This window comes from Rhinolophus sinicus, linkage group LG03, assembly GCF_036562045.2.
Source record: "Rhinolophus sinicus isolate RSC01 linkage group LG03, ASM3656204v1, whole genome shotgun sequence".
Lineage (NCBI taxonomy): Eukaryota > Metazoa > Chordata > Mammalia > Chiroptera > Rhinolophidae > Rhinolophus > Rhinolophus sinicus.
In genome coordinates, this window is record NC_133753.1 from 64,099,967 (window position 1) to 64,244,145 (window position 144,179).

The 144,179-nt window shown below is 41.5% G+C and overlaps 2 protein-coding genes and 1 pseudogene across 3 annotated transcripts; 2 read left to right on the forward strand and 1 right to left on the reverse strand.

Moving 5' to 3' along the window:
- The first annotated feature begins 877 nt into the window (after positions 1 to 877).
- INO80 (INO80 complex ATPase subunit) lies at positions 878 to 120,678 on the forward strand. Of its 2 annotated transcripts, none has more exons than XM_074327899.1 (36): positions 878 to 1,417; positions 24,450 to 24,635; positions 24,888 to 25,057; positions 25,149 to 25,216; positions 27,039 to 27,224; positions 33,124 to 33,244; positions 34,352 to 34,566; positions 39,653 to 39,706; positions 40,631 to 40,834; positions 42,565 to 42,760; positions 43,693 to 43,760; positions 44,615 to 44,824; positions 45,329 to 45,409; positions 46,178 to 46,273; positions 51,665 to 51,724; positions 52,774 to 52,916; positions 54,686 to 54,770; positions 55,735 to 55,852; positions 56,788 to 56,873; positions 59,454 to 59,621; positions 59,840 to 59,973; positions 61,006 to 61,070; positions 61,773 to 61,866; positions 62,630 to 62,801; positions 76,398 to 76,538; positions 81,145 to 81,370; positions 85,543 to 85,670; positions 97,785 to 97,879; positions 105,285 to 105,357; positions 111,892 to 112,050; positions 112,685 to 112,787; positions 113,572 to 113,660; positions 115,540 to 115,692; positions 115,964 to 116,123; positions 116,849 to 117,064; positions 119,101 to 120,678. In XM_074327899.1, the coding sequence occupies exons 2-36, from the start codon at positions 24,493 to 24,495 to the stop codon at positions 119,316 to 119,318; spliced, it is 4,698 nt and encodes a 1,565-aa protein (XP_074184000.1). In that variant the 5' UTR covers positions 878 to 1,417; positions 24,450 to 24,492; the 3' UTR covers positions 119,319 to 120,678. The 2 variants fall into 2 exon arrangements, with proteins under 2 accessions (XP_074184000.1, XP_074183999.1); XM_074327898.1 differs by having other exon boundaries at positions 880 to 1,417; positions 115,537 to 115,692.
- LOC141570361 (glycoprotein-N-acetylgalactosamine 3-beta-galactosyltransferase 1 pseudogene) lies at positions 74,930 to 75,811 on the forward strand (annotated as a pseudogene).
- Positions 120,679 to 139,843: 19,165 nt separating the features above from the next.
- CHAC1 (ChaC glutathione specific gamma-glutamylcyclotransferase 1) lies at positions 139,844 to 142,322 on the reverse strand. The gene is made up of 4 exons (XM_019725542.2): positions 142,307 to 142,322; positions 141,835 to 142,205; positions 141,377 to 141,412; positions 139,844 to 140,955 (listed from the first exon to the last, which is right to left on the reverse strand). Exons 2-4 carry the CDS (start codon positions 142,081 to 142,083, stop codon positions 140,554 to 140,556), a joined length of 687 nt encoding a protein of 228 aa, XP_019581101.2. The 5' UTR covers positions 142,084 to 142,205; positions 142,307 to 142,322; the 3' UTR covers positions 139,844 to 140,553.
- Between the last annotated feature and the right edge of the window lie 1,857 nt (positions 142,323 to 144,179).

Consider the following 144,179-nt stretch of genomic DNA (forward strand, 5'->3'; position numbering starts at 1 on the left):
GCCTTGTATTTCTTTTGCCCATATGAGCAGAAATTTGTTTTCTTATGTCCCCTTCTTTCTTACACAAAAGGTCGTATACTATACTTTTGCCTTTAAGCAAATTAACTTTTTACAGTCCGGAATTTAGCACAAGGAAGTCTACTTAATAACCTTAAGCAAATGCTGTTCTGGTTAAATACACCAAGGGCCAGGTTGAAATGTATTAAAGCTTGAGACCTGAGGCAACTGAAATAGCATAGTTCACTATTTCAGGAAGTTCGAATCTTTATGTGCAGTTAGGGTATACACCAGGTCCTCATCACTGATCCTGGCAATTGAGTTCATTAACTTTAGTAAATGTGGGTAGCATAGGAGCTCACTGTTGCTGGCACAAATCAATTATTCCCTTTTCAGAGGCTGAATGGGTGACATTTCTGATGACAGGTGTGTGGGGTCCCCAGGCCTTGAATCAATCCTAAAGCCCGCACTTAGGCATCTTGCCTGTCACAGGATCGTCGTCTTGATCTGAGCCTGAAGGGGAAGCCAAAACTACAGTACAAAAGAGTGCTTTTCACAGCGGGCACTTCCTCTATATACAGTCCCGCCCAAAGGGTCCAGAAACAGGATAAAACATCACACTCGAATCTATCCTTTCCCTCCAGTGGATCTCCTCAGTGTTAGGTAGCCCCCAACACACTAATCACAAGAACCCTCCCACCTCCTGCCAGCGGGAACGAATATTCCCAGGATCCTGGGCCGTTTCGATTGACGTTACTTCCGGGAAAAGTAACCTTTCTTCGGCGGTTGCAGGCCTGGAGAGGTCTCGCGACATTTGCTCCCGCGAGATCTGCTTGCTCACTCTAGCGACGACATCCTCCTCCTCCTCCCCGCCGCCTTTCGGCAATCTTCGCCAGTCCCAGCCCCGACCAATCTGCACTCAGATAGCATGGATCATAGACTCCCCCCGAACCCCGGTCCACGCGGGGCGTCAGGCAGCAGCGGCGGGGTGCGAGGTGCTCGAGGCCGACGGCAGCGGCACTGCGGACAGCCACGGGCTGGAGACTAGCAGTGAGCGGGGGCGGGGCGGGGGTAAGCCAGCTGAGTAGCGGCTCGATTGTTCTGGCCTGGCTATGGCGCCTCTCCTCCCCCCCGCCATGGCTCCCCGTGTCCCTGCTCCGCTCCTCTCAGTGAGTGAAAGTGGCCGCCGCCGCCGCCGGCCCAGCGCCCGCAGCCGCCTCAGCGCCGCCGCCATCTTGGGGTCCCAGGAGCCGCCGAAGGAGCGGGCTAGGAGCGTCCACGCTCAACGCAGTCACCGTCCTACGGCCTCAGAGAGCGAACCGCGGCTCCATCGTCGGCGGGGCGACCCCCCCCTCCGGACCCCGCCCGCACCCCGCCCCCCCTCCGCCGCCGCCGCGGCGGCGGGGCCCGGCGGCCCGAGGTGAGGCGACTAGACGTGGGCAGGCGAACGGAGGGGGGGGTCGTGTAGGCCCCGTTGCGCCCCTCTCTGCGGGCGACGACTGGGCCGCGTCTTAAAGGGGCCGTAGCCCCCGGCCCTTGGATTTGTTGGGGTTAGTGGGGAGGATGGGTGTGAACACTAGGCAGGGTTGGGACCTCAGGGACCTGGGCCTCGTCCTTCCCCTCTCATATCTCTGGAGACCCGGGGTCACGCGATGACCTCAGCTAGCCGAGGAAGCCCGTGGGGCGCCCACACGTGGGGAGTGTTAGACCAGGTGCACGTGGGACCCGGTGGGGCGGTGTCGGGCTAACACGTGTGTGGGTTTGGGGGTGGGGTGGGGCAGGGCGGGGGCTGGTTGGGCTCGAGTGTGAACTCTGTGAGGATTATACCTGTCCTTTTAAGCAAATGAGATCTAAGGGCTTGATAGTGTGTTCATTTATGGCGAGTAAGTTGGGGTGTGGATCAGTGGTGCATGCTGCTTGTTGGTGTTGGGTGGGGGCAGCCTAACACGTGCACAGACTTAGTGTGTAGGTGATACTCTTTCTGGTGTTTTAGGCTTTCGTAGGGCGTCTAGGCAAGTGTCATCCTATTTGACATTCCTTCTTGAGCTTGCTGATGAAAACTACTTCCGTAATCGCCGAGGGTGGAAGCCCCCTACAGTTTAGGAGTGATAGAGCCTGAGAAGGCACTCATTATTTTAGTTACCGGCCAACTGTGCCGAATTCTCCTTTGATTCATACGCTGTCTGGTTTCATGTTTCCGTACTTGTTGGTAAGAATGGGAGAGGGAATTAGAGGGTTGACCTCGCTAACAGTTATCACAGGTAACCAGCTTACCTTTCCAGTCAGTGAGTTCCATGATTTCCTCCCAGGGAGATTCTCACTGAGGGCTTTTTAATTCATTTTTTAAAGTAGCTGCTTTATTGATATATAATTCAAATACCAAGAAACTCACCCTTTTAAAGTGTACAATTCCGTGATTTCTAGTATACTCATAGAGTTGTCCAGCTATCACCGCTATCTAATTCATCAGCCCAAAAAGAAGCCCTTTTAGCAGTCACTCCCCATTCTTCCTCCCCTGAGTCCCTAACAACTAATCTATTTGATGTCTTTGTAGATTTGCCTATTCTGAATATTTTGTATAAATGGAATCACATAATATGTGTCCGTTTGTGACTGGCTTCTTTCGTTTAACATGTTTTCAAGGTTCACCCAGGTTAGAGCATGTGTCAGAACTTCGTTCCTTTTTATTGCCCAATAATATTCCGTTCAGATTGTGTTTTATGCTTGAAATTCACAAGCTCTTCCTAGAAAACAATTTGAGATTATGTATGATAAAAGTTGCATACCGAATGAATTGTGTTAAGGATTAAAATTCCATTATTTTAGTTAACGGTGTTCTTATCCTCTACATTTTTGTTTCAGAAGACTCCAAACCATTTTTAAAAGATCTGTGTCTTTTGATAGGAAATAATTGTAAAAAGCACAAATGTGATTTTAAAAGTTTATGACTAATAAAAACATTTTGAGTACATCAAGGTGCAAATGTGATTGTCTAACCAACAGACTATAAACTATGGTATGATAATGTCACTATTGAAAGTGTCAAGTACTACTGAGGGAAGTATAACAGCTTTCGACTGCTGTTCCTCGTGTAGCGATAGGGCAAGGAAAAGAACAACAGACACCTCTTTTGCCCACAAGAAGATTAAAACTGGCTGGGGGATTTAACATGTTAACATACACGTTCACACAAAATATCAATGCTGGGATGCAGTGAATTTTAGACTGGTCAGAGTGGGATAGGGTTCATAGGGAACTTTCAGTTTGAATAGGAAAATAAGTGAATTTGATGACAAATTTTAAAGTTGGGTCTTAAGTATAAGAATTTTGATAGGGTAGGCTGTCCATGCAGAAGATGAGAAAAGCATATTTGCTAATACTTACTCTACACACTTTTTATGGGTACTGATTCTAATCAAGAGGGCCCTGGTCCCACCTCCTAATACCATTGCTTTGGGGGTTAGGATTTCAACTTACGAATTTGAGTGGGACACAGACCTTCAGACCATGGCTGAACATTAAGTCAGAAAGTTAGAGAAGCATTGGATTCACTTGCTAATCATGATACAGTAGGTTTGCTTAGGGTTGAAAAATTGATCACAAAGAAGCTTAATGCCTGTGTTTACTAAGTACATCAGAGATTTCTGTATGTTAGGTCAGAAACAGGAGATCGGTAATAGTCAATGTAGTTGACACCTTAGATAGTAAAAAATCACTGGGACTAAATGCTGTCCATATTTTGAATAGACTAGAAGACAGTGAGTAAACTGGTGCACGCCTTTATAAACCTTCACTACCAAGGATTGACAGCCTGTGTGATGGGCTCTAGAACAGGCAGGGTTCTTACATTTTTTTATGTGCCATGGACCCCTTGGTGTCTAAAGAAGCCTGTGAACCCCTTAGAATATGACTTGTTTTTTTGTGTGTTTTTTTTTTTGTTTTGTTTTTTAACAGGACTTTATTGGGGAACAGTGTGTACTTCCAGAACTTTTTTTTTTCCCCAAGTCAAGTTGTTGTCCTTTCAATCTTAGTTGTGGAGGGTGCCGTTCAACTTCAAGTTGTTATCCTTTAAGTCTTAGTTGTGAAGGGCGCAGCTCAGCTCCAGGTCCAGTCACCGTTGCTAGTTGCAGGGGGCGCAGCCCACCATCCCTTGCGGGAGTCGAGGAATCGAACTGGCAACCTTGTGGTTGAGAGGTTACGCTCCAACCAACAACTGAGCCATCCAGGAGCTCAGCGGCAGCTCAGCTCAATGTGCCGTGTTCAATCTTAGTTGCAGGGGACGCTGCCCACCATCCCTTGCGGGACTCAAGGAATTGAACCGGCAACCTTGTGGTTGAGAGCCCACTGGCCCATGTGAGAATCGAACTGGCAGCCTTCGGAGATAGGAGCGTGGAGCTCCAACCGCCTGAGCCACTGGGCCGGCCCCAGAATATGACTTTTAAATGTATAAAATATAGTTCATGTATTTAAAGAATTTATGGTGTAAAAAATTTGCTTTTATTACTGAATTAAGTAACAGCTAGTGATAGTGCCGCTCATATGCGGTGTGCTGCCTACATTCAGATTTGAAGGAAGTGCTACTTCACTTATAGGTTAGTGAAAATAAGGATGTAAGTTTTTTTCCATCTAAGTTCATGGACCCATAGTTTAAGACTCACAGTTTAAGAGCCTCTGCCCTATAGGGCTTTGTACACCTAAAACTAAGTTATTTCATATGGGTCAAACCAGTGGTCTCCATAGCAAGACCTAGGATTGTTAACTCTTAAATTCATGTTCACGAGAACATGAACATGACTTCTTATGGGAAAATCAAGTGATAGTTTAGCTAAAGAGAAACTTGGTAGTATAATAGAAGGACATTGGTTTTGGACATTTAAAAGACTTGGGTTTGAATCCTGCTCACCACTGGGTAAGTTATTGGACTTTTTTTGCGTTTCAGTTCTCCTTATCTGTGGTAATTTCACTTCTGAGATTAAATGACATTAACTACACAATAGCAGAGCGTGTATGGCACATAGGGTTTTCTCAGGGTGTTCAAGTAGAGTTCACCTTTTGGTAATGGTACTAAAACTATTCTTATTTATTAAAGAACAAATGAAGTGTCTCCAGGTTTGCATGTGACAGCTAGCTTTTCTGGGTAAGAAGTTAGTAGCTAAGTAGGTTAAACTGGATAAATCGCGTATCTTTGTGCATGAACAGAAAAATGGCTACTGACCATCAATATGGTAAAAAGAAAGCTAGGCCAAGTGGTCAGTTTATCTCTGAGAATGTTGCCGGAAAGGCCTAAGAGAGGTATGAAAAGTAAAAATTTTTTAATTTACTGCATTATCTTGGTATGAAACCACAATACAGCCGCTCTTAGATTATTGAGTAGATTCTAATTATTGCACCTCAAGGAAGAGCACATTAAGCAGGAGGGAAGTTTCCAGAAAATGGCAGTGTAAATGATGAAGGTAATGGGGAGGCTTTTGTATGAAGATAAAGAAATTTGACTCTACAATTCAGTGATGAAGACAGAGATGGACTATGACTAAACTGTACTGAATTAAGAAAAACATGAATAATAATCCTGGAAAATTAGAAATCGCTTGAAAGGTGAATATTGTTTGGCAGGGCGTGAATAGTGAGTGGTTTGTTTGTGAAACATATTAGCACAGAAAGTGGTTAAGGTTCAAGAACAGACCAGATATAATTTAAGGATTACAAAGCCAAAGACTTGTGATTCAGCTCTAGTTTATTTCAGGTCACCAAACGAGTTGACGATACTTATACCTACTGGTTTATGAAATGCCTTATTCTATTTATTCACTCAGTAAAGATCTATTGAACACCTAGTGAATGCTTTCTGATCCTCCCAGTAACCATTTGTTGAGCATCTGCCACACCCAGGGGACTGTGATCGATTCTGGGGCTGTACAGTGAATACAGTTCTGTCTGTGTGTATGGAGAGGACAGAGGCTCTGCAAAGATAAACACACACTTTTGCAAACTCTCAGTGCCCTGGAGAAGTATAAACTCAAATGGTTCTCTTGAGGTGTTGATTTGAATTACTAGTACTTAGGGTTGTGGGTTTTTTTTTTAATGAGACATTCTGTTTCAAGGCCCTGATCTGCCTTGTTAACAGAAGCATTGTTATCCAGTGGCAGAGTAGGGTAGCCCAGCCGCTTTTAGATCTTGGAGTCAGATGACCGGGGTTCGAATTTTAGCTCTCCCTCTTGTTACCTGTGTGGCCTCTGGAAAGCTATTTAAGCCTCAATTTCTTCATCTGTTAAATTAGGGTAATAGTAGTACCTACTTCAGAGAGGATGATTGTGAGAAATCAGTGACTACATAGAAGTACTTAGACTGGTACCTGGCACATAGTGCTCTCAAGTGTTAGCTCTACGTGATTATAAGTGCCAGTTTATTTTGACAGTATAATCAAGAGTTTAGAGTTTTAATTTATAAAGTATGGAAATCAGAACCTTTTTATTATGAGTAGAAGATATCTCATTTGTAGGTAAGGCAGAGAAGAATACATCAATCAAGAAAATAGTTATTGTGCGTTAACTTTTGCGTTTATGTAATGAATACCAGTAAATGTTAATAGAAATATCTTTCTATTTAAGATTATAACAAAGAGGTGGTGTTTTGCAACATGGAACTTTTTAGTTCAGGCTCTAAAATGTTTCTGTCCAGGATGTCATTCTAATGTTAGTAATAGTTTGCCATTTAAAAAATGTTTTTGTTTGGTGAATATTGGGGAACTGTGTTTTTCTGGGACCCATCAGCTCCACCTCAAGTCGTTTTCAATCTAGTTGTGGGGGGGCAGCTCAGCTCCAAGTCAAGTCATTGTTTTCAGTCTAGTAGTGGAATGCAAAGCTCACTGGCCCGTGTGGGAATCGAACCAGCAACCTTGGTGTTATGAGCTCTGCACTCTAACCATTGAGCCAACCGGTGCCCCTAGATTGCTCTTTTAAGAATCATTCTCAGAATATAATAAGTAGATCAGGCTTCTAGAGCAGGGCTTGGGAAAGTTTTTCTGTAAAGGATCAAATAATAAATCTTAGGCCTTGCTGGTCATGCCTTCCCTGTTGTTCCTACTCAACTCTGCCATTGTAGTGTGAAAGCAGCCATAGTCAAGATGTAAGTGAATGAGTGGGGCTATGTTCTGAGAAAACTTTATCTATGGGCACTGAAATTGTAATTTCGTATAATTTTCCTGTGTCACGAAATAAGGTCCCCTCCAATTATTTAAAAATGTAAAAACCATTCGTACTTGTCAGTATGTTCAAGCAAGGACAGTGGGCTGGGTTTGCCATGCTGGCCATACGGTGCCAACTCCTACTCTGGAGTCTGGGCTCTACAACTTCCTGGCTAGGTGGTCTTGTGCAAGGGCATATTGTTAAGCCTTAATTCCATCTTTTAAATGGGGGATAATAATAGTATCTATTTATATAGAGAGTTGTTAGAAATAAATGAGATAATCCTTCTGAAGTGTGTAGCACCATCCTTGACACATAGTAAGTGTTGAATAAATGCTATATGTTATTATCTCATTGAACCCCTTCGTTTTACCATGAGGCTGTTGGGACCCTGAGAGGATCACGCATAGTCCTGAGGTCTCCCTATGGCTTGTCAATAGCGTTACACTCACAGCTCTCGACTTCAGCTTCTCTGTCTACCCTGCCATGCTGCTTTCACCGAGGACTGTAGTACCATTTAGTTCCATTAAAATGCTGCTTGACAAAACTATTCTCTTGGATACCACAATGGTGGATACATGACATTATGCATTTGTCAAAACCCATAGCACTTTATAGCACATAGAGTAAACTTCAATGTGTGCAAATTAAGCAAAAATCATTTAGGAGGTCAGTGATCCAAGGAAGGAATGTAGACTGTGACAGGAGAATCTAATTATATTACAAATGTATGAAACAACCTTACTCGAGGGGAGGAGGATGGTGCTGACCTAAGTAACCTTGGAAATGAGTGGAATTTAAGACCAAAGGAACTGCACATAAGCACTGTAGTCTGGTTGATAAAGTTGTATCCCATGGGAGTTCAGGTCAATTCTGATACTTACATACATGTGTACTGCAGTTGAACAATTAAGTAAATGGGTGGTGGGAGACAGGCTTCTCACTGTTAGAGTGGGAATTTACAGATAAGCAGATAGGCTAGAATGGCCCATGTAGTAATGGATTAGAGTTGGAGACATGTGTATGAACCCATGTTCAGGGTAATACAGATACAGACGTTGACATATTGAAATACTTGCAGGTATGTGTACATACTTGGATTTATATACACACACACATACATATATCCGCTCTTGTCAGCTGAGAAGGTTAAAAGAAACTCAGGAGCCCACCTAGTACCTAGATCTTGGTTTCTAATACCATTAATCCAATGAACGGAACCAGGACTCTTTGGAGAAATGGCTGATTCTAGGACTGGGGCAGGAAATATACAGGATGAGCCAGGATCATCTTGTAATGCCAGAAAGTAAGGAAGTGCTCCAACCACCACCACCACACAACAACCACAAACCCACATTCATGAGCTCATGTCAAAGAAGCACAGGAACCAACTGAAAGAGCTGCCAGTGGCCAAAACCGGAACCATTTGAGCAGCAGAATAAACAAAGCCGCGTTGGATTATAACCCATAGTATAACATCAGCATTTAAGTGTCTATATTGACCTTAAATAAATGATTGAATAAAGGAATATACTGCCCTAGGCCCTCTGGCTTGCTGGAGGTCCTTCAGACAATATGGGAGCACTTTATTACTTGGGACTTTGGAGTTCTTGGATTCCTATCCTGGCTCTGCCACTTCTGGCTGTGTGACCTTGGGTGGGTTAACTAAACTATCTGTAAAATGGAGGTTATAATAATATTATCGATGTTATAAAAGGATTGATTAAATGAGTTTACATATATAAAAAGTACATGCATATAAAATGTTTGGCACATAGCTCTCAATAGAATGTGTGTATATGGCCGCCTTATTACAGAAGCTTTCAAAGAATTTGGATTCCCATTTGGAATTCATTGTCATGGAGCCTCCCTCTGCACCCCCGAAGCTTCTTGAATAGAGGAAAATCTAACTTTAAGAAGTGTTTATTTAGCACCTAGTCTGAAGTAAACATACCTGCATTGTTCAAATTGTGTAGACTGTATAGTGAAGAGAATAATGATATTTGGTGTTAATAAAATCATCACACATCTAAGTGACTAAAATATCCAAAGATTGAAAAGCAAGAAACAAACTCAGACACAGACAATAGTTTAGTGGTTACCAGAGTGTAAGCGGGGGTGGGTGGGGTCGAGTGGGGGAGTGGTAGATGAAGGTAAAAGGGATCAAATATATGGTGATGGAAGGAGAACTGGCTCTGGGTGTGAACACACAATGTGATATGTAAATGATGTAATATAGAATTGTACACCTGAAACCTATGTAACTTTACTAACAATTGTCACCCCAACTTGATCAGAACACATACACACACACACACACACACACACACACACACGAAAAGACCCATTTAGTGTACAATTCAACTCATGCTTATTTACAGGTGGTTTGTCCCTAGGATGAATTACCTGAACTTTGATTTCTTAGGCTTCCTGTAGAGAACACAATTCTACGTAACTAAGAATACCCACACCAGTTAGTATGTTCACTCCCCAAATGAAAACTGACTTTCAGTATAGGAAAACTTTGAGTAAATATAAAAGTGAATTTTGGACTATTGGCTGTTTATGGATGTCCTTTGATTCTCAATAATAACCTTTCACCATCACTCGTGTAGTAATGGAGGGTTAACTATACAGAACTGATCACTGATTTTTCCTAGTATTTTGTGTGGGATCTTTATTTTTCACAAGTAACTATCAAGTAAGCTAATGTTATCTTCCCCTTGCTGAGTAAGGAACTGAGTTGATCAAGATTTTGTGGGCTGAGAATTCAGTCCTTTATCTCTTTACAGGAGCATTTTTTTTCTCAGCTGTCTCATGCCCTGAAAAAGGTAACTTGTTTTCATGGATCTAGTAGTGAAAGTCATTGAAATCACTGGTTCTTAAGTAAGACGGATTTTTAGCTGTTTTCAAATTTTTGATAAATTATTATTAATTCAGATTGGGTGTTTTTCACCAGAAGACTTATGAAATATATAGCCTGGGGACCTCTAACATAGCCTAACTTAAAGAAAAAAAATTCTTTTTTTAATTACCATGTGAAACGTCCACTATCTACCTCAGGAAACGTTTCATCCCTTTTGGATTTTTTGAGCTAGTAATATTTAGACTCTAAATGCTTAATGAATAGGGATTACACTTGTTTGACCAAATACTCTCTGTTGTGAATACTATAGAACTCCCTGGAGGCATTTGTGTTAGTAAGGCTATTTTATTATTCTGATAAGATGTTTTTATTCCCCATCTTGGTAAAGATACCATGTTTTCCCGAAAATAAGACCAGGTCTTATACTGTATTTCCTCCAAAATAAGACTGGGTCTTGTATTAATTTTTGCTCCAAAAGACACATTAAGGCATATTTTCAGGGGTGTCTTATTTTTTCATGTACAACAATCTACATTTATTCAAATATAGTCATGTCATCTTATGGAACATCGTCATAACGTTCTAAATGTGTCTGTCTGGCTGATGATCTTAACTGGGGCTTATTTTCAGGGAAACACGGTAATCTTCTAGGAAGTTGAAATGATTCTTTCCTAAAAGAAAGCAAATGCATTGTAATTGATTTTTTTTGACCTTGGTAACATTCTTTTTGGTATAATATTCCGATTTCATTAAGGATGAAAAGTAGGGAAGGGAAAATGGATAAGCATTTTTTTCTTTATCACAATATACCTGTGATGTAGGCCACAATATTTTCTCTTTGCCATTTTTGAAATTTATGAAAGGGCCTTTTTTTTTTTTTTTTTAAAGCTAAGAGTTCCATTTAAAATGTAGGTGATATTTTTACCTCTGGAACTTTGTGCTTTGGGTAAACTCTGGGCTTGTTAATTTCCTAGACTGTTCCCATGCCCTTGTAATGATCCCTTTGGTTGAGCAGGTTGTTTCTGGCCTCCATGTAGAGGGCTCTGTCAGCCTCTTCTCCTTGAGGGCAAGGTCTTTTCCTCCTCGTGTTTAAATTCAGTGTCTGGTACATAGTAGTCTCTTAGTAAATGTTCAGTGGTCTTAATGGAAAGTTTTCGCTCACTAGAATATTTCAAGATTGCTTTGTGATTTATTTATCTCTTATTTGCCATGTGTTGGGCGACCAAAAATTTGTTACTCAAATGTGAATACTTTTGAAAGCAAAGGGAGAGCAAATATTAGCAGTTATGCTTAGGACAACAGGCACATGCTTGAACTGTGTTGGGCAAACTAACTAGGAGGTATGTCACCCTAGTCATGACACTTTTTTATTTTGGTTATAGGAGAGTCTGATGGTGAAGAATGGGGCTTTGGAGCCAGTGGTAATAGGTCTGAGTTCTGATTCTTGTTTGGACAAGTTATTGAACTTAAATGAGAATGAGATTTGAATCATTGGGAGGATTAAATGAGCTCGTATTATTAAAGCTCCTACTTAGGACAGAGAATCCCCTCACAGTTTTATGCGTTTATTCAGCGTTGGGTCCTCTCTTCCCATCAGAGCCAGAACTAGAGTTTCTACTTGCAGCTGAGGCTGGCTTTGAACTTTTTATTTTATGGCCTAGATTATTTTAAACATTTCAGGGAATGCAGAAATGTTTTTTAGCTGAGCCATTGAGCTTGTTTTTTGTTCAAGTTGTCTAATTGCTCTGGGCAGGAAATGAATGCCCTATCAATCCTAATTACTCTTACTCTTTCTCAGAATATTCCTGAAAAACTTTACCCCAATTATTTTCTGCATAATTGCTAAGATATAATTTAATAATTTATATTTAGCAAACTAAAGAAGTCATTGTAACATTTGTTTTAACTAAATGGAATGATACAAATACATATTATTGTTTAGGAAAAAGTGATTTAAATGAGTATTTCATTAAGTTTCTTATGAATATTTATACTATCAGAATTATTAATTCTCTTTTGGCATTTGAATTATTTTTTCCCCCAGTATTATTTATGTTTTGCTAATTTAATTCATTTTAATTTGTGATTTTTAAAGAAGGAAACCAAAGAAAAGCGGTTTTCATATGCTTTGTGCATTAGTACAAGCATCCGCATTATAAACCAAAGGAAAGTGTGCTGATACTAAGACTTCCAACCATTTCTGGTATTGCATGTGATTCCTTATGAAACAGCAGATAATAAGGTAATGCAGAAAGACCTAGGGTAAAGGACAGTCGCAATGATACAGGTCCAACTAAGAGAATTAAGAGAAATGGGGATTATTTACCCGTTAAGTATTCAATAAACTGTTGCTTCCTTAAAATATTGGCAAGTTAATAAAGACACTTTTGCTTGTTTTTTTTTTCAGTAAAGGATACTGGTTAAGCACAGCATATGTTATGGGAACTTTTAGTATCTTCCCATAGGTTGGTGCTGGAGGAGCACAATAATACTTTTAAGGGCCATGGTTGGAAAGTGAATCCTAATCTCAGCTGCGAAAGAGAAAGTGGACCAGGATCTTCTGGAATAATTCTGGGTAGCTTTGGAGCCCATCAGACTTCCATGAGAATCCTGGTAAGGTTATGACATTTGTGTTAGAGGGAATTTGCACCTTTAGTGTGGAGTTGACAAAGGTGGCCACTTAGCCTGATGGCATATTACTTGCAACGCCCTCTGCAGACTGATTTTTTAATACCCTTGCACATGGATAAAGAGTAAAACCAAGCAAGGAATGATTAGTACCTTTTTTTATGTGGAAGTTTCTAATTTTGATGAAGTCAGTTTGTCAACATTTTCTTTTATGGTTAGTGCTTTCTGTGTCCTATCCAATAAATTTTTACCTGCTCCAAGGTCATAAAGATATGTTTTCTTTTAGAAGCATTATCATTTTAGCTTTACGTTTAAGTCTGTGACTTATCTCTCAACTTTATTTTTGTATATGGTATGAGGTAGGGTTTTGAGGTTCACCCCACCGTATGGATCTCCAGTTGTTCCAGCAGCATTTCTTGGAAAAACTTTCCTTTCCCTATTGGATTTTTTAGTGCCGTTATAAAGAATCAGTGTGACCATGTAACTCTGGGTTTCTTTCTGGACTCTATTCTGTACCATTGTTTTATTTGTCTATCCTTATGCCAAATGTAGTACTATCTTGATTACTGTAACTTTCAGTTAAGTCATGAAATCAGATAGCATAAACTCTAACATTCATGTTTTTCAAACTTGTTTGGATTATTCTAGGTCCTTTGTATTTCCATATAAATTTTAGACTGAGTTTGTCAGTTTCTTCAAAAACCCTTCTGGGATTTGCCTAGGAATCTAGAGATGAATTAGGGGACAATTGACATCTTAATAATAGTGACTATTCCAGTCCATGAACATATAGTGGTAGTAACACATAGAACTGGCCAAGGCATTTATTGTATTTATTAGGTTAGTGCAAAAGTAATTGCTGTTTTTGCCTTTAATTTTAACCTTTTAAACCAGTTACTTTTGCACCAACCTAATATGTAAAGGACTCCTATAAATCAATAATAAGAACACTATAATTTTATTCAAATGTGGTAAAAAAACAACACATATTTCACAAAGGAAATTATACAACTGGCAAGGTGCTCAACTTCATCAGTCAGTAGGGTGTACAAATTAAAACCACAGTGATTTTGAGATACTGTTACAACACTAAGTGTTGGCAAAGATGGGAAGCAACTGGAACTCTTTGTTGATGGGAGGGTAAAATAGTAAACCATTTTGGAAAATTATTTGATGGTTTCTCATAATGAAAATCTAAATATCCATCAATAGGTGAAGAGATAAATTTGGTTATATTTATTCTTATAATGGAATCCGATTTACCATAAAAAAGGAGTGAACTACTGATACGTATACTAACATGGATGAAGTGCAAAACATACTAAAAAAACAAAAGTGTACTTGTAGTGATTCCATTTATATAAATTTCTAGAGCATACAAAATTAATCTGGTCATAGAAGTCAGAACAGTGATTGCCCCTAGAACAAGAGGTAGGAATTGACTGGAAAGAAGCAAAACCCTCAGATAACTTTCTGGGGTAATGAGCTATTCTTGATATATCTTGATAGGGGTGTGAATTATATGGATATGTGCATATGTCAGAACTCATCAGACTATGTATTTAATATCTGTACTTTCTTCAATATATATAAATTATACCTCAATTTCAAAATCTTTGTAACTTTCACTTGAAAAATAGCACATTAAGAATTTTGAAAAATATTAAAATTAAAAAGCAGAAAGTAGAAGAGGTCCCTCTTAGTCCAATTCCCAGAAATAAACACCTTTAGTTGTTTGGGATGTAACTTTTCAGACATATTCTAGTCTTAGGGTATGGCGGTTAAAAGTGAGGGGTCAGATTATCGGATTCTAATCCCATTCTCTATTAAATTGTGTGATTTGAGCAAGTTAAGGTATAAGATTTTGGTTATCTGTAAGTGGGATAATAATAGTAACAATCTCTTTAAACAGAAAATTACTGGGTGCTCTAGTTCTGTGTGCTAGAGATATTATGATACTACTGCTAGAATTTTGTAAGAACCCTCTATATGAGATTTAAATTTGTAAAATGTTACAAATATTTTTCACTATTTATCATTTACTTTTTAACTGTATTTTTTTTCTTTGCAGAAATGATACATTATTAACAGGTTCTTTGAGATATAATTCCCAGTCCATAAAATTCACCCATGTAAAATGTATATGGTTTTAGTATACTCATCGGTTTTAGTATACTGTATTCAGCGTTGCAACAATCACCACAGTCTAAGTTTAGAACATTTTTATCAGCCCAAAAAGAAACCATTGCCCGTTAGCAGTCACTCATTCCCCCTGCCCCATGTGACCATTAATCTATCTTCTGTTTCTGTGGAGTTTTCTTTTCTGCATATTTCATATAAATGGGATCATACAATATGAGGCCTTTGTTAACTGGTTTGTTTACTTGGCATAATGTTTTCAAGGTTCATCTGTGTAGCATCTATCAGTATTCCATTTCTTTCTATTGCCAAATAATATTCCATTGTATGGGTATACCACATTTTATTTATCCGTTCATCGCTTGATGGACGTTTGGGTTGTTTCCATATTTTGGCTATTGTGAATACTGCTATGAAGATTCATGTCTAAGAATTTTTTGTAGACGTGTTTTCATTTCTCTTGGGTATACCTAGAAGTGGAATTGCTGGATGATATGGTAACTATATTTAACTTTTTGAGAAACTGCCAGACATTTACAAAATGGCTGCACCATTTTACATTCCCACCAGCAGTAGTATATGAAGGTTCCATTTTCTCTACATCCTTGTTAACACTTGTTATTTATCTTTTTTATTATAATCATCACAGTGGGTCGTAAGCAATATATCACCGTGGTTTTGATTTGCATTTCTCTGATGGCTGTGACGTTAAAGTATCTTTTATGCATTTATTAGCCATTGGTATATCTTCCTCAGAGAAATGTCTATTCACATTCTTTGCCCATTTTAAAGTTGGGTTACTTGTCTTTTTGTTGAGTTTTAAAAAATACGTTCTGGCTATCAGTCCCACATCAACTATATGATTTGCAAATACTTTCTCCCATTTGTGGGTTTTCAGTTTGTGGACAGTATCATTTACAGCACTAAAGTTATTTCTGTTGAAGGCCAATGTATTTTTTGTTGCCTTTACCGTTGGTATGATATCTAAGAAACCACTGCCTCATCCGAGGTCATGAAGATTTACTCCTGTGTTTTCTTCTAAGAGTTTTGTAATTTCAGCTTTTAAATTTAGGTGTGTGATTTCCTTGAGTGAATTTTTGTGTGTAGTGTTAAATAAGGAGGAGGTCCAACGTCATTCTTTTGCATGTGACTATCTAGTTGTCACAACATCATTTGTTAAAAAAGCTGTTCTTTCCCCCATTGCATTATCTTGACACCCTTGAAATCAGCCGACTCAATGTAAAGGTTTATTTCTGGACCCTTAATTCTGTTCCATTCACTGATCGATATGTATAGCCTTATGTCAGTACTACACATTTTAATTCCTGCAGCTGTGTAGTAAGTTTTGCAGTCAGAAGTATGAGTCCTCCAACTTTGTTCTTTTTTTTTTTTTTTTAAGATTTTATTGGGGAAGGGGAACAGGACTTTATTGGGGAACACTGTGTACTTCCAAGCCTTTTTTTTTCCAAGTCAAGTTATTGTTGTCCTTTCAATCTCAGTTGTGGAGGGTGCTGTTCAGTTTCAAGTTATTGTTCTTTCAGTCTTAGTTGTGGAGGGCACAGCTCAGCTCCAGGTCCAGTTGCCGTTGCTAGTTGCAGGGGGCACAGCCCACCATCCCTTGCGGGAGCGGAACCGGCAACCTTGTGGTTGAGAGGATGCGCTCCAACCAACTGAGCCATCTGGGAGCTCAGCAGCAGCTCAGCTCAAGCTGCCGTGTTTAATCATAGTTGCAGGGGCGCTGCCCACCATCCCTTGCGGGAGTCGAGGAATTGAACTGGCAACCTTGTGGTTGAGAGCCCACTGGCCCATGTGGGAATCGAACTGGCAGCCTTCGGAGTTAGGAGCATGGAGCTCTAACTGCCTGAGCCACCGGGCCGGCCCCTCCAACTTTGTTCTTTATTTCCAAGGTTGTTTTGGCTATCCTAGGTCCCTTGCGTTTACATATGAATTTTAGGATCAGCTTGTCTATTTCTGCACACAAAAAAAAGCTAGCTTGGATTTTGATAGGTGTTACATTTAATCTTTATGTCATTGCTATCTTAAAAATATTAAATCACTTGATTCATGAATCTTGGGATGTCTTTTCATTTATTCTTTAATTTCAACAAGTTTTTTGTTTAAAGGTTATTGTTTTCAGTACATGTAAGTCTTTGGTGAAATTTATTTCTAAGTATTTTGTTCTTTTTGATGCTATTGTTAATGGAGTTGTGTTCATAATTTAATTTTCAGATTGTTCGTTGCTAGTGTATAGAAACATAATTGATTTTTGTATATTGATCTTGTACCCTGAAAGATTACTGAGCTTGTTTATTCTAATAATTTTTTAGCATATTCCTTAGGATTATCTATATACAAGATCATGTCATCTATAAATGTAGTTTTACTTCTTTCTTTCTAACCTGGATGCCTTTTATTTTTCCTTAATTGCCCTGGCTAGAATTTTTGATACAATTTTGAATAGAAATTGTGGAAGCCAACACTTGTCCTCTTCCTGATTTTAAGGGGATGGCAGCCTGTCTTTCACCATTAGGTATGATGTTAGCTGCGAGTTTTTCATAGATGCCCTTTATCAGGTTGAGGGAGTTTCTTTCTGTTCCTAGTTTGTTGAGTATTTTCATTTTGAAATGGTGGTGGATTTTGTCAAATCATTTTTCTGTGTCTTTGGAGATGATTACGTGGGTTTTATCTTTTGTTCTATTAATGTGGTGTATGTTGATTGATTTGTAGATGTTACACCAACCTTGCATTCCTAGTGTAAATTCTACTTGGTAATGGTGTGTAATCCTTTTTATATGTTGCTGGATTCAATTAATATTTTGTCGAGGATTTTTATGTCTGTATTTAAGGGATATTAGTCTACAGTTTTATTGTGACGTCTTTTCCTGGTTTTGGAATCAGGGTAATTCTGGCCTCATAGAATGATGTGGCAAGTGTTCTTTTCTGTTATTTGGAAGAGTTTGTGAAGGACTGGTATTCATTCTACTTTAAATGTAAAATTCACCAGTAGAGCCGTTGGCCTGGGCTTTTCTTTGTGGGTAGTTAGAAGCATTAAATTTTATATGACCGTATTCATCAGACTTTTCATTTTCTGTTCTTTTGGTCATACAGACATAGAAAGATCTTCCATAACCTAACCTGTAATTTCCTCATCAAGGATGTAGATATTTGTAAATAATGCAGTCAGTAGGAGTTATAAATTCCTCATATTTCATTTAACAGGCACTGGCACTCATAAATAATCATCTTTTCCTGAACTCCCATGGCACTTTATCTATATCTCTCTTAAATGACTTCCCATGTGCTTTTTATTTATGTTCAAGTCTTGCCTCCTGTTAAACTGAATTCTCTGAAGGAAATAGCTTTTTCTATACTGCACTTAGAGTTCAGCAATTGAATGGCTGGGTGAAATGTTACTCTAATGTTCATATGACAATAACATATCACTTCTTTTTGGTCTTACTTCCATCTATTAAAATATTTTAGAATTCATTTGTTTGGCCTGATCCTGCTATTTGTGCCATAGCGCTGGAAATCATCAATGTAACCTGTGGGTCTGATTCAGTATGTCACATTCAGACATAGGTTTGGGCTGCAGTGTCTGAGTTACAGGGGAGCAAAGGTGGGATCTTCAATTATTTTGTTACCTTAATGTTTGGTCTTTTGTATAAGCTTCAGCCCATAACCTGCTACAGATTGTCTTTAGTCCTTTAAAAGCTTTAAAGCTATAGTTCTCATAAGAGTTATACCTTTATTCAACCTTTTCTGTATTAATTAGTGTTGGTAAATTTAGGAATTATTTTTTAAAAGGGAGATATGATTGAACTCTTTATATATCTTAATAAATCAGTGATTCCCAATCTGGTTTTCTCTGAGATATTTTCATAGGTGTTTTGCCAAAGAATGGTCAAGTAACTTTGGTATTCCTCTTGGAGGGGAACTGAGAGCACATTAGCGTATTGAAGACTAAAAATATTTAGGTCTAACTTTAATGCTTTAAGATTTTTAATATTAATGGACATTTGTTAATGTCTTGAGCTAGTATTCAGAGAAGTCAAATTTTGGGAAATGCTTCTCTAAATGATTGGTATGAAACCAGATACAGGCAGCATCTATAAAGAGAAATCAGAGGTAAAAATACAATTAAGTATGGAAAGTCTAAATGTGTAAGTCTTAGAACAAATACTTAATGGCCATCATTGTAACTGTAGTATTTTATGAGGTGGGGTGTGTGTGTGTGTGTGTGTGTGTGTGTGTGTGTGCGCACACACATGCACATGTGGGCTCGTGTATTTTTACCATTGCTTTTAGGGAAAAAAATTCAATCACTCCATTTTTAAAAATAATTTTATTTTTTTTTTAAACCAAGCCAAACAAAACTGTTGGACTAATCTACCATTCGAGCAGTGCATCTTCGCTCTTTTTCATCCAGAGATAGGGCAGCTTTCTCTCCAAGGAGATATCTTTGTTAGACTTTCATTTGGAGGAAGATGAAAATCCTGTCCTCTGGTAAGAATTGGAAATTGGTGCAGGTATTCTTTAGGTTCTTGTCTAGAAGTAACACCTTGATCTTTCACCTCCCAATATTTATCTAAAGCTTGTCTGCAAGACAGTTTTTATAGAGGATTGCCTGAAAGATACTCAGTTCATGCATTCCCCTGTCCTTGTTTAGCAAGGGTGGGAAATGAATGATTGAACCCATTTTTTATGGATTGTGCTTTTGATGTCATATCTAAAGACTTTTTGCTTTACCAAGGTCATGAAGATTTTCTCCTGTGATTTCTTGTAGAAGTTTTACAGTTTGGAGCTTTACACTTAAGTTTTCAAAAAGTCTTAAGCTATAACATCCATTTTGAGTTAATTTTTGTGCATGGTATGAGGGTAAGGGTTTAAATTATCTTTTTGTATGTGAATATCCAATTGCCCAGCACGATTTGTTGAAAAGACTATCCTTTTCCCCAATGAAATTGCCTTGGAAATTTCACTGAAAATTCGTTGACCGTAGAGGTTCATAGCAATATAGGCCTACCTCAAGAAACAAGAAAAATCTCCATTAAGTCTCACTTTACACCTAAAGGAACTAGATGAAGAAGAACAACTAAAGCCCAAAGTGAGTAGAAGGAAGACAATAATAAAGATCAGAGTGGAAATAAAAACAAAGTAGAATCTAAGAAAACAATACAAGAGATAAATGAAAGCAAGGGCTTGTTCTTTGAGAAGACAAACAAAATTGATAAACCTTTTATCAGACTCATCAAGAAAAAAGAAAGAGGACCCAAATAAATAAAATCACAAATGAAAGAGAGAAGTAACAACTGACATCACAAAAATACAAAGGATTATAAGAAAATGCTACAAATAGTTATGTCAACAACTTGGACAACCTGAAAGAAATGGATACTTTTCTAGAAATATACAATATTTCAAGACTGAATCAAGAAGAAACAAAATCTGAATAGGCTGATAACTACTAACAAAATTGAACCAGTAATCAAAAAACTCACAAACAAAAGTCCTAAACTAGATGGCTTCACAAGTGAATTTTATCAAACATTGACACCTATCCATCTTAAACTATTCTAAAAAATTGAAAAGGAGGGAAGGCTCCCAAGCTTATTTTAGAAGGCCAGCATTACCCTGATTCTAAAAGCAGATAAAGACATTACAGAAAGAAAGAAAGAAAATTATAGGCCAGTATCCCTGATGAACATAGATGCAAAATCCTCAACAAAATATTAGCAAACCGAATTTAGCAATACATTAAAAAGATCATATACCATGATCAAGTGGGATTTATTCCTGGGATGTGAGGTTGGTTCAGTTATCTGCAAAACAATTAATGTGATACACCACATAAACAAAATGAAGGATAAAAATCATATGATCATATCAGTAGATGCAGAAGAAGCTTTTGACAAAATCCAGCATCCATTTATGGTAGAAACTCTCAGCAAGGTGAGAATGTATCTCAATATAATAAAGGCCGTATATGACAAACCCACAGCTAATATCGTACTCAATGGAAAAAAGCTGAAAATGTTTTCCTTAAGACCAGGAACAAGGATGTCGACTTACACCATTTTTATTCCACACAGTATTGGAAGTCCTAGCCACAGCAGTCAGACAAAAAGAAATAAAAGGCAACTAGATTGGAAAGGAAGAAGTAAGTCATTATTTGAAGATGACATGATACTAAAGATTCCACCAAAAAAGTATTAGAGCTGATAAATGAATTCAGTAAAGTGGCAGGATACAAAATTAATATCTAGAAATTAGTTGCAGTTTTATACATCAATAGTGAACTATCAGAAAGAGAAATTAAGAAAACAATCCTATTTATAAGTGCATCAAAATATATAAAATACCTAGGAATAAATTTAACCAAGGAAGTAAAAGACCTGTACTCAGGAAATTATAAGACATTGAAGAAAAAAATTGAAGATACAAATAAATGGAAGCATACACTGTGTTCATGGACAGGAAAAATTAACATTGTTAAAATGTCCATACTACCCAAAGCAATCTATAGATTCAATGCAATCCCTATCAAAATACAAATGGCATTTTGCACAGAACTAGAACAAATAATCCTAAAAAAAATTTTTTTTTTATTGGGGAACTGTGTTTTTCCAGGACCCATCAGCTCCAAGTCAAGTCGTGGCTTTCAATCTAGTTGTGGAGGGCGCAGCTCACTGGCCCATGTGGGAATCGAACCGGCGACATTGGTGTCATGAGCTATGAGCATTGCGCTCTAACCAACAGAACCAACCAGTCGCCCAATAATCCTAAAATTTATATGGAATTACAAAAGACTACAAATAGGTAAATCTATTTTGAAAAAGAACAAAGTTGGATGCATCATGTGACCTAATATCAAACTACTACACGACTGTAGTGATCAAAACAGCATGGTACTGGTATAAACACAGATACATTGGTCAATGGAACAAAATAGAGAGCCCAGGAATAAACCCACACCTATGTGGTTAATTAATCTATGACAAAAGAGGCAAGAATATACACTGGAGTAAAGACAGTCTTCTCGGTAAACGATGTTGGAAAAACCGGATAGATATATGCAAAAAAATGAAACTAGATCACTTTCTTGCACTATATACAAGAATAAATTCAAAATGGATTAAAGACTTAAATGTAAGACCAGAAACCATAGACCTCCTAGAAGAAAACATAGGCAGTAAACTCTTTGACATCTCTCTTAGTAATATTTTTTTTGGCTATGTCTCCTCAGGCAAGGGAAACAAAAGAAAAAGTAAACAAATGGGACTACATCAAACTAAAAAGTTTTTGTACAGCAAAGGAAACCAACAAAATGAAAAGACAACCTACTGAATGAGAAAATATTTGCCAATGATACATCTGATAAGGGGTAATGTAAAAAATATATAAAGAACTCATACAACATAGCACACACAAAAAAATCTGATTTAATAGACATTTAATAGACCTGAATAGACATTTCTCCAAAGAGGACATACAGATAGCTGATAGACATGAGAAGATGCTCAACATTACCAGTCATCAGAAAAATGAAATTTAAAACCACAATGAGTTATCACCTCATACCTGACAGAATGGCTATTACCAATAAATCAACAAAGAAGTGTTGGCGAGGATGTGGAGAAAAGGGACCCTTGTACACTGTTGGTGGGATTGTGAATTGGTGCAGCTACTATGGAAAACAGTTTGGATGTTCCTCAAAAAATTAAAAATAAAACTACCATATGACCTAGCAGTCTCACTTCTGGGTATTTATCCAAAGAAATCCAAAATACTAATTTGAAAAGATACATGTATCCTTATGTTCATTGCAGCATTCTTTACAATAGCCAAGGTATGAAAGCACCCTACGAAGTGCCCATTGATAGATAAAGGCGATATCCAACGACTGCATAAGGAAGAGGTGGTACATATATACAATAGTATATTACTGGGCCATAAGAAAAGAATGAAATCTTACCAGTTGTGACAACATGGATGGACCTAGATGGTATTATACTAAGTAAAATAAGTCACAGACATACAAATACCATATGATTTCACTTACGTGTGGAATCTTAAAAAGCAAAATAAACTCAGATACAGAGAACCAACTGATGGTTGCCAGATGGAAGGGGGAATTGGGGGAATGGGTGAAAAAGGTGAGGAGATTAAAAGGTACAAATTGGCAGTTACAAAATAGTCACCGGGATGTGAAATGCAGCATAAGGAATATAGTCAATAATATTGTAGTAACTGTGTATGGTATCAGGTGGGTACTAGCGTTGCTGGGGGGATCACTTTGTAAGTTATATAAATGTCTAACCACAGTATAATACTGAATGTCAACTGTAATCTAAAAATACCAAAAAAAATTTAATAAAAAATTAAATGCTTTTAGGATAAAAAAATTAATTGACCATAAATGTAAGTTTATTTTCATTGATCTAAATGGTTATCCTATGCCAGTACCACACTGTCCTGATTACTATAGCTTTATAATATGTTTTAAAATCAGGAAGTATATATCATCCAACTCTGTTCTTTTTCAAAATTAGTTTGGCTTTTCTTATTTTGTTGTGTTTCCATATAAATTTAAGAATCAGCTTACCCACTTCTGAGAAAAGCAGCAGCAGCCTGCTGGGATTTTGATAGGGATTGTGTTGAATCGGTAGTTCAACAGGGGGAAAATTTTTCACATTCCCTTAAGTAGAAAGATTATATTAGGAAATTTTAAACTGATAATACAAGAAAACAACTCAAGATAAAGATGTTATGGTTTCTTTTAAAGCTTATACCTTAGTTTGTTAGATTATGAACTTTTAAAACGTAATTTACCATTTATTGAGTAATCATTGTATGTGAGATGGTGGGCTAATTGCTCTCTGTTATTTCATTATTTAATCCTGGCTTAGCCTGTTAACTCTTTAAAGATAATAAGGTATATAAAGCAAGAGATGTTACATGACAAATGGGAAATGGTTACATTTTTTTCTCTAGTGAAGACATTCTGACTCTAACATTGTCTTTAACAACTTAAGGTAGCAAAGAGATTGCTCAGGCTATACCTGTGTTTCTCATCCTCACTTTTATTCTCTTTGCTTCAGTTTTTTAAATCATTTCTAAACGTTATATGGCATATCTACAAGGGATTGTAAAGTGTTCCGCCAATATATCTATTCTCTTGTCAATGGACTACCTCACACATACGTACAAATGTAAATACAAAACGGAAAAAGGGAGCGGCTGTTTTGAAGCAGATGCTGAGTACAATGTGGTGAGCTCCTCTGTGAGGTGTATAACAGTGAACTTTTATAGATTTGGATTGATGTAATTGTTCATTGTAGGGCAAAAGAGAAGTAGGTAACAATTTTAAGGAACTGTTTCAAAGAAGTACATGAATTTCCATTACAACATACGAAAGTGTTTCTGTATTTTGATATTCTTCTCATCCTTTTCACATCTGCCTTTGCTTTAGAAGGCAATGCCTATTGAGAGCTTTATCATGATCTTTTTACAGACTGCTCTCTTCTCACCTGTATTCTACAAGGTCTGATTTCTCTTCACATTGACAGTAAGCAGTCAAGATAAAGAGAGAATCAATAGCATTTCATCTTTCACTACTTATCTCCGTTCTACAGCTGTGCAGTCGGAGACCTTTGTGCATGAAGACAGATTTGTTCTATGGCCTCGGAGTTGAGTGCCGGGGACGATGGCGGCTGCACTGAGCTGGCAAAGCCCCTCTATCTTCAGTACTTGGAGAGGGCCCTCCGGTTGGACCATTTCCTGCGACAAACATCAGCCATCTTCAACAGGAGTATTTCTAGGTATGCAAGTCCATATTCCCAGTTTAATAATGTTTGACCATATTTCTGATTCCCTTTATCCCTGTAGATTTTAGGGTTCAAATATTTAAGGATTCTTAGCGTGTTTGGTATTTTTTTTCCCTTTTAAATAAAACACAGTCAACTTATTCAAAGGATCAATTTCTTCTATAAAATGTTCAGTCTACCAACCATAAATTACAATATTTTGCTGGGTCAGCTCTGACTGTGGATTCACCATTCTTCAATTTATAGTGATGAAAGTGAAGATGGACTGGATGACAGTAATCCTTTATTGCCCCAGTCTGGGGATCCCTTAATACAAGTTAAGGAAGAACCTCCAAATTCATTGCTCGGTGAAACTTCTGGAGCAAGCAGTTCTGGAATGTTAAACACATACTCACTGAATGGAGTTCTGCAGTCAGGTCAGTGTGGCATGAGATCCCTCTTTGGACTGCCAGTTCTGTTGGGGCAGTCATCCTTTCATTTTATTATTCTTTATGTTTCTTTACACAGAATCAAAGTCTGACAAAGGGAATTTATATAACTTCTCTAAGTTGAAGAAAAGCAGAAAGTGGCTAAAGGTAAGAGAAAGCAGAATGTTCATGATTCAGATAACCTACTACAATTACAAATAAAATGGAAAGGATATTGATTCATTCTGGCAGACTGGCGGAGATTTTTCTAGATAGGAGTCTTTTATTCTGGGTGTGGTTTTTGGAAGAGTTAGAGAAAAATCTAGAGGACTCAATGAAGTTCACTTTAGCAGCCATTGTTGAGTACAAAGTACTGTGCAGAGCAAGGGAGTACAAATATCGATCAGATAAGATCCTTGCGCTCACTGGCTCACATTGTAATCAGGATTATTAATCTACTTTTCATCTGTCCCTGAGTACCTTATTCATTCACCACATGTTGACTGAGCGCATCCTGCATGCCAGATACTGGGTTCTTGCCCTGTGGAGCTTACATGGTGATGGAGGGGGCCAGTGAGTAAGCCTGGGAACAAACAAATAAATATGACTTCTTTAAAGAGGTAACATTTCAACTGATTTCTGAATAATCAGAGAGAGTTTGATGAAAGTTTAAGATACGTTTCTATCAGAAGGAAGAACTGCAACCGTCCTGAGAAAGGAAGCAACTCGTTCTGTTTGCAGGAGAAAGAGGGCTGGTGTGGCTGCAGCACAGTGAGTGAGGGGATGGTGGAAGATGACGTCTCAGCCTCATCACTTAGGGCCTTGTCCACCATGTTAAGGAGTTTGTAGTTCAGTCTCCAGGGGTACGCCATTGGCGTGTTATAACTCCAATAAGCAAGAGAGTGGTATAACCTGCTCTATACTCTTAGAAGATTACTGTCATTGGCCAAACTGAGTTAAGGATAGCCTTTCTTCTATTGAAACTATTTCTCTACTTCATATTTTTCTTGTGAAGAGATCAAAGTAACTTAAAGAATACTCTTATTATTCTCACTAAGCCCTTTAAAAAACTCAACGTTTAAAAGACCTGATTTGCTTCATATCATTGAGCTGTTGGGAGTGCAGAAATCTTTGTGTTTAGCCATCCCATGTTAAAAAAATTCAGATATATAATTCACATGCCATAAAATCATTTGTAAGTATAATTTGGTGATTTTTAGTATATTCATAAAGTTTTGTGTGCAGCCATCATCACCACTATCTAATTCCAGACTGTTTTCATCACTCCTGAAGGAAACCTTTGTACTCATTAGCAGTCATTCCCTATTCTCTGTATCCCCAACCCCTGGCAACCACTAATCTGTTTTCTCTCTGTATGGATTTGCCTATTCTGGACATTTCATATTAATGGAATCATATAATACATTACCTTTTGTGTCTGGCTCCTTTCACTTAGCATAACATTTTCAAGGTTCATTCATATTGTGGCACATATCAGTACTTTATTCCTTTTTATGGATGAGTAATATTTCATTATCTGGATAATACCACATTTTGTTTATGCATTTATTACTGGATTTGGGGCTTGTTTCTCTTGTTAGTCATCACGGCCTGCTTTCTGTATTTCTTTATATCCTATAGATAATTTTTTTGTTTTTAGTTTGTTTTTTTTTTGCTGTGGTGTTTGACGTTTAGTTAAACCATCTTATGTATAGTGAAGTACTTATGTATAGTGAAGTAAAATCTAGCCTTGTTGATGTTTATAATAAAGCATTTCCCATGTTTTAGTGCTCTTCAATTTGTGCCCACTGAGTTTAATTGGTATTGTTTTGTTTCTCAGTTGAATTGGTAAAGAATAGCATAAGGGAAACTGGAATGACTGCCCTCCAGCTGTTCTTGCCATTGTTTGGGGATGGGGAAAAAAATGCTTGTATTATAAAATGAATTGCTTCGTAGCAGAAACTCCATTTCCATTTCCTCCCTTTTTCAGAGCATTCTGCTAAGTGATGAGTCCAGTGAGGCAGAGTCTCAGAGTGAAGACAATGATGAAGAAGAAGAAGAAGAGGAAGAAGAAGAGGAAGAAGAACTCAATCTCAGCAGAGAAGAACTTCATAACATGTTGCGGCTGCACAAATACAAGAAACTTCACCAGAATAAGTATAGTAAAGACAAAGAGGTGAGAGTTTCAGGAGAATTCTTAGAACTTCATACGGGGTATTTGCCCTCTGGGTTATAGTAATTGAAGATACATTATTTTAACTTCATATTTAGATGGTGGTGGTGGTTCTGATGACAGCTTTATTGAAATATATTTCACATACCAAAAAAATTCAGCCTTTTAAGGTACACAGTTCAGTGGTTTTTAGTATATTCAGAGTTGTAACTGCCATCACTGTCTAATTCCAGAATATTTTCTCACCCTCAGAAGCAAGCCCACTCCCGTTAGCTGTTACCTCTCATTGTCTCCATTCATCTCAGCCCCAGGCAGCCATCAGCCCATCATTTGTCTGTGAATGTGTCTATTCTAGGTACTTCATACAAATGGAACAGCGTGTCCTTTGTGTTCAGCTTCTCTCACTTAGCATAGTGCTTTCAAGGTTCATTTTTGGTAGCATATATCAGTACTTCGTTTCTTTTTATTGCCAAATAACTTTCCATTGTATGGACATACCACATTTTATTTGTGCATCAGTTGATGAACTAATTGGATTGTTTGTACTTTTTGGGGGTTATGCATCATAGCTATCAGTAATGAGTTTTTACTTTTGGCTAATATGAGTAATGCTACCATGAAGATTTGAGTACAAGTTTTCATTTCTGTTTTGTATATACCTGGGAGAGGAATCACTGGGTCGTATGGTAATTTTATGCTTAATCCTTTCAAGGAACTGCCAGACTGTTTTCCAAAGTAGCTACACCTTTTTAAATCAAGTGGTTGTTTTTTAATATAGTTGCATTTTGAAAGTTCTATCTTGAAAAACCACCCTTTCTTCACATACTAATCTTAGATTGATGATAGTTTTAAGTGACAGCTATTTGAATGCTGTTATCAAAGCCTTCTGATTTTTGACAGAAATGTGGCACTTTATACATAATGAGCAATAGCATATTTGAAGATCTAAAAACATTTCAGCAATTAATTAAGGTCCAAAGTTAGTTCAGAAAGCTTTGAATAATACACTAAAGTCTATAAACCTGTAGTAGTGATAAACAGTAAGATATCTGACTTTTGATTAAGACAAAGAGTTCCTCAAGATACAGTGCTAAGGCACTTGGTGCTTGAAATATTTGTTGTTATTTTTTCATTTTTATTTTTTAAAGATTTTTATTAAAATATAGCTAGCATACACTATTAGTTTCAGATGTGCACCATAGTTATTCAACATTTATATACCTAAAAAAGTGATCATCATGATGAGTCCAGCAACCATCTGACACTGTACCACACTATCACAATATTATTGACTATATTTCCTATGCTGTACATTACATCCCCAAGATTTATTTTCATACCTGGAAATTTGAACCTCTTATTCACCTTCCCCTCCCCCCCCCTTTTAAAATTTTTCAATTGCAGTTGACATTCAATATTATCTTGTATTAATTTCAGGTGTCGAGCATAGTGGTTAGACATACAATTTAAGAAGTGATCCCCCTGACTAGTACCTACATGGCACTATGCATAGCTATTACCATATTATTGACTATATTTCCTATGTTTTACTTTACATCCCCGTGACTACTATGTAACAACCAAAATTTGTACTTCTTAATTTCTTCTTTTTCACCCACCCCCAATACCCCTCCCATCTGGCAACCATCAAAATGTTCTCTGTATTATGAGTTTGTTTATGTTTCATTTATTTATTTTGTTCTTTAGCGTCCACTTATAAGTGAATCATACGACATTTGTCTTTCTCTGTCTGAGTTACTACACTAAGCACAATATCCTCCAGGTCCATCCATGTTGTAGGTGGCAAGATTTCATTCTTTTTTATGGCTGAGTAATATTGTGTGTGTATATATGTACCAGCTCCTCTTTATCCATTCTTCCACAGACAGACACCCAGGTTGTCTTCATATCTTGGCTTTTGTAAATAATGCTGCAATGAACATATGAATGCACACGTCGCCTTGAAGTAGCATTTTGGGTGTCTTCAGATAAATACCCAGAAGTGGGATTACTGGGTCCTTCTTTGTCTCTTGTTACAGCCTTTGTTTTAAAGTCTATTTTTTCTGGTATAAATATTGCTACCCCAGCTTTTTTTTTTTTGGTCATTTCTGTTTTTATGAAATATCTTTTTCCCTTTCAGTTTTTGTGTGTCTGTTGATCTGAAGTGAGAGTCTCTATTGTAGTCATCAGGTGTATGGGTCTTGTTTTCTTATTCATTCATCCACGCTATGTCTTTTGGTAGGAACATTTAATCCATTTACATTTAAAGTGATTGTTGATAGATATGCTAGATATGCAGTTATTGCCATTTTATTCATATTTTAGATTTGTGTGTGTGTGTGTGTGTGTGTGTGTGTGTGTGTGTGTCTGTCTTAAATCCCTTTAACAATCGTTGTAATACTGGTTTGGTGGTGACAAACTCCTTTAGCTTTTTCTTGTCTGGGAAGCTCTTTATCTGTCCTTTGATTCTAAATGATAGTTTGCTGGGTAGAGTAATCTTAGTTGAAGGTTCTTTCTTTTCATCACTTTGAATATTTCCTACCAATCCCTTCTGGCCTGCAAAGTTTCTGTTGAGAAATCAGCTGACAGTCTTATGGGAACTCCCTTGTAAGTAACAGCTCTTGCTGCTTTTGATATTCTCTCTTTGTCTTTACCTTTTGGCATTTTAATTATGATGTGTCTTGGTGTGGGCCTGTTTACGTTCATCTTGTTTGGGACTCCCTGTGTTTCCTGGGCTTGAATATCCATGTACTTCACCAGGTTAGGGAAGTTTTTGTCATTATTTCTTCAAATAGATTTTCAATTTCTTGCTCTCTCTCTCCTCCTACTGGTACCCAAATGATGCAAATGTTGGTATGCTTGTTGTCCCAGAGGCCCCTTAAACTGTCCTAATTTTTTTGGATTCTTTTTTCTTTTTGCTGTTCTGATTGGGTGTTTTTGCTACCTTATCTTCTAAATTGCTGATTTGATCCTCTGCTTCATCTAATCTACTCTTAATTTCCTATAATGTGTTCTTCATTTCAGTTATTGTATTCTTTATTTCTGACTGGTTTTGTTTGTTTGTTTGTTTGTTTTTTCTATCTCCATATTTATGTTTCCTATCTCTGTTGAAATTCTCCCTGAGATCATTGATCATCTTTATAACTGGTATTTGGAACTCTGCATCTGGTAGATTGCTTTTCTTCATTTTGTTTAGTTCTTTTTCTGGAGCTTTGTTCTGTTCTTTTATTTGGGACATGTTTCTTTGTCTCCTCATTTTGACTGCTTCCCTGTGTTTGTTTCTTTGTATTAGGTAGGGCTGCTATGTCTCCTGGTCTTAATGGAGTGGCCTTATGTAGTAGGTGTCCTGTGGGCACAGTGGTGCAGTCATCAGAGCCGAGTACACCAGATGTGTCTCTTGTGTGGATTGTGTGTGCCCTCCTGTTGTAGTTGAGCTTTGGCTGCTGTTTGCTTGGCAGTGGGAGGGATTAACCCTCGGGTTCATTGTTTGTGAGGACTGGCTGTGACGATAGTGGAGGAGTTGTGGTACAGGGGCTGATGCTATGAAGCTGGATTCATTTTAGCATGGCTCTGGTGCCTGCCCAGTCTGCCCTTTGGGTATGTCATCCTTGGAGGCAGCTGGGCAATGCTCCAGCTTGGTCTGAAGCTGGCCACTGGGCAGGCCTGGGGCCTCTTGGGAGGGGAAGGCCAAGTTTAGCTGCAGCCTGTGTGCCCTGCCCAGGACCACACTGCGTGAGCCTCAAACCATTCTGCAGATGGCTACCTCCTGTGCTGTTGCTTGGAGGTGCCTTGAGAGTCCAAGCCACGAACCAAGGCCGGCTGTCGGTAGTACTGGGCTTACAGCTGCTCCGCTGGAAGTACAGGATACACCGAAGCCAGATGTTGTTTGGGTTTTGTGAACTTTTGAGAGATTTAGAAATGTCTGTAGCAAGAACCAAGACAGGCTGTTTGTAAGGATAAGCAAGTGGAAGCAGCTTGTGTGGGCCTGCAAGTTTTGTGATGTGGGGTCTCAGAATCACCAGGTGAACAAATGGTGTGGCCAAGTTGATGGAAACTCACATATGGCAGCTGCCTGTGTTTGCATGCCAGAAGGGGGAGGTCTCAGCAAAGAAGCAATGGCTTCCACCAGCTCCTCCATCTGTGAGAGAGCTGCCCTTCCAGCATTTGTCCTGAAGGTAGACAACTCAGTTGCTCCCCATATGTCCCCGGCGCCTTTCGAACTGCTGCCCCAGCACTGGAGCTTAGCATGAGTGAGTCCTTCAGCAAGTAAGTCCGTGCATGGGCCCTTTAAGGGGAGCACCTGGGCCTGCAGCCGCCTTAGTCTCATTCAGGCACAATCTCCACTGTTTTCCACAACCAGAAGTTATGGAGACTTCTCTCCTGGCACTGAAACCCTGTGCTGGGGAGCCTGGTGTGGGGCTGGAACGCCTCACTCCTCTGGGGGAACTTCCGCAGCGAAGATATCCCTCCAGATTTTCAGTGGTCACACGTGGGTGTGCAACCAGCCCATTCGGTGTCTCTGCCCCTCCAATCTCTAGGTGGCTTGTTCTGTATGTCCTTAGTTGAAGGGTTCGGTTCAGCTAGACTTCAAGTGATTCTCAATGATGGCTGTTCTGTAGTTAAATTGTAATTTTGATGTGGTCGGGAGAGAAGGTAAACACAGAGTTTACCTACTCTGCCATCTTGACTGGAACTCCTGTTGGTTTTTAATTGAAGTAAAACATATATATACCATGTTTCTCCAAAAATAAGACCTAGCCGGACAATCAGCTCTAATGCGTCTTTTGGAGCAAAAATTAATATAAGACCTGGTCTTATTTTACTATAATGTAAGACCGGGTCTTATGTAATATAATGTAATATAGTATAATACTGGGTTTTATATTAATTTTTGATCCAAAAGACACATTATAGTTGATTGTCTGGCTAGGTCTTATTTTCGGGGAAACGGTAGGAAAGTTCACAGATTTTAAGTATACAGCTTGATGAATGCTCACTTAAATTTGACCGTTGAAAGAGGACCTTGTAATAGTTCTCCATGTCGCTATTCTATCCTAGTTTCAGTGCTTGGACAGTTCATTTGGCTGTAATCCAGAAAAGAGGTTCAATAGTGGACTACTTAATTTTAATTTATATTCATATTTATCCATTAGTAACTAGTGCGATGGAATTAATATGAGCTTTGGTGATCAATTTAAATGAAATGTTTGAAAGGATTAACTACTCCCTGGAAAGAAAGAAATAGATTACTCATGTTAGAATTCTGGCAACATAGGCACTATCCATGATATTGTCAGACTCAGTAGGCGATGAAGAGAGAAAAGACTTGAAAGACTGAAGAATTGGGATGTCTGGTAACTATTCAAACCAAATATAAGACTATAAGCCCGAATAGCAGGCATCAGAAACGTTAGTAAACCTGAGAACCTGTTGGTAATAGAAATATGATTTATTTCTTGTTGATGAATTCCAAGAGGAACTCTTTCTGCAAAGAATTGCATCTCTCAAGTATGTGTCAGGACTAAATATTTTAGTGGAGATTCAGAAGCAATGAAGAGTTTTCCTTAAATTATTTCCAGCAACTTAACATGTGCATAGCCTATGAACATATTTTGGTTTTTGTTGTTGGTTTTATTTTTTAGCTTTAAGAATTTATTTGAGCCAAACTGATGACATTGCTGGGAAGCAAAATCTCAAATGTTCTCTGAACCTATTTTGCTTTGAAGTGTAGGAAATAATTTACTTTGATGTCCTAAATCTTTGTTGGGTTCTATGGGAAGAATACTGTATTTAGGAGCGATGGTTTTTCTCTGGCTCAGCTTTCTGTAGTAAAGTTGACCTTGAAGGTTGTGCTGTGGAACACAGACAGGCCCTTCTAAGCATCACTATTCGCCTGCTTCAGTTGCAGCAGTACCAGTACTACAGTGCGGGCCTGCTTTCCACATACGACCCTTTCTATGAGCAACAACGTCACCTACTTGGACCCAAAAAAAAGAAATTTAAGGAGGAAAAGAAACTTAAAGGTAAGCTTATTGACCTACCTGCTTCCCATATTTACTCGTTCTTAGTTTCTGGACTGTGTGTGGCTTGCTGGTGCATTTGGACTTTGAACATAACACATGTAGTAGAAATTTGCTTTACCTGAAGAACACTAGTCTCCCCTATCTAATTAGTTGTATTAATTAACCTTATTTCATATTTGGTTTATGAAGTTTGCTGTGATTATGAAGACAGAAGAGCTATAGATTCCTAGGCAGAGTTTTAAGCTGATTAGTTTATTCCTTTTTTCTTCTACACATTCTTCAAATGTTAAAAATGTTCTGGGAGTGGAAGAAGTTGTTTATGAACAGGGAAATATGAAGAGTAACCTGAAGTGTTTGGGATAAATTATAATTGTTGCTGTATGTGGTGATTTAAAATAGATTTCCTCCTGATGATCTTGTGTAGTATTTTTTTGCATGTTTGTCAGGAAGTGTCCTTTCCTATCTTACTGAGCTCTAAGCAGCTGGAAATCAGGAAGGAAATAGGAAGGGAATGTTAAACTATCTGTACAAGGCAGATTTTATTCCCCTGAAGGTATGAACTCTACTCAGAAAGACTCTTTTCAGCCTTCTTCCCTTCTTTCTCCCACATCCTCCTTGTTTATCTCTGTTTTTCATCCTTCACATCCTCCACTTCTAATTAGGAATTTGTTCCATATATGATTTTCTCTTTACATGTCTTAGCATCCTATCAGCTAATGTATTTTCTTTCTCTGTTTGTCTTTAGCACCCTTACATTGCCATCAAGTAGAAATGTTGTTGTTGTTTTTCCTTTTGACCATTACTTGAGCCCATGATACCTTATAAGCTTCCTTTCCTATTGTTTGTTCAAAAGAAATTTAGGTCTGAAGTTTTATTCTGTGTTTCTCTTTCATGTAATCAGGGAGGATCCAGTGTTCTTTTCCAAGGTAGTAAGATCTTCCATTTGGAATATTCATGGGCCTGAATTGATAAAGGGATAAACATTGCTAACCTCAGGTGGAATGAGGAAAGAACTTTGAATTTGCTTAAAATGATGAGGTAGTTTTGTGGCTGTCTCCTGTGGAAGGGAAAGAAATGCAACCTGTTGAGAGTCTGTTTCCTTTGCAGCCAAGTTGAAAAAAGTGAAGAAAAAAAGGCGAAGGGATGAAGAACTTTCCTCAGAAGAATCTCCTCGTCGCCACCACCACCAGACCAAAGTCTTTGCCAAGTTTTCTCATGATGCACCACCTCCTGGCATCAAGAAGAAGCACTTATCCATTGAGCAGCTTAATGCTCGTCGCAGGAAAGTGTGGCTCAGCATTGTGAAAAAGGAACTACCAAAGGTAAGCATGTCTCTCCCGTGTAGGTTGTGGCAAGAATGTGTTTTCTGCTTGCCTTCTAAAGAGGAGCCGGGAGAGCTAGATACCTTCACAGAGCTTAACAGAAACGAATCTGTTGAAATTAAGAAGGCTGAATAATACTCTCTTTAGTTAACTATTTTGCTAAATATGATCAGAATTCACAAGACAATTAATGGTTGTGTGATGTTCCTCCACCAACAACAACAAAAAAAGGAAATGGAGGGAAACTTCTTTAAGGAAAGAACACAGTCTTCTTACATATATCAATAGAGATTGACAGCAAATTAAAGTGGGGGAGATATGTTTCTTAGAGAATTTACAAACATTTCGATGTTATTGGATAATCATAGGCAGTAGAAGAAACTGAAAATGACTCAAGAGAAAAATGTATTAAGTGTTCTTTTTGCTCTTTTTATAAGTGGTGCTGGGACAATTGGCTAACCATTTGGAAAAAGATAAAATCAGACCTGTCTCACACATACACTGCAGATGGATTAAAGACCTCAATGTAAAAAATGAAACCATTCAAACCCTAGAAGAAAAACAGTTGCATTCCTATTTAACCTTTGTGTAGGAAAAGAGTTTCTGACTCAATATCCAGAAGCAACTAAATAAAATATTGATAATTTTGATTACACAAAAAATAAAATTTGCATGACAAAGTACAACTGGCAAACTATGAGAGATTATTTACATTGTATATCATGGTCAAAGGGCTATTATCTAATATATCCATTAGCTAATATATCAAAGTTCTAATATATAAAGAACTCTTAAAAATTGAGGGAAAAAGGACCAGAGATTCAGTAGACAAATGGGAAAACAACATGAATAGACAATTCACAAAGTGAGATATAAAGTTGGACCTCAAACATAATAAAAAGGGTCAAAGTCTCTCATTATTGGAGTAACACAAATTTAAATAACACCTAGACACCTTTTGTTACGCATCACAGGCTGTGGGGAAATAGGCACTCATATATTGCTGCTAGAAATGCAAATTAGAGAGAACTTCCTTCTGGAGGGAAAATTGGTAGTATCTGACAATCTACATACGCACTTACCTTTCAAATCAGCACTTCCACTTCTAGGAATCCACCCTGAAGCTAAACCTCCAACAATACAAAAATACATGTAAACAAAGTTATTCATTGGAGCATTATTTGTAATTGCAAAATAGTGGAAACAACCCAAATGTCCATATATGCGGCTTGGATTAAACAGTGGTAGATCTACACGGTGGATTATGATGCCGTTGTTAAAAAGAAAGAATGAGGAAGACAGCACTGAACGGAGATGAATTTCTAATATACTGTTAAGTGACAAAAGCAAAACAAGTATCTAGAGTACTGACCCTTCATAAGAAAAAAGGGAATACAAGAAAATACACAAACATCTGCTTGTTTGTGCAAAAGAAATTCCAGAAGGATAAATCAGAAATTAAAGTGATTGATTCCTTATAAGGGGAAGGTGGGAAAAGGATAGCAAAATGGGAAGGAATGGGAACAGAGTAGCAGGGATGGAAAGGGAGTCTCTGAGTACGTCTTTTGGTGTAGGGCTGACTTTTAGAACCATAGTAATGTTTTAGATACTCCTGACATACCCCCAAAATAAATAAAACAAACCACGTTGTAGGTGGAGAGAGAGGTTGCGGGTATTTGTGGGCAAGATGGAAGAACAGAACAAATGAACTTAACTGTATTAGAAATGAGTAACATAATCAAGTTCCAGTGAGTGGAGAATAAAAAAACTCACCTAAGTAACTGAGGAAAATAGTCTTTTGACTGGATATGTAAGGCTAAAGACCAAAAGAGCTATAGATAAGTGCCATATTGACACAGTAAAAATGTTTCTCATAGGAAAATGAGTTAGCAATTTTGAAACTACTTTATATGTAAACTAGGATTGGACAAATAAATATATATTGTAGGTGAGAGCCAGTTTCTCACTGTTGGAGGAAGAAGTTATGAGTAAGGAAAAGGGGAAAGCTAAAATGAAACCTGTGAAGTTTGATTCGAATTAGAGGCATCAGTGTAATAGCTTCATGGCTTTTTATATACATATAGATAGATAAATACAGAAATATATTAGGTTGGTGCAAAAGTAATTGCGGTTTAAAAGCTTAAAAACAATTACAAAACCGCAGTTACTTTTGCACCAACCTAATAGTTGCGTGTGTATGCATGGATTAGTATACTTTTTTTTTTTCTAGTTCTCTGCTGACAGACACCCCAGTAACAATGAGGATGCCCAGCAGGTTTTGATTCCTCAGTACCTTTTATTCTGTAATAAAAGGAAGTAGGGCTCCACTGAAAAGTAGTTTATTCCAGAACTTGGCAGGGAAAATACAAGATGAGCATTAAACATCTTGTGGTGAGATGGAGGGCTTGTCAAAAGAACACAGGAGCCAACCTGAAGGAGCTGCTCATGGCCAAAGTTAGAATCATTTAAGCAGCAAAATATATAATAACAACACAGAATTTTAACCCATGGAATAAAAACTATGTGTCCATACTGTTATACATAATTGAATAAACAAAAAGGTGAGGTAGAAGGAACAACTCTTCCTTACAGAGGAATTGCAATTAGTAAGTTGCAGTTCAGAAGGAAGGAAGGAAATAGAGAATCATTATGCAAACACCGTTGTAATAATTTTTGCAGACTGGATTCATTGTTTTTTTGTTTTATTTATTTATTTTTATTAGTTTCAGGTGTGCAAAGCAATGTACTAGACATTTACACCCCTCACAAACTTATAGCCCCCCAATCTACTACCCCTCTGACATTATCTATAGCTGTTCCAATACCACTGACTATATCCCCTATGCTGTACTTTACATCCCATGATGAGATCTGTGTGTGTGTGTGTGTGTGTGTGTGTGTGTGTGTGTGTGTATTTGACATTTAATACTGTTCTCCTTCAGCCTCAGGTGTACAGCGCAGCGGTCAGGCATCCACACGGTCCTTGAAGTGGTCTCCCTGCTAAGTCCAGTACCCATCTGCTATGCCACATAATCTTTACGACATTATTGATTATATTCCCCATACTGTATTTCATATCCCCATGACTATTGTGACTACTTATCATGGTTAAATGCTAAAATTAGAGGGCAAAAGTTAGAGGAGAAACCATTTGTATAGACTCAAAGCATCTGCCCCAGCATACATATTAGCACAAAGGATAGTACTGAGAACTGGCAGAATGCACCTTAGCCAAATGATCCAGGTAAACATCACTAGTAATAGAAACGTTGACATCATGAACTTCTTGATGTGATGCGCTGAGAACACTTCATATCTTTGATATGCTTGCCAAAATGCATGTCATTCCAATCATGAGAAAAAAATCAGAAAACCACACATTTTGGGACATTCTAAAGAATAACTGATTGGTGCTTTTCAACAGTGTCCAGGACATGAAAAAAAGATTGAGGAAAAGTTACATATAGAAAGAGACTAAGGAGAAAAGCAACAAAATGCAATGTGGGATCCTGTGTAGGATCCTGGAACAGTAAAATGGTATTAGTGGAAAAATTGTTGACATTGAAATAAGACCTGTGGTTTAATTAATATTTTGACAGTGTTAATTTCCTTTCTCAATAATTGTATTATGGTTATATAAGATGCTAAAATTAGGGAGAGCCATGGGGGATGTAAGAGAACTGTACTATTTTTTGCAAATTTTTCTGTAAGTCTAAAATTAGTTCAAAAGTTTAAAAAAATATATGGCAAGAATAATGCAAGGAACTGCCATGTATCCTTTACTTATATTTAGCAATTGTTTGCCTTACTTGCTTTTGTTACATAAATGCATACTTTTTTCTCATCCATTTTGAACGTTTGATACTTTGTGCTAAATTTACTCCTAATAATTGAGTGTGTATTTCCTAAGAAAAAGAACATCTCATATATAACCACAGTGAAGTTACAAAAAAGATCTAATCCATAGACATATTCAAATTTCATCGGTTGTCTCAATAATGTCCTCTGTAGCATTTTGTTCTTTCCTGATTCAACCCAGGATCCGATCTAGAACTATATGTGGCATTTAGTTTTCATGTCTCTTTAATCTCCTTTAATCTGAAACAATTTCTCAGCCTTCATCTTTCATGACATTGTGATTTTTAAAGAGTATGGGCCTGTTATTTTGTAGAATATTTCTGAATTTGGGTTGTATGATGTTATCTCTTGATTAGATCTGGGTTATGCATTTTTGGCAGGATTACCAGGGGAGTGATGTGTTCCTGGTAATCACGTGACACATCTGTCCCAGTACTGTGTTCTTAGCTTTGATCCTTCAGTACAGTGCTTCTTCTCTACTGAACAATTACTAGTTCCCCCCATAGCAATTACTAAGTATTTCTGGAGAGTTTATGTATGACCATTCTCGATGGGAAAATTTATGGGAAAACCTGCTTTATACCTGGTGAAGAGGTTTCAGGTGGTGCCACTCAGCTCTGCCTGTTCTGTGTCTTCTCCCACATCACATGAACCGTCGTGGGAAATCAGGTTTCTTTATTGAGACTTTTTTTTCCCCCCAACTGAAATGGAAGACCTGATAAGCAGCTTGAGACTGGGTTGTAGGTCGCTGGGTCATCTCATGTTAGGTCTGCCTCGGACTTTTTTGTTGGAGAAGATGAGGCTTAAGTGGTGGTGGAAGTTGAGTAATAGTGGCAGCAGGTTTGCCCTGGCTGAAGATGGGGCTAGAATCACAAACTGGGAGGCTAGTTGACATTTCTCCTAACAATTTTTGTATCTGAGTGCCCTGCTATCCCAGCTTCTTTGCAGATCAGCCCTGGAAAGCAGTGTGTTTTAATCAGGGTCATGCTAGGGTTAGGGTATGTTCGTACATTTTCCTCATCCATTTCAAGCCTTAAGTATAAATATAAACCTTAAGTTCTTTCCACAGCTCTAGCTTATTCTTAATGCTGCTTTTGTAGCTTTCTGTAATATATCTAGAATATACAGGGCTTGATGTTTTATTATTTAACCCTAGCGTTGAGTAAGAGACAGTGTCATTCTTTTCAAAAAGGAATCCTAAATGAAATCTTGTTTTTAATTATTTTAGGCCAACAAGCAGAAAGCTTCAGCTCGTAACCTGTTTCTCACCAATAGCCGAAAGGTAAAATTATAGTTTTATATTTCCCATTTTTATATTTTGCTGGAATATGTTCTTGTTCTTTGGATCCATGCTTGCTGCTCTTGTCTCTTGTAAGCTGTTGATAATGAATCTAATAGTACCTAAGAGAAAGTTTCTAAATGTTCTCAATCTATTTTATACGTAAAATTGCTCTTCCTCATGTTTATAGTATTTGAACCTTTTTGGGTAAGATCATAGCCCGCTCTGATTCCTTGGGCAGACCATACAATCTTCCTGTGCTCAGTCTCTTCATCGAAGAAATGATGACATTAATACCTGTCCGTAGGGAGAAATAACTCAACTTGCTTTGAGAGTTGTGAGGACCAGATGAGGTAGTATTACTAGTTGTGTTTCCCTGGGCTAGTATTCATCCTCGCTTCCTCATCTATAAAATGAGAATGATAACAACTTTGTGAACAATGGATTAGATTAATATACGAGTACGTGAAGCTTGGAATTGTGCCTAGCATATAATAAGCATTGATAGCTATTATTATTTTTTATTTTATTTTATTTTATTTTTTAAGGAGGGCGCAGCTCACAGTGGCCCATGCGGGGATCAAACCGGCACCCTTGGTGTTATTAGCACCGCGCGCTCTAACCAACTGAGCTAACCAGCCACCCCGATAGCTATTGTTAATATGTGTGATAACACTTTGTAACTTCCCAGCACATCATTTTTCATCTGTTAAGGCATTATGCCTGCAGACTTCTCATCCCTGATCCCCTGGGTCTGCTACTGGGTCAGAATACTGTACAGGGACATTAATCAGATGGGGAGAAAGAGATGTGGCCGAGAGAAGGTTGTGTCCACTGCACAGAAGGAGGACTGCTGTGGTGTGGAGCCCTGGGAGCACTGGCCTGGCCATGGCTTGTCTGTTGTGCTAACATTACTGTCATCTGCAGCTCGCCCACCAGTGCATGAAGGAAGTGCGTCGAGCTGCCTTGCAGGCTCAGAAGAACTGTAAGGAGACCTTGCCTCGTGCCCGCCGTCTCACCAAGGAGATGCTTCTGTACTGGAAGAAGTACGAGAAGGTGGAGAAGGAGCACCGCAAGCGTGCAGAGAAGGAAGCCTTGGAGCAACGGAAGTTGGATGAGGAAATGCGGGAGGTAGGACCACAGCATAACATTTTGAAAGCCCTAATTGCTGTAGCCATATCAAGAGATTGGTTTGGCACTTCATAAATTATAAGTCTAACTGGTGAAATTGTTAAAAAAAATGTTTTAAGGTATTACTAAGGATAGTGATTTTAGTCCAGTAAACCAATTCTGTTTTTATTTTTTTAGTAAGGCCTTCTTACTGGCCTTCACCTCTCTTCTATGCTAATTTCCTCTATGCTTTGTAGCTTTCTTCCTTTGTGTATTTCTGGAGGACCAAAAAAAAAGAAGAGGAAAAGAAATGAATGAAAAAAGAAAACAGCTTACAGTTTATCTTAGGTTGGTTCCAGGTGCTGGCTGCAGTTTTGATTTGTTGGAAGATCAGGGCTGGTTGCCAAGTTTAGGGCCAGATGGGGCAATGGACAACTTGCCTGGTTTTTTGAGACTCACCCCCCCCACACACCCACTTTGCTGTTGTAACTTGCAGCTGGTGCTCTTGCTGATCCTGATGTCAGCTGATGTAGACTGAGTGTATAGTTCAGGGAAGCAAGAGGAGAGAATAGGAGGGCACAGTTATTGTGTTGCCATAGTAAACAGCTGGGGATGAGCGGAAGGAAAGTTGAAGTCTAGAGAAAGAAGAGAGTCAAAGGATTGGATGATGTTTTCTTTCAGTACAGGTAGTGCTCCTGTCAGAGCAGCGCTTTGGACTTCTTTTAGCTTTTGATCTTCCCTCCTTTATCATGCCTGTGAGGATGAATGTGGGTTTTGCCCAATTCTCTTTTTAAGTTCCCCTTTCAAGTGCTATGAAACCTCAAATGGAAAGGATAGTTTTATGTAGCATACTTTGGGACTTGTGTCCTTTCTTGGCCTTATTCCTTATTTTATTGTTGGTTTTCTTTTGAGGAGGTGATGTAAGGGTAAATTGAATATACTTCCTAGGAATTCTATTGTAAAATAGATAATGCAAAATAATGACTCTTAGTTTCGTATTTATTGTGTGTACTATATTCCATATAGTTTGGTCTTTTGGGGCATTTGTTTACTCATTTTATTATTTACTTTGATGATTTTGTTTATTGACAAACAATGATTATTTTCTGTACCAGGTTATTTCAGAGGCACTTTGAACTTAGTTTTTTCACATTTAAAAAATACATGTCTGTGTGTATTTGGTCTATATTCATGTTTTATAGCTGTCTTCACAAATGAACTTTAGGTTGCTTTGGGGAGCATTGTTTTCCCTTTGATTGGCTTTTTATTCTCAGATACCTTCTGCGCTAACTTTCAGAATAATTTATAGCTCCTAGTCACTTATTTTGACTTTTGGTGATAAAGAAGAGTTTCTGACATGTTTGCATTTTTTAAAATAATGAAGTTATACATATGTATCTACCAGTCAGGTTATCAAATAAAATATATTTGAATTTAGTTGGTATCCCATCGCCTTTATAGAAAAGTAATATAGTAAAGAAATAAGCATTTTAGACAGAAGCCTAATGGAGAAAAGATTTCATACTGTAAAAGAAAGCAAAACTTAGGTTATTATTAGACTATAAATGAAGGTTATTATTTCAGTAGCACTGACTTGGTTATTATAAAACGGTTCTTTAGCAATTTCTGCCTTTCTAAAGGTAAGGAATTGTATGCAAACTATACATAGGTTTGGTGAATTCTCTTGGCTACCTCTTGTATGTGATTGATGATGTGACTCTGTTTTCACTTTAACTTTTTTTCCCATTTAGGCTAAGAGGCAACAGCGAAAACTGAACTTCCTAATCACCCAGACAGAGTTGTATGCCCATTTCATGAGTCGCAAACGAGACATGGGTCATGATGGGATCCAGGAAGAAATTCTAAGGAAACTGGAAGACAGTTCTACCCAGAGACAGATTGACATTGGTGGAGGAGTGGTCGTTAACATTACACAGGAGGATTATGGTGAGTCCTGAATCAGGAGTTAGAGGAAGCAGGTACCCTATGATTTTTCCTGTCTAAGGTTATACATATTAATTCTTGCAAGTTTTGTCTTGACTGATAGGTAATATTGGTCAGTAAAGGGGAATTTATTGTATAGGAGTAGGAAAAGTATGACTGTTTCTATAAAACGTGCATACAAAATAACTTTTATTAAAGAATTTGAAAAGGAAAGGATGGGGTTATATGATCTTGCAAGTTTGGGAATATTTTATATGTTTTGATTCGTTAGTAGAAACAGAAGGTATTAAATCAGAAGAATTCAGTGAACATGTCTCAGCAGAGACATGCAAATTATCTCTCGTATAACAAGGTTCTTGGTGATGCAAGTCAAGCATGAGAAAGAGACTGTTGAGTTTGGGTATTTTTATGACCACAACGGGAGGGAGAAATTAGGATGAAGTTTGAGAGGAATTTCACAGCGAATAGTGATCAAGATCGTGTTGAGCTAAGAATAAAAGAGAATGAGCGTGCTTCACAGAATCTTGGGGATTTTACATGTCTGTATGTCTTCTTCTGGAATAGTGTCACCCAGCATAAATATATCGCAATTTTGAATCGGTGCTGTCTTGCTTTCCTGGCTTTGGCATTGCTTTGTGTAAGAAACCCAGGATTGGGAGCCTGGAGCTCAGTCTCCTGTGGTTTTTCTGAGCTGCTGCTTTGGCTCTTGGAGATCATGGTAGTCCTTTGCCTCCATTGCCACTTCCAGGTCCTTACCTCTGACAGGTAATGTGAGCCTTTCTGCTCCCTCACCCTCCTTGAGCCTAGGGATAAGTGTAGTGGAGGTGTAGTGGAGGTGTAGTGGAGTAACAGGGATCCACACCTGTTAGTGTGAATTGCACATTTGAACGAGTTCAGTTAATGACGTATGCTAATCTGTAAGTTTTCCTTTGCAGACAGTAACCATTTCAAAGCCCAGGCCCTGAAGAATGCTGAAAATGCTTACCATATTCATCAAGCTCGGGTGAGTTTTAAAAATGAAAAGTTAAACTGTAATGCGCCTAGGAAATACCTCACAACCTTTTACTTGCGTGATCTTCCTTTAATCCTAATATTTTCAGTTAAAAACATTAGTGAATGTGCATCTGTATAAGTGATTATGTATTGGGTGGGGGGATGTGTCACTATTTTAGAGTCGTAGGAATACTTGAGGAAAGGGAAAATGAGCATTCGTGTAAGATTTAGGAGTGTGTTGATGGAAGCTAGGATAGTTTGTCTTTTTTTTGTCCTCTTGTATAGTAATCAAGGGAAATAAAGTAGGAAATGCATGATGGTTGTTTAGTGAAAAGACTAAATTCTTGCTTGTTTAGAGAGCTTATACCACACCTTTAAAAAAATCTCAAAGTTAGTACCTTCTTTCACTTTAGTAATAATTTGTTTATTCATGATATAGTGACATTTAATGAAATCAGAAGGAAAATGCAGTTAGATTGAATTCCGTTAAGAAAACACGGTTTAATATACTGCATAGCAACCCATGTATAACTTTGACAGGGTCCAAGTCAAAGATGGACACAAACATGACCTTTCTTTCCACCAACCCCATGCAAATTTTATATGAAAACTTTAATGAATTCCTTGATGAAGTGAGTAATCATGTATAAGGCTTAGTGTCAAAAGTGTATTTTTAATAATTGTTAAATTGATTTAAAAATATTAGTAATATACTTGAATTCATTATACACTATATTATGAAATTAGCTCATCAGAAATTTTGTTTCAGTTAGCACAAAATTAGGTATGTTGTCATTGTGAATTTCATTTGAATTTAATTTTTTTCCTCTTATATTTTTGTTCTAATATGTTTTTCTTTTCCAGACAAGATCATTTGATGAAGATGCAAAAGAAAGTCGAGCAGCTGCCCTAAGGGCAGCAAACAAGTCTGGCAGTGGGTTTGGGGAGAGTTACAGCCTAGCAAACCCATCTATTCGGGCTGGTGAGGATATTCCACAGCCCACAATTTTTAATGGCAAATTAAAAGGCTATCAGCTGAAAGGCATGAATTGGTTGGCAAATCTCTATGAACAGGTGAATTTTAGAACTATGTTGTATCCACTCTCTTTCATTTGTTACCTGTTTTTCTAAAGTCATTGGTTCAGTATATTTTTAAATGAGCACAAGATAATGTTTCAGATTTCATTCCTTTTAAAAAACTTTATCCTTGACAAGAGTCAGAAGGATGTCTCTATATTTTTAACCTGGTGATTTTATTGGAGAATATTTGTATCGTGTATGTAGTTTGTTTTAGGTGATCATGGTAAACCTGATTGTTTGCTTTCGTGCCTGAATTAAATTAGCTGAAAAACTGGCTTTGGCCTGTTCATCTCATACATATCATGATTCACAGTTGTAGCTCTGGAGTTGGCAGAGGAATTATTACAGCTGTGGGTAGTAGTGCTGAAGCTGGGTATCTCTAGTCACTTTTGTTTGAACAAGTCTAACATTTTGGTTAGTTCTTTTGGGCAGTAGGTTTAACCCTGTATGATGGAATGTGAGAGGTGTTGACCATGTGTTGTTGTTTTTTCCCTCCAGGGTATTAATGGCATTCTTGCAGATGAAATGGGCCTTGGTAAAACAGTACAGAGCATTGCCCTCCTGGCCCATCTGGCTGAGGTGGGTTAGATGCAGTCTTTCTGTGTTCCTTTCTCTAGATCCTAGGTCATTTTCTACTGAAAATCAGCCATCATGAAGCACCGTATTAGGCGCTGTAGCATGCCAAGTCAGTAGGAGTTGCTCCTTGCCTTCAAACCTTTACACGCTAACACAATATGGTGAAACAGTTTGATTTTCAAGAAGACTAGGACAGGTTTTGAGCACGTGTGGTTTGGAAGCCGGTCCCACCATCCCTGCCCCCAGTTGAGAACTGCCAGTTGAAAGACAGTGATAGTTAGATCACAGAGTTCACATCTCAGCTCTACACTTACTAGCAGTGTAAACCTGGGCAATTCACTTAACCTCTTTGAGCTGACTTTACTTTAACTCCATAAGACTGTTTCCACTTCTGCAAAGTGGGATAATAATCTGCCTTACAGGAATTTTGTGAGAATTAAATCAGAAAATATGTGTAAAAGCAAAAGCTCTATTATCTCCATTAAATGATAGTAAAATTGTTACGATCATCTGGTATTGGGGAAAGCAACACATACAAGTCAGTATGTTGTAAGAGCTTTGTGAATGGTATAAATTAGGACCTATAAGAGGTGGAGGGGGGGTGGCAGTAATTGCTTGGTATTTTTGAGTGTACAGATATAGTAGATAGGCACCATTTCTCTTGTTATAATGCATTTTCTATTCTTAAACTACTTTTATTGTTGATTATAATTTTGAATTAAGTATCTTCAGGTTTCCTGCAGTTGGCTAACTGAGTTTTTTCTGTTTCAGAGAGAGAACATTTGGGGGCCTTTCTTAATAATTTCACCTGCTTCTACACTTAACAATTGGCATCAGGAGTTTACTAGATTTGTTCCTAAATTCAAGGTAAAAATTAATCCAACAAAAAATTCTGTTGCTCTTTAAAATAAACTTTCTATTTTTTTCTGCCTTACGCATTTATTGCTTATAATAGTTTTCAATTTCTTGAATTTTTTTCCAAAATAACTTGCATATAAAAATTACTATAAAATTTACTAAGAGGAGCAATAAGAGAGCATATTACATCCTTATGTTATAAGTGAGAAAGCCGGAGTCTAACTTGAGTGATTGGCTACGTTAGCCACGTGACTTGACACTCTTGGTCAAATTACCGTAATAGAAAAATACCTACTTAGCTGGTTTTGATGTTGATTTTGGCGATCATCATCAGGGCACATATCCTGTCATTTATGGCACTATCAGTGTTCCTCCCCCCACCCCCAGATAGATTGATAAATAATCTATTTTCTTGATCCTCCAAAGCTAGATCTTTAGTCCAGATTAGTAATGTCTTAGGTAGATAATGTGAAAGTTGATTTTAATGAATTCGGAGGAAAAGAATTGAGGTTGAAGTAGGAAGTGACTGGCAGGTAAATATGTTGCATCAAGTTGGGTAAGACATGGACAAGATTTAATCAGGGGTTTAATTATGGAAAGTTGTTGGGATGTAAGAGAATGGGTAGGATTTAGTATATTGTTTGCAAGTAAAAGTTGGGAAAGTGAGTTAAATATATGTTAAGTCCCTAGAGGGATAGAATAACAATGAATTTGCACAGTGAGGAGGATTTTATGGAGCTTACGTATCGACATATTGACATGATCTCTCTGATTTTGGGTCTCCATACTCATCATGGGTCCTTGTAATTCAAAGGGGCACACAGGACAGGTGGAGATGGGAAAGAGGTGTTTTTCTATCCTATGCTTTCTAAGGAAAAGGAGGTGTCTGGGATAGTCTATGTTGGAGCATCTTTGTGGGTGTGGCCCCACCTTTGTGGCTGAATTGTAGATTTAGAAATTTTACAAGGCACATTAGTTGTATAGTTTTTAACTTGGCTGACTAATTTTTGACTTTGTAAGAAGATGAAATCATCTAAGGCAATTGGTTGAATATTTTCTATAGAGTTGTTTGCCATATGGACTATGGAGCTCCATCTTTTTTCTGCTTTTGTTGGTGTTATTCAGTACTTGTTGAACAATCAGGAAGCTGAGAAATTAAGTCTTAAAATTTTCATAAAACCACTTAAATTTTCAGTATTTCCTCCACTGGCCGATAGATGGCAGTGTGGTAGTAGCTATGTCATTGTTAACCTCTGACTTTATACCTATACCTGGAACAGCCTTCATTTGCGCTTTGAGCTTCCCTTTGATACTATAGTTTTACGGGTCAGTAAAATATGGCCTTTGGGCTAATTCCAGTTACCACTTGTTTGTCCCAATTTTTAAAAATTGTGTTAAAAAACACATAGCATGAAGTGTACCAATTTAAAGTGTACAGTGTAGTAGCATTAAGTACATTTACAATGTGGTGTAATGATTATTGCTATCTGGTTACAGCATCTTTTCATCATCCTAAACAGAAACCTTCTCCCCATCACTCCGTAATTCCCTTTTCGCTTTGTACCCTGACTACCACAAATCTTTCTCCATGGATTTGCTCATTCTGGATATTTTGTGTAACTAGAATCATACAATATGTGGGATTTTACGTCTGGCTTCTTCTTTTTACTTAGCATAATATTTTCAAAGTGCATCTAATGTCGTAGGAAGTATCAGCACTTCATGCCTTTTTATGACTGAATAATATTTCCGGATATACCATATTTTGTTTCCATTCATCTGTTGATGGATATCTGGGTTGTTTCTACCTTTTGACTATTGTTAATAGCACTGCTATGAACATTCATGTACAGGTTTTTGTTTGAATACCTGTCCTGTTTCTCGGTTCTTTTGGGTATATACCTAGGAGCGGAATTGCTGAGTCATTTTATATTTAACTTATTGAGGAATCTACCACCTGTTTTTTGTATAGCTTGCACACTAAGAATAGTTTTTACATTTTTAGATGGTTGATTAAAAAGTATTTCATAACAAATGATGTATGAAATTTAAATAAATATACATAGCCATGCTCTTTTGTTTATTATTTGTGGCTGCATTCTTACTACAACAGCAGAGTTGAGTAGTTGTGACAGACCGCATAGCCTACAAAGCCAAAATATTTACTATCTGGCCATTTACAGAAAAGGTTTGATGACCTCTACTCTATAAATTCATTGTTTTTATTGCCATTATTCTTTTAGATTGTCAGAAATGTGTTTACTTCCCTACAGAACATAGTTACATATACACTCTGCTCAGGTTTATAGATTACCTTAAGAAAATACATAGATCTATGATGATAACATCTGAAAGTTCATTTTAATTGCCAAGTATCTGAGTAACACTCATTTTATGGTTCTAGTGTGAGTGTCTCTGGCTTCTTCCTTTTTCCCATGAAATATGATTTACATTTTTTCTATAGTTAATGTACCATTTTCCAGCCTTTAAATTGGCTATTTAGTATGTTTTATATTTCATTTATTTACACTCTTTTATTCTTGTCTACTTTTTTTGTAAACTGTAAAATTTTTCTAACGTTTTGAGGTGGAGCTTAGATTGTTGATTTTAGCTTTTTCTAATATGTGTATTTAAGGGTATTAATTGCTTTCTAAACATGGCTATAGCCGTCCAAACGTTTGATGGATCACATTTTCATTATCTTTCAATTCAAAATAATTTGTAGCTTCTACTGCAAGTTCTTATTTGACTCATGGGTTATTTAAAAGTGTGGTTCTTAATTTCCAAACAAAGGATGGTTTTCTAGGTACCTTTTTGTTATTAATTTATAGCTTAAATCCACTGTGATAAGAAAACAGGCTTTTTGTTATTTTAATCCTTTGAAATTTGTTGAACTTGGCTTTTATGGCCCAGCATATGGTCAGTTTTTATAAATGTCCTATGTGTGTTTGAAAATGATAGGTATTCTGCAGTTGTTGAGTTTAATGTTGTGTGTGTTGATGAGGTCAAGTTTGTTAACTTGTTCAGTCCATCTGTATCTTTATTTATTTATTTTTTTGTCTGCCTGTCCTATTATTGACTGAAAGAGGTATGTTAAAATTTTCCGCAATCATGTATTTATCCATTTCTGTTTCTTTCTGTCCATTTTTGCTTTATATATTTTGAGGCTGTGAGATATATACAAATTTATAATTACTTTGTAATCCTGGTGAATCAAACCTTTTATTATTATGAAATTCCCCTCTTCAAGACTTCTCTCTCCGACAACATGTTTATAGTAAATCTTCTATTTATAATCATCCCCATTTTATTTGCCATTTTAAGGTTTTGCCTTAAACCTATTTTCTCTGATACTAACTAGATAGATTTCTTTGGTTAGTTTTTACATGGTATCTTTTTCTTCTTTTCATTTTTAACCATTCTCTATCTTTACATTCTTGCCTTTTATTTGGAATATTTGTGCTTACTTTTAATGTAATTATTGCTATATGGAGTTTAAATCTCCTGCCTTGCTGTTTGCTTTCTACTTATTTTCACCTGTTCAACTTTCCTTTTTCTCTCCTTTCTTGGGTCCTTTTGGATTGATTAGATTTTATTACTCTTTTTTTTTTTTTTTTTTTTTGCCCCTCCCCTCTTAGCTTGCCAATTATACATTCATTCAGTAGATACAGGGAGAATACAACATGCATCCTTGACTTTTCAAAAAGTAATATTATTTTAGCTCTTAAACTCCATTGGTATTTTATTATTTATACATTTTAAATTTATTTAGATTTATTCATATACAGTGGTACCTCAGTTTTCAAACATAATCCATTCCGGATGTCCAGTTGAGTTCTGAAACGTTTGAAAACCGAGGCATGGTTTCCCCAAAGAAAGTAGTGCAGAATGGATTAGTTCATTCCAGACCTTTAAAATCAACCCCAAAAACTGTAAATTTAACATGAATTTTACTATCTGATGATACCATAGATCCATAAAATTTACGATGTTCATAAACTGAAATGTTTATCAACAGAGACGTTTGAAAACCGAGGTACTACTGTAACTCACATGTTCACTTGTTTTCTTTGATCTTCATTCCTCTGCATATTTGTGTTTCTGTCTGGCTGAGATTTTTCAAAACATCAAGCTACAAGCTACAGATTCAAGAAGCATTTTGAGCCCTATATGGAGAAAAAGAAAGAAAGCCACACCTAGAGGCATCACAGAAAAAGGGCTGTATTTTGCATTCTTTTGTTTCTCTGTGCTTTAGTCTGGATATTTTCTTCTGATCTATCATCTAATTCACGAATTTTCTCTTCAGCTGCATCTAATCTGTCATTAAACCTATCACTGAATTATTTTCAAAAGTCTGTTTCTGATATTTTCATTATCTAGATCTCCTGTGGCTTTTTTGGTTTTTTTTATTGTATGCCAGACATTCTGGATACTGTTTTCTTATTCCAGAGAGAGGATTTCTGTGTTGTAGGTTTTGTTTTGGTTTCTTGCCAATAGTAATTTTTTTTTCTGGGGCAGTAATAACCCAAAAACCTCTTAATCTAGTTTGAAGCTGAAATTCAGTACAGTTGGCTGTCTGTATCTGAGGGTTCTGCATCCAGGGATTCAACCAACCACAGATGGAAAATACTTGGGGTGGAAGTTACATTGTTGCTGATGTGTACTGGGTGTCCGTAGTAAACTTGTACAGACTTATTCTTGTCACTGTCCCTAAACAGTATAGTATAACAACTATTTACATTGTATTAGGTATTATAAGTAATCTACAGATGGCTTAAAATATCAGGAGGGTATGTACAGGTTATATGCAAGTACTGCACCATTTTATATACGGACTTTAGCATCCATGGGTTTTGGTATCCTCGGGATTCTGGAGCAAATCTGCAGGTACCGAGGCAAGTCTGTGTTTAGTATACCTTTACTACCCGTGTATATGAATCCTTTGATCCTAATTTAAGGCCGGGGAGGTTGGGGTTATCAGAATCCCTCCTCCTTGAACTATAGTTTTTGTTCTGTGGGCCATACATCTCTTTAACAACAACAACTCTGTTCAGTTTCTTAGCCTCTCAACTAGAACTTTTAGAAAGGATCACCTTCAAGGGGGACCGTATACCAGGTGCCAGGATTTCATCTCTGGGCTTCCTTTCTTTTCTGGATCTTGGCTCTGTAATTTCCACTGCCTCAGTAGTTCTCTGATACCTTCAAACACATATTTTGTTTGTGTGTTTTAATTTGGTCAACAGGAGGAGTGCTAGTCCATTCCCTAGTTTGGTAATGACAGAAGAGGAATTCCTATATTTAATTTGTTTTAGGTTCTTTTAAACATTCTGAATAACATATTTGTGATAATACTTTAAAATTATCAATAGGTAATAATCTATATATTGGTCCTTTTTCCAGGTGCTACCATATTGGGGAAATCCTCATGATAGAAAAGTTATCAGGAGGTTCTGGAGTCAGGTAACTTTCAGCTTACTGCACACACACACACACACACACACACACACACACACACAGTGTGATCGAAAAATATGGTGAATGTTTAAATTTAAAATTTATTATAGTAAAAGACACATTGTCATTAACCCCCCTCAAAACAATCCACCTCACTTCGAACACACTTATCCCATTGTTCTTGCCACTTTCTGAAGCAGTTCTAGAAGTCCTTTCGTGAGTGTCTTTAGTTGCACTGTCGTGGCTGCCTCGATGTCCTGAATGAATAGATTCAAAACGTTTACTTTCATCGTCATTTTGACTTTGGGGAAGAGCCAGAAGTTGCATGGTGCCAGATCCAGTGAATAAGGTGGATAGGGATACAAATATTTTTATTTGACAGAAATTGCCGTATCAGAAGTGATATGTGACACAGAGCATTGTCATAATAGAGGATGAAACCGTTTGCCCATTTCATGTTAATACATTGTTCATGATCCACAATTTATGGCACACTTTAAAACACACCTTCTCTCAATTGTAGTCACACCCGATTGACTGTACCAAACAAGTTGAAACTTATCACACACTGTTACTAAGGTTCAGTGCACCACTTCGTGTATTGAAGATCCCTGCCTTTCCATTGGATGGCACTCAGCAGCAGTATTCACCATATTTTCTGATCACATCTTCTACATGTGCAATCATTATTTCTCCAGTTTATTTGAGTAATTTCTCATGTATGAAATCTTTTTATATATTTCTGGGCAGTAGGCAAGTATAATGTTTTTCTTTTACAATGCTTTTCCCGTTATAGACAATCAGCTGGTTTGAAAATCAGGATTAAAAACTTTTTTCTTTAATGAGCTGAAAACTAGTTTTTAACATGATTTGTGATTATAGTGACTACTTTAAAAGCAGTTATGGTTTAATTTATTGTATATCTACCACATGGTAGAAATACATCATTAGAGCTATTATAAACTTCTTGGCCTTAGAAAATACAATCCATTCCTTAATATCTTATTATGAATTGTGAAGTATCTCTTTTCACCCTTCCCCTCTTATATTTACAGAAGACCCTTTATACTCAGGATGCCCCCTTCCATGTGGTTATCACCAGCTACCAGCTGGTGGTGCAGGATGTAAAGTATTTCCAGCGGGTCAAATGGCAGTACATGGTATTGGACGAGGCTCAGGCGCTCAAGAGTAGTTCCAGGTAACATGAGTACTAGAAACCAAACTCCATGTACTGAGGATATATAGATATATGATATACAGTTGACCCTTGAACAACGCAGTGGTTACGGTGCCAACCCCGACCCTTCACCCTCTACTCCCTTGTAGTTGAAAGTCTGCGTGTAACTTTTGACTCTAAAAACTTAGCTATCAATAGCTCACTGTTGACCAGAAGTCTTACCTATAACGTGAACTGTCGATTAATGCTTATTTTGTATGTTTTATGTATTATATACTGTATTCTTTTTTCATTATTAGTTTCAGGTGTACAAAACAATGTAATAGTTAGACATTTATCATTTATATCCCTCACAAAGTGATAACTCCCCTCCCCCATCTACTACCCTTCTGACATCGCATACAGCCATTACATTTCCACTGTCTCTATTCCTAATGCTGTACTCTACTTCTTGTAACTACATATATATAAAATTATAGTTGACATTCATTATTATTCAGCTTCAGCTTCAGGTGTACAGTGCAGTGATCAGGCAGCTACACCGTCCCTGAAGTGGTCTCCCTAATAAGATAAGTGTCCATTGGATGCCCTACAAAGTAAGATAGAGAAAAGAAAATGTTACTAAGAAAATCATAAGGAAGAGAAAATACATATACTATATTTATTGAAAAAAAATCCATGTGTTAAGTGGACCCACGCAATTCAAACCCATGTTGTTCAAGGGTCACCTATATCTGTATGATATATACACACATATGAATAAAGATCAGAGAGGTTTCAGAACATGGCATAATACGGTCTCTGCATAAGCCATGTGTCTGACCCGAAGGCTGAAATTCCCTTATCCATTTTTCATGGAACATAAATATTACTGTTTAGAATACAAGGATTTTTCCCAATTTCTAGTCGTACTCAATAATTATGAGATTTTAATAGACCTTTGTTCTTCAAGGAAAATTTCTGTGGAGGAAGGGGCATCTGCCCTTTCCTTGAAGGATTATTTTAGAAGGTTATTTTAGTAGGAAGTAGAACGTTACATGATGTGGATTGTAGGTTTTGTCTGCCTTGTGCAAGGTATCCTAGTCTCTGAGTAGTTCTTAGATCCCCAAGACTCCTTTTATTGGAGTCTTTTTATATGTTTAAAGTATTCTAACACTTTTAAGATCCCAAACTGAATAGTAAATGAATGCTTAGCTATAAAATGTTACTCAGTGGTATTAAACCTGGGTTTGATGCATTTTTGTTAACTTGGTGAGCACGCAGGACTTCCTTGAAGGTCCATGGTAACTGGCAGGATGGTATTTTTCATGGAACTTTCCATCCCCTGAAGGGCATTACTTCGTTTGTACTCTTTTGAAGTAGGACATGCTCGTAGCCATAGACTCACTTTGCATTTGCTTCTCACACCCTTCCCCTTTCTCCATTGCTCCCTTCAAACCCATACTGGAAGCACAGAGTAATACTTTTAAAGCTTCCTACTCCACAGAAGTACCTTACAATGACATGATTTATGTCAACGCAAAGAGAACTTTATCAAGGCAGAAAGGATCCTACCCTGCCTACTTGAGGCCTTCTGTTTCTAAACCCTAATACCATATTTTCCTTTTAAAGTAGTCAGTTCCTCTGAAATTTCCTATCTGTAGCTATGTTGAATAATATTTTTCAGTTGTGTATATGATGGAGTACTTGAATCTCAGTGTTGTTTTTTTAGAAAGCATGTTTAGAACTATGAGGTCTTGGTAGGGTGAAGAAAGATTTACTGCTAATTTGGAATTTGTCTTATTGGACAGTGTTCGCTGGAAGATCCTCTTGCAGTTCCAATGTCGGAATCGGCTTTTGCTAACTGGGACGCCCATTCAGAACACCATGGCAGAGGTAGGCATGAGTCAAGGGCTTAGCTTTGTATCTGCATTACTCAGAGTGGTTCCAGCACAGAATGGGATTCTTTACACATGTCCACCTGGAGTGTTAGGGCTCTGTACAAATTACAATCCCCACATAAAAGGAAAAATCTGAACATAGCTTGCCCTAAGTGGGATTTTGTGGGTTTTTTGGCAACATTCCTATTTTCTTATTCTCTGGCGTAAGGCAAATAAATTCCTCTATTTTTTTGTATTTATGTACTAAATGGTGACCACATTAGGAATGCTACCTATCGAATGCACAGATGTTTTTATACTAGAATGAAAGGTAGTATTCTTTAACACTGAGAGGAGGTAAAATTTTTTTCTTTAGGAAAGATAATTGACCATCTACAACAGGGGTCAGAAAACTTTCTATAAAGAGCCAGATATTTTAGACTTTACAGGCCATACAGTAAACTGGCACAACTATTTAACCTTGCCGTTGTAATGTGAAAGCAGCCCTAGATTATGCATAAATTAATAGGTATGGCTATGTTCCCATAAGACTTGATTTATAAAAATAGACGGCAGACCAGGCTTGGCTGACCCCTGATCGTTATTACCAAGTTATGCTACCTCAGATTGTATTTAATTTTGCAATCGATTTTTTAAATGTATAACATCTTTAAAATTATGTCACACCAGAATCTGATTATACTTGTACTTTCATACTTTTAGTTTGAAATTAATTGAAAATAATGACTTTTTCCTACAGCACCTTATAAAATTAGAGTTGGTTGATGAGGCATGTGTTTACACACCTTCTCTCTCTCTCTCTCTCATTCACTCATGTATACACATGCACCTAGATGCAGATATACACCCATACCTGCCTCTCTCTCTCTCTCTCTCTCTCTCCCCCCCCCCCCCATTATGTCTTCAACACACTGTCATTTTGTTGCCCTGCAGCTACTTCACTTTTCCTTTGTTTCCAGCTCTGGGCTCTGCTGCATTTCATTATGCCAACATTGTTTGATTCGCATGAGGAATTTAATGAATGGTTTTCCAAGGACATTGAGAGCCATGCCGAAAACAAATCCACCATTGATGAGAGTGAGTACTTTATGAACTTTCTTCTATGTTATCAGTGTAGGCAACGACATAATTGTATGTTTTCTTCTGTGTGAAGAATTTTTCTTCTAGTATACATGAAAGGATGGGGGGAGGAGTTTTTTTCCTTACAAACTAATTATGTACTTTTTTATGTTTAAAAGAGTCAAAAAAGGACTAATTCATATGGTGTTGCAGTATTGACTAATAGGGCAGAACAGGCAGAGTTATAAGCACCACATTTTGGCTTACAGAATCCTCATTTTCCACATAGATCCTAAAAATTTCCTATCAGAGATATATTCTTTGTGGGATGGGGTAAGGCTTTTTTCCTGTGATAAAGACTGAAAATATTAGAAGGGTCATTGTTGTAATTTTCTGTCTGTATTAGGATTTATTTCTACTATGAACACGTTTGACCTGGTTTATCAGTACTCTTGGCCTTATTGAATATTAAGGGAGTTATGGGGTGTTTATTGCATAGACATGAAGTGACATCTGGTAACTATTAGAAAAGTCTTTAAGTAGTTTCTTATACTATAAGTTGTTAATTTGCTGACATACTTTAAAAAATGATTTTTTGGGAACACTGGGAGTCCCAGATAGCTTGCATTATACCTATATGAGAACCCTATTATTAACAAAAATGTTCCTGAAACACTCTAAAGATGAATTCTAATAAAAAATAAAGTGGTCCTCGTTGGTTTGAGTAAATGAGAGCAAAATGCATTTACCCTGTTGACTATAGGAAGATGCTATGGAAGATTCCGATTCCTTGGTTTCTTACTTGGGAAAAAGATTTGTTTCAGTCTTCTTTCAGAGACTCATTAAGCCAAAAGGTATTAAAACAGTTTAGTGAGAGATGATTATGATTTTTCTTTTGTGTTTTAAATCGGTATAATGTATTGTTTATGGGGGGGGGGCTCCTGGCATTTCAGATCAACTTTCTCGCTTACACATGATCTTGAAGCCATTTATGCTGAGGAGAATCAAGAAAGATGTGGAAAATGAATTGTCTGACAAGGTAAGGGAAGAAGACCTCATGAGTTTATTAAGCCTTAATAGGCACCAACTTAGGGTTCCAGGGCAAAAAAAAAAATTCCTTGATAAATGTTTAGTTGAAGAGTAATTTGTTTGATTGAAAAAGGACTTTTAAACCTGAGTGGATCAAAGAAGATTTAATATGAGTGAAATAATCACGGCAAGTTATATTTTTTCTTTTTGTTTTATACTTTTTATTATAGAGAATTTGAAACATTACAAATGTAGAAAGAATAGTATAATGAACTCTCATAATCACCATACAGCTTTAACAATGATCAACTCGTGGCCATCCCCACCCATCTAGATTATTCTGAAGCAAATTCCAGATGGCCTTTATTTCATTTACAAAAATTTTCATATGTATCTAAAAGATCTGGTCATTTTTAAAATACATAACCACATATCATTATCAACCCTGCTAAAAAAAGGCAATTATTCCATTGTAGGATCACATATCCAGTTAGCAGTCAGATATTCTCCATTTGTCCTTGTGTATTTCTCTCTCTCTCTCTCTCTCTCTCTCACACACGCGCACACGCACGCACACACACACACACAATTACATTTTTAAAATCAGAATACACGCAAGGTCCTCCCATAGCATTTGGGTGTCATGTCTCTTAAATATCTTCTTTCCCTTGTAATTCTTTGTTAAAGAAACTGAGTCATTTGTCCTGTAGAGTTAGTTTTCCACATGCTGGATTTTGCTAATTGCATCATCGTGGTGTTGTCACATATGTTCCTGTCTCCTGTATTTCTGCAAACAGAGTTAGATTTAGAAGTTTAATGTGCTTCAGGTTGTATTTTCTTATACAAAGCCAGTAATTTTGGTTTATAAGTATCTTTTTTGGATCCTTACCAGACTTTTGTAATTTTCTATTACCTCCTATGAATTCTCCCCATATTCTCCTTCCTCCTTCTACCAGTTCCTAGTCCTTTGGAATTTTCCCCCATCTTCCATAGAGGCCACCTATTTCTCATAATTCTGTTCTCTGTCTGACAGGCATCTTTTCAGATTCTTGATATCAGGTGGTTCTCCTCTATCACTGTCAGAAGGGTGGATCATTTTGAAATTAGTAGCTCTCTTTGCAAGATTGTGGAGGGGATGTACACCTTCAAAGAGAGGAATAGAAGTGCACCTTTGTTTTATTTTTTAAAAAGTCTTGGTGGCTATTTTGTGAAACTGGCTGACTTTAACTAAATAGTACTGTCACACAGGTGTAGCTGATAGAAGGAAAATACTTTGTAAAAAATGGAATCTTGAGGCTTTTATATCAGAAAGGGCTTAAAAAAGAATAGCAGTGTCATAATTTCTATTATTTTGTTAGTAGTCAATAAGGAGGTGAACAGTAGATGTAATCCAGTTCTTAACCACTGTGCATAGTGTAAATTTCTTAAACATCAGCAATGTTTCTAATCTATTAAATAATTATTTATTTACTGAACTCCTACTGACTGCCAGCCACTGGTACATAAAGATGCAGGTTCCATTCAGATTTCTTAGGGCGATAAATACATAACTAACTATATATAATGCTATGTCATAGAGATACAGTGACTGTGTGAACTATAAGAAGTAGTTCTGTTAGGGAGGGTTAGAGAAGGCATCAAGGCAGAAATGACATGTAAGGTAGATCTGGAACAACAAGTTGTCATTTACTAGGAAAATAAGATAGAAAGGGGTACTAGGCAACAACAGCAATGTGAACAAAGATAAAGCAACATTCAAATATGCAGCATGTTTGGCAAACATTATTCAGACCACAGTTGCTAAGGTTTATAGGACGATGTGGTGATGAGACTGGGACAGTAGGGTGGGTTCGATTATGGGAGGTCTTTTCTGCCTGTAGGAGAATTTTTAATATTTCATTATAGGCAGTAATGTACACTGAAGGTTTTTCAGCAGTTGAATTACTTTGTAAGATTTGTATGGAAAGCTTCTCAGAACCAGGAGAGACCGGAGGCAGGAAGACCCCAAAATAATAACAGTCTAGATGATACGATGAGATTCTGCAGTAAAGCAATGGGAATGGTCAGAAAGTGTGGTTCAAAATAAATTTCCAGGTTGAGTAGAGACTTAGGAAATGATAGAACATGGGGTATGAGAGAGAAAAATCAGAGCTGACTGAAGTTTCTCTTTGGGCAGTTGAGTGAATGGTAATGCTGTTCATTTAGGGAATTGTGGAAAATAATCTTTTTTCTGATATGTCACATAAGCAAATGCTGCAGACTCTGAGTGGTACTATTAGAGTAGGTAGTTGAAAGTATGGGTATAGGGCTATTTAGGAATATGTTTTTGTTGTAAGTCACTGTGATGGACGATAATTCGTGCTACTGAAAATGGAAGAGATTGCCAGGAACAGCATGTAGAGTGAGTGACAAGCGAAGAGGGGCAAGAAAAAAAATCATTTTTCTGGATAATTAACCACACCACAGGTTTATAGAGATATGTATATTGTTTTTCCAATCATACTCTGGCTTGCATGCGTTTTAAACTTTATGTTGATACTGAATCTTATGAACTGTTTTTCAAAATAGAACTGTTCTCCCTGATTTTTAGATTGAGATTCTAATGTATTGCCAGCTGACCAGCCGACAAAAGCTGCTATATCAGGCACTAAAGAACAAAATTTCTATTGAGGATCTATTGCAGTCTTCTATGGGCTCCACCCAGCAAGCACAGACCACCACCAGCAGCCTCATGAACCTGGTCATGCAGTTTAGGAAGGTAAGAGCTTGGGGCAGCTACCCTGGAGTTGTCTTGACTAACCCACTTCAAGGAAAAAGCTCTAGCTTTGATGCCAAATGAACAAAGTCTGTTAAAAAGATGAAAATGGGAAAGTATATATTCACAAAGGCAAACATTCAGGGTTTTGGATCCCCCATCATTTCACAGGATGGTATCTGCACCTAAAAATGTTGTCTTGTTATTTCCCTCCCTCTTAGGTGTGTAATCACCCAGAATTATTTGAACGACAAGAAACTTGGTCTCCATTTCATATTTCCCTAAAGCCATACCAGATTTCAAAGTTCATCTACCGTCATGGACAGATCAGGGTCTTTAACCATTCACGAGACAGGTGAGCAAATGTTAATATCTGTTTCCTCTGGGAGTGTTTTTGTAATTGGGGGGTTTATGGAGATAAATTTAGTGGAGAATGTTTGAGTTCCTCAGCAAGAGATATTTAAACAAAGGTGGACAGCTCTTCGTTAAGGCATCTCCTGGTCGGAATCTGTGCACTATCTAGGGTCTAACCGGATGACCTTAAAGGCCATCGCCACTTGTAGTTGCCTTTCCAAACGAGGAATATGCACCTGTGTGCAAATATGTACGTGTACCAAAAGAGATCAGCAAATGTTTCTGCCCCAGGACCGAAATTGCTTTATGGTGGCTTATTTTATACTTGGAATAGCACTTGTGGGAGAACTGATTGGATTTTGAATTAATCAAATATACCTTCGTATCAGAATCAGCAATGACAGGTTTTGGTAAAGGTGAAGTGGTTGTTAATGCCCGAGATTGCTTCCGTTTAGAAAATTGGTGTGTGGGTCAGTTTTACACCGGATTGAGGGTAGCCCTGGCTTCTGGATTTTTTAATAAACTCCCAAAGGATTCTCATGCACACCCACATTTGAGAACCATGGATTTTGAAAGCTCCTTCTGTAGAGAAACTATATAAACAGTACCATCAAACTAATTATTGACAACATTTAGCCTAATGAAACTGAAATTGAGGAATTCCTTGGATTTTAATTTTAAGAATTCTGTCTGTGATAGCTCCAGGCTAATACTTAACTAGATAGGCAGAAGGAAGCAGACGAGAGGTACGGTGCTTTTTCCTTAACATAGTATGTGAAAGCTTAGGGTGCTAAAATTGTGAGTGTCTAAAATAAAAAAAGACTACTTTGAACTTGTATTATCTTTTTATACTTTTATTAAGCACTTACTACTTTCTGACATTTTATGCCATGATTTTTGATAATAACAAACTTCTTAAAAATATAAAGAGTTTCAAACCTAAAAGATTCTGTTTAGTTTGGAACCTCCAGTGTAGTTAACTTCCCAATATTTGTATTTGGGTTCGGATTTATTTTATTTACTTATTTTACAGGTGGTTAAGGGTTCTTCTTTCTCCATTTGCACCGGACTATATCCAGCAGTCTCTCTTTCACAAAGGTAGGTGTTTTGATCTTTGGGAAGGAAAGTATGCCAAGGATTTACCAGGATGCTACTCTTTGTTTTGCTGAGTGACTGCTTTGGAACTAGTAGTGGTTTGCCTGCATGCTGGTTTTTATTTATAGTCTTGATAAGATTTAAGTAAATTAGTCATCTTCATCTATAGACTCTCTGATTTGTGACTATAACAGGAAGCAATAAAAAATTATTACATTGACCTTCCATCTTTATTTTATACCCAACTCTTAAGAATTTCTTACACTCTTGAAACTCGACAGAGACAATGCGGGACTCTTATTAATGTGGCCTAGTTTCCTTCCCCTTAGTCTAACGAAAAGAAGCTGCTCAACTTTGAGCATTGTCCACAATATTAAGAATTTTTTACCTGTGTCCTTTCCCTTTTTCTTTTTCCTGACATGATAAAAAGAGGAAGGCACTTAGCAAAGGATCCAAAAATCCCAAAGGTAACTGATGAGCCAACTTTACTCTGGCCCATATATGCCACCTCTCATAGGTCTGCCTCTTCTACTTGTGATTGTAGTACAAAAATATGACACCCTGACTTCCATCAAAGTGGCTGAGGTTTCGAACCTTTAGGATATGTTTTGATTCTTAAGCCAAAATTCAGCAGTTCAGCAGACTTTAGTTGAGTATTGTCTCTTGGCTTGCTATTGAGTTTAATTTTGTCCTTTGATATTCTAGGTGTTAATGAAGAAAGCTGTTTCTCTTTCCTTCGCTTTATTGATGTATCTCCAGCAGAAATGGCAAACCTCATGCTTCAGGGACTTTTGACCAGGTGAGAAGTTTGCTCATTGTTTGATGAGAGAGCCTTTGGGAATTAATAAGGACAAATGTTGAGTACTGTGAAATTAAATATTTGATGTTATATCATCTTAGAAAAGCCTCTCATTCTATTAAGAATAAAAATTTCTATTAGGGAATCATAATTTTCTTTGCTCATTTAATAATTGCATGATGCTTCATGATATACCGTAAATAAAAACTATTTAGGCTCTTCTCCCAAATGCCTACCAGAAGGTCTTCAAGTCTTCTTCATTTCTAGTTAGTCTACTATATGTTATTTGCTTCAGTGGGGCAGATGATGGCTGGTGATTCCTTTAGTTAGTAGTGATTGCAGCATAGTCTGCCATAAGTGTTCTGGGAAATTTAGTTCTGTGTTATTATTATTCTTTGGTATAATGGCTTTCACTTTATTATCTTGTATTTCTGTAATAGTAGGCTCATTAGGAAAGGCGCTCTCTAATACGAGGATATTTTTATGATAGAGTTTTTGTGATAGAGTTGAATATTCCTTAATACTGGGATGAGCTTTACGGAGGATTTTAGTTTTCATAGTAGCAAACCACGTCATGCCAAAGATAGAATTTCCAGAACAAAAGTATGAAATGGCTTTATCTCACAGTAGGAAAGAACTGTTTCTAAAATGCTCAAGATTTACAAGAGACATGTTAATGAGAGACAAGGTTCCTCGCTGCTATGAACTACCCTCAAACCTCCATGGAGCACTGAATAAGCATGTCTGCTGTGGTTTATTTCAGATGGTTAGCTCTTTTCCTGTCTCTGAAAGCCTCCTACAGGCTCCATCAGCTGCGCTCGTGGGGAGAGCCAGAAGAGGAGAGTCAGCAGAGATATCTGAGAAACAAGGATTTCCTTCTGGGGGTTAATTTTCCACTCTCCTTTCCCAACCTTTGCAGCTGCCCTTTGTTAAAGGTAAGGAATTATTTCAGCATTAATTATCTAGTACTTACTCCCCTTTTCCTTGAATCAGTAAAAGTAGTAATAAAGTAAAGAATGACCTAACAGCCAAAAAGTTCTCAGAGGAGTGGGAGAGTGGTGTATTGAATTGTAACTTACTATGTATAACTTAAGAGACGTGTGTGTGTGTGTGTGTGTGTGTGTGTGTATACATGTATATATATACATATAAATATATTTGTGTGTGTATGTTAAGTATATATTTGTATATAACTTTACTACAAAGTATACAGATCTTAAATGTACAGCTCTCTGAATTTATACATGTGTATACACTTGTGTAACAACTACCTAGATCAAAGTATGGAACCTTTCCAGCACTCAGAAGTCTCCCTCATGCCACTTACCATTTAATACCTCTAGTTCAGAACAAACCAACAAATAAAGGTGATCACTCTTCTACTTCCATCATCACAGATTATTTTTGCCTATTTATGCACTTTATGTAAATGGAATTATCCAGTATGTACTCTTTTGTGTCTGTTTTCTTTCCCTCAATATTGTGTCTATGCGATTCATCCATGTTGCATTATAGCATTCTTTTTTTAATGCTACGAAAGTGTTGCATTGTCTTAATAGCCCACAATTTATTAATCTACTCTATTGTTGGTGGATATTTAAGTTGCTTCTAGTTTGGAGCTATTTACGAATAAAAGTGCTATGCACAATCTTGTACGTGTCTCTTGATGAACATAGGCGCTAATTTCTTTGGGGTTTATATTCAGGAGTGGGATTGCTGTATCATCCAGTTATATGTGTGGTTAGATTTAGTAGCCACTGCCAGGCATTTTTCCAATATGATTTTACAATTTCACCAGCACTGTGAGAGATTTGCTGTTGTTCCTCATCCTTGCCTAAACCTGGTATTTTAGTCCATGTTTTTGAATTTGTGGTAGTATCTCATTGTGATTTTAAATTGCATTGCCGTGAAAAGTAATTCTGTTATGTACTTTTTCATAGAATTATTGAACATTGTAGAATGGGTGAAGGGAAAAGGACAGGAAATAAGATGATAGATGTAGGTGCAGATTATAACTTATTGCTAAGGATTTGGATTTTATTCTGAAGAAAGTGGGTAACACTGGAGAGTTTTGAGAAGAGAGTTGTAGGTGTTTATATGCTATAGTTCTTCAACTAGGTAAGACGGTAGGACATTTTCCTTGTATCCTCTAGGACATTTAATGGGTCATTAATTTTAGCTGCTATCAAATGCAGGATGTTCTTTGTCTACATCTGGCGTGTGCTCCCTGTTCACTGGAGAACCCATATGATTTCCTTCTCTTCTGTTTTCTCAGTTGATTTCCCAAGCATTGCTCTGTGTACATTTTTGGACTCCAGAAATAAGATTCGTAACGCAAGAAGAGAATAGGATTGGTTTCTAGCCTGTTTGGAACAATGTAGTCAGTGGTGGCAGAGTGACTTCCTTCTAGTGAAATGTTGATATGTCTGATGAAGAGTTGCTTAACCTCCTATAGACCAATTCCTCTACATTTGCTAATGTATTAGGTTACAAACATAATTTCAGTTTAAAAGGTTAAAAAAATTGTAAAAATTGCAGTTACTTTTGCACCAACCTAATATATTGCACTACAGTTATAAAATTTTACTAGATTTATTTTTGGAACAGAAAGCACCATCCTCCCATGGGTTTACTGTGCCATATTAAGTAGACACCTGCATCTTATTTAACACTCAAAGATACGCATCACTTACTTCTGTTCTTTTCTTTCTCTTTCATGAAAATATAGTAGAGTGTTCAGAGCACCTGTTCAGTGAGGTCCTTATATCAATTAGTGAATTTCCTGAGAAATTCAGATGTGGACAGTATGCTTTATGGGAAATTGATAGTGAAATATGAAAGTTTATCTAATTGAAGTTAGATTCACTTCCATTTCCTCTTTTTAAATTTTATTTTGGGTTGTGGAGAGACATTTGCTCTTGTCACTGAGTTGCTGAGCCAGTGGGCTAGGTAGCTAAAGCTAATCATATATGTGTAGAGACATTGTTTTGCTTTGGTCTCATCGTCCTTACCTCCAACGTGCATATATTAAAATACCAACCAGGCAGTGTATTTTGCCAGAGTTTGTTGATATATCTATCCTAAGAAATCTCTGCTTTCAACTAAGCAGAATGATCTTTACATGGTATCTAGCCTTAAAGGTTAGCCTAGGTTCTGAATAAAGAATTATTTGTTTGAAGTTCCATGTGTAACAATTAATAAAACTGTAATAAAGCCCATTATATCTGTGGCTTTTAGAGTGTGATCATGACGCAAGTCAAGAATAGTTTATATCACCTGGTCAGTATGTAGACATACCAGATATTATGTGTACATAAGTTTTTAAAACAAAATATTCACAAAACAACACCCACATATACAGTACACCCTGGGGTTTTTTTCTTTTACTTTCTTTTTTTTTTCCGAAATGTTTTTTTATTGGGGAATATTGGAGAATAGTGTGTTTTTCCAGGCTCCATCAGTTCCAAGTCAAGTGGTTGTCCTTCAATCTAGTTGTGGAGTGTGCAGCTCAGCTCCAAGTCCAGTCACCATTTTCAACCTTTAGTTTCAGGGGACACAGCCCACCATCCCATGCGGGAATTGAACCGGCAACCTTGTTGTTAAGAGGTCGTGCTCTAACCAACTGAGCCATCCGGCCACTTTCTTTTACTTTTTTTTAATGTTAATGGGAAACTACTAAAAAATGATTTCATGACCCTTGCTACTCGCGGTTTGAAAAATGCAGCACTAGATGACTGTACAACATTAGAATAGCTAAGAGGACTAGATAAAAAGAGTCACCACGTAGAAGATTCTGGATTATTCTTACAATAGTAAGAAAGGAAAGAAACTGATATTTTGGAACTTAAGGAAGAGTCTCGCTTTCTGAAAATGAAAGGGAAGACCAGAAGTTACTCAGAGAGCAATATGCACATTTCATTACAGTTACCCTGACATAGTTAGTGATCAAGGTCCATCTCTGTTTTAGAATATTCTGGTATGTACCTGTTATATCCCTGGTATTCTAAGAGAGTATAAATAAAAAAGAAGTAATTTTGGAAGAACCAACCGATTCAAATTTGAGCAAAGTAGTTTATTATGGGAACTGTTCCCCAAGAATGGCCTAGTTAGAATATGCCTATCACCGTTATTGTGCCGTTTCTCTGAAATGAATTTTTCAGAGAAACACTGGTTTCTCTGAAATGAATTTTTATTCAAGAAACATTTCTCTAGAGAACATAGATTTTTGTTTGTTTGTTTTGCAAAGATGTGTAGAGAAGGAAATTTAAGACACCTAATCCTGTAGAACAGATTTCCAAAATTCATTAGTTAAGAATGTAAAAGTTAAAACTTCCGATGCATATTTTAGCATACATACACACATCAAAATCACACTTCTGAATTTCATAGTTTACTCTGATACTGCTAGTTTTTCATTTTTTTAAAAACCATGATTGGGGCGGTCGGTTAGCTCAGTTGGTTAGAGTGCGGTGCTCTTAACAAGGTCGCCGGTTCGATCCCCACATGGGCCACTGTGAGCTGCACCTTCCACAACTAGATTGAAACAACTACTTGACTTGGAGCTCACGGGTTCTGGAACAACACACTTGAAATAAATAAAACTTAAAAAACAACAACAAAAAACTCTGATTGACAAAAAGGAGTCTTTTTAAAAATGATTCCTCTAATATGGATAGTGGTGCTGAGACTTAAATGTAGTAATTATCTGTTGTGCTGATGTTTGGATTTGTCAATTGATTTTAAATACAAGGTCTTGGGTTCTTTTGTTTGTTGATTTGTATGGGATAAATTCATTATCTGTGTGCCTTGTGCCTTTCATTCCCGATCTGACTTACTTGCTGTCATTGAGGTCTACAAAATACTTTTGGCATTAATACAATTTACAAATCCTATGAAAGACCCTGCTGCTTAAATAGGGATCCTATTACTGTGACATCAGAGAGAACATTTTTATTTTCACAGAAAACAGATTTACAACTGTGCTTAACTATTTTCAGCCAATAGCCTGAAAATATGACTTGAGAGGTATTTGCTATAATCCATATGGTGAGTTAGAAACTCAGGAAAGACAAGAAAAGTCTTGAAAGATTAAAAAAGGGCCGATGTATAAATGTGGGGTCCATCTTTAAAGCCTGAGGGAGTAGGAAGAAAACTTGGAAATGATAAGCATTCACCTAACTAAGCTATTGGGGAGGTTTAAAATGTTTTTTTCCTAACAAAATTAATTAGTAACCATTTGAACTCATGATTCTAAGAAGCAACTAACTTGATTCTGAAAAGGTGACCATTTGCTTTCCTTTAATAGATAACAGGCCAAGTAGATTAGAGAGACAGTAAGAAATAATAGGTATAATATGTTAAAATCTTGAAGCCTTTTCTCTTGTTGCCTTGGCTGTCCTTCTGGAGATATTAACATGCATATAGGGAAAGGACACAAATCATAAGTGGACATACAGCTTAATGACTTCATAAAACATTATGAGAACCCTGCTCCAGACGTCTCTGTGTGCCCACTTCTATTCACTGTTCCTCTCCAGTGCCCGCCCACAAGTTACTGTAGGCAAATATTTGGGTTCTAGTTTTTGTTATTACAAATAGTAAGGCTGTGAGCACTGCACACCTTGTAGTGAAAATTTATATGCATTTTTGTGGGGTGTGTACCTAGTAGTCAAATTGCTGGGCCATAGGGTGTGCATAGGGCCATATTTAATAGATAATGACAAACAATTTTTTAAAACAATTGCACCAATTTTCATTAACATTAACAGTGTACGAGAGGCCCTGGTTGCTGTGCATCCTTGCAGGATATGATGGTGTTTGTTGAGTGTAGCCCTGCTGTGTGTGGGTGTCTCATCGTGGTGATACATTATATTTCCCTTATGTATAATGATATTCAGGACCATTCCTTAAACTTACTGGCCATTTTGATAACCCCCTTTATGAATGCTTTTTCAAGATCCTAATTTTTCTAATAGGCTGTCTGTATTTTTCTTTTGTAGTTCTTTATGTATTGCAGATTTCTTCTACTCTGTAGCTTACTTTTTCAGAAACTCTCAGTAGTGTTGTCATTTGTCGAAGTTAGCATTTTTGTGATCTGTTGAAGAAATCTTTGCCTATAGCAAAGTCATGAAGATAATCCTCCATGCTTTTCTCCAAATGTTTTTTTAATTTGCTTTCACATTCAGATCTACAAGGAATTGAGTTTTTTGTCTGTGTTAAGGATTGTTGTTTTTATTGCTTATATTTGACCCACTATTTGACCCAACTGTTTATTGAAAACATCATCCTTGCTACACTGCAGCATCACTTTTGTCAAACAAATGGCTGTGGACGTGAGTCTGTTTCTGGACTCTGTTCTGTTCCATTAGTCCATTTGTCTATCCGTGAGCCAGCACCTCTATCTTAATTACTGTAGCTTCATAATAAGTCTCTAGCTTTGTTCCTCACTGTTGCCTTGACTGTTCTTGGCCCTTTGCATTTTCATGTAAATTTTAGAATCAGCTTATAAATCTTATTTTAAACTCTTTTCAGTAATGTAGATAGTGTAAGCCAGTGATCCCCAAATGCTTTTTGATTATGTCCCCCTTTTATTAAAACATTCTTAATCCATTTCACCAATACCTATGTATTACTTAAAATGATAAACATAATAACATTAATATTGTTTACATTGTGAAGCTTGCATGTGCTTTCTTTGGAGGCCACTGATTTGGACAGTAAAAGAAGCCTAATTGGGTAAGGAGTGGTGATAGGGGAGGACTCAGCATTTACTGGAGAAAGGATTCTTTTTCACATACCCTTTACTCTTTCTCGCCCATGGTGTTTTCAGTTGTTTTGATCCCAAGGGCCAGTGGGCTTGAGTGAATGGGCACATTGATTTGTATGGATGGAAGAAGAGCTTATTGACTGAATGAATCTCCAGTGGTAGAATGTTATCTGGGCTTAATGGTTGGGGGTTGTCTAACGCTCCTTTTTCCCCCTGATCCTGGCTGCCTTCAGAGTAACCTCCCAATGTCAGACTCCTCCTGCAGGAGGAAAGCACATGTAATTAATGTTGTTTACAAACCTGTCATGCACCAGCGGCTACTGTGGGCAAGGTGTGTTAACAGTCACGGGCCCTGATTTCTGGTTTGAAAATTCATACACGCACATAGTAAAAATACATGCACAGACTTAAAAAGACTTTAAAAATAAAAACGATTCAAGATAAGAGTTGAAGGAAGGCATAATTAGTTGCCAGATTAATGGTAGATGGTTAGTGGTAAAGTTCAGAATGGGAGATCAATTTAGGTTGAAATAAATGAAAAAGTCGTTATAGGAATGGTATTGTTTAAGTTGAATCTTGAGTGGAAGGGACCTGGATAGGAGGAAGGATATTCCAAGTTAGAGATTTGAGCCAAAATAAAGGACAGTAGCCAAAAAAAGGGCCAGAGAGGTAAGTCGTGGGAGTCTTTGAATGCCAGTCTATTGGGATTTAGATATTAAACCAGGAGTCTTAGCCCTCTTTTGGCTTACTTTCTTCAACAGATGCTCTAGTTATAATCCTAGGGGGTAAAGTTTTGATGGCTACAATCAAGCCTCGGGAAGGAGTCATCTGAGCAGGCGTCAGGAAGGCTGCCAAGGCACTCAGCTCCTGACAGCACACCGGTGGGGGTGATTGCTGCCGTGGTGTTTGATAGAAATTAATCTCAGAGTGTGGTACCAGGAAAGATTGGAGATGGGTCCATATTAAGGAGGATGTTAAGCAAAGGTTGCAAGTGGTACGTACGAAGGACCCAACAGAAGTGGTTATAGCCAAAAGATTATAAAGAAAGGGTCAAGGGACTCGGATTGATTTGGATATGGATGAGCATTGGCTGTGGAGGAATCACTTCCAAAACCTAGAGTTCAAGAGAGGTTCCAAAGGGAATGGTAAGTTCTATGTCAGGTTTAAAGTGAACACTTAGGCAGGCACAAGATTAGGAGCTCTTGGATGTTACGAATGCACATAGGACAGAAGGCTCAGGTACAGGGATTTACAGGGAGACTCTGGTTAGAGAGTGTGGAGAGTGGATAATGAACTGTGACTATTAGAAAGGAGAATAGGAAGGTATTTTAGGAGGGGCAGTTGGGTTTAAGTCAAAATTGAGTTTGTAAGAAAGAAGACTAAAAAAGGAGAAGACAGCAAAGAGGGAACTTGAACATCCAAGAGAGACAATTGATGGGGATGCAAAAGTGGTTTATTACCTGTTTGATATGGTAGAAAACTAGTGAGTGCTGGCAGGAGCTCTATAGTGGACAGAAAGATAAGGTACTACGTCTCTACTGCTAAGAATGTTTTACAGTGTTCAGAAAAACAGAAGCTAAGCTTAACATGGAAAAAAGTATTATTAAGCAATTCTGTAATTTTTTTCTTCCTAACTTTTTCTTCCCCAAGTGGGAATGCAATTTAGATGTTTGGACATCTTCTATAGTCCCTCTTCTCTTTGTGGTCTGGTTATTTTAGGCACCTTGCACTTACAAAGTTAAATAAATGTTTGCTGAATGACTTAGTGAGTGCTGGTGCATTGTATTATTGTTGCTTTTCCCTTTGGAACTTGGTGTGTATTCTCATCTGAGGGAATGTCCTTCAGCCTAAAATTATAATATAGTCTTACTCAGTATTTAAAACAGAATTTTGTTAACAATTCTGACTTTACCTTCAGGGTTGGGAAATGTAGGTGAGATTGGTAATTTGTTTAATCATTCATTGATTTTATCATACATCAGTTATTTTTGCCTTGCATTTGAGCTGAGAACTGGAGGCATTTCTTGGCACTGAGGAGTACCAGCAGAGAGAAGCTCATGCATAGAGATCTCAAGGGTAATTGCAAAAAGGGGCAATTGTGGATGTTAGCTCCTGTAGCAGTTACCGATACCTACATAACAAATTACCCTAAAACCTAGCAGCTTGAAACATAAACATTGAATATCTTACAGTTTCTGTTGGTCAGGAACTTGGGAACAGCTCAGATAGGTGGTTCTGGCTCAGAAAATCTTCTGAAGTCAGGATATCAGCTGGGGTTATGGTTATCTGAAAGATTGACTACAGCTGTAGAACTGCTTCCAAGGTGGCTCACTTACATGCCTGGCAAGTTGGTGTAAGCTGGAGGCCTCCATTCCTTGCTGTGTAGACTTTTCCACAAGACTGCTTGAGTGTCCTCCTAGAATGGCAGCTGGCTTCCCCCAGAATGACTGATGAGAGAGAGAGAGAGAGACCATAATGCCTTTTGTGAGCTCGTTTTGACAGTCATTAAGTCTGCTCACACTCAAAGGGAGGGGAATTAGACTCTACCTTTTGAAGAGAGAGGTGTCAAAAAATTTGTGGACATCTCTTAAAATGACTACAGCCCCTCACTGCTGGGCTGATGCCCCTGTAGTAGTGACTTCATTATAAAGTTGGTTGTGGTAGTCACTGTCCTGAGATTTTGGCGTAGCCTATAGATGGCTTCTGACTGTGACACCATGAAAGTTCTTAAACTGGAAAGGATGTTGTCATCTCTCTCTCGTCTCCCTGTCACCCATCTGTTTACAGTTTTGCACAGCAAATTGTCAGCTGGGGGAGATATTAAATACAGCCTAATATCTGGCTTTCATCTTCAACAGGAATTCATTGGTCATAGGCCGTAACTCCTTGCGAGCAACACTTGTCCTTGCAAGCTGTTCTGTTCTATATCTTGCATTTTCGTTTGATTTGCCAACTTAGTTCTGATTATGTAACTTTTATTATTCATAAACATAATTTGTTTTGCTTTCTTTTGTGGTACTAGGAAGTGAGGTAGCCTTGTTTTAATATGCAAAGTAAACACAAATTATGTGTTAGAGTTTTGATGGAAGAACATGTGAGTTGAATCCAGATTCCATTTTCAAAATCAATTTTAAAAGTAAAGGTTGGGATTATTCTCAAACAGACCTGAAAAAGAGACAGGGAAAATGCTAAAATCAGAAGCAAATGTCAGGAATCTTTTTCTTATACTAATCAAACAATAATTTTAAATAAAATTCATTTGGAGCTATGAAATGAGCTTTAAATTAATTTTCCCGTACTCAGCTTTGTCCTCTTAATGCAGAAAATCCTTCATTCTATTCTCTTTTGTGCCTTGATTTCTTTTATAAATAGTAGTAGGAATTGTTACAGTAGCCTGTCTCCTGAATACAGCTTCCTATCATCAGAACAAGGTGAAGGCTTGGTTCTTACTCCTCTGAGGACATACAATGAGCGTTGACCTAACTACATGTTGGCATCTTGTTCTTGGTGAGCTACCTTAGATCACATTCTACTTGAGTCATATTTAGCAATGCTAAGTCTTTCTTCCCCCTGCCAGCAGATGTGAATGAATCTGGACAGTGAGAACCTCTTTCATTTTTTCTGTTGTTGTTGTTAAAGTTTATTGGGGTGACAGTGGTTAGTAAAGTTACGTAGGTCACAAGTGGAGAACCTCTTTCTTTCCCAGTGTGCCTATAGAACTCATGTTCTCACCCTGCAGTGAATATTAAATTTGAATTCTGTGTCACAGAGTTCAAGAAAGTACCATTCTCATAATACTGCTTTGGGGATGATACATAAACATCAAGGAACTAAGAACTAGGCTAAGGACACAGAGCAGATGACACTTACGGGTGCTTTAAAATCTTTCACTTGACAGGACTGCTTGTCTGATATTTTCTTATCTTCTGATGCTGTGTCCCACTTAATTTCATTGTGTTCCACCTTGCTTTGCTGGTGAGAATTTCAAGAAGGAGTAGGATTTAGTTCAAAACTTTCATAAATTTATTTTCACACACCTCCCTCCCCACAGTGGGCTCTGGCCCTAGCTCCTTTCTTGTACAGTTTTGCAGAGGTTAAAAAGTACAAGTCTTACACATCTGAATCTTTTTTCCTTTTTAATCTTGTTTTGCTTAGAAGACTAAAGACAAAAACCAGAATCTGTAGGAAATAGACCATTTAGCCATCTTTCAAGGAGGCAGAACAGATTTTATATTATAACCAGTTAAGTGTCACATTGAGAATGGTGATCAACAGAAATAGTACCAGCATCGATTCCATCTCCTGTCTCAGTGTCAATGAAACTGTTGTCATGGAAATGGTCTACGGAGCAGCATATGTGTTGAAAGCTTTATATACTCTACAACTCTACTGAGCCAACTACCTCAGAGAAATTGGGGGCATTTCAGATTTTGCAATTTAAAATATACAGAAGGGTCTAAACATAATTGTTTTGAAAAGTGGTGTATGTTTTAAGCACTATTTTCTATTAAATGCTTAGAGAGCTTTGACTGACTATTGATGAAGAAGCCCCCAAACAGGAAATTTTCCAAAACTCTTCTGCTAAATGTTAATTTGCAACTACAGTATCTATTATCTATCGTCATTTCCTGAGATCCTGAGAGCTGCCAACGCCCCTTGTGGAAAGCCCTGGGAAGCCATTGTATTCAGGGTTTTTCTGTATTTTATTTTCCCCTTTTTGTTTGGTCACCTAAAATATCTGTGAAAATAGAATCCATGTAGGCTAGCAGGTGATCTATAAACATTTACTCCCTTTCGTTGAAAGTGAGACCTTTTCTCTGTATCTAAATTTGATGTTATTTAGAACGCAAGCAAAAAATTAATTTCTAAGTAATGAAGTCCTAATATTAACATAAGTATTCTTTTTAATTTTAAACAAGACATGGAGAGTAAAGTATGGCTCCTTGTTAAACGGCTAAGTCTCTGTCTAAGGGAGGGAAATAGCTGTGTGTTCTCTATGCTACCCTGTAGCAAGAAGTGTACAGCTGTGGGGCTTATTCTGCCCTACTTCCTTTCCCTTAAGTCTTTTACGTGGGGCCAAAAGACTCTTAAAAAGCCTGACTTTACTGCTAAGTACATATTGTGCTGGCGGCAAGGTGCACACAGCTGCCAGTGCCTACAGTGTAATGTGACAATCGAGAGCATGAGGAGGGGACAACAGAATGACAAAACCCGTGACCACATTATAACCAAGTCACATTTCCTGTAGTGTGACATTCTGTGTTTTCTTTTTTTTGGGGGGGTGGGGGGTTCCTAATTTGTTTTAGGCCAAAATAAACTAAAGGAGTAATGAACCCTCTTTTCTGTCCCTACCCCACCCAGCCAAGCATCCTACACAATTCTGTTTAAGGTGTCCTTTGTGTTCTTCTGTGTCTAACAGTTTATGTCATGTGATGGGAATGTGGGTGGTGTGGTCCAAGGACCATCTGTACCAAGAAAGGTTTGATGGAACCAATGTTAATAGAATAATCTAGAAAAGTATAAATTGAGCAAAATATGCTGGGGATAGTCAGGGTTTCTCTAAAGCTAAAGCTGTGTGTCTGTTGAACATCTTGAGCTAGTGAATTATTTTTATTTTTTTAAATTTGGAATCAGAAAGCTACAACTCACCTTGATTTAGTGACTTCCAATGAGACTGTCATCTTAACCTAGCTCCTAATAAGACAAGTGAACGTATTCTAATTGGGGAATGACCACCTCTGGAAATAGGATTGTTGTTGGACTTTTTCCAGAAAGGTATCACAAATGACATACTGTGTTAAAAGGACTTCCTACAATGAAAGCTGTATCCCTTTCTTATTAATAACTACAGTGTTGAAGAGAAAATAATTAAAGGAAATATTTGTTCTTTTGTCTTTTACCTTTGTACTCTAGGAACGAAGTAAAATACAGCTTCTGTTGGGTTTTGCCATTTGAGAATACTTAAATGAGGCTGACTTTCAGAGATCCCTGACAGAGACATTGTTATTTTTCTTTAGAAGTTAGGAAAGAATTCAAGTTTTTAGGTCAGCTGCTACTGCTGCTGCTTCAGCCACCTGGGTGGCAGTGGACAGCCCAGCTAGCAACCCTGAGCTATTACTGCAGCTGGATGACATGAGCAATGGTTGCTGGACTTGTCCTCTCTTCTGTCCATCCCCAGGAGGGGCGAGAGGAGTCACTGCTCATAATCAGAAATGTACTTTCGGAAAAACAAGAAAATTGCTACATTTTTTCACCGTCATCTATGCATCAGTAATAGGGTTTTTTAAGTAATGCTCCTGGCTATTCAGTGTTGGAAGAACAGGGTGACACTCAGGCTAATAATCTTCATGATGATCCTCGCTCGGCATTCAGATGATAATGGACATAAACATGTAGAGAGGTGGATGTGCTCCTACGTAGGGTACTAGCCCTCATAAAGATGAGAACACAGATATTGTTGAAAAACTCTTATCAGAAGCCTAAGTTCTTTTCTGGGTAATAACAGGGACCTCAATATCTAGAGAAAAAGGTCAAACACATCATAGCTACATGGACCCACCACGGTAATAAAGTATTGTAAAGACTTCCATACAGTGTGATTAGAAACTACTGAAGACGTCTCAGCTCTGTTGAAAACAGTTAAAGCCGTTCATTTTGTTCATGACCATTATTGAGAAGATGCTGATTATTTCATGGAAGCCAATTAGAATACACGTGTCCTACTAAACAGCTTGAGGTGGCTTCTCTCAAACTATGATCCTGAAGAACCCATTTATTTTGGGAGAAGATAGGTACTGAACAAAGAAGCCTTGAAGAGGTTTGGTACTAGAAGCTTTTGGTACTGGGATTATAACTGTTATTCTCCTGCAGAGGGTCCTGGTTACTATTCATCTTGCAGTTGGTTTTCTTGCCTTTGACTCCCTTGTGTGTTATCTTCCTGTGTATGGTTATCAACCTGCCTTATTTGAGAAACCAGTAAAACAAAGAAGTGAAGTAATCAAGAATAAAGATCCAACAATAAAATGTCTTAACACTGAAGAAAGAACTGCATCTGTAACACTAATCCCCCTGACCAATCCTTTGTATGTGAATATTCCACACTTTAAATCTTTCATATGAATAGCTGTAAACTGAAGCTTTAACTTGAGCTGTGAAATCTTCTAAGATGTACTTTTGATAACAGTAATATAAATGAAGAGTTTTATATCTTTTTAAGTGGTGGCCAGGTAGAGGAATGAAAATACCGTTTGCTGCTCCTGACCACTTGTATTGATGTCATTGAATACGTAAAACCGCTAAGCTTGCTAGAACTACACTGTACTATGTTAGTACACATATGTGATGCTAAACAGATTTGCCTTGGAAAAAAACTTAGAAGGAAATAATTGTTGGTCATCATTGTCTTTAACTCAAGACCTGAGTTTATGTCCACAGTATAATAGGTGAACCAAACTCCCCCCTATGTAGACAACATAGTGTTTTGTCTAATGAAAGTTTTGTTGTCACCATTTATAATTGACAGTAACTCTTCCATACAAAGGTAGAATTAGAAATGACACTTGCTTAAAGTACATTAATAATGAAATTTGTGTGGGCTTTGACTGTGTTATACATTTGGTTCCAAATAGTGTTTGTTTATTAGAATTCGTAATATTCGCTAGGAAGAATGTCTTTAAATCAGATGTTTAATATGTGCGTTTCCCCCCAGTTTTGATTACGTTAAACATAATTGTCGATGGCACTAATTCGCATTTTTGTTTTGTAGTCTCTGGTTTTCAGCAGCCACTGTACAGCAGTGAGTGGCTACTCAGATCAGGTCATCCATCAGCGGAGATCAGCTACCTCCTCGCTTCGTTGCTGCCTGCTCACTGAGCTGCCATCTTTTTTGTGTGTGGCCAGTCCACGAGTAAGTGCCACAGGAGGAAAGAGACAAAATAGATGGTATTTGAAAAAATAAACCAATTTTCAAGGGAACCGTTTCTTAAAAAGATCTGTTTGAAGCTATTTGGACCTTGAGAAACACAGCTTCTCAGTATTTAGGAAGAGCCTCGTGCCACAGCCCTGGCTTTCCCAAGCAGCACTGCTCGCTTTGATTGTGTGGGTTTAAGAATAGTTGTATGGTACGTGGGAGTGGCTTCTTTCCCTGACCGCATTTCTCTTGTGTAGTTCCTCTCATTTAGTCAGGGCCTCTAATCTACCATGGGAGCAAGCCATCTGTCAGGTAGATTATCACCCAACAGCAGGGTCAGGGACGGTAGAATATTTGAAAAGGAGAGGGAGCCATTTGTCACCTGCATTGAGGTTTTTGAGGGTTTTTGAGAGGAGGGGGCCAGATTGGGAGGGAGATTTGATCTGGCCTTATCGCCTCAGTATAGTCTCCACATAACAAAAGGAAACATAACACTCTGGCATCAAGACACTTCTTAGTCTGCTGTTCTCTCGATTTCCTCAGCGCTCCTGCCTGGACTGTGGTTCACGAGTATGTTCCCTCTGAAAAGTGACTGTTGCGCAGTCATCTCTGTTCAGCAGGCAGTCTTACTTCCAGATTAGGGGTGGTTTCTGGTGTGGTTTCAACTTTGAGCAGCTGTTGGCTCCGTCCTGTCCCCAGTTTATCCAAACAGGTCACTCCAGTGATTGTTGACAGCAGCCTGGCCTAAAGGCTCCCCAGTGCACTGTGGTGGTTTGCTGTGCTTACATCTTCCGCTCTCTTTCTAGTCCGTGGTGGTCAGTGCCAGGTACCAGCTCTCTCACAACCTTGGAGAAGTATATGAAGGGAAGAGAGGTGGAGATGTGGCCAGACCAGGTGATCAGAGCAAAGAACAAGTTTTTGTCTGTCCAACTTGTTTCCTTTTGCTGTAAGGGGCAACTTTCAGTTGGCCAAGATACACTAAGAGGCTGATTTCTTACCTTTCTGGGTTACTTTCTTGTTTTCTCCACTCATCCTAGGAAGTCTACTGTTTTCACAGTTCTATTCAAAGAGGGTGGGGCCGTTTGAGTCTTCCTTAGTGATTTACATCAGCTTGCATCCTTATTTTATTAATTTATCAAAGGTCAGCATTTGGCAGAGGGTCCAAAAAAAGATGGTGCATGGGAATAAGATAATGGTGTTGAATCCTATTGACTCCTGCCTCCCAGATTTCTTTCTGTTGGTTCTGTGTTGCATGAATTTGATTCCCTTGCCACTGTCAGCTTCATTTGATTTATATTGACTATCAGAAGGTATTTAGATTTTGTGTGTATTCGGTTCTTCCAAAGCATTCTTGGTCTTTGAAGCTTAAGTTGATAACAGAGAAATGCACTTTTTCTAGGAAACATCTAAAAGTCAAGTGCTTGCATGGAAAGCAGGCATCATAGTTGTGTGGTTTGTTTCCTTCTCACTCTCCTAATCTGATGTGTATACTGAAATGCCTGATAAGAGGAAGTCTACATTTTTTAGCAGTATGTCAAGACATTTTTACTTCTCATATTACCAGTGTTTTATAGAGCCAATATAAATTTAACTGCCTTGAACTGTAACTGCATTTGTGGACATAAAAATTCTTCACTTGTACCACTCAGAGCTCTATAACTAACCACTCGGAAGAACAGCCCCACTCTCCCAGCATATTTGCACATGGGTACCCCAGCTGTGCTACAGAGTGTTGTTTTCCGAGGAGCCAGGTATCTAAACTATCATGGCTGGTCCTGCTGTTTCCCTAAAGGACAGCAGCTTAAAGAAGGCTATAATAGCAGAAAGGGGTGGTGGCAGTCGAGCAGGAGAAAGCCCTTAGCATTTGACTGAAGGGCTCCTTCCTGGCCTCCTACTCGGCTCCTCCCCCCATATTTGTAGTTTCTTCACATAGCATGTGCTAAACCTGAAAACGGGAGTAATTACACCGTGGTTATAAGGAAAGGAAAAAGAATTTGAAACGTCTGCATATTTTATACACACATTCTTGCCTTTCAGATCAGATCTGGGGTGTGAATAAGGCAACATTTCATGAGATACCTTAATTATATTGATTTCTAACTCACCTTTGGTGGAGAGACACTGATTTCCTTTGAAGCTTCAACCTTGGCCTTTAGTTAAGACCAATTAATTTCCCTGACACGTGCTATGAAAACTTTAGGGTCAGTTCAGGAAGAACTGTGCCATTAAGGAAGGAATTATAGGAGCTGTTTTCTCATGAGCTGAGGAAATAATTCTGCAGGGTTAATAAACTAAGACTTGGGAATTCATCTTAGTACAAAACTAGCGCTTGGAGCGGTTACGCTTCGTAGAGCCAGAGCAGGAATACACTTGTCTTCAGGAAGGACGCGCTGAATGCTTGAGGAGGCAGCGCCTGAAGATAATAGAGTTGAGGAACTTAATGAAGCAAGAAACAGAGGTTGGCTCATGTGGGACTGAAGGGACTATGCGTTTCCATTTGTGGGGCGGGAAGAATGGTGTGTCATGCTTCATCTCCCCCTGCTTCTGAGCCATCAGGAAGGCCATTTGGGGTGAGGAGAATGGGCAGAGGCTGTCGAGGATAGAGCTGCCTTGGAAAGCCGGATTTAAGTAGAAATGGATTTGTTCGTTCCCTTTTGGGCCTCATGAGTTTGCTCTTTGTGTGTTTACAACATAACATTCTATGATCTGCGTGTATTTTAACGCAGAGCTCCTGCCAAAGCAGCTTATCAAAACATTAAAAAATATTTCACTAAGAACTGTGCCTTGCAAACCTCCCAGTTTCAATTCTGGACTTGGAAGGATATCAGCAAAATGAAAATTAGAAAAATAGGTGAAAGTTTATAACTAGAAAAAAATTGGTTTGTTTTTAAACTACTAAGAGTGCCTAGAAGTGCGTCACAGACAAGGAAAGCATTCTTTCCTGTCGCTGTTCTACCTCTGTCCCTCAGGCTTAGATTCTAGCTTTTGATTTTTTCATCCTGAAAATACGGGCCCAGAGTCTTTATGTATCATTCCAGTATAAGTTCTGCTGCTCTACAAATAAACAAAGAGACATCAAAGCAGTTATCTTGATGTGTAAAATTGGCCAGTAAGTCTCATGGACTATGCTTTACTCATCCAAGAGTACGTGCTGTTTGAGATACGGTACCTGGTCATGAGATACAATGCTGGTCATACTTCTGTAGTCCAGACCACTGCTTCCTTCACCGTTTTTATGGAAGTGTAGCAGCTGTTGATTGTGAGGTTCTGGGACTCATACCCTAGATGGTGGAGTATCTGCTAGGCCACTGCCAGGACAAACCATCGCAGGAAGAGAGCCGGTTTTATCAATCTCATTTGTAATTCAGTGTGTATTTGCCTGTGCTCAACCTCCAGTGGGAAAAGTGAGTAACTTGGAAGCAAGAGAACAAACTTCTTCTGGAGAGGGTAGAGGTAACCTGAGATCACCGAAATCTGCTCTTACCACTGTCTGCATAAGCCAGTTTCTGTATGAACCTGTCTATCTGGGTTTTCGAGCTCAAGGGGCTCAGCTTGTTGTGACCCTCTGCAGTTTTGCATCTGGACTGTAGATGGCGCTGCTCCCTAGCAAACTCAGTTCAGCTTCACTGAGAGCCAGAGTAGCATATTCTGTGGTTGTTGGTAAATAATATTCTCTCTAGTTTTGGTTGTTGGTAAATGATATTCTCTCTAGCCCCCAGCAAAGGCACCTACAGCCCCATGGTAAGCTGGCTGTTTATGCACCCAAGGCAGTATTTACAAGGCTCAGCCTGAGACGCTGGCGTGCTTGTTACAAACCTACATCTATTGGCTCCTCCCATCTGAATACACAGCTGCTTATTAGAATAGGAATAGACCCAGAAAGCTAAAGAAGGATCCTTCTGTTCTGTTGGGGGGCAGCATTTGAGTGTTGTTGCCCCTTGTGGTGAGATAAGAATCTGTGCATAGCCTCTGCCGTAGCCAAGAAATAAATCCACTACTTCTGGCAATTGCTCCCCACCCCCACCCCTAGCTTATGGCTTGAAAGAAAGATTCTCTTATTTTCCATTAGCTTTGTCAGTCAGCAACATGGTCAGGGAAGAGGAGAAGGAAGTGTTGATAAATGTGGGAGCTTTGCCACAAAGTCATTAAAGACAGCTTCAAATGCACCGGACCAATATACTCTTTCGTTTTTTAGTGATGACTGACTAGCTCCAGCTCCCTTTCTGGCCGTACCATCCAGTGTATGGCAAATTGAACTTTGCCAGAAGCAACATCCAGCAATGAATGGATGTGCAAAGCAATGAGATACATATACATCGATGATAGAGTTATTCCCGGCCCAGTAACCCAGTTTATCTGCAAGCTCTCCAGCACTCTTTGGATTTGTAGTTGGTTATACGTTCATGTTATGAGAGGTTGGCCTTTTACCTGCTAAAGCTCGCTAAGTCAGTTATTAGGGACAGCTTAGTGTGTTAGAACAGGGAAGGTAAAACCACTAGCCTAAGAATTACCCACATTAGTCTGATTTCAAAGTTGAGGTTCCCGAAAGGCTTAGTGGGTGTGGAAAATGGGAAAGCGCCATCTCATTTGAATCTGCTTGCAGGTCACCGCAGTGCCATTGGATTCTTACTGCAATGACCGAAGTGCAGAATATGAGCGGCGCGTGCTGAAGGAAGGAGGGAGTCTGGCAGCCAAGCAGTGTTTGTTGAATGGAGCCCCTGAACTGGCAGCAGACTGGCTAAATCGACGATCCCAGTTCTTCCCAGAGCCAGCTGGAGGGCTGTGGGGCATCAGGCCTCAGAATGGCTGGTCTTTCATCAGGATTCCAGGTGAGCCCTTCCTTCTCTTCACATGTGTTCTCAGGTTTGGCGAGGGGAGAACCAGGGAGATCCTCCATGTGGTGGTTTCAGATATTTGGAAGTCAAAGTTTTGGGGGTTCTCTGTTTTCTCTTTTGCCCTCAGTAACTTATAGGTAAGAATACTTAAGTAATTTGTGACTTGAGAAAGGGAAGCGTTTTTCAGATTTGTGCTTAAATACTCCTTTGATAAGCTTACAGCTGAGCAAGGAACGCCACTCTTACAAAATGGGGTGGGGGTGGTGGTGTAGAAATGAACTTGGTAAGAAAGGCTCCAGGTCCAGGTCGAGTGAGTACAGTTGTCTTGTGCAGTTGCCAGTGCGATGAATGACAATGTCGTCACTCACAGAAAGCCTAGTTTAAGTAGCATAAACAGTGTCCTGCCCGGAGCACTAGAGATCTGAATGATAACCAGGAGAAAAACAGTGGGTTTTGTGCCAAAAGGCTAGCGGATTCCCAGACCTCCCAGGGTCAGGGTGGGGGATTGAAAGGAAACTAGGTTTTCAACTTTGCTTTAGTGCGACGACTTTTAAGGAAATTAAACACAGGGTTCATGCGCTCCTGTTCTTGGCTTACACCTGCCAGCAAACTAGAGCGGTAGCTTAGAGCTACTGTGTTAGTTTGCGTTGTCCAAATTCTCTGATGCTTTGATTGCATTCATTTTATTGGCATGTACCTGAAGTAAACGAAAGCTAAGCATTCAAAAGAGAGAATCTGCTGGTTCTAAGAGAGAACTGGATTCAAGGATTTAAGGCCTGGTTTTTCCATTTTAATGTTAACTTTGCCAAGTGTCAAGAGACTTCAGGTCAACCTGTTAGTAGCTTTGGGGGTGCTTTGACCTGGAAGATGGCATTTTGGATGTATGAGAGCAATATGTTCAATGGCCTCCTCTATGACTTGGAAGTGGGAAAGCCGTGGATAAAGGTATGTTGCTGGAAAAGAAGGGGAAAGCCCAAGTGTAAAGCACGCCTGAATACTGGTGGGAAGAGAGGGATGGGATCCAGCATGGATGGAAACCACAGACTCTCGGGCGGAAGATGAGCACAGGTATTGAAAGAAGCAAGACAACACCTTATTTCTCCTTTCTCTCGTCTTCATTCTGACTGCTTAGTTCCCAGTACAGGAGTAGAAGGCTTATTGCTGGTGCTGTGGGAATCTCTTGTGGCTTTTCCTGTTCTTTGAAAGAAAAATGGACCTTGTTTAAATAGCAGGAAGTGTCTGAGTTCTTTTTGCATCGATAAAAAGCACCAGCCTCACTGGCTGTTTACTGTGAGAACCAACCAGCTCCTCACTGACCCTATTGTGCTCTGTAGACTGGCTGGGGCGGGGAACGGCGGGTGGGGTGGGGGGCATGGGGGGGCTAGAACCTGTATGTTATATCTCTTTCCTCTGTACTTTCGTATTTTCTGTCTCCCTGAGAAGGGTTGGTTCCATCATATTCCTTGAGAGACTAACCAAAATCTCCTGGATTTCACACCTTGAATGCATCTTCATGTTTCACCAGGAGAAGGATGTACAATCCCTTCAAAAGTCTCTTCTCCTTGGTAAAATAGGGGGTATTATTTAATCTGTTACCCTGATTTTACTGCCACGGGATACATTCGCTTGATCTCTGAACAGGATCTTAACCCTGTGGTCAGTAAGAACTTGGATCTAAGTAAAAATACTATACAATTATGCCAGAGAATTGCAGAAAAGATTTCAAGAGCGTAGGTCTGTTCATTTCAACATTTTTTGAGCTCCCGTTTTAAAGAAAGGGCTGGGCACAGGTTTCCCTTGGCAGAACCAGCCTGATTTCTAGGGAATTGTGCTCTTCTTGGCTTTACACCCTGCTGAGCTATAGGTTTGCTCTCGTCCCGTGTAACTTTGGTAGCTCCTAAAAAAATGGGTTATGGATGCCAGGCCCAGAAGACACTGGTGTGTACAGGGAAAGAAACCAATGTTTCTGCATATCTTTCTAAGGACAAATAAATACTGCAAGCTGACTTCCTCTGTCTAGCATGCTCACCAGACGCAGAAATGCTGTTCATTGCTTAAGCATTTTAAGGCTACTCTTTAAGTCTTTCTTCTTAGGCCTTGTCCTTCAGGGCAGTCCAAAGAAATGTAGTGTGTGCACTTCCACGTCCCCCACCTACACAATGACAAATCAATAACGGGTACCACTTCTTGCTTCTTTCAGGTGCGTCAGCGTTCCTTCCATCTCAGTGTATGCACATCGTCGTCTCTGAGCTTTCTGAGTCCTTGCACCAGTTCATTCTGATTAGCAAAGTAAAGTAGATATGGGAAGCAGGAGTGTGTGAAAACCATTGAATCAGGACTTTGAGATGAATTGAAGCTTCTCAAAATTTAGACATAAGACAGATTTGTATGTGTTTAAATATTTGTGTTGAGAGAGTCTATGCGAATGGAGAGAGAAGATAAGCAGCCTGCAGAAACCTGAGGAGCTTAGCTTGCCCACTCTTGCTCAGTGTCTGAGAAATATAGGGGCTTCTTTTTTTTTTTCTTTTTTTTTTTTTTAACTTTCCTGTGCTTTTAATGAGAAAAGAAACAGGAGGCATCAAAATTAAGGGACCCAGGGAATCCAAGTAAAGGAGAAAGGTAACTGTGACAAGAAGAAAATCGAAAATAGTTATGAAAGCATTGCTTGCTGCCTGGTCAGACTGGGAATTTATACAGGCCCTGTCTGGTGCCAGGGAGAGGGCTTAGCAATTGCTTCTGTCCCCACTGCAGTCATTTGACTGTGTTGTAAGGAGGCCAACAAAAAGAAGAGCGCTTCAATAATCTAAACAGGACCAAACAAAGAGGCTGAACAAAGGTGTATGCCGCTACTTCAGGGGCGGGGGTGGGGGGGAGATGTGGCCTGGCAGCGGTCCGAAGGTGGGAAAAGGCCGGCTGCAGTGCACGGGAGTAAACATCCAGGACCTATGGCTTTGTAGCAAAAACAGTGGCTGGTGATTTGTTATGGTGTTGTCAGCACATCCGTTCTCGTAGAGTTTATACAATAATTGTGTACTTGGCAAATAGTGGCAAGAACTGAGAAATGACCGTTGAGAACTTTCGGATTGCTCTGCAGTTCTGAGGAGAAACTATGGGTTCAAACCCAGAAGCTAAAGATAGTATGTTTTTCTTAACAGTTTTTTGTTTTACTTTTAGTTGTTAGTTGTCTATTTAATGTCTCTGGCCTTTCTCTCTCCCTTTTTGTGTCCCTCAGTCACTTCCATATACACTCTTAAATCTTCCAGCTCCTTAAGCCTCATCTCTTCCCCTCTTAATAACAGCAATTGTTCAGGGCATGTTTATGGACCAGTCTGCAAACAGGAAACTCTCCTTCCTGAAATGTGATGGGAGTTGAATGATACTGAATGGATAAGATGAAAATTTGTGAGTTAAGTGTTCTTTAAAGATCTTTGGCTGAAATGATTTTTTTTTTTAATGGGAAGAGGAAGGAGACAGCACTAGTTAGTGAGTGAAAGCAACTTCCATTTTACAGAAACTCAAAGTCAATCTTTCTGAAAAACTGAACGAGCCCTAGTGTCTTTATTGAATTACAGCTTAGCGTAATGACATTCCCCAGCCAACCTCCTGGAAATCATCCAGGAGAGGGAGTTTGGGGTTTTTTTTTAAAAAGGCAGAAGTGGGTATGTTCATTTGTGTTTCTTGGTGTTTAAGTTTCTCCAGGGGCAGGCAGGAGCAGCCCTTGTTTCTTTACATTCTCATGCTTTCAGGGGGTAAACCATTTAGCCACAGAACAGCAGAACCAGGTATCTGGACGTAGGATGGACAAAGAAACATTAGGTCCCTCAGGTCACTTACAGCAGATATGACATGGACATTACTCATAGGTTTCCATGGACCTGCTGTCCCCTGAGTAAGAATTGGAGCAGGGAAGCTTTCAAGTGCCTGTGTCTGATTGGGAACTCTCAGTTGGTAGGGAACCCACACCTCCCTCTTTCAGGATATTTCTTCCCAGAGCACTACTGGATCATGTTTTAACGCTGCTTTGCATTCTTCTCTAGAGTACTTTCCTGCTCTCGGGATGACAAGCATCCTGGTTATAGTAAGTGGGGCTGCATACATCTTTGCAGTGAATGATTTTGCTGCTTCGATTAAATACAGTTTTCCCCTCCCCCTTTTCTTCTCCATAGGCAAGGAGAGCCTCATCACTGACAGTGGAAAGCTGTATGCCCTTGATGTCCTGCTGACTCGGCTCAAGTCTCAAGGACATAGGGTCCTTATCTACTCCCAGATGACCAGGATGATAGACCTACTTGAGGTAGGAGAAGAAACCTTGGTGACCTAGGGCACCTTGACATTTAACTTTGAGGAATCAGATGTCTGTGACTAATACCAGTCCTGCTTAGTGCCAACGCAAAGCTCATCTTTGTGATTGTACTGTCTATAGAGGAGGAGAAACAGCGAATGCAAAGGATTTCTGCCTCCCTCCTTATAACAGTGAAACAGAACACCACTAATTTCTTTCCTTTATTAGGGAAGAAAGTCCCTCATTTTAGAGTAGATTAAAACCTAGAAATTTCTCGATGAGTGCTCTATTTAAAAAATCCAGAACGTGGCTTTTCAACCTGAGTTATGGTAGTGGTTCTCCACTTGACTACATATTGCATTCTCCTGGGGAAACGTTAACAAATACTGATGTCGTCCTATCCCCAGAGATTCTTACTCACTAAGTTTGGATGCAGCTTAGATATCAAGATGCTTAAAAGCCCCAAGGTGATTCTACTATGCAACCAAAGTTGACAATCCCTGGGTTATACTGAAAGATACAGCTGTGTCTTACTGTGCAAGGCAGCTTTTGTTTCTTTAGTTACCTCTCTGTTGACATTCTCTCTGCTTTCTTACTGCCTGAGTCGTCACTTGTTACTTGAGAGAGAGGAAGTCATGGACAGAGAAAAAGGAGAGTGAAAGTGAGGACAAATAATCAGAAACCATTTGAGTAAATCTCTAGTATAAGAAAGTTGGAGGAGCCGCTAGTTGAAGAGGCTAAAGCACTTGGATGTCAGTAGTGTATAAATACTCTCATGTGTTTCCGTGGATTTTATGTATCTAATGCTTCCTATTCTAACCCTGCTACTCCAGGGAGTAATAATATAAATGGTAACAAATAAATGGACGTTGAACCATGATTATTCCTGTCTCGAATAAAGGATCAGGGCTCATATCAATATAGAAGGAAGGAAGGGTAGCAATAGGGAAGAATTTTTAGGCTCTTCGGAAGCCAAAGCTGGCTTGCTGAATTTTGCAATGAATTTATGTGAATTTGGTGGCAGGCTCTACTTAAATAACCTGGCGACTTCTTTTAGCAAGAGACATAAATGATATTCCAAGTCAATTTAATCACTAAGTCGTAGGTTTAATACGAGTGAATATAGTGAATGTTTTCCACAATTCACACTTTGTGATTTGTGTTATGAGTAGGTTACCTATTTCTAAATGATGGAAGGTGCTTATAAATGACTGTAAGTCACTGTAAGAGAGGTGCTTATGCCATTGTGTTTGATGTAAATCTTGACTGTGTTAAAGGTCCTAACAGCAATAATTCAAAATAAAAGGACTGCCTGCGTCTTTAATGCTCTCTTCAAAACAATGATGCCAAGACGGTATGAGTAACTCACCTTCAGTGGGACTCTTCTTAGGTAAAGTGCACTTGGCTTGTCCTGAAGAGTCAGTCAGGGCAGAGTCAATGAAGTAGTGATTTTACACTGCTGAGAATTACAGAAAAAGCAATATGGTAAGGATTCTGTAAGGGAGGTGATGATCTTTCTTTTTCAAGGCTATATAAGTACATCATAGAGTCCTAAAAGTTGATTCATCCTAAAGGGAAGTTTAAGGGAAGGTGGGTGAGCCACCAAAAAAAATAAGCTGCCTCTGGTAGCTGAAGGTGAATGTGGGTGGTATAAGTTTGGGACAGTCCTACATTTCAGTCCGTCATTCTGCATGTTACACACTTCTAGGTGTTACAGGAAAATAGGGTCTTTGGCTTTGCGCAGGAAAGAATTCAGGTGTGAGCCGGTATAAAGTTTAAAGTAAAAGTAAGTTTATTTAGCAGAGAGTAAATAAGAAAAGAAAGGAAAGGCCACCCGACAAACAGAGTGGTGGTCTCTAGTTGCTAGTGGAAGAGAGACCTCCTCCATCTGCCGGGCTAGGGTCTATGTGTGTTTCCTGTTTCCATGGAAAACTTCTTGGTATGGGGAACTTCTGCAAGGTACAAGAAGAATAGGGGCAGGGTTACCTTTAACTTTTGTAAGGTACAGCCTGTGGCTAGTTTGTAATAGGCTTAATTACAGGGATGGCCATAATGGTATCTCTTTATGGTCTGTTCTGTGTGATTGATTAACATCTGCCCAAGTCCTGTGTCTGACAGCACGTGGGCTGCAGACTTGGAATCTCCAACCTCCTAGTTCCTTCTTCTGGGAAAATAGTCCTCATGCCCCTTTCCTATATTATAGGTACTCATAAATATTACTAAAATAAGTAAATCAAAACATGATCGTGAGTTTTATTCAGGATGAGAGCTGTAAACTTTACCCACCAGGATCACTTTATCTCTCTCTAATCCAGCAGGTTTTTTGAAGGGGAGGGGGTGTGAACTTTTGGGGGAGGCTTTGCAGACAAGGCAGCTTGAAAACCTTCTCTAAATGTAGTTCCATCTCTATGGGGAATTCCAAATTAGGAAAAAGCAAATTCAAAGCCTGCCTTTCACAACTGTTAACATTCTTTAGCCATATGTATAACATACATCTAGGATGCTGAAGCCAGAAAATGTTGCAGCTATTTGTATGTTTTACTGAAAAACTGAAATGAAATTGTTGTCTAGTTTCCATAATGCTACGCTATTCTTTTTTATTCAACATTAAATTTCCTAACAGTTCATTCTTTGTGTGTCTATTTATTTGTTTCAGTATGATTTACCCAAATGAAACACATTCTGTATTCCAAGAGGTTAATCCGCAAACAGAATTTATTTTGTGGGCATGAACTTCAAGTGCCCACAATGTTTAGTAAATGTCTAATCATTTATTGAAATGTAAATAAATATCTTGGGACAGTGCAGTGTTAGGTCTACATTTCTTTACCTTTTCAAATAGTATTCTAAGCTTTCAGTCACTTTCCTAATGGAATCTTGTACTATAAACATTCATTAGAGCTATGCTTCAGCTTTAAAACCTGACCTGGTACATGAACCCTAAGGATCGTGATGTAGCAAGGCCCTTCTGTGTAGATGCTTTCCCTTCAGTACACTTGACCTCTTCTTTAAAGAAATACCTTGACCCTAGCCTTGCTTCTTTATTTGCAAAGTGTTGTGGCTTTTATTTGTGTTTTAGATTTTTTTTTTTTTTCAGGATTCTCTTTTTCCCTTGACATCCTATACTCAGTATGTCAAGGAGGGAAAGAAAGAAAAGCTTCCAGTAGAACCAAAGTTAGAAACTCACAGGGGGCATTGAAGCTCTGTTGTAGAGTGTGAAATATGTCAGCATCTCTTTCATACAGCAGCCTTTTTGGGTTTTTTTGTTATGTGCCTTAGCCTTCCTTGGCTGTTTGTCTATTTCTGGGACTCAAGAACTAGAAGACAGTAAAAATTCACATACTTCTATATGGCCAGGTTTCCATTTTGTGAGAAATACTAGATCTGGACGCTTAGTATTTGCTCAGTATTTTCTAAAGTGATTGATAGCTTCTTTCTCTTGGGCAAAAATCTGACTTTAATTTAAATTTCTTGTGAATATATCAGATCTTCTTCCAAATAGAATTCTGTAATCTGAAATGCTTTATCCTTTTCCATGGTATCCAAATAGTATTTCTGGATAGGGGATAAAAAAGGAGTCTGCTTAATTTCCAGGGCCAGGAATTTTTAGTGTGCCATGGGCAGAAATCAAGGACATAAATAGGGGAGGATATGATAGACCACTAAATGTTATGTTATGGTTTATTTTATATTTACGGAATCACCTGTAGGGTCTTAGCTGGTAGGGGTGCTATGGAAATAGACAGAGCCCCTGTGCAATTGGGATGGTGGTGTCCCACTGGATGTCAGACAAGACTTTCCCTACTGCCATCATTTTTACTCTAGTTTGGGACCTCTCCCCTGCACATATCCCCCTTCTCCCCCCCATATTCTAGTACTTGCCTACAGATGACTTACATTATCTCTGGGTCGTCTCTTTTGAGATTCATTCCTGTTGCATCAAGCAACTGAGTCTATAGTTTAAGGAAATAAGCCTCAGTATTTTCTATGCAATACAACAAAAGTGTTTGGAAAGAGTCAGCCAACTGGTAGTGTATGTGGTGTGATTATTAAGTACGAAACCCAGACAAATCTTGAATTGCACCAATATATGAAAATAGTGCAACGCAGAATTAAATCCAGATAATCCATAGCTAATGGTGATATTTGAGACACTGGGTTGTATAACTTGCCCAGTCAGCAAGTACCTCACTAGGGAAGGAGTCATGCTGAACAGACTTTCTATCATTTATGGTCTGGCTTCTCTTAGAACTCCAAGTTACCTTTGGGAGCTGTGATTCTGAACATACTGGAAAGCTGGGTATTCTAAAACTGTCCCATGGAATGAAAAGCAAATTAACTAGCATTTTCATTAGTTCTTAAGAATGGTAGAAGGAAATATGTCAGCTTACAACTATACTATATTTGTTCTGTGGAGTTCATCGTCATGCCAACTATAAGCAAGGCATTTTGCTAGGGAGATGTAAATACCAGTTAAACGTGGTCTTTGACTGCAAGGAATGTATCTTTGGAGAGGGTGTGTGTGTGTGTATCACAAACACAAATAACTGTCAAGTGTACCTTGATACTGAGGCCAAAAATGAAGCCTAAACAGAGCTGAAGAAAGCAGGAGGGATACATTTATTTCTAACTGGGTTGCTTGAGGAAGGCTTCATATAAACAGTAACATCTGAACTGAAGTTAAATAGAATTTCAGCCATCAGGGCGAAGGGCATTCCAGACTAAGGAAGCCAGATGTATTATAAAAAGGCACAGCGATGGCAGGTAGGAGACATTTGGGAGAGTAGTTCATTGTGACGAGCATATAGTGTAGAAGAGGAAATAACACAAGTAGTGTGAAGGCAGATTATGGTGGGCCTGTGAGTGCTGTGTGACCGGCTTGCTCCACAGCGCTCTGAATCAGATAAGGGAAGGAGAGCTGCCATATTTCACTCACGTGGTGCGATTTACCTGCACACCAGAGAAGTTGTAATAGACATTGAGAAGAGCCTCACTTTTTTCTGGTGATAGACCCCAAAGATGGAAAGGGGCATAGCCAGGGAAACAGGTACACCACGTCTGTGGGTTTGTGGATCATACTGAGTCTTTCCCTCGGGTGGTTTTATGAAAGTGAAGTTAGGTTAAATGAACATCAGAGGCAACTTTGAGGAAAAGAAGCCTGAGAACGGAAATTCATGTTACAGATCGGTAAGCATTTGCCTTTATTTTTTTCAAGTGCCCAATTGTCCTTTTTTTATAACGATGATGAATGGGGGTTATGGACAGAATATACTAAGAACCCTATGGGGCTTCTCACCCCACCGCCCTTATTTCCCTAGTGGTGGGGAGCTTCTGTTCCATTTGGGAAGCAGTAGAGAGGTTAAGCCAAAGGCTCAGTCGACCCGAGTCCCAGCTCCAATACCTACTGCCTTTGTCACTTTAGAGACCTTACTTAACGTCTGTAAAATGGGAGTGACAATAACAGCACCTACCTTTAAAGGCTGTAACGAGGATTAGATGAGCAAAATCAAGTAAAACACATAGAATAGTGATTGTCACTTAGGAAAGGCTCAGGAAACGCTAGCCCTCATCATCGTCACTTCTACCGTGCTGCAAGATGAACCTAGTCCTTTGCGTTACACCACTGGGTACGGGAGCATTTGCTTTCATTTAGGATACTTGAAGGAGTGAGAGGCACTTGCAGAAACTATTTTGAGTTATGCTGCTACCCCTGTTTGCAGGCCACTGCTGAGAAGGAGTACTGAGGGATATGAGCCAGAGCTGACCTGTTTTCTCAACTTGTATATAAGCTGGTGGGATGGAGCAGAGGATAAGAGACCCAGACAGAGATTGAGCCAGTGGGGCCTTCGACTCCCTACCCTTCTTTATCGACCAGGCCTTCTCTCTATTTTATGTTAGAGCGGTTCCAGTACTTTAAAAATAGCATACGGATGTGTTCTACAACAGTGTTCCTCAAACCTCAGTGTACTCACAGGTCTCCCATGTTAAAGGCAGATTTGATTTGCTGGGTCTGGATGTGCCCCTCAATGCCGAATTTCTACCAGATTTCAGGCGTTGCCAGTGCTGCCCGCCTGAGAGCCGCTGAAATAGTTAGATTCTAAGGAGCTGCCTTGCCTTCCCTCCATAATGGTGGTTCTTAGCTGCAGAGAGAGGGTATCTATCACAGTCATCGCTGGATCTTTTAAAAAATAAATCAGTCCAAGCCCTGGCCTAGACCTACAAGCTCGTAATCCCTAGGGTGGGTCTGTGCGTGGGTATTTTTAATCCTGGTTGAGAATCACTACTCAAATGCCAAGAGTACATCTTGTCCATAACCCCTTTGACTTCTTTAAAAATTTTAAAAAATAGTATCTACTAGAACTGTATAGGTCTCAAGACTTCCTAAATGTTAAAAGCCATAATTTTTATTTTATTCAAGCGGTATTAGAGCTTACTTTGGTTAGTAGTTATTGAGCCATAAGAATTGACTTGGGAGTACTGGTGTTCGTATTTGTTTAATTAAAGGCAGATACTAAATTATAAGACCTCTGGGAAAGGGAGAAGGTCTACATTTGGTTTCTCTTCTCTCTCTGCTGCTTTAAGTGGAGCCAAAGGAATTCTTGCTACAAGGCTCCAGGAAATTTAATCATACTGGTAGATCATTTTCTAAGCCTTTCCTAAATACCAAAACTAGACTGAGGTGAGAGATACCTTTGGTTTCTACAAGGTGCCTAGAGTAAGGAAGGGCTGGATGATGGTTAGTCTTTCTGTCTCATAAGCCCTTTTTAATGTACTAAGCATGACGCAGTTCCTATAAACCACAGTAAACCATTGTAATGCAGGGCGGCCTGCGGGGTCTCTGCTCCCGCTCCCCATACAAGAACGCAGGATATGGTGAGGCCAAAAAGGAACACCCACGGAGCCATAGGTAGGGGAGTCATACCACTTTATTCTCTCTGGCGGCACTATACTCTCACTGGAGGCTGGATCCACACTGTCCGCAAACCGCCATCCGCGCTTGCCAGCCCAGTCGCCATCTTCTTGCTAGCCCCCATTCTTTCTCTTTCTTCTCTCCTCCTCCCTCTCCTAGCCTAGCCACAGCAGTTATATTAGTGGCCAATGGCTAATGGTGATATTTGAGACACTGGGTTGTATAACTTGCCCAGTCAGCAAGTACCTCACTAGGGAAGGAGTCATGCTGAACAGACTTTCTATCATTTATGGTCTGGCTTCTCTTAGAACTCCAAGTTACCTTTGGGAGCTGTGATTCTGAACATACTGGAAAGCTGGGTATTCTAAAACTGTCCCATGGAATGAAAAGCAAATTAACTAGCATTTTCATTAGTTCTTAAGAATGGTAGAAGGAAATATGTCAGCTTACAACTATACTATATTTGTTCTGTGGAGTTCATCGTCATGCCAACTATAAGCAAGGCATTTTGCTAGGGAGATGTAAATACCAGTTAAACGTGGTCTTTGACTGCAAGGAATGTATCTTTGGAGAGGGTGTGTGTGTGTGTGTATCACAAACACAAATAACTGTCAAGTGTACCTTGATACTGAGGCCAAAAATGAAGCCTAAACAGAGCTGAAGAAAGCAGGAGGGATACATTTATTTCTAACTGGGTTGCTTGAGGAAGGCTTCATATAAACAGTAACATCTGAACTGAAGTTAAATAGAATTTCAGCCATCAGGGCGAAGGGCATTCCAGACTAAGGAAGCCAGATGTATTATAAAAAGGCACAGCGATGGCAGGTAGGAGACATTTGGGAGAGTAGTTCATTGTGACGAGCATATAGTGTAGAAGAGGAAATAACACAAGTAGTGTGAAGGCAGATTATGGTGGGCCTGTGAGTGCCGTGTGACCGGCTTGCTCCACAGCGCTCTGAATCAGATAAGGGAAGGAGAGCTGCCATATTTCACTCACGTGGTGCGATTTACCTGCACACCAGAGAAGTTGTAATAGACATTGAGAAGAGCCTCACTTTTTTCTGGTGATAGACCCCAAAGATGGAAAGGGGCATAGCCAGGGAAACAGGTACACCACGTCTGTGGGTTTGTGGATCATACTGAGTCTTTCCCTCGGGTGGTTTTATGAAAGTGAAGTTAGGTTAAATGAACATCAGAGGCAACTTTGAGGAAAAGAAGCCTGAGAACGGAAATTCATGTTACAGATCGGTAAGCATTTGCCTTTATTTTTTTCAAGTGCCCAATTGTCCTTTTTTTATAACGATGATGAATGGGGGTTATGGACAGAATATACTAAGAACCCTATGGGGCTTCTCACCCCACCGCCCTTATTTCCCTAGTGGTGGGGAGCTTCTGTTCCATTTGGGAAGCAGTAGAGAGGTTAAGCCAAAGGCTCAGTCGACCCGAGTCCCAGCTCCAATACCTACTGCCTTTGTCACTTTAGAGACCTTACTTAACGTCTGTAAAATGGGAGTGACAATAACAGCACCTACCTTTAAAGGCTGTAACGAGGATTAGATGAGCAAAATCAAGTAAAACACATAGAATAGTGATTGTCACTTAGGAAAGGCTCAGGAAACGCTAGCCCTCATCATCGTCACTTCTACCGTGCTGCAAGATGAACCTAGTCCTTTGCGTTACACCACTGGGTACGGGAGCATTTGCTTTCATTTAGGATACTTGAAGGAGTGAGAGGCACTTGCAGAAACTATTTTGAGTTATGCTGCTACCCCTGTTTGCAGGCCACTGCTGAGAAGGAGTACTGAGGGATATGAGCCAGAGCTGACCTGTTTTCTCAACTTGTATATAAGCTGGTGGGATGGAGCAGAGGATAAGAGACCCAGACAGAGATTGAGCCAGTGGGGCCTTCGACTCCCTACCCTTCTTTATCGACCAGGCCTTCTCTCTATTTTATGTTAGAGCGGTTCCAGTACTTTAAAAATAGCATACGGATGTGTTCTACAACAGTGTTCCTCAAACCTCAGTGTACTCACAGGTCTCCCATGTTAAAGGCAGATTTGATTTGCTGGGTCTGGATGTGCCCCTCAATGCCGAATTTCTACCAGATTTCAGGCGTTGCCAGTGCTGCCCGCCTGAGAGCCGCGCTGAAATAGTTAGATTCTAAGGGAGCTGCCTTGCCTTCCCTCCATAATGGTGGTTCTTAGCTGCAGAGAGAGGGTATCTATCACAGTCATCGCTGGATCTTTTAAAAAATAAATCAGTCCAAGCCCTGGCCTAGACCTACAAGCTCGTAATCCCTAGGGTGGGTCTGTGCGTGGGTATTTTTAATCCTGGTTGAGAATCACTACTCAAATGCCAAGAGTACATCTTGTCCATAACCCCTTTGACTTCTTTAAAAATTTTAAAAAATAGTATCTACTAGAACTGTATAGGTCTCAAGACTTCCTAAATGTTAAAAGCCATAATTTTTATTTTATTCAAGCGGTATTAGAGCTTACTTTGGTTAGTAGTTATTGAGCCATAAGAATTGACTTGGGAGTACTGGTGTTCGTATTTGTTTAATTAAAGGCAGATACTAAATTATAAGACCTCTGGGAAAGGGAGAAGGTCTACATTTGGTTTCTCTTCTCTCTCTGCTGCTTTAAGTGGAGCCAAAGGAATTCTTGCTACAAGGCTCCAGGAAATTTAATCATACTGGTAGATCATTTTCTAAGCCTTTCCTAAATACCAAAACTAGACTGAGGTGAGAGATACCTTTGGTTTCTACAAGGTGCCTAGAGTAAGGAAGGGCTGGATGATGGTTAGTCTTTCTGTCTCATAAGCCCTTTTTAATGTACTAAGCATGACGCAGTTCCTATAAACCACAGTAAACCATCCAGCAAGCCGTAGCCAGCCAGCAGTGGTCCTCAGATGGGAATAAATTACGGAAAGTTGGGGGATGACTTGGAGAGTTGTACCATCTTTAAAAGATATCCAACTGCAAAACTCAGCAAATAGACAGTTTTTAATTAACAGGTATCAGCAGCTGGCTCTGAAAAGAATATAAAGTGCTATAAGTACTATCAAATCATTTGCCGTTAGAATTTCTGTTTTTATTTTAACAAAATAGAATTGAATTTTATACTAAAACGAGATGTTTTTAGGATCATAGGAAAACAACTAGGAATGGAAGTGGGCACAGTTCTTGAAATTAACAGTGGGAAGAAATTAGGCATTTCTTTCTAGATGAACATTTGATTAAGTAACTTTTCTAAACAGCCTAGAATTTTAAAGAGACATGTAGAATAGATTTGGTATAGCCAGAATTTGTGAATGAAAGAAATACTGAATTGCTTTTATAGCTCAGTCGTTATCTTTTAGATGTTTTTCTATGGCATGGCATGAGGATTATAGACATTCCTCTTATTCTGCTTTTAACTGCTTTTTCCATGTCCATTTACTAGTTGTTTTTAAAGCTATTTACTGAAATAGGATCTAAACTCATCTAAGCCTTCTGAAATCCCACTACTCCCCTGGGTGGCAGAGCAAAGGCTGAGAGCAGTAAACTGAAAATACTCACTTCTGTTGCCTCAGTAACAGGCTGTCTGTAATCAGCATTGGTTTGATTATGGTCTAGGACATACATCTCTGGTATTGTGCGGAACTTGATATATAAATGATACAAATAGCAAGATCTACAAGAAGATTCATTCAGTTCCCTCACTGAGGTTAGAAGTGCTGTTTTAAAAGGCCAAATACTGCCTGTGGAAGAAGCCCACCCTTTGGTTAGAATCCAAATCTGTAGGATGCCTGTCTGTATAATCTCATTTTGTTGTTCTGGATGGTGGCGTTCCCTGATTGGATTAGCTGCCGAGGTAGGAAGCCTTTGAAGACCATCATCATGCTATCATTTTTCACTTTCTTTCCCAAACTCCACCTAATCTAAAACACCCCTACTCTTCTGTCATTAACCCTGTTCCATTATAGGGCTATACCAGTAAATGTGAACTTGAGGTTCACTGTGGCTGAATGTTTTCTGCCCGTCATTGATTATCAAAGCCCTTAAAAAATGACCTGGAGACAGAAAGAAATAGTAAATAAGTAAATACATGTACATACATACACACACATACAAAACACAATGAGAATGTGTGCCTCAGTGAACTTGTCTGCAGGGTCAACCAGCTTCACCTCCCAGGTACCCTAGCCAGAGACCTCTGCCAAGCTACTAAGGGGTTTTGGCTCTTACTTGCCCTAAGAGTAGGCTGCCACATACACTGCACCAGCCATACCAGATTGTAGCAATGATGTGTGCTGAAATACTCAGCCAGGTATAAGTTACGAGAATATTGCAATAAAAGAACATTTGCACAGAAAATTAATTCACTCAAACATCTCCCAAACATAGAAACGATTAGCCTTTTTCAATAGGGAAAAGGTATTTTAGAATTGAAATAACTGTTTCATGGTGTTTTTTATAAACAGGCAGCTGTGTTGAGTTGTTGATAATAGTTCCTCTACAAATGGACTTTCTGAAATGTAATCCTTTAATCAGAGGTAATGAAAGAGGAAATCAGTGCTCATTTGGATATCATCTGTAAGGGGAATTGCAACTTCTGAAAATGGAGATATGTCCTCTTCACTGCATCTCTTGAAGTCTCTTCTCCATTCTCAAAAGTTGTAATTCCTCTTACACATGATGTTAAGAACATTCTCTGCCATGGAAAGTCACCTTGTCTTACATTGACTCTGACGCTTAGGCCTCCCTTCACAGTGACGCGTGCTTTGCTGAGAAAAGGAAGCTTAGGCTATAAATTCAAGGACTTTGGTCAGCAAGGATTTGCTGGGGAGAAACACCTTAGGGTGAGTGTTACTTATTTAGTCCATAGCTGTGAGAAACATCTAGTTGGTACCGAGAAGCCATTTTGGTTTAGACATTTCCTTTTGGGGTTTGTTTGTTTTTAAATGAACCCTACAGAAAGCTGCAGGAGTAAGATTAGTTTCCAAGTTGGAATTGAGGGGGGCTGTAGTCTTCAGGTTACCCTCGATTTTTACGCACTAGCAATAAAGTCATTTACAAATTAAATTCCTGTACTTTTGAGGTTGCTTTCTCCTCATTCTGGATATGATGACTTGCCCCAAGGATGGATGAGGTAGAAGGTGGGTAGATGCTTATGGGAATTGGAATACAGTAATTTGCATCAGACTGATTGTATCTTTTTACTCTTGATTGACAGGAATATATGGTTTATAGGAAGCATACCTATATGAGGCTTGATGGCTCATCTAAGATCTCGGAGAGGCGGGACATGGTTGCTGATTTTCAGAACAGGTAATGTTAATGGGAATTAGAAAAATCCTCGTTTGATTTTCCTCTGGTGCTTGAGATGGTGAGTTCAAAAGAAATACCAACACATTTCAGATTGTTAAGTGATCGTGATATATAGTTCCTGCCGTTTTAAGAGGTAGCTAAATCTGCTTATAGCAGTTCAGATCTGGTGTGTGTGTGTGTGTGTGTGTGTGTGTGTGTGTGTGTGTGTGTGTGAGAGAGAGAGAGAGAGAGAGAGAGATGAATACTTGATGATTTTTGTATTTGAACTCTGCTTCTTACTAAATCCGTCCCTGTTTCTTTGGGCAATAAAAGAAATGATTTCTGAGTATGACCCAATTATCCTTATGTGGATAATATGTATGTAGAAAAAAATCCACAAGGCTGTATTCCTAAATCCACAACACTCAGTGGCTGTATATGTGGGTGTTGACTTATAGTTGATTTTAGTTTGTTTTTGCTTACCTGTTTTACTTTGTATGAGTTTAAAAAAAACACAAAAAAACAAAAAAGCTTCCTTTCCCCTGCTTTTTCTCCAGCCTTGTAGCAGTACAGTGCAGCATGACAAATTGCAGCAGTGTGCATTCTGTTCAGCTGGCACCTCTCAGTTACAGTACTTCTACCTGATAATGAGCCTATGAAATTTCAAATACTACCTGCTGGATGCTGATGGCTTACAGAGCCATAATTATCCTAAGTGCAGGTTCTCATTGTAATAAGCAGAGTCTGGTTACTGCTCTCTCCAAGGAGAAAGCCAGGCTCTGCTAGTGACAGGTCTGCTGAACTCCACCCTTAATTTTCTTCCTGAAACCTGGAGAACTAAGGAATAGAGTAACTCTTAATGTTTTATAAATCAGAACACTCTTTGAATTTCTGGTCTTTGTGTAATCTGTTAATATTTAACTTTCGCATTCTTGGGAAGAAAGTTAAGCACTTAGCCATTTGTATTTAGGTTACAATTTTTAATTTCTTTCAGTTTTGAAGCACGGTTTATTTCAATTGTAAACCAATTTAGTGTAAAACAAATCCATATTTCAACATAGAATGCCCTCTGATTGAGAATTTTTGCTTTTGAAAATTTTTGCTATTGCATGATCCTTTACAGTGAGCACAGGTAAGGAGATTATCTCCTGATGTTGACAGTGTATACTCAGACCAATAACTTCTAAGTTGAAGCTGTATGTCTGATTTTTGGCGCTGTTTGACTAACAATAGAAGGGAAGATCTGCCTTGGACTTGTTTCAGTTTATTACCTTGAACCAACTGTGTGGATGGCCTAAACTAGCTTCTCACCTAGCAGAAGTATCAGCAGCTTCTTTTTTATTTTTTATTTTTTTTTATTTTTTATTGGGGAACAGGGTGTTTCTCCAGGACCCATCAGCTCCAAGTCGATGTCCTTCAATCTAGTTGTGGAGGCCACAGCTCACTGGCCCATGTGGGAATCGAGCCGTCAACCCTGTTGCTGAGAGCTTACACACTAACTAACTGAGCCATCCAGCATCCCCAGCAGATTCTTAATTTGATTATTTGAGACATGTATAAGCATAGTAGTGTCCCCAAGACCCTCCATTGGGATGCCCTCAACCATAAAATGTTTACCAGCTGATCTTCAGGCTTTTCTTGATTCTGAAATCAAATGAAACATATTTTACCTTACGTTTATCTCCTTACCTTTTCCAACCTAAGAGCTCCAATAGACAAGAATCTTATGTACAAAATTTATAGACTGTGTTTTCCCCCAGATTGCCTGTATTTTCTCCAGGCATGCCAGCATCTCATGTAGGCACACTGGTATGAGGTGGCATGAGTTGTGTGTTAGAAGAAAATCCATTAAGTAATCAGTATTCCACCTACTACTGTTTGTGTTTATTTTCTACTAACATGTTTGATATTGTACATTTGAGGATCTCATGAACAGCAAAGCTATGTTTTTCTAGTAACACCTGGCATCATTATATCTTAAAATGCCTATTGAGGAAAATTTGAGAGATATTTAATGATGAAAATAAAAATCACCCACAATCCCATCACTGAACAGTTTGTTATATCCCTTAGTCTTTTGTTTGTTTGTTTGTTTGTTTGTTTGTTTTTTAAGATTTTATTGGGGAAGGGGAACAGGACTTTATTGGGGAACAGTGTGTACTTCCGGGACTTTTTTCCAAGTCAAGTTGTTGTCCTTTCAGTCTTAGTTGCGGAGGGCGCAGCTCAGCTCCAGGTCCAGTTGTTGTTTTTAGTTGCAGGGGGCGCAGCCCACCATCTCTTGTGGGAGCCGAACTGGCAACCTTGTGTTTGAGAGGACGCGGTCCAACCAACTGAGCCATCCGGGAGCTCAGTGGCAGCTCAGCTCAAGGTGCCGTGTTCAGTCTTAGTTGCAGGGGCGCTGCCCACCATCCCTTGCAGGACTCGAGGAATTGAACTGGCAACCTTGTGGTTGAGAGCCCGTGCTCCAACCAACTGAGCCATCCCGGAGGCAGCTCAACTCGAGGTGCTGTGTTCAATCTTAGTTGCAGGGGCTGCTGCCCACCATCCCTTGAGGGACTTGAGGAATTGAACTGACAATCTTGTGATTGAGAGCCCACTGGCCCATGTGGGAATCGAACCGGCAGCCTTCGGAGTTAGGAGCATGGAGCTCTAACGGCCGGCCCTATCCCTTAGTCTTTAATGTGTGTGTGGTTATATTTATACGTTGATACCATAGATAAGATTGTATGTTCTGATTTCTTCACTTAATAGTTATATCACAAACGTTTTCACATTTCATTTAAAAAGTCTGTAATCATTATTTTTGGTGACCAATATATTCTATTACATTAGGTATGCTCTATACCATTTTTCTGTTAAAATGTTGAGTGAATACTTTGTTTATGAAAAGCTTTGTCACCATTTCAGATTATTTTCTGAATATAGATTCAAACAAGGGAAATCACTGAGTGAAGGGATATGAACATTTAAGACTGTGCATATTGTCATATTGCTTTGTAGAGAGTTTTACTGATTTAGATTGCAACCAGAGCTGTAGTATGTTGACTTCTGATGATGTGGGCTTCTGAGTTGTAGAGCTACAGCTGTTCTTCTAGGCGACCCAATTCCCAGAAAACTGGACTGTGTGATCCAGAGCTTAGTATATTTTACAGTGACCTTTTAGTGGAAAATATCAGTACATGTATCTAATTTATTACTTCAAAATCTCTTTTTTAACTTGTGAGCAGTTATTTGGGCAATCCCAGTAGCACACAGTAGTTTTGAAAAAGCTTAGCTCTAAAAGCTTAGCTGACCGTTAAATTGTACTATTATCTACTTAGTAAACATCTTATTTTGCACAGCTTTTCTGGGAAACCTTACTTGAGCTTCCAAACCATACAACTGAGAATTATTTAGGGAGCAGTGAGGTGTTTGTTTGTTTTCAGAGTGAACATTTGAATATTAGGCAAAATGAACAACAAACTGAAATCTCCTTCTCTGCCTACATTGTGAGCGAGATGATTAGAGTTGGGATTATGACTCGGAAGAAATGAACTTTGGCTGTGCTGACGGAGGTTTATCAGGCAGACTCCTCCAAATGGGGAAAAAGTGTCTCAACTTACAAATCTGAGTGGCTGCAGTAGGCCAACATTGAGAAAAAGACAGGTGTTCTTGAAAACAAAAAGCATGCCTTGCCAAATATTTCATTATTATTAATGAAAAGACATCAAAAGAAAAAATTGTAGTTTCAACTGGAAAGCCCTGTGGCTCTCAAAGGTCAGCCAGAGTAAACAAGAACTCCTATAAAAAGCCATTTACATTCCCTTCATACAAGATTTATTTGTGAGGGATCCTTCCAGGAAAGAGTCTGACTGAGACTAAAGACTGTTTGGCCAGGATGTCCTGACTGGGCAACATTCAGAACATGTGACCAGTGCGTGATCCTAGAAGCTGTTCACAAGGTCTTTGCTCTGGGTGCCTTGGCCTTTGCTTCACTTCTTCCTACCCCATGACATTTACCAAATGGATTCCCCCGTTATCTGACCTCTCAAGGTGACCCTTTGGAAAACATGAGAAAAAGGAGTGTACTGTGGGTTTTTCTTTCCTGATGTGAGTTTTGTAGCGCTCGTGTCGTCTTTCATTCTGGCTCTTTTTCAGTCACTCAGCAGGTCTTGACTTCAGGCAGCAACGTGCCTGGTACTATTTGGGTATTTTGGTACAAACTGGCCTCATTAACTCAAGCAGAGTAAGGTCATTAACTCAAGCAGAGTAAGAGTGAGACCTAGGCGTATATCTCAGACCACCTGGAAGCGGGTCTCTGAGGCCCTTTTCAACACAGACCCGGAGCTGAGATTCCTTTTCAGCCCCCTAGAGGGCACCCAAACCATCATGTTGCCCCTGGGATTCTGTTTTCTTGGTTCAGTGGCAGCCTCCCAAACATTAATCCACATGATAAATACTAGATTTATTAAGTAGAAAGGAATTCTCAGCAGTTTGATTTAGATATTTTTCAGTGTGATTCAGGATGCAAACTAATTTCTTTGACTTTAACAGCCCAAGGTTTACACGATCCTTGTTTTTCCATTACAGTATGATAAAATTATATTGAATGCAGCCAAACCTTGCTACTTACCATCTACTTCATCATTAAAAGGCATCTTCCCAACACAAAGTTAATATCTAAAAAAAGGCACTTTCCACCGTTATATTTCTAAGTTTGTCATTTTTACCTAGATTCCTTTAACTGGTGTTTTTTCAATAATAATCCCTGTTTGTAAGTGATTATCACACCTGGCGTCTTATCTCTCTGGCTTTCCAGGCTGTGGAAAGGACCCATTTTTCTGCTTCTGCCCTTTTTTTAATTATGGTTCCCAACTGCCTTGTACCTCCCTCCCTGTCCCCCTCCCATTCCCCACCCCCCAGCCCATGCTCAGGCTCTGGACTTCCTTAGGAATTCCCAAAAGAGTCCTCACCATTGGGTGACTGTCATTAGCTCTCACACAGGTATTGATTGGAAAGAAGCCTCTGACCCCTGCCTCTGTATCCACCAAAGCAGGAAAGAGAGCTGTATAGGGAAAAGCAAGCTTCTCAGGGCCAGAGTGAGAAGGATTTTTCTATAGAGATTAGTACGGCCTAGAAAACTCAATTGTTATTTGAAGACTCTGGTTAAGTATTCTCTTATGGGCTGTGAGGTATCAAACTTTCATTTACATCATCCCGTATCTATGGGAAAACGTGTTTGTAAACTGGCAGATGCCTTTTAACTGTTTGGTTTGCCTTGTATGATTTTACCATAAAAGATAACATCTTATAAATTAAATAAATAAAATTATGAAATATTAAACTTTATGATAATATTCAAGGATAAACAAGTAGAACTTATGTTAAGAGTATAGAGCTTTTGGAATCATGTCCTACAGAGGCCTCCAAACATGCTGTTATCCATGCCATGCCTGCCTCTAGGAAAGTCGTGTTAACTGAATGCAAATAAAGGGCAGATTTCTACTAACACCTACCCAGCTTAGTGATTAACCAAGATGCTTATTACAAAATAGCTCCTTCACTGATACCATGTTTACTGTTGATATGTCATCAGTTAGTCACTTCAACTATATTCAGAGCATCCCAATTTTATATCCAGGAAACAGACTTTTAGCAGTCAAGTGACTTTATCAAGGAAGAACAGCATCAAGGGATGAAAGCATCCCGATGTCAGTGTTTCCAGTTTGTTTTTACTTGAACCCACAGAATAATATTCATTTTACATTGGGATTTAGTACCTATATACCATACCTGAAATTTCACAAAACAGCATTTACCCTTACGACCTGTGCTATATTACAGTATTTTCTAATCTGTTCTGTTTCTTTAATTTATTTCTGTAATGTGGTTCAGATCCACCAAACGGATTTCATGACCCATGATAGGTGTCACCTGCAATTTGAATAACACTGACCTAAATGAATTTCCAGTTGTATCCCTCATTATAGTCATAAAGAAAGGGGATTAGCAACTTGATTTAGAGGACTGCAAAGTTTGCTCTCAGGTATAATGCAATCCCTTAGAAATGTTCTGGAAAATAACATCGGGTTTTAGGAATGTGAAAATACAAGATAATTTTAAAATGTATTTATGGTGTCTGCAAGAGCTGGATTCAAACTGAGCCCCTAACTGTATGCATATACATAGGTAAATCTTACAGTCAAAGCCTGCTTTTGTACTCTGGCATGCACCTTGTTCCTAGAAGATACTCAGTAAATACTTGTTGCCTGAATGAGTGACAGTGGCACCTACTGGTTTATTTGTAATTCTAGGTTTCTGGAAAAGGACGTAACATGAAACAAAACTATATCTAACTGTTTCTTGTAAGGGCTGTGTTGTAAGGGCATTCATTAAAAAGTACTTTAATTCCAGCCTGTTGTCATGGATTGATCCTAAGTTCAACTTGATACCTACATAGAAGTCCTGACCGCGGTTCATTTTTCTGGGACGGACTTTCTTCATCTGAAAATGAGTGCTTTAGAATTATAATCATTAATTCTCAAATTTCTGGAACTCATGATTCCTCAGGGGAACATAGGAAATACTGATTTATCTCCTCTGTATGAAGTAGGAGTGGTTTGACTTGTTAAAAATTTAACTGTTAACATATAGAAAGAGGCCTCTACTGCCATGATAACAAACTTTTCTTTTATATTTGCTACATGTTTGTAATTATATTGCCTATCAGTCAGTATTAGTGGGCAGCAAAAGTATATCTGCAAATTGGAAGATGACAACCATGGTTTGATATTAGCCGCAGAGCACCTTTGAACAGTGTGTTAAAGAAACGTTAGATTGGCCTAGGTAACCACCAGAACTCTTTGTAAGATGCTGTTTTTTTTTTTTTTTTTTTAGTTTAATAGACTTTATTCCTTTAGTTGAACAACCTCTACACACAAAATAGATGGTTTAAGATCTTTGAGTGGAAAGGAATTTAGGTCTCAAAGGTTTTATGAGTCTGCTACATGTTTTCTGGAAATTATTTAACTGAGACTTTTAAGACCCCTGAAGAAAATAGAAAAATTGGTTCAAGGAAACAGCAGTTAGATTTTGGAATCAAACTACCTACCAATTCTTTAAGTTAGCAAACCCAGAATTGGAAATTGGGGCAATTCCTCTTCTTTAAGATTTCCTACACACTCTAATTCACTCTGGGAAACAGAAGCCTAGTCTATGCTTTAACATTAAGGTGAACACAACTGACGGCCTGGAAATTTTGTGGAAGTATTTTGAGGGTAGTTTTGAGTAGGGATGAAAAAAATAACTAGACAATGCATAAGGTTAGATTGGAAACCATGAACTTGTATTGAAGATGCTGTTTTGTATTCAGAGATCACTCTCTTATGCCAAGTGCCATTTTTCTTTTTCAGTTGTTCCTCTTAACGTACCCCACTCTCTCCTGCAGGAATGATATCTTTGTGTTCCTGCTAAGCACACGAGCTGGAGGACTGGGTATCAATCTCACTGCTGCAGATACAGTAAGTAATGAGAGCACAACACACTGGTTTTCTGCTATAAATGTATCATTCAGTTGGCATTACCCTTTGCTAACAGTGGTCGCGCTTTGCCTGGAACTAGAACATTTTAGCTTTCCTTTTGAACTTTCTATCCATTCTGTTGGAATAAGTTTCTTACGCATTCATTGTGTAAGAATGAATGCCTGCTGTGTGTCTGATACTATTCTAAATACTTGGAGTACATGAGTGAATAAACAAACTGAAAAAAATACCAGTTTAACCAGGTTTGTTTGGGGAGCTCTAATGGAACAAATTGGGAAGAATTGTTCTATTACTCTTATGCATTATTTCATCATAAGAAAAACTCATATTTTTGTATCCCAAATTTCAAAAGTTGGTTGGAGAGCAATGAAATTGGTGATTCAAAAAAATACATTCCATCAAATTATCCTTTCATATCCAGTCTCTTTGGAGGAATACTTTAGCAGCTGAAAGGGAGAAAAAAAGAACATTCCTTTTGAATCTCAGAATTATTCCCAGTATTCAGATATATTTAATAACAATTTCAGTAATTTTTGACATTAAAATGCGTAAATGGAAAATTAATTTATAGAAGGCATGACTCTAAAAATGTCATTTTATGTGGCTGTTGTGGTACTTCTCCGTGAAATAGAGAGCATCAAAATCCCCCCCAAATAGTAGGATGTAAACTCTGGAGAGTCATGGAGAAAAGAAGTACAGGGATGGAGAGGCTTAAACAGACTCCGCAGCAGAGCTAGAGCTAGGTCCCATTTTCCCAGTCTCCACTCTTAGGCTGTGCCACTCTTTCTCCTTATTCACTACTATACCACAGAACTGCTTGCTTTCACGAAGGAAAAACAGATTCTGTAATACCATTAAGTAGAATATCAACCATAGGACTCAGCTATACCTCCCTTGGCATCTAAACCTCCAGCCAGTTAACCAGGTGGGGAAGGGGCTCCGGGGGCGGAGGACCACCGGGACGTAGCTGGGTAGATGCTGTATCTTACATGCCCATCATCCGCCTCCGTCATCTTAAGAAAAGGCTGTCATTGGTGTTCTTGTGAGTTCTCTGATGTGGTGGCTCACTTGGTACCACATTAGGTAGCAGAAGCTTGGCTTTTTCTTTACCTCTTGTTTCTCTGTAAGCATTTCCTACAGTCCCAACTTAGTCATATTCCCCGTGTGAGTACAAGATTCATCGCGTTCTCCTAGCTGATCTTTTGGACTCTAGTCTCAGCCCCCAGCCCCATACCTACTCTGTTACTTTGTATATACTCTTCTTTATTAACAGTGCCACTCCCTTGCTTAAAACTCTTCAGGGAGTCTCCATCATCTACAAGATAACATATAAGCTCTTTTACAAGGCATGTGGCCTTTATCTCCCTTTCCAGCCTAATTGCCAGACTGCTTCCCCTTCTAAAATTCATGTTCCAGAAAATAATGACTGACTTACAGTTTTCCTGAGCACACTATCCTGTATCACACTGTTGCATAAACTCTTCCCTCAGCATAGATCATTCTCTTGGGTGCCTCTTCTTCCACCTGATAAATTTCAAAACCTTATTCATGATCAGGGCTTACTGTGTTCTGTGGGTTGGTAAAGCTTCTCTGTCTGATAAGGTGACATTTGAGCCAAGATCTGAAGAAAGTAAGGAAGCAAGCCAAGCATGTATCTGGCAGAAAGAAGAGCATTCCAGGCAGAGGAGATAAGTGCAAAGCCCTGAGGTGGGAACACGCTTGGCATAATCAAGAACAGCAAGGAGCCCTGTGTGGGTGGAGCAGAGTGAATGAGGGGGGCAGAGTGATGTGAGATGAGTGCAGAATCAGATCACGGAGGGCTGAGCAGGCCCTGGTAAGGGCTTTGAGAGGGAGCTGCACGGGAAGGATCTGAGCAGATGACTAACATGATTGGTCTTGGGTTTTAAACATGTCCCTCTGGCTTGGAATAGGGAGTGGGGGTGGGGAGAACTACAGGGAGAAGGGTAGAACAGGAAGTTCAGTTAGGAGTTAGACACGAGATGATGGTGACGTGGACAAGGATTGAAGCAGTAGAGGTAGTGACAAATATTGGCATCTGCATGTATTTTGAAGGCATGGCTGATGAGTGGGGTTTGTTCCTAGATTGAATGTGGGACATACAGGAGATGTGACGGAGAACTCCAAGGTGTTTGACCGGAGCAGCTGGGACGATGGAGACACCAATTACTGATTAAGGGGAAGGTTGCAGGGGGGAGTACGGGTTTGATTGGACAAATCGAAAGTTTGTTTTGGTTTAAAGTTCAAGATTCCTGGTAGATGTTCAGTGGCAGTGTCAGCCAGGCAACAGGATCTGGAGTTCAGGGGAAAGATTGGGGCCGAAGATGTGTTTTTGGAATCATCACGTCATAGGTGATACTTAAGGCCATGACGCGGGATGAGGTCACCTGGCGAGGTGCAGCATAAGTGCATTTGATTACAATGTATTTTCCTTCTCAGCCTGCCTGTCTCAGCTTTGGTCTATGGTTTCTTAAGGAATAGTTCCCTTAGCTGTTCATTAGTTGTTCATTTGACCCTTAGCAGGTCAAAAAAATAAGCAGATTTGAGGGGGAAGATCTGCATCATGCTTCCAGTGTTCACATAGTTTGTCTGGTGGGGGTAAGGAGCTCCTGCCAGCCACAAAGAACCAAAATAGGCCCCTAACCCATAGCAAGAGGAATAGAAATAGGAATTCCCTTTTTATGCTGGGGGCTAAAGAGAGGCTCTGAATATTCTGAGTTCCCAATTCCAAAATAATTTACATTTAGTTTTGAGGGGAGGGCTTGGGGACTCACTTGTAAATTAAAACCTTATGGAATACTCCTCAGAAAAATGAGACCACAGATTGAAATCAACTCCTAGGTTATGCTTTTTGTGAAGTCGGGTTGTGCTTTCTGTGTGTGTTACTAGAGAAACAATAGGCTTAACTGCTTGCCTGGCATTTTTCCTTTGTCCTGAGATTTATTTAGCTTTGGAAGATCCCCAGAGCCATTTATGGACAAGGAAGAGGTTAGTCAGCCTAATATGTCAGGAAAAACTCAATGTCTTATGATTGAGAATGCATATATAAATATGTATTTGTAAACAGTGGGACTCTGGCACACTCTTTTAGTAAAAACATGGTTTTTGCATGTAATTAATGGCAGCTGCCTCCTACTATCCGTGTTGTTCTTTGTGTGTTCTTCCTGAAGTAGGGATCTCTTTGCTGTTTTAAATGTTTACATGTAGAGAATGAGGAGCTTTTGTCCCTTGGCAGCAATGTGAAAAGTCCTGTGTCCTATAAGACAACGTGGGACAGCTTTCAGCCCTCCCAAGAGACTGAACTTCCACCCATTCTCTTGGGGTGGGGGACAGGGGAGGAGATTTCCACCCTCCAAGTGCTGGGCCAGCTTTTCCAGTTGTTGCTCTTAAAAATGTTCCTGTTTTCCATTTCAGTCCATCATCCCCTGAAACTACTTCTCATCGACCTACATATAGTCAGGTGCCTTCACCCCATCTCAACTCTTACCTCTTCCTCATCATTCCTGTCCAACTTGGTGTTTACAACTTCATGAAGGTGCTATTAATATATTTCCCCTTAGTCATTGCTGGGCCACGCTTTGTAGATTGACTTGCTTTAATCTTTCCTAGTTAAGTCAGTTGATCTAATCCTTTCATTATTGTTTGTTTTTCTCTAGAGTGTCTCACTGAGTCCCATAAACCTGATTACCAAATACAGGTGTCATTTCTGTCCTCCTGTGATGGGCATTGTCTCCCCACTTCCCCACCCCGAGTTCGTGTGATGGTTGATTCTGTGTTTATGTTGTCAGATTAGATAATAACCATACATTTAGCTTGGTTTTTAGTTCTCTATTTTTTGTTATTGTTTTAATTTATTTGCTCATACTTCATGTTCATTTTCCCTGGGTAAGTATTTTTCTAAATTTTATTCTCTCTTCCAAATTTCCCACTTCTTTTTAACTCATGATAAGTAGCCACTAAATTTGGGGGGTTTTTTGAAGTTAAATTGCAAACCTATCTCCCTAGGTTTTAATCATACTGTTTATGAGCTCAAAAAAACCCAAGTTGAATCAGGTTTGGTTGTCACTGAGACTTGCAGGAAAAATGTAAATGTTAAGGAAGCACCTATGACATGATTCATAATATAGAACTCCCCATTATGAATTCATGCTGAACCATTGCCTCAGGCTTGGACGACTAAAGGTACTTACTATATTTGGGGTGTGACGTCAACTCTCATTTTCCACAAACACGTATGTAGTCATTTAAGGTATGTTGGGCAAATAATGTTTCCCCCAGTCCAACTGCTAGTCTCCTTTTCATTAACGCTGCCTCCTCTTCGTTTCTTCTCCTTGAAAGTTTAAACGGGATTTCCTAGAATTTTGTATATCTTGTTGAAGTTCCAGAATGTCCTGTGGTCAGGTTTGCTGTGCTCCTCTCCAAGCGACAGGCATTGTGGACGTCCATATCCTAGGTGTGTGGACACTGTGGATTAACAAACGGTTTCACAATGATCTTTTTCCTTGGCAAGCAGTTTAAAATTTTCTCCCCCAAAATTCTAACGTGTACTAAAAATTGAGGGTTTATACCTCATATAAAAGCAAGGCAAAAAAGCACCAGTGGGGATTCTTATTAGTAGAGGCAAGAGCATTGAAAATGGCTGATGCCTTGTGTTCATCTTCACCAAAAGTCTGAATTCTCCAGAGAATGGCAGAAGAATTGCCTCTGTTTTTAGATGAGAAAACCAATAAATTACTTAGGAATAGTATTAAGCAATGGGAAAAGCATCAGCAAGAACGAGTTTCAAGAGAGACAAATCACTCTCCAGGTTATATTTTTAGGCTCTGTCTAGTTTTGATCAATCTCCTTAGAGATTCTAATGTAAATTGACTAGTGTCTATAGAATTCTACTTTGTACTGATGGATGGTGTCTGTCTTCAAATAAGACTGGACAGAAAGATATTTTCAATAAAAATAATTGGACACGCATAGATACTAGTAATTGAGTGGGAACTTGGACCCGGGTAGGCAAGGAAAGGAATTGCTACTAGTGTAGCTTGTGGGAGGAGACTGTTAGAATTGTGAGCTCCGGCCAGTCTCTTCCTACTTTATAGGATGAAGGAAATACATAGGCTATTTTGTGAAAATTTCATGAAGTATATATGCATACTAGTGCCAGACATATTGTAAGTGCTCAACAGATTTTATTTATTATTTCTAATAGGAATTCATAAGGAATAGGAAAAGGAGACATGGTTATAAGCAAGAGAAATCAGGGAGGCCTTCCTGAAAATGGTGAAGCTTGAATCAAATCTTAAAGGACCAGTAGAGAAGAGTTGAAGGGTTATAGGTCAGAAAAACAGCTTGAGCAAAAAGTGGTGCAAACAAATGTAGTACAAGTGAGGAACATTGAAGAGACCTGTCTGACAAAAGGGAAGGGGTGCGTTTATGTTAGGAAAGAACAGAAATGAAGTTGGTTCAGTATAGCAGAACCGATCACTGAGGGAAGTTTGGGCTTGGTGTGTTACAGCATAACTGGCAGAGAGGGAATGGTCTGCAGTTGTACTCAATGTAGACTGAAGACGAAGGAGACGGAGATCTAGGAAGCACGCTGGTCTGACAGCATTAGTGAGGCAGACGTAGGTGGCAAGGCCCTAGCCCAGGAGAGGGACAGTGGGACAGTAGAAAGGATAGATTCGTTTCTGAAGAAACACACTGGTTTTGGTGACGTGATTAAGTATAGAGGAGGATGCTTGAGAGATGAGGGCCATTTTGAAGTGGCTTTCTTTTAGGGGGTCCACTGGATTGGATAGTAGCCTCAGGGCTGACGACCCAGGAGTCTGTTGGTTTTCGGATCACTACTGGGGTGGAGGAAGAGGCAGGACATTTTGTTGTTGTTGTTTGTGTTTGTTTTTTAGCAAACTGAAAGTAGCTTCCAGGGAACCTTTAAAGGTTTCTTTCCTGGAATTCAAGGGGCAGGGAAAGACCCTGTTGACGGGAGCGTGAGAATGCCTGGAACGTCATGCCTGTCTCTTACCAACGTCAGCTTAGTGTTAAGGAGAAGCTTTTACATTCCTCACATCCATGGCCCACCACTTACTTAGGTTGTGTAGTCTTGGATAAATTCTCTAATTCCTCTGTGCTTCGGTTTCCTTATCTATAAAATGGGGTCTTAATAGTACCTAAATCATAGTGATTATGGGATTTAAATGAGTTAATACACATAAAGCACCTAGAACAATGACTGGCAAATAGTGAGCACTAAGTGTTAACTAATTATTATTACCACTCTCTCTTTTTTATGAAAACCCTGATAAAAGCCCAAAGTATATCCCTTTATCCAGGGCAAGTGAAACAGTGGCTTAGTTTTATAAGTGAATATCTGCTCATTTTAATATAGAAAAAAATCTGACACGAAACTCATGCAAAGAGATGAGTGGCTGAGTTGCTGTCAGAATTCCTGGCCTTGCCCTGAGAGTGCTCAGTCCTTGCTGTGTTCCCGTCCTGCCTGCGCAGGTGATTTTCTATGACAGCGACTGGAACCCCACGGTGGACCAGCAGGCCATGGACAGGGCGCACCGCCTGGGGCAGACGAAGCAGGTGACTGTGTACCGGCTCATCTGTAAGGGCACCATTGAGGAACGCATTCTGCAGAGAGCCAAGGAGAAGAGCGAGGTACGCACGAGGCAAAGGGAGTGCTGTGCTGGTGGAGGAGACGGGAAGTCCAGCCACATCGACTAGACGAAGACGCTCTTGCCTTTCGTCAGTCACGAAGGGGCTTAATTTCTCCTGGATAGAAAATAAAATCAGGTCCTGGACAGCAGTCACCTCTCCTGCCCTGGCCATTTCTCACTCCTTTTCTACCAGAATGCTGTTGACAGCCTAGATCCGGCTGTTGGTTATGTGGAGGTGACACCATTGCCCGCATGTACGACATACTCTCACATGCAGAGAAGAAGAAAGACAGTGGAGCGCTCACCCTAGTACTCTCGATTTGATCAGCCTTTAAGTTGTATGCCAAATTGGCTAGTTTCCAAAGAAATTTATTATTTGGAATCTTTTTTTCATCTTGAGTTAGTATTATTGGACCTTCTAGCTATCAGGTAGCAGTCCCGAGCAGAGAAGTTCTCATTGTCCTTTCTGTTGGAAATGGAATAAATTCTCTGGATGAGCCAGTTGGATGAATGAAAAAGAAATAGGGGACCCAAGGGTTCACCGGAGGAGCAGACTGAGAAACATGTTTCTTCTTGGATAGTTGCCATATGGGGATGGATGCCTGGTTATGATGTTTTCATCTGCTTTTGTGTAGATTCAGCGGATGGTGATTTCTGGTGGGAACTTCAAACCAGATACCTTGAAACCCAAAGAGGTAGTTAGTCTGCTTCTAGATGATGAAGAATTGGAGAAGAAACGTACGTACTCTAACCTCTTATTAATGCTCTCTCCTCCCTACAAAAGATATTTTTCTGGCCCCACACATCTGAAAATGGAAGAGGCTTTTTGCTGTGTGCCAAGGGTAGACAGAGCCACAGGCTATTGGGGGAGAAACATTTTTGTGTTAATATTTTATATTAAAACATAAACACAACTTATGGAATAGAAGGTAAAGTGCACATATATTTTTAAAATAATATGACTTCAAATAAATTTGTACCAAGAAGGCTATTTCCCTAGACTCGGCAGTCATAAATTTACTGAATTCTACCCAGAGAAATATTTTTATGGAGCTGAAAGCGCACATTGCTGTAAAATACAAACCCTTCTCCCATGTGTTTCTGGCTTTTGAGAACCATGGGTTTCCGACTCACTCTGTGAGCCTCTGAGCTGAGCTTCCACGCATCACGTCAGAAAATAGGATGAAGCTCCTTTCTTACAGTGCTCGCATCTGCTGCCGCCTTCTGAAAATCTTTTGGGGCTCTACAGCCACACTTGGTCTGTGCAATGAGAAATATCATTGCAAAAAATAAAGACAATGAAAGACCCATGGTAATTACACAGTCATGGGTTGAACCCCAAAACTGTTAAGAATCCAAGAACTCTGTTCCTTCTCCAGTTAGAAAACCACCAGTTGTCTGCCTAGGGCAGATAAAAAATCATACTTTGGAACATAAATATCAAAGGATGTGGCCACTTTAATTTCAGAGAAGAGGATTATGATTGCACAGATACTTCATCCGATTTTTTTTTTCTTGATAGTAAGACTGCGGCAGGAAGAGAAACGGCAGCAGGAAGAAACCAACCGAGTCAAAGAGCGCAAGCGCAAGAGGGAAAAGTATGCAGAGAAGGTACCTCAAACTTGGGGTGGCTGACAAGGACCGGCGGGGGCAGGGAGGTGCTTACAGAAAAGGCTTCGCGGTACATGGCTTGTCGTCTTGGTTACTGGTTGGTAATCCAGCTCCAGCTGTGTGTGATAAGCAGCAGTTCTGTGCTTCTGGACGCTTGATCAGGCGAAACGAAGCCTTGGTAGACCTGTACTCCCTGCACAGACCCACCTGTCTGTGGTCACATGATTATGAAAACCATTTGTCGGGATGTTATAAATCATAAGGCTAAATATGGGTAAAATGGATGTATTTACATTATTAGATTCCATAGAATCTTAGAAAGGGCAAGAGGTCATTAGATCCAATCTCTCTACCATGATTCTGCTAGTGTACTATTCAGTGTCATCCACCACTGGAAAAAGAAATCACTGGCCAGTCTGTACATCTCTCTTTCTCCAATTCATGCCAAGGATTTGAGCTGTTTTTTGTCTCCCTTCTGACATTTCCTGCTTGAGCCCACTAGACTACCTGCAAAGTGGGATGTAGTTCCCCAACATTTCTTCCTGTCTTGCTGTTTCTACTAAAATATTGTGTCAGTAATCCTTACCCCTGGTCTTTATTGACATGTAAATCAGAAGTGAGGCCTTTAGGATTTGGTCTTATTTCAGGAGTCAACCCATTAGTTCTAATTTCCCAGACTTATTGTATGTCCAAGGACTGTTGTTTTGGAACCAATTTACTACCTTCCAGCAAGTGCTTCCTAATTTTTCCTGGTGGGTTTGGTTTACCTTTGGATTGTGCTACCCTGCCCCTCCCAGCCCTGGTTTGGCTTCTGCTCTTAAACAAATTAGTCACCTGTGCTTCTGGCATCTCTGTATGTCCCTTCTGCTAAGCGGAACTCTTTCTGAAGGATTCCCCTGGTGCTCACTGTAGTTAAAAAGCTGAAAAATCCCCGGAATGAAGGATCATGTCCTCCTAGCCTGGGCTGCCATCAATACCCAGTTTCTCAGGTTCTCAGGATCTCAGGGTCAAATCTCTAACCCATTACTTACTACGATTTAGATTAAAATAGCTTTAACATTTAGAAGAAAAGGTGGTTTTCTCATACAGGACATTGTAGGGTTTACTGAGTTCACATCAGACGTCATCCCTACTCTGAGCATAGAAGTTTCAGATAAATACCCAGTGATAATGTAAACTACACAAAGACATACCATATCAACCCTAATGTAAGTGTAGAAACAAATAAATTAGGTACAGTGAGTGGATGTGATTCCCAGAATTTTCCAGATACATTCTGTGATTCCAGGTCCCTAATCTTGACAAAGCCCTACTGAACTTGGTTCTAGAAACTGCTTAGTGTAGCTCAGTCACTCAGCCCATAAACATTTACATGTAAATTGAGGGAATGATGACCAAAAAATGACAAAAACCCATCATTATTCCTTGCGTATGATGAGAACATTCTTTCTCATGTATATTTAAAAAGAAGGCAGAGTAAAAACAGATGTACAGAAAATGTGCTACAGGCATCGGCCCACCCTCTTGTGGGACCGCGTCAGTTCAGCCCTGCTACGTGCTGCCGCGGGGACGTGCAGAAGCTGGCTGTGCACTTGGCCACGTGAGGAGGAGGCCTGGTGCAGCTTCGGCTCGGTGTGGCTGGCCTGCCTTTCAGCTCTGTATTATTGTGGTAGAATATACTTGAACTCTTAAGACATCCCTTTCCTCCTTCCTCCTTCCTTAGGAGTTTTTTTCTTCCTTAAAAATACACTAATTGAAAAAAGTGAAATCTAGGTTTACAGTCAAATTTCTGTCATCACTTTCTTCTCCACGCCCACTCTTCTTTTGGTGCCTATCCTCATGCTTTGTCCGTATTTCTTGATTTGTGTGTTCCCAGAAGAAAAAGGAAGACGAATTGGATGGGAAAAGGAGAAAGGAGGGCGTGAACTTGGTGATTCCATTTGTTCCCTCGGCTGATAACTCCAACCTGTCTGCTGATGGGGACGACTCCTTCATTAGCGTGGACTCGGCCATGCCCAGCCCGTTCAGTGAGGTGAGGCTCCCTTTAGATGCCTTCATCGCAGCAGTGGGACTGCCCCGACTGGGTGGCCATTGTTTCTCCTGGAGTCCCCTGCCTTGGAGAAGGGAGTTGCACATGGAATCCATAAGGAAAAGAAATGAGGACAGGCTGGCTTCTCTGGAGCCAAAGCAGGGGTCTCACCCTCAGGAGGGAAGCAGTGGCAAGACCTGAGGAGCCGCCCTCACGTGGGCACAGGGCCACGGGCTGTGGGTACAAGCAGTGGTGGTTTCTACCCTCCCTCTAGATCTCCATCAGCAGTGAGCTGCACACCGGCTCCATTCCCCCCGATGAGAGCAGCAATGACATGCTGGTCATCGTGGATGACCCGGCCTCTTCAGCCCCTCAGTCTCGAGCCACCAACTCTCCCGCTTCCATAACGGGGTCTGTCTCGGACACCGTGAACGGTAAGTGCTGCTGCTGTCCCATGCACCTTGGGCCTGGTCCCCTGCGTCAGAAAAGGCATTGGTTTGGCGGTGGATGAGATCCTGGTTTATTCTAGAATCATGGCATTTGTGTTTCCTTTAAAGAAGAATGGAGTGGAACAAAAAGAATTTGGAGGCTCAGAATTAGCCCTGTTAAGTGAAAGGGAGAAAGGGAAGCTTTAGGGAAAGCAAAGTGAGAACTATACAAAGATTTCAAACTTCTTTGTTTTATAGTCACCTGGTCTTTCATATTTCACCTTATTTTTGCTAGTTTTTAATTAAAATTAGCTTTTCTGGGCCTTCCCTCACTTGGTTCTGTGGGGCCTGTGGGGCTGCTATTTCTCAAGGCACTCGAGGTTTAGAATGGGAGTAAAAGTTGACTCTCGGAGGCAGGCGCACACTGGAGTTTGCAGGTGGGTCTCAGGTAGCCAGTCCCTGGCGTTCATTAGTAATGACCCCGTTTAGAGAAGAAATTCAGGAGTAATGAAACCACTCTTCTAGAAAGAAAACAGCTTGAGGAGTCGGGTTATTCTGTTTAGAATTGTGACTAACTTGGTATGACTCCGTGGCCCAGCCATTAAATGGGGACCTAGACCTCCCTGAAAGCCCTGAAACAAACACCCTTAACCTACCCTGTCAGGAGAAGATTCTGTTAACATGAAGAGATTGATTTTTTTTTCCCCCTCTTGGCCCGCTTATTCCCACAGGAATTTCCATTCAGGAAATGCCAACCGCAGGACGTGGTCACTCAGCCCGAAGCCGAGGCCGCCCCAAAGGTTCAGGAAGCACAGCCAAAGGAGCAGGGAAAGGCCGGAGCCGGAAGTCCACCGCGGGCAGTGCTGCCGCAATGGCAGGAGCCAAAGCAGGGGCTGCAGCAGCCTCCGCAGCCGCCTATGCTGCATACGGGTACAACGTGTCTAAAGGTACAAGGCCCCATGGGGCAGCAGGCTCCTTTCCAGTCAGGGAGAGCCCACTGAGTGTTCTGCTGGGTAGACCAGGTAGGACACCCCCAGCCCAGGAAGCTCCTTCCCAGAGCCCATGTTGGGTTCTGTTTCTGCATTGAGCAGTCCTGACCTCCCTTTGTCCTTGTGACTTAGTACAGAGCCGCCTTCAAGGTGGAAATAGCTGTGGAAGGAGAGAGCTGAATTTCTGGACTATACTCCTTTCAACAGTCAGAATTTTTCCTGCTTTGAGAACTGATTTTTTCCCAAGATCCATATTTCAGTAATTACATTTCCCGAGACCCATTTTTCAGTAGTCTCGGGCTAGCATAGTTAACATTTACCCAGTTATGTGATCCATCACCTTAGATTTTAAGCACCTGCTGTGTACATAACACATGGACCCTGCTCTCAAGTGTGTAATAGAAGTAAAAAGGGGAAGCTCTATGTGGAGTATGTTTAACAGCGAGACAAGACAATATATGTGTATTGAGTGAAAAAAGAGGGAGTGAGATTTTCATTGAGGCCGTAGATCAGAAAAAGGAGGAACCATGGACCTGATGACCAAGTGCCCAGACTGTAACTCAGAAAGGAGGCTAACGATTGATTTGTACTGGCAACAGAGTTGGCAGTGACCAAGGCCTATTGGGGGTCACCACGCAGGTTAGTCAGGCCGTGCTAATGAACAGCAGTGGAAGCCAAGTTTGGAAAGACATGGCAAGACTTGATGGGCAAGAGCTTGTCAGGCGTATGACAGTGGGCTCTGGTAAGTGTGAGAAGGGAGTGGCTGTTGTGACCCTGACAGGTGGACGATAGTTGTAGCAATGGAATGTAGGACATCCAAGAGGGGTAGAAGGGGCGCCCCCGTTTACAGACCTCTCTCCCCATTCAAAACATGGGCTCAGTATTTAACTCATGGGGTTATTGTAGCAAGGAAGGTGTTATTGAATAGAGACTGCTCAGTAAATACTAGTTCACTTCCCCTTTCTGCTGCTGTAGCAATCTCAACTTTCATTTGTTTGTTCATTCAACAAACGTGAAGAATAATAGCCGAGGCCAGTGTTTTTGAACCCTCATCACATCTTTGGAAAACAGCAGCATTGCCAGTAGTCAAGGCTTCCGTGGGGTCTCACCCACAAATAGGCAGAGCACGGGCATCATGGGGCTTCCTCCTGGAGACCTGGCCTGAAAGGGGGCAGGAGGGGCGGAGGAGGCAGCGGGGTAGCGTGCCACAAGAAAAAGCAGCAATGCTGGATAACGGTACAGGAAAGAAGGAAAAGAGCTGCTTCAGAGACTACCTGCAGTTCCACTGTGGCTGAAAAGAGACAGGTGTCTGCCCACCAAGCACCGAAAATTCTTTTTAGGAAAGTAAAACCAGTACACAAGAAACAATTGAAGCATCGTATGAGACAATATGTTACCAGCTGTAAGTGGATTTGGCTCATACAAGGAAAAAAGAGAGTTCACTGTTGCCCAGGAAGCCATCACTAAAGGCGGGAGATTTTAACTGGGTCCTTGAAGTGGCAAGGCTTAGAGAACAGGGGTGGCCACGTCCGGTGCCAGGAGAACCGCATGAGTCTAGACGCAGCTAGATTGGGCCGCCTTGTGCCCTCTGGCCAGACGAGTAAAGGACATCATCTAAAATTAAGAAGCAGCTAATCACAAATGGTGTAGAAAGAAGGAATATGGAAGAAAATACTTATTAATGCCTAGTAAGTTACAGCTCATCCCTCACCCCACATGTAACGTGCTCTTCCCTGGAGCACCCAGGTGACGTCTTACTCCTTGTAGATGACGTAACGTGAAGAGGGCTGGGTCGGTGTCAGATTTCTCTTAAAAATACATCCCTCTTACTGAATGGACAGTTGACAGGAGTAAGCAGATGTGCTCAGAAGAGGTTGTGGGAAGGTTCCCCACGACCTCACCTCCAGCGCAGACTCCAGTAACCAAGGTCAGGTTCCAGCAGCTCAGCACGACTGCTGCTTACTTTCCTCTTGTCTCTCTCTCCACGCCCACAGGAATATCTGCCAGCAGTCCTCTGCAGACGTCCCTTGTTCGGCCTGCTGGCCTTGCTGACTTTGGACCTTCAAGCGCCTCTTCTCCCTTGAGTTCCCCTTTGAGCAAAGGAAATAATGTTCCTGGGACTCCCAAGAGCCTCCACTTGACCAGCAGCCTAGCCCCAGACTCCCTGGTCCGGAAACAGGGCAAAGGCACCCACCCCTCTGGAGGACGGTAACCACCTGGGCCCTCCAGCTTCCTTTAACCAAACCGGGGGCTGGCATCCTAGCCTGCAGGTGGTCTTGTTTGGCTTGCCCAGTGCAGCATCTTATGTACCGGGTCAGGGGGCAGAGGTGACCAGTTGCAGCAAAGGAAGGACAGGCAGGTGTTAGTGCGAGCACTTTCACCACCTGTGTCTTGAGTCATGCTCCGGGGTTGCCTGTGGGAAGGAGGCCCGAGAATAGAGATGAGCCCCGCAGCATCTCAGATGAATTTGATAGCTGCGTCTTACAGCTCGTGCTCCCGGGGAAGGGCCTGGCGTAGACCCCAGGTAGACGCTCAGGCACACTTCATCCCCCTTCCGCTCTCCAGCTCTGGCCATGTCCCTTGCAAAGGTTCCACAGTGCTGTGAAGAGCCTTTCACAGGGAGCCTTCCCTTAGGGCTGAGATTTCCTAGAGGGCTCGGAAGGGAGGAAATCATGTACCTGGTACCCTCAGTCTTTGGGCAGCTCCCCAGGTCTCCAAACCCCATTTGTCAGTGTCACCGATGAAGAAAGCAGTGAGTGCAAAAGAAGGTCGTGGCTTTGGGGGTGACAAAAGGCTGGAGGAAGCATGCCTGGAGACCGTGTTTGCCCAGCATTTCCTCCCCTGTCCTGCATGGTTCACACCAGAGAACCTTCAGGTCCCACCAGCAACAGTAGCAGCAGTTCCCACCTTGGGACTCCTAGAAGCCAGTAAGAGACCAGGAGCCACCTCAGTCAGCAGGACGTCCTCACTGCCCTCTTACAGACTCCCCTTGCCCTTCCTGAATGCACAGTCTCCCCACCCTCGCCCTTCAGCCCCCTGCTTGGCTGTATGCACTGTCTGTATTGCACTGAGAAAGGAAGGGACAGCAGGAGTGAGGAGGAGAGGATGGAAAGAGGGCAAGCTCAGCACCGAGCCTCCCAGCCCCACCAGCCTGAGCTTGCTTCCCTCCAAGAGAGGCAAAGGGGTGGTGTTTGCATGGGAGGTGTTTCTGCCTGTCCCCCAGCCTGATGTCCTTGGTGGAGCAGGTGCTTCCGGGCGGGCCAGCCTCTAATTTGCACACCTGAAAATCGCGGAATTGAGTTTAGATAGATTGATTTTTAAAACTTTTTTTGGGAGTAGGAGTGGTAGGGGAATCATTTAATTTAAATCATTAAGATTCCCCTGCCCAAACTCCGACTCCTGTGTACAGATGCTGTTTAGAGGGAAGCAGAAAAATGCCAAGCCTTTTTTCTCTTTGAATGTGCTATTTTTATAACTGAACTTGTACATATGTATAAAGAGAGACACATCTTTCTTTTACTAACTGGAGAAAAAAATCTTAAATAAAATGGAGTGAGATAATTTTATGTAAATTGGAGTGCCTGTGGTCTTTGCAGCTGCCCCTCCTCGGGGGGTGTACAGGGCTCTTGGTGGGATGTGTGGTCAGAGGGGTGGTCCGTGGGAGGAGCACGTTTCTCGGCGGGTTTCCTTAGTGGCTCCTTAAACTGAGGTGAGAAATCTGCCTCCATCCGTCAGCGAGGAGGCTTTACCAAGCGCCTCATGCAAGGCCAAGGCCTCAGTCTGGGCTTGTTACGTACGATTCAGGACCTAAACGCCAGGACTTCGGTGTGGGCAGCTTGGCCTGTTTTACCATCAGGCAGTTACACTGTAGTAATACTGATGGGTTCATGCTCCACACAAGGGAGAGACGATCCTGGTCGTGTGCAGTATGTAAAATCGCCAACCAGTCGCAATTTCATGGTCCCAGTTTCTAAAACTGATATGTGAACAAATACATGTATATAAACCCCAGGAGCCGCGAGTTTGCAGTGCCAGTACACTCTGAGGATCATTCAAGCCAGCGGAAATACAGTAAGTCCTCACTCAACGTTGTCAATAGATTCCTGGAAAGTGCAACGTTAAGCGAAATGAATATAGGAAACCAATTTTACCGTATGCTAATCGATATAAATGACTTAAGTTCCTACAGCATACTTCTGGTCACAAAAACATCACCAAACTTCTAAATAGAGACCCAGAATCCTTCTAATAGTAAACATTGAAATAAATATAAGCTACATATACATTTAATACAGATTAATAAAAACCAGTAAAATTATTTTTGCTTTACAGTTCAGCGTCTCGGGTGGCTGGAGCCTGTCCCAGTAGCTCAGGACACAAGCGGGGGACCCGAGCCTGGACAGGACACCCTTCCATCGCAGGGGCACACACTCAGGCTGGGACAATGTAGATATGCCAGTCCAGCTGTTGTACACATCTTTGGGATGTGGGAGGAAACCAGAGAAAACCTACACAGACATGGAGAGACCGTGCAATCCACACGCTGGTCCTGGGAATCAGGTTTTTCTCATCAACCTTATAATGAACGATGTTATTTGAGGACCTGCTGTACTAACAAACTGAAAGGAACTTGGTGTTCTCAAGATGAGCTGTACTTGTAAGAAACGTGAAAGAAAACTGAGATACGTTACTAGGGATTCCAAAGATTCCAGGTTTTGAAAACGTAGCTCTCTGGTCAGTTGGAAAGAGTGAGTGCCCAGCCTAGACTAGCAGTTGGTGTTTCTCTGATTGAGCTACAACACGGATATGCTCTTGCGTCACCTTTGAACAGGGCTCGTGCCGTTCCCTGGCAGGGTGGCCTCCGAGCCTTGGCTCACCCTGCACACCCTTGATGTGGGTGGCTGGCTGGTGAGCAGCTGCTGCTCACTCACAGGGTCAGCCTTTTCATGCTGTTCATCTCCAGTAGTACCGCTGTCATATCCTGGGTCCTGTTTTTCTTGCTGGCAAACTTGACCAAGACCTCAGAACAAGCCAGTGTCAGTTTCCTAATGAACCCTGCCCTGTTGTCACCACTGGCTTCTGGTCAACAAGCCCACTAGGATGGATCCATTCCAGTTGTTATTCAGCAAGGCCCCTGGTGACTACTGCGAGAGCCTTGCCAAAGGTCAGTAGTGGCTGCCTCGGGGGGGCTGACAACTCAGATTCTTGCACAGCTTTGCCCAGATGTGATGGGCTAGTGCCCTCTTGAAAAGTGTGTTAAGTTGTGAATCGGAACCCTCTGTCTATTCTGTCCCCAACATGCTTCCTTTCCACCCATTTTCAATCCAATCCCTGAAGAAACAACATTTCATATTGAAGGATGCCCACAGCCTTACTGTCCCTCCTCACCTGAGGGTGTGGGATTTGAATCTTAAAAGTGAAGGCTTCAAGCTCATTAACAACTTGGGTCCAACCTGAAGTTGTGACTCATGCCCTGTGTGAGGACAGAGTTCCAGAGAGCAGTTTCCAGGCTTGGCCTCACGTGGAAAGATGCTGGCTCGGGTAGTAGATGGCCATCAGCTGTGGCTAGTTGGCCGTCAGCTGTAACCAGTGAGGCATTGGCCACTAATATAACTGCCGTGGCTACGCTAGCAGCAAATAGGGGCTAGCAAGGGCGGATTGCAGTTAGCAAGGGGTTGGTTGGTTGGTTGGTGGTTGGCAGAGAAGCGGCCAGCGGATTGCAGATCATATGGCTCCTGCTTCCTGTGTCTCCAACCCAGCTGCCAGCGAGACTATAGTGGTATGACTCCCCTATCTATGGCTCCGTGGGTGTTCCTTTTTGGCCTCACCATATCCTGTGTTCTTATGCGGGGAGCGGGACCAAAGACCCCACATGACACCCTGCATGACACATGGTGCAGCAAGCAGGGTCCAGTGTCGGCCAGAATCCCCAAAGGGGTGATGGAGCAGTTTATATGCATGAAAGCTCAGTTTTGCGAGCAGGGTACGGTGCCAGCCAAAGCTCTCCGAAAGGCGGTGGAGCAGTTTGTGCGTATGAACACTCAGTCTCAGGAAGACCAGGAGGAGCAGCTGCTGGAGAGCTGGACCCCTGTGGAGGGGTGGGAAGACATGGAAGGTTCTCCGACCAGCAGAGGAAAAGCCATGCAGCTTCTGGAGAGCTGGACCCCCGTGGAGGGGTGGGAGGACGTGGATGGTTCTCCAACCAGCACAGGCCGGAGAAAGGGAAGGTCGTTGCAGCCGTGTGAGCTGGGAAGTTCTTTCTAAGGCAGCCCGGATGCCGGACTTGTAGTCCCAGGAGGAAACACTTGCTGAGTCCTCGGTGGGAGATGCGGGTGAGGCCAAGGTCGTCCTCACCCCCAGGTTGGGGAGGATTTGGAGCCCTCGCCCTGTGGAGAGAGCACACGTTGTGGGGCTGGTGCAGAGCCCTGGCGAATAACTGTGGACTATGGGGAATTGCCTTCCATCCCTGATTTGATGGACCGCTTGACTGTTTGCTTGGGAACGTATCACTATGTAGTGGAACCGGTGGATGTTTGCTTCCTGTGTCTCGACCAGCCGGTAAGCACCTTAGCTGTGAACCACTATTGTTCCAGAAAGACTGGTGGTGCCCTGAGAGCCCTGGCTGTGTCCAGGGAGACTGGTGGTACCCTAAGAAGCCCGGGAAGTCTGGCTGTGCCCAGAAGGACTGGCTGTTCCCTGAGAAACCCTGGCTGTGCCCAGAGAGCCTGGCTGTGTCCTGGATATTGCATTCACCTCCAGGCTCCTCGCACAGGGCCCCTCGCGGAAGACGCTTGTCGCGTAGATTGTGAGGCGAGACCCTGGAGGTGTGGAGTGCAGGGACAGAGCCAGGAGGGCAGTTTCCAGGCTCTCGGCCTCATATGGAAAGGTGCTGGCTCAGGTAGTAAATGGCCATCAGCTGTGGCTAGTTGGCCGTCAGCTGTAACCAGTGAGCCATTGCCCACTAATATAACTGTCATGGCTACGCTAGCAGCGAATGGTGGCTGGCAAGGACTGATTGCAGTTAGCAAGTGAAGTTGGTTGGCAGAGAAGCGGACGGCAGGTTGCGGATCGTGTGGCTCCTGCTTCCTGTGTCTCCAACCCAGCCGCCAGCGAGACTATAGTGGTATGACTCCCCTATCTATGGCTCTGTGGGTGTTCCTTTTTGGACTCACCATATCCTGCGTTCTTATGTGGGGAGCAGGAGTCATTGGCCACTAATATAACTGCCGTGGCTACCCTAGCAGCTGAGACCCCGCATGACACCCTGCATGACACATGGCACAGCGAACAGGGTACAGTGTCGGCCAGAATCCCCAAAGGGGTGATGGAGCAGTTTATATGTATGAAAGCTCAGTTTCGCAGGCAGGGTACGGTGCCGGCCAAAGCTCTCCGAAAGGCGGTGGAGCAGTTTGTGCGTATGAACACTCAGTCTCAGGAAGACCAGGAGGAGCAGCTGCTGGAGAGCTGGACCCCCGTGGAGGGGTGGGAAGACGTGGACGGTTCTCCAACCAGCACAGGCCAGAGAAAGCAAAGGTCATTGCGGCCGTGTGGGCTGGGAAGTGCTTGCTGGGGCAGCCCGGATGCAGGACCTGTAGTCCCAGGAGGAAACGCTTGCTGAGTCCTCGGTGGGCGATGCAGGTGAGGTCAAGGTCGTCCCTCACCACCAGGTTGGGGAGGACTTGGAGCCCTCGCCCTGTGGAGAGGGCACACGTTGTGGAGCTGGTGCACAGCCCTGGCGAATGACTGTGACCTATGGGGAATTGCCTTCCATCCCTGATTTGATGGGCCACTTGACTGTTTGCTTGGGAACGTACCACCATGTGGTGGAACTGGTGGGTGTTTGCTTCCTGTGTCTCGACTGGCTGCCGTCGAGAATATGTAAGCACCTTGGCTGTGAGCCATTATTTATCCAGCATGGTGCCCTGAAAACCCTGGCTGTGCCCAGAGAGAGTGGCAGTGCCCTGAGAGGCCCTGGCTGTGCCCTGGGATGGTACCCTAATAAGCCCAGGAAGTCTGGCTGTGCCAGAAAGACTGGTGGTGCCCTGAGAAACCCTGGCTGTGCCCAGAGAGCCTGGCTGTGTTCAGGATATTGTATTCACCTCCAGGTTCCTCGCACAGGGCCCCTTGCGGAAGATGCTTGTCGCGTAGATTGTGAGGCGAGACCCTGTAGGGTGGAGTGTGGGGACAGAGCCAGGAGGGCAGTTTCCAGGCTCTCGGCCTCACTTGGAAGGGTGCTGGCTCGGGTAGTAAAAATGGCCATCAACTGTGGTTATTTGGCCGTCAGCTGTAACCAGTGAGGCATTGGCCACTAATATAACTGCCGTGGCTACACTAGCAGCAAAATGGGGGCTAGCAAGAAGATGGCGCCTGACCTAGCAAGTGTGGATTGCAGTTAGCAAGTGAGGTTGGTTGGCAGAGAAACGGACGGCAGGTTGAGGATCGAGCGGCTCCTGCTTCCTGTGTCTCCGACTCCCCTATCTATGGCTCCGTGGATGTTCCTTTTTGGCCTCACCACATCCTGTGTTGTGGTGCGGGGAGCAGGAGCTGAGACCCCGCATGACACCCTGTCTATCCTGAAGCTGTGTCCTCCTCCCACCTCTGCGCCCAGGGACCCAGTCCCTTAACATGAAAACAAGCTGGGGAGAGCTCCCACCTAACTAAGAAGTGTCCCCCTCAGGAAGCCCAGAAGCCTGGTCCTAGAGCGCAGGTCTGGGCTGCATCACAATGAGGTCCATCCTTTCAGCCAGGGTCACCTTGTCACATGAGCCAGCTCTGGGAGTCTTTCCTAGGTGTGTGGATTTTAAGACTGTGGGTCTGTACGAGCAGCCCTGGAAATACAGGGTGTACACTGGGCTTCTTACTTTGTTGAAGCTCCCAGGACTATGGAGACCCACCCCTGGACTTGCTTGGGTCTGTCTGGCCCCCAGGATGAGGGCAGGCAGGAGGCGGGCCGTACGGGCTGAGCAATGAGCTGGGTTTTTCTGCGCAGCCTTGCGCTGGTGTCTGCTGCCATGTTCCATCTATCAGGCCTCGCTGCTGGCTTTTGGGTACAATCCACACACCCTCACCCGTCCTTCCCAGCAGACCACCTGTGGTTAGAAACATCTCCTTAGCTCCCTTAAGTGCCAGACTTAGGAGCCTGGGCACAATCAGTGGGTATCGTGCCGCAAGCTCTCCTGTGAATGATGAGCTCAAGGGGCCTGGGCCTCCCGAATTACCTGCATTCTTTTACTGCCAGATAAAGGTTTTTGTGGAGTTAAACTCTTAAGAAAAAAACTTTAAACCTCTGAATCATCCCTTAAATCAAAGCTTCCCAAACTTGAGTCTGCGTAAGAATCACCTTGGGAATCTTAAAATGCAGATTCAGTTTTAGAAGATCTAGGGTGGGACCTGAGGCTGAATTTCTAACACATCCCAGGGCATGGCCTTGCTGCTGGTCCTGGGACCACACCTGGAATAACAAGGCCTGCAGTCAGAATACACTCCCATCTCTGTGGGGCCCCGCCCTAGCCAGGCAGCCCTGTGCAGGCAATACTTTATGTTTTGTTACTCAACTTAATCCACTTGATAACAGAAAATGAAACCCTAGCATTTCCAGGAAAATTTGGTTCCATAAACGTTTACTCAGTTTTTTTTTCATTTTAAGACTGTCAGTTCATGACTTTTGCCATCACCTTTCTCCCCTGGGTAGCACCTGTTAGACATGTTAGGTCTGAGAAAAGGTTGCTGTTCGTCCTGTGTGACCTACACCGACACGCAGTCTGTATTTGCTGGCATTCCCGGGAGGGTCTGTGATCCCTCAACTCGCTGCTTTCTGCTGCGTGTTTTCTTACCATGACCACCAGTCTCTGCAGGATGAGTCTTTCTCAGCAAATTCCTAAGTCCTTCTCAGGGACATGGAAAATTTTCTTGCTCTCTCATGCTTCTCTGAGACCTGGGGTGGCAGGAGCTTGGTCTAGTTCAGCCCTCACAGAACGATACCCCATGTGTCACCAGGGAAATATCGGGGGCAAACAGAGCAGCAAGGACCTGGCTGGCTGGACCAGCTGCCATGGGAAACCATGCCTATCGAGATAGTGAGCCAGGCCTAGCCTGCGCAGGCATCTCAGAGGAACTTAGAGAGGTGGCACTAAGACACTTCCCCACACTCGCAATCATAAAAGATGAATACCAAACATGCTATAAAAAAAGATGTTTTCTTCCTATTCTTTTTTATAGAAAGTGAAATTGCAATATCATTATTGCTTGAAAAGGCAATCCAAGAATATGCAGCCCTTCACACCCCTTAGGAGGGCTATAATAAAATACTGAGAAAGACAAGTGTTGATGAGAATGGGGAGAAACGAGTCATTCGTTTTTTGGGTGGGTAATGCCAAATGCTGCAGGTACCTTGGAAAACAGCTTGCCAGTTCCTGAAAATATTAAGAGGTAAACTGTCATGCAGGGTATTATGTGGGGTCTCTAGTCCCGCTCCCCGCATAAGAATGCAGGATATGGTGAGGCCAAAAAGGAACACCCATGGAGCCATAGATAGGGGAGTCCTACTAGTATATTCTCGCTGGCGGCTGGGTTGGAGACACAGGAAGCAGAAGCCACACGATCTGCAACCTGCCATCCTCTTCTCTGCCAACCAACCAACCCCTTGCTAACTGCAATCTGCGCTTGCTAGCTCAGCCACAGCAGTTCTGTCAGTGGCTAATGGCTAACTGGTTATAGCTGATGGGCAACCAGTCAAAGCTGATGGCCATCTACTACCTGAGCCAGCACCTTTCCATATGAGGCCAAGAGCCTGGAAACTGCTCTCCTGGCTCTGTCCCCACATAAAAGTTACCATGATGGTTAATTTCATGTACCAAATTGACAGGGTCACAGGATACCCAGACATTTGGTCAAACATCATTCTGGGCATTTCTGTGAGGCTGTTTTTGAATGAAATGAAACCTTTTAAGTCAGTGGACAGAGTAAAGCAGGTCTTCCTCCCTAACGTGGGTGGGCCTCCTCCGATAAATTGAAGGCCTCAATAGAAAAGGCTGCCCCACCCTCCAGTAATTGAGAATTCCTCCTACCTGACTGCCTTTTAACTGGAACATTGGCTTTCTCCTGCCTCTAGGCTAGAACTGAAATATTAACTCTTCCTGCTAGCTTTCCAGACCATTGGCTGTCCTGGGTCTCCAGCTTGCTGACTGACTCCCCCTGCAGATGTTCGAACTCATCTGCCTCCATAATCACACAAGCTCATTATGCTATGTCTGTCATCTGTCTATCTACCTATCATCTATTTATCTATAGGTCAACCCTATTGGTTCTGTATCTCTGGAGAATCCTGACTAACATATGACCTGGGAATTCCATTCCTGGATTATACCCAAGAGAAATGAAAACATAGCCACCTAAAACCTGTACACAAATGTTCATAGATGCATTGTTCATAATAGCCAAAAAGCGGAATCAGCCCCAGTGTCCACCAACTGATGAGTAGATAAATGAATTCTGGTATATCCATACAAAGCAGTGTTATTCAGCAATAAAAAGGAACGAAGTGCTGATACATGCTACAACATGGATGAAGCTTGAAAACTTTATATTAAAGGAAATAACCCAAACACAAAAGATCATGTATGATATGATTATGAAATGTCCATAACAGGCAGAAAGCAGATTAGTGGTTGTCCAGGGGTGGGGGGGTTGGGGGATAACAGGTAAAGGCTGTGAGATTTCTTTTGGGGCTAATAAAAATGTTCTAAAATTGGCTGTGGTAATAGTTGCGGACCTCTGTGAATATAAGCCATTGAATTGTACACTTGAAAGAGTGAATTGTATATGAGTTATGTTTCAATAGAGTTGTTAAGGAAGAAAAAATAAAAATACAGCCAAAAATGGGGCAGGGGTGTTTTAGGTTAAACAACATGAAATCGCTTGTGACTGTTTTATCTACAAATATGGCAGTTTCATATGTTTCAACTTGTTAATAATTAAAATTAATGTTATTTTATGTTGTTGAGGTACTAGTCAGCTTTTCTGTTCTGTCATTCTAAATATTTTGCACTTAATTTTGTATTCTTTTTCTTAAAGATGGCTCTCCCAAACTGTATAAGCTCAAGGCCTCACACACCCAGATCCCAGGGTGGGAATGTAAAGTGCCAGAGCCTTGTGCAGGACACTTTGATGATATGTTTGAAGAATTTTAGAAATATCCATGCCCTTTTTAGGAATCTGTCTTCAGGGAATAATCAAATAGGGCAGGGCTTCTCAACTTTAATGCACAATCTCCTGAGTGGGCTCTTTTTAAAAGGCAGAGTCCAACTCACTAGGTGTGGGGAGGTCCCTAAGATTTCTGTATTTCCAATTAGTTCCAGATGACACAGACGTCCACAGGCCTCAATCTGAGAAGCCAGCCTCAGAGACAGGACATTTTCCGGCTGCCACTCAGTGTTTTCCCTTCCCACACTGTGTAAGAGCCGCAGGGATAATCCTAGCACTCCCCCGCACACCTTTCCACAATGACTTGCTCAAGGATGGGCAGGGGATCCGGGCCCAAGGCCGTGGAGCCTAGTGGCTAAATTCTGATAAACTGGCCGATCAGAGCAAAACAGACGCCCTGAGCCATCTTTCCACCCCCATGGAGCTTGTTGCTCCAGGGGCTGAGGGACGCCAACCTGAGGGTGAAGCTGGCACACAGAAGAGTGAAATGGGAAGAACTGCAGGGAAATGGAGCAGGAGCCCTGACTGAGCCTTGACCGAAACTCCCTTCCTCTTAACTTCCAGGTTTTGCCACTAACATCTATTTGGCTAAAGCTCATTTGAACTGGATTTTCTGTTATACGCAACTAACAAGAAAGGTTCATGAAAGCATAACCGACCCTAGCAAAAAATTGGAAATGACCCAAATGCCAATGCAAATGGCAACAATATAGGATTGGTTAAATATTCTTTTGTACATCAACATGATAGCATATTGGGTCATTAAAAACAATATTTTCAAGCATATTTGATGACCAAAAAAACGCTCACAATTCAATCTTAGGTGAAAAAGTAGGAAAGAAAATAGTAGATAAAGTGTGATCGATTCTGTTTTCATTTACATATGTATATGTAACAGAATTTTTAATAGAATAGTAAGAGGATAGGACTAGAAGGAAATAAACTCGCCTGGATGGTCGAATTAACTATGAATGAATTTAAAAATGTTTTAATTATTAGTTTCAGGTCTACAGAACAACGTTGTGATTAGATATTTACACACCTGACACCTTACATAGTTATTACAATACCATCGACGATATTCCCTGTGCTGTACTTTACATCCCATGACTGTATATATATATATATATATATATATATGTATTATAGTTGATATTCAATATTATATTAGTTTTAGGTGTACAGCGCAGTGATTAGGCATTTATATAATTTATGAAGTGATCCCCTCAAGTCTAGTACCCATCTGACACCATACGTAATTTTTCCAACATTATTGACTATATTCCCCAGAATTTTAAATTCTTTATACCATTCTGTATTTTCCAAAATTTCTACTATGCCATATGTTATTTTATATATAATTATAATAAGGACTATTAATAAAGTATATGTTTTTAGGGAAATCTAGAAAAACCCTCAAAATCAAGAAAAAAGTAAGACATTTCCCATAATCAAAGCTTTCTTACAGTGTGTCTCCTTATTTCCATTCAATTCACCGTGACAAAATGGTAACATGGTAACACCACTTTCACCTCAATGTTTTCATGGGGGCTTCAGAGAAGCTGTACTTCAGGCAAAGGCATGGGCTAGAATTTCAGACCCCATGGGGAGATATTTTAAGGCAGGTATGTCTTTTTTTGTGCCTCAAATTAAACTCTGAGCGCTGACAGACCCCTGCTCCAGCTGGCAATGCTGATGTTCAGTTTACCTGGGCATAGGGCCAGCTTTTCCTCTGGGTAGAAAAGGGAGCCCCCGTATGGCCCATCACCCAAATAAGTGCTCGTAACCTCTGCGCGTTATTTCCAGCATCTCTTTGTGTATACGCTTTTTCTTTTCTCCTTTTTTTCCCCAAGATTTAAATAGACTTTATTGTTACAAGTGGCCCCAACTGAGCAGGACCTTATAAACTGATGTATGTGGCCCCAGGATGTCACAATGGAGAAATCGAGAGGTCATGATTGCAGAAGAGGTCACTGTAACTGGAGGCTGGCCAGGAATGCAGCGGCTGTCGGTGATCAGGATAGGCCGGGGGTTGGGGTGTCAGGTCACAGGTGAGAGAGAGGAAAGCCCTCTGCACTCCCACTTCTTGTAGCTCTCCCGGTGAGACAGGGCACACCCAATGGCAGAAGGACACACCGGAAACAGGAAGTGAGCCCAATGGTGATAGCCATGGTTCCCAGCTGTGCCTGCCGCGGCTTGGAATGAATGTGGCCACGTGGCACCAGGAGCCACAGGACCCGGCAGTCAGACCCCTTAGCAGCAGTGGCACCAGCATAGACATGACTGCACTGAGTGGACTCAGGCCTTTTCTTTTCAGATCTTTATTTTATTATGTATTTGACTTACTTATGAATAAGTAGTAAATGTGGACAGTTCAAAATAAAAAACATACAAAAGAGCATAAGAAGAAAAAGCCTCTCTCCCTTCGCATCCCCTGGCTCTCAATTCCCCTCCTGGGAAGCAAACTGTGTTGATAGTTTCTGGTGATGTCTTCCAGACATATGTCTATGCTTTTTATGATGGTATTCATACTAGGATCTAACTTTGTATGCTTTTTTGTCACTTTATACAGTAATGTTATGAGAGTACTGTAAAGAGCGTAAAATGTTTTCCTAACATTAGTAAATAGTCTTCCTAAACATTCTTAATAGCTGCAAACATGCCATCGAAGGGAAATGAGCCATTTGGTTGTCCTACTGCTGGACAATTAAGTCCTCTGACCGTCCAAATGAAATTATCTGCCTGGGTTCAATCAGAGATTGCATTTAGTTTGGACCCTGATTGGCCATTGGCTCCTTGGAGACATTGGGTCCTGGGGTCAGGAGGAGGCTGAGGGCCCGACCCAGAGGATGACTGGGTGGTCCCTGGCCTCAGGGGCTGGCTGTGTGGTCCCAGCCAGCAGAGGAGATATATTTAGCTGGGTCAGATGCTGCTGGCTGTATCAGGACCCAGGAGGACCGTGCTGTTGGTAAACAAACCAGAATGGCCTGGCTTCAGCCAGCTCTCCTTCCGGCGTTCTCTCCCCAGCTGGCTGGCAGGACAGGGGCTATGAGAGGTGGATGAGGGCACTGACCAGGAATAGGGCTCATAAGGAGAGGTAACACTCAAGGTACCCAGCCCTAGCATATTCTGAAGCAGCTTCGACTCACTGCCCCAAGTTTGTTTTCTATCATTCCCCACTAGCCTTTCCTTCGCCCACCCTCCCCTGCAGAGCCTGGGCAGCCCAGGGAGCCCTCCCTTCCTCCTGTACCTCCTCCCCAGTTTCCCTTTCTCCCTGCATGCCAGTCAGTCTGAGTTGTCCTCTGTGCTCTGCTAAGTGAGTGGAGTTCATTCATCCAGTCATTCGTCCAAGTCAACTCATGTATCCATTTATTTGTTTAGCAAATATTGTTTTGAGGGCTTGAGATAAGCCAGGCTCTGTGCTGGCACCAAGGATACGAGGACACAGCAACGAACAGGCAGATGCTGGGTCCTGCCCTCATGGAGCTTATACTCTAGCGAGATTAGAGATAATCAAGTAACTAATTGAGTGTTCGTGAAAAATAATTGTGTTAAATCACAGTGATAATCAACATTCACATAGAGCTTTCAAGTGTAGAGTGTTTTTCACCTGCTAGTGCATCCAATCCCAAAAATCTGAGAGGTAGTTGTGATTATCAGTGCCGCTTTAAAGATGAAGAAATTGCGGATCACAGACATTCCAAGGATTCACAGGGTACGTGGAGCCCTGGTTCTCAAACCCAGTCCCTCTGACCCCAAGTCCATGTCCCTCCTGAAAAAGAGGAGCCACTGAAACTGGATGGGACCTCGTTTTGGGTGCAGCTCTTCATTTTACATTTGAGGAGATGGAGACCCAGAGAGAGGAAAAGCCCCAGGACCTTAAAACAGGGACTGGAACCTCTTTCTCTGCAACTAAACCGCAGTGCAGTGCCCTGACCAGTATGAGGCCCTGGTGGATTTGGGGTGGGGGATGGTCATGGTGTCCACCCCTCTCCTGCACCCCTACCTAGCCCACACTCCCTCCGCTGCATAGCCCCTCTTGTGGGGAGACAGCCCCCATCTTTCCCTCACTAGTGCATTCCTCTTGCTGAGTAAGTGGGCTTTTATTCAACAAATGCTATCAACACAGTACTATCAAAGCTGCAAGAGAAAAAGCACAGGTGTCGGAGATGTGTGTCAGGGCTACAAAGCCAGGCCTTGGTAGTTGAGTAGTGGAGGTTCAGGGAGGCTTCCTACAGGAGATGGCATCTAAACTGAGCCCTGAAGTCTGAGTGACAAATTAGTCAGGCTGGAGCTGGCAGGAAGAAACTTTCAGGATGAAGGGAATGGAGGGTGCAAGACAGTAAGAAGGCATCCTGCACATTGCAGGCTTCTGTCAGGTCAGCTCCCATCTGTTCAATGTGTATCATGCCTCTCAGGGCTGTGAGCAGGAACTGGGTCTCCCTTCCTGTGGAAATCCCCATGGGTGAGGGCCTACTGTGGACGCATGACTCAGGCACCCACGTCAGCAGCTTGTCATCTGCTTCCCCCTCCCCATTGGACTCAGCATCCTGCCCAGCCAGAGCCACACACGTGTCTGATACTCCCCGTCCCCTGCCACGATCCTGACCTGGCGCAGACATGACTAGGCCCGAAGGGGCTGTGCTGGCTGGAGTCTTTGACTGTAGTAGGGGGAAGCCAAGGTGGGCATGTCATTGTCGCCTACCCCTCCCAGTCACCAACACCCTCAGGCTGTGCCAGGGAAGGCCAAGCTCCCCCTGCTGTGGGGCTGGGGAGCACCTCCCCCTGAGAGAGGCACACAGACCTCCAGCTTAGTGCCCAGAGTGGGGAGAACTACCTAGGATGTGGACCCTGCCCTGGTACACCTGCCGAAGGGCGGCCCTTCCTTCCTCGTGCGTTGAGAGCCCGGCATCTCTCAGACTGAGAGAGTGGTGTGGGGGGAGAGTCAGCCCAGGATGGCAGCCGCTGGCGTGCATGCATCAGCGCGGCCCGTCAGGTGTGCACTGGGGCTGCCCATACCTGGCTGGCCCGTCCTTGCCCCGGGTAGCTCCCAGTCCCACATTCCTGGGCTGTGCCCATAAACATTCAGATTGAATATTAGCCTGGGTAGGCAGCTTGGCATTCTCCCTTGGCTATGACTGAAGTTTTCACGGAGACTTGTCCTCTAATGGGACATGTGTCATTGCGTTCAGAAGGGTGTCCCATTAAGCCCTGTTCCCTGTAGGTCCCCTGAGCTCCTATGGGGCCCCAGATCTGTGCTACAAGCTGGGCTACACACAGTTCCTGCCCTGGGGCTGGTGGGGGGTGGGGTGTTGGTTTAGTGGGGACAGACCTGCAAGCAGATCACACCAATAAAACATGCTGGGCACAAAACGGGGGGTGGGTGGGCATGAGGAGGGGCCCCTGCCTGCCAAGGGCAGCAGCAGCTTCTGGCGGCATGATGCTGACACTGAGTTCTGAAGGATGGAAGAGGGTTGGGCAAAGTTCTCAGGTAGGGAAAGCAGTAAGAGCAAATACTTAGTGGCCAGAAATAGCGTGAGGTGGGAGGAGAACAGCAGACAGCGTGAGCACGGGAGGTGGGGTGGGGCCCCCATGGCACCGAGGCTGGAGGGGAGAGCAGAGCCCAGGCCACTGAGAGGGCTTCATCCTGAGAGCTGTGAGGTGCTGTCAGAGTTTGTCAGTGTGGAGGGTTGTGGCGGGAGCTGCATTTCACATTACGTGGATAATAAATATCCAGGGAGGGCACAAAACGGGGGAAGGTGGATCACGTTGGCGGTCATGACAATCACCCCCAGAAAGAGGGAGCCTGCGGGCAGTGGTGGTAGTGGGTGTGTGGAGGTGTGATGAGGGAGGTGTGAGAAAGAAGGCGGGGGTCCCATGATTGAGCTTAGATAAGTGGGGAGCGCTCACCCTGGGCTCCGCCTTACTGGTGGGCCAGTGGAACAGGGAGGGGCCAGGGTGAGGGGCAGGATCCAGAACAGAGCAAAGGAGGCAACTGAAGCGCCAGGGGAGGAGCAGAGCATGCGGATAAGTGGGATAAGTGTGCGTGGAGGGTCTGGCCTAAGGGGGAGGGTCAGGCACGGGGGAGGTGGAGAGGGCTTGGGTGGAGGTGCAGGTCAGTGACTGGAGAGCAGCTCTGTGGCTGAGCCCTCAGGGTGTTTCCTTCCAGCTTTCCCTCTCTCCTGAGGAAATGCCCAGGGTAGGGGTGAGGGCAGGGGCAGGCCTGAACCCAGAAGGATGGACCTGGATGGGGGGCAACTCTTCCAAGGCAACCAGGGAAGGGCAGAGGAGAGTGGCCTCCCTGGGCCGCTGGGCTGGGGACGAGGAGGGCAGAGGATAGGCCTGCTCAGGGGCTTTGGCCAACTCTCTTTGACAGCCACCTGATAAAGAAATGCTCACTGCTCAGTTCCAATTTCCACAGCCACCATGCAATTTAGTGTCCAAACCTGGATGCTTCTGAGAATGAAAGTAATAGTTACTCCAGGAAAGTACGATTAACTAGGCATATCCTGGGCATACTGGGATCTGTGGTCGCCCTGGCGATGGGGTGCGAGCCTGGCCCTTAGGGACACTCCCTGTGACTGCTGCCTCCCCCAGTTGTCCCTGGGCACTGAAGTGGGGTTCACATCCTGCAGCACCCGACCCTCCTCAGAGCCAGGCCTGGGGAAAGGCGAGGTCTCTCCCATTTGAGGTCCATCTCCCCACACCTTCTGCTTCTCTGATGACTGATATGGCTGCTTCCACTGTCTTCAGGGCAGTGACAGGCCCCAGAGGTATGTGGTCCTTTCTGGGCAGGGGGGCCGGGGGAGGAATCACCTGGAGAACCTTTAGGGACCTGCCAGCCCTAAACGGGTGCATGGAGTCCAGAGTGGTTCATCACGTCGCCTGCACAGTCTAGGCCCCTTCTCAGCAAAACTATGAGATCCCCAGTCTCCTTCCTCCTGCTTACCCCCATTTCCTACGAGCTGTCCCCACATCCCCAGTGCGTGGTTCAGCCCTTCCTGGCACCTTCCTGGACGGTTGCAACTGACGCCCCCTGGGTCTTGCAGCCTTCGAACTATCTTTCCTCTGCCACAAGCACAAGCCTCCTTAAACCCAGGCCTGAACGCCATGTCTGCTTGACAAGCAGACAAAACAAAAAGAATAAAAACAAAGCCCCTTCTGTGGGAAGAAAAACACATGAAAAAACAAAAACATCACCACAGAGCTCAACTTCCCTACAGGACAAAGTCTATCACTTCCTCCATGAACGGACTCCAAAGCAGCTTTCAGCCTGACCGCCAACGCCCCAAGGCTCCCTTCACAGAGCTACTTGCCAAACTGCGTCCCTCCCTACTTTGCTGGAGCCATAGCCACACGTCTGGAATGTCCCTTCTACCTGGTGGGTTCGTGTGGCTTCTTTAAGGCTCTCCCACACCTGACCACCTCTGCCCCATCCCCTAAGTTCCTGGGGTTGCCCTTATCCCAGACCAGGTTTGAGGGTGCTTCTGTCTCTCACAGCTGGCGGTCCAGGGCTCTGTGGACCTTGTAGACTCAATAAATGGGGATTGAATTGGTTGATCTTTCCTATTCACCCTCAGTTCTCCAGAAGGATGTCCCTGAGCGATGGACAGGATGATTTCTGAGGTTCCTGCTAACTCGGAAACTCCTTCATGCTGCAACCTAAGGTTGGGCGCCCACACATCACCCTGCTCGAATCCCTCCAACTAAAAAAGAAAAGAAACCAAAAAAATTTTAATGATCCTACACCAGAATTCCTCAAAAATGGCTCAGGGACCCCTGGGGCAGGGGTCCCAAAACCCTCTCAGGGGCTCTTTGAAGTCCAAACTATTTTCATAATAATACTAACAGGTTATTTGCCTTTTTACTCTCATTTCCTCATGAGTGTACAATGGAGTTTTCCAGAACTATATGATATGTGGGTTTGCAAAAGATTGAACATAGAAGCAGATGAGAATCCAGCTACTTCCATTGTCTGACATTAAAAATATATAACAATGCCGCGCTTTTCACTAAATTTGTTTGTTTTGGAAAATAAAATAATTTTTCTTTAAAAATGTTAACATGTAATGTATATATTATCTTTAATTTCATACGTTTTAAACCTCTCGGTTTCTTATACACTAAATGTTGTCAATAGCTATATCCCACATAAACAAAAGCTTTTGGAGGCCTCAATAATTTTTCATTTGTAAAGGGGTCCTGAGCCACCTGTGCCCTCCCCACACCCTCCATTGCTCCTCTGCTTCTCTCCCGTTAGCAGCCAAATGTTTTGAGAGCTGTCTATATCCCCTGCCTTTGGCTTCCCACCACTCTTCCTGAAATTGCTTTCACTGAGGCCACCAAGCACCCCCAGCGTTTCATCTAGTGGACACTCCTGTCCATACTGTCCTTGACGTCTTGGCAGCATAAGCCTGGCCCTCTTGGTTCTCCTCCACCTCAGAGCTGCTTGTTCTCAACTGTTCTTGTCTTGCTCAGGCCACCAGGGCTGGGGTCCTCAGGGCTGGGCTGGACCCTGTTCTCTTTTCTCTCCTCTCTCAAGCCCATGTATGGCTCCCAGTCTCTAACTGCAGCCTGATTTCTCTCCTGAGTCTTAGACCCACATATCCAGCTGGATGCCACTGCCCACACGGGTACCCCCAAACTCAAACACACCAGCCACACCGAATCCTGCTGACCTCACCCCCTAACCTGCTCTCAGATCCACACTCCTGTCTGTGCCCACTGACACACCTCAGCTCAGGTCACCTTCACCTCTCCTGGGCCTCCCTTTGGCCTTCCTCTTCCAATCTGACACTGCAGCCAGTTTCCTTATTGTCTCTTCCCCACCCAGAGTCCACAGAAGGAGCCCATTGACCCAGGAAGAATGCCACCTCCACAACATGGCTCACCGGGCCAGCCAGCAGGATGCAGGATGCAGTCCTGCCACCTGTGCAGCCCGGTGTCCCCTCCCCCACACACTCTGTCCCAGCTAATCTCACCTTGTTTCCCTCACTAGCACAAGCTGTTCCCTGCCTCTGTTCACTTAAGACCCCTTCTCCAGCTCTGGGCTCTGCTTCATTGTTCTCTCCCCCAGTAAGCCTTCCCTGACCACCCCCACCCGGCCAGGAACCCTTTCTCAGTGCAGTGTCCTTATCTCCTCCCATCACAGCACAATTTCATACTGAACAGTCACCATTCAGAGTTTCTAGGCTCCTAGTTCCTTGAGGAGAGGGATTTCTTCACTGCTGTACCCCCAGTGCCTAGAATGGTAACTGGCTTATAGCAGCTTAGTAAATACCTGCTGAATGAATGACTTGAAGAATTTGAACCCATGTGTAACTGGCAGCAGCCCTCCCCACCCCCATTTGGTGTAGAGCAGGGTCTGCTCCAAGCACCCAGACTGACTGCCGGCCCTGCCTCGGCACAGGAGGCCCGAGAGGCGGCCGCCCAGGGCTCCTTGCCACCCATTGTCTCGTCCTGCTGTGCTGTCCTGACTGAGATCCCAAGAATCTGGCCGGACTCCACACTTTTCCCATCAATGGCCAAGACACGAGGCTGCCAACACATGGGCAGCTTCCCCAGGCACAACGTTGACCAACTTGGTCAGAGATGACCCTGCTGGGGACACCCAGACCAATCCAGGACACCAGCCACAACAGAAGTAGCAGCAACACACACCACACAGTGTTCCAATGCAAACTAATGCTCCGAGGGCTGAACACTTTTCTGGAGGTCGGTGGGCTTGTGGGAAGGGCTGGGTTGCAGCCAGGCTCTTCTGCTGAAGGCTTTCATCTGAGCCCCACACCATTCTGCAGGTCCAGAAGCAGAGGCTGAGCCCACTGAGGGGCCATTCCGAGTGTCAGAGCCCAGGGTCAGGATGAGATCCTGGGGCCCAGCGCCAGTGAAGAGTAGCCAGAGGCAGGCGGGATGAACAAGCAGTAGCCCAGAGGGTATCTCAGCAACTCATTCCATTAGGGAAGAGTCCTGGCAGGTCAGGACAAGACAGAAGACACAACCCACACCCCAGGAAGTAACAATGAACATCAAGACCTCAAAAGTCAGAGGGTCACCAAGCCCTCCAGACCACAGGAGTTGCTGTCAGCATGGTCCCAGAAGTTGTCTCCACCCTACCCTATCCCACGTGTTCCTCCGATAAAGCCAGAGATCTAGCCTCAATGTCAGGAAGAGGTGGCAGCTGGCCCTGCAACTGCAGGAAGCCCCATTCTGAGCTCCAAGTCCACCAGCCTCCTCAAAGCAGCTAGGAGGAGACACAGGGTACCAGGTCGGTGGCAAAGACACTGTTCACAGGGCTGCCACATACAGCCGCGTGGGCTGAATTCTGCCTGACTAAGGGGTGTTCTATGTGTGCACTGAGACATGAGTGGTACCCATACGCGTGGTGTAACCTTGCAGTCCTGCCTGCTGAGCTGCCCGCTCCCTGGGAGAGAGGGATGCAGTGAAAGGGAGTCCTTTCCCCTTTTATGAGACTTCCAGGGCTTCACAACCCCACTCGCCCCGACCCCTTTGAAGAACCACATTCCAGCACAGCACAGATTATAAGAGATCCGTTTATAGATAATATTATGGGACAGATGGTATGATGCCAGGGCCTATAGTGATAAACTTCCTACCAATAGATGAACAGATAGACAGGATTGGTCAGACACACAGGACAGGGAAGCACAGCCAATGGCTTAGAGACCTAGGCCCAGCCTTAGCAGCTGTGCCTGGGCTCCAGACCCAGCTTTGCCCGGGGGACCTGGGGGATAAGCAGGGCTGACAGGGGCCTCAGTTCCTACAGGGCCCCTCTCCTCACTTCCTCCTGTCCCTCATCAGCAGGCTGACACCTTTCTTAGGCGGTATTTCTGGGGCAAGGGAATGGGTGATCTGGGGGGTCCAGCCTCTTGAAGGCTCCCTGGGGAGGTTGAGGCCTAGGGAGTGTGGGGTTAGCAGCAGCACTGAGGGGAATCTGGTCAGGCACCGGGTGTCTAGGGTGGGGCACCACTCAGCAGAGCCCCTGTGTCCAGGGCAGGCCCCCACCCTGCCCACAACACCAACATGGTGCAATAAATAGTTTCAAGTAGTAAGTCAGTATCAGGCAGGAGGGAGCTGGAGGCTGACAGACAGGCAAGGGCTTAGGTAGAGATGCCCCTGCTGCCATGAGTCCTCTCATTGGGCTCCTTGTATCAAGTCTGTCTTTGTGCACAGAAGTGGGGACCTGGCCCCCTTTTCCATGTAGGCACTCCCTGCAGGGGCTCAGCCCCTCAGACCAGTGCCAAAGCCTGCTCGGTGGGGCAGAAGCAGGGCAGCATGGTGCCCACAGCGTCCACGATGGCTGCCAGGTGCTCATCCTGTGCCTGGGGTCCACAGAGCTGCATGAAGTCTGCCAAGCGCAGCAAGTACTCAAGGTTGTGGCCAGAGAAGCCACGGCAGGCCAGGATCTGTGTAGCGATGGCCTCCTCAGGCGCAGGGCCCAGGTAACCAGGGTTCTGTGGGGTGGCCACGTAGGCCAGTGCCTTGAGTGGTTGGTCAGGGCTATCTTGGGGGTAGAAGGTGACCTCCTTGGTATCATAGCCACCGAGCACGGCCTCCCGCACGTTCAGGTACTTCAGGGCTGCGCTCACCTGCTCACCTCGCACCTGGTATGCAACACCCCAAGTGCAGCCCTAGGAGGAAACACGGGCACCTGGGTCAGTCACAATCGTTCCTGCTGGTCCCACCCCAGGACTGTGCTCTCTAAGGACATGGGACGAGGGCTGATGAGCCATCTCGTAACAACACATCGAGTCCTCATTCTCCCTTTCTTAACAAGGGTTGACAGGGTGGTCTAGACCCAGGGTGAACAAGATCACTACTCAGAGTGTGGTCTGAGAACCAGCGTCATCACCTGTAAGCTCGTTAGGAATCTGAGTTTTGGGCTCTAACAAGATCCTCGGGAGATTATTGTGAGAAGCACTGAGCTAGACCACCCTTCCCTTCCACCAGAGGGACATCTAATCTGGCCTGCAGCCAAGGACCCACAAGCTCTGTCTGTCCACACCCCTCCATACTGGACCCCAGGGTCCTTTTCTTCACTCAGGCACTTACCTCATGATCTTCAAGGAGGGTCACCACACGGCCAGGCTAGAAAGGGAAGAAAGATTTTGAAAGGACAAGTTAAAAATCAGCTCTGCCATCAGTGCCAGAGGAAATCCTTATCAACCCTGCCGGCCCAGGCCTCAGAGAGCCCCACTCATGCAGGAGAAAGTGGAAGGAGTGATGCATGGATGTAGGAGAAATAAATACAGGTAGTGGCCGGGACTGATAAGCAGAAATATTCATCAACACAGTGATCCACAGGATCACAGGCTCAAGCCACCATACAGTGAGTGATCCACTAGGCACACAAATTTAAGCCACAAACCCCTGACACAGGTTTACACATATCCCCCATCAGCACTGAGTCACAGTCTGCCCAGAGAGCCCCGGACGTTTCAGGGCACCAGCGCCCACTATCCTGCCCCCACCGCAACACCTTATTCTCCGGGGCATGATCTGATGCTCACCATCTTGTCGCTGCCCCGATGGAAGGTGTCTCCTTGCCAAAACCTGCGGCTATAGCCGCGCACGAAGCCCACACGGCTGTCGCTATAGGCGAAGTCGGGCCTCCACACCAGGGAGCCGTAGCCGAAAATCCACAGCGCTTGAGGGTCGACCTCGACCCGGGGCGGCTGCGCAGGCGACGAGGAGGGTGGTGACGAGGCGGGGGGTGGCGAGGCGGGCCCGGTGTTCCGGGCTGCAGACTCCTGCTTCATGGTGCCGGGCACAGGGACGGGCCCGGGCGGCCTCCCGGACAGGTCTCCGGCGCGGGCACGGAAAGACCGACGGACACGCACACCTGGCCTGGCACCGCTCGGTCGCTCCAGCTGCGCGGCCCCTGCCAAGGCCCTTTATAAACCCTCCGGCTGGCAGGCCCCGCCCACCGCAGCCAGCTGCCGCGGTGATTGGGGCGGGGAAAATTCCCTTTTGGCCAATTACCTTTGTATTTTGCTGCCCGGTTAACCGCGCCGCCCTCTGAGTGGGTAATTGAGCCTCCGGCCCCTGGTCCAGTGCGCCCGCTGATTGGTTCGGCTCCATCTCTGTAGAAAACCTGTCAGGAGTGATGCAACGGCGGGGGAGGTTTCTCAAGCTTTGGCATGCAGCAAGCGCGCCTCGGATTGCGTCAGGCGGCGGGCAGTGGGCACGGACGCGGACACTGGTCGTCCCCCTGTTGCCACTCTATGACCTGGGTCTTTCAGGAACCACGGCAGGCGGGTCTCAGGCGGTGTCTCCCCAGAAGTTCTGCGGGTGCACCTGGCCAAGTCACTGCCACCCCAGACACCCCAGAGAGCTCCTTCTGACCATGCCCTGCACTGGCCCTGGGCTCACCAGGTCTCACCAGGGCCAGTGCAGGACCTGGCCAGAAGGAGCTCTCCGGGCGGCGTAAATGCCTGTCTCTGGGGCTCCATCCGCCTGATAGCACGACTCTGGAGAAGCCGTCGGAGGCACCCTCCGCATTCCGCACAGGTGTCTCACGTCGTTGGCCCACGTGAGCAAATGGAGAAACGGAGTCACGGGGCTGACAAGGGATTCTGCAGAGGCTGTGAAGCTGAGCCAGGCCGGGCGCCGTGAGCTTGCGGACCTCAGTGAGGGCGTAGCCTCGGGCCAGGAGTGGGACTTCTTCAGCCCCGATAGGCTAGGGAAGAGTCAGCCAGAGATCTTGAAAGTGCCGCCGCCGACCCTTTGGTGTTGGTGGCGGGACCTGCGGAGAGAGGCCATAAAAACAAGAAAGCCAGACCAATCCTGCCCTGAGGCTGTGGGTTTAGTTCTGCGGATACATGAGACTTTTGCGTCAGTGGGTTGGGTTAATCCTTAGGAACTGAGGTTCCGGGAGCAGCGGACCCAAGGAGGGCCAAATTCCGGCTCCCAAAGGGCTGTGAGCAGCTACCGGCCTCCTCACTGACAAAGGGTCCTCAGGCCGCCTGGGGTTGACCCCTAAGCAGCGCCAAAGGGCTATCCCTCTGGAGATATCTCTGGCTGAAAAAAGGAAACAGCAGAACGCCTGTCCCGCACGGACTGCTGACAAGGTTCCGGGTGAGCCCACTGGCAGGGGAAATGGACAATATTGCTTCTCATTCGATTCTAATTAGATATTTAAACTAAAAACTATCTGCACACTTAAAGTAATCATTCCAAGGTGCCTAAGACATATTCTCCAGTAGGAATGTTGCACGATGGTGTGTATAGTATGAAGCTAGTTCTTTTAAAACAAGTTATACATTAATGTTTGTAAAAATAATGATATATTAATAATAATAATAATCTGGAAGAATATCCCTAAACTGTTAGCAGAACCTGTCACCAGAGGAGGACTTTCAATATTAAATGTAAACATTTATGTAAAAGTTTGGGGTTTTTACAAGGAGCATCATGAAGTAGTTTCCTAATTGGAAAGAATTACAGGTAAAATGGTTCTTTCTAGTTATTCCTTTCTGTTTCCCTCCATTCCCCATGTTTACTCTCCCTTCTTCTCCTCTGCTCTCTATCTTATTCCCATATGACACCTACTCTGCTGCTAGTTTCTGAGGGAGAATATCGCCCCCCACCCCCCATCTACCACCTTTGGGTAGTTGGGTGAGAGACAGAGAAACTGGTATGAACACCTTGCTGGAAGTATCTGAACTGACACAAACAACCCTTTGAAAAAGCAGCTTGTTGATACAAATCAAGAATCATAAAATGTCCCTGCCCTTTGACCAATACTTCCACTCCAGGAAATTATTCAAAATATGGGGAAAGCCATATGCCTGAAGATTCTTCAATGCTTTGTTATTTATTATAGGAAAAACAAAAGAAGAAAAACTACTTAAAT

Excerpts from the sequence above, each read along its gene's own strand:
- INO80 (XM_074327898.1), top strand. The coding sequence starts at position 24,493 with ATGGCCTCGGAGTTGAGTGCCGGGGACGATGGCGGCTGCACTGAGCTG. Across the intron at positions 61,867-62,629 it reads CTTCAGGGACTTTTGACCAG|ATGGTTAGCTCTTTTCCTGT; the intron begins GTGAGAAGTTTG and ends GGTTTATTTCAG. Across the intron at positions 112,788-113,571 it reads TGAAGAATTGGAGAAGAAAC|TAAGACTGCGGCAGGAAGAG; the intron begins GTACGTACTCTA and ends TTTTCTTGATAG.
- CHAC1 (XM_019725542.2), bottom strand. The coding sequence starts at position 142,083 with ATGAAGCAGGAGTCTGCAGCCCGGAACACCGGGCCCGCCTCGCCACCC. Across the intron at positions 141,413-141,834 it reads ATCGGGGCAGCGACAAGATG|CCTGGCCGTGTGGTGACCCT; the intron begins GTGAGCATCAGA and ends TTCCCTTTCTAG. Across the intron at positions 140,956-141,376 it reads CCCTCCTTGAAGATCATGAG|GGCTGCACTTGGGGTGTTGC; the intron begins GTAAGTGCCTGA and ends GTTTCCTCCTAG.